This window comes from Muntiacus reevesi, chromosome 12, assembly GCF_963930625.1.
Source record: "Muntiacus reevesi chromosome 12, mMunRee1.1, whole genome shotgun sequence".
NCBI lineage: Eukaryota > Metazoa > Chordata > Mammalia > Artiodactyla > Cervidae > Muntiacus > Muntiacus reevesi.
The window spans coordinates 48,109,625-48,253,803 of record NC_089260.1 but is presented as its reverse complement, the minus strand read 5'-3'; the positions used below and the strand labels follow the sequence as shown (position 1 = coordinate 48,253,803).

Below are 144,179 nucleotides of genomic sequence, written 5' to 3'. Positions count from 1 at the left end.
CTGGTCTTGATGTTTTTGATTTGTTGAACCAATCAATTCTGAATCCACTCTAACTCTGGATTTAGTTTTGTGAAAGAATAAATCCCCCAATTATGCAAGCAATGTTTAGTGTTATTTGCAGCTGAAAGCACCTGATGCACTTCTTTTCAAGAGGCCTTTTGAGAAGTGGAGAAAGAGTTACAACTGTAGATTTACAGCTCCCAGCTAGAAATTGTACACAACCTTGGACAACATGCACATGGGTGTGTGCCCTGCATGTAAACCTCACTGGGGCATGTGTCACAACAGGGGGGATAAGGGATTGAGAAAAGTAGCTGTGTGAAAACATACCTGGTCATAGTGATAACTCCTAAGAATCAGCCTCAACCCTAAAGATAAGTTCAAAATCATTCTAGGAAATTTGGCCAAGTAGAAACTTTTATTACCCTCTGTTTCTCATTCTTTTGGCTCTCAGTATTTTTTCTTTCAAAATATTCAAAATTTAAAAAACTAGTTCAGTTCAGTTCAGTTCAGTTGCTCAGTCGTGTCCGACTCTTTGTGACCCCATGAATCGCAGCACGCCAGGCCTCCCTGTCCATCACCAACTCCCGGAGTTTACTCAAACTCATGTCCATCGAGTCGGTGATGCCATCCAACCATCTCATCCTCTGTTGCCCCCTTTTTCTCCTGCCCCTAATCCCTCCCAGCATCAGGGTCTTTTCCAATGAGTCAACTCTTTGCATGAGGTGGCCAAAGTATTGGAGTTTCAGCTTCAGCATCAGTCCTTCCAATGAACACCCAGGACTGATCTCCCCTAGGATGGACAGGTTGGATCTCCTTGCAGTCTAGTACAAAAAGTTAAAATAGAACTAGGATTATTTTAACAGGAAGTCAGTAATTGAAACAACAAGATGTAACATGTGACCATCCTTTTCTTATTTATCCATGTATTTAACAACTGCTATGAATCTGTTATCATCCAGGTACACTGAGTCCCTCAGGCTGTCTTAATTCACTAAGTGATTGATCTTATCTATGCCTTGATTATGGAGAAGGCAATGGCAACCCACTCCAGTACTCTTGCCTGGACAATCCCATGGATGGAGGAGCCTGGTAGGCTGCAGTCCATGGGGTCGCTAAGAGTCGGACATGACTGAGCGACTTCACTTTCACTCTTCACTTTCATGCATTGGAGAAGGAAATGACAACCCACTCCAGTATTCTTGCCTGGAGAATCCCAGGGACAGAGGAGCCTGTTGAGCTGCCATCTATGGGGTCGCACAGAGTCGGACACGACTGACGTGACTTAGCAGCAGTAGTATCCCTTGATTAAATAGTTATAAGCACTACCTAATTCCCTTTTGAAAGTCAAATTACAATTACTACTTTCATTTCACTTCAAAAGGACTATTTTTTAAAGCCTTAGTAGGTTATTTAAATACATTAAATGCTCACCACTAGTCAATACAAATCATGGCTTTCCTGTTCCTAATTCTTTATAATTGTGATATATCATTCAGTTGTCCATATTTCATCATCAAATTTTTTTTCCAAGCAGAGCTCATTAATACCCTGAGGCTGTGCATAATGGAAAAGTCTTTCTGTTATTCTTATTTGGGAAAATAATTTGGCTGGGTATAAATTTCTTAACTTGGAGCTCTTTGTAGAAACCTCTGCACTTTTCCTCTGGCATTTAATATTGCTGTGAACAAGTCTGAGGTCAGTCTGATATTTTCTCCCTGCAGATGTTTTTCTTTGCTTGGTTGGCAAACCAAAACAGTGTCAAAGCACTTTCATCTGAATTTCTTGATTTCTACTTTTTTGCTTTCACTGAAAGAAGGAAACTAGCTAGCTCTTTAGGAAATTATTAGTTGTTTAGGAAACTGTCAGTGAAAGAGAATGCCAGAATAAGTATTGCTCAACATGCACATGGATTCTTTACAGCATGGTCACCACAAATCTCATCCTTTAAACTAGTTGAATAGTCTTTTATCCCTCTTTGAGGCAGTCAAAGAAGAGATTAAGGTGGAGTTGCTTTCCTGGTCTCCTCCCTCTGGGAGAGTAATTAGTACTTCTTTGGCACAGGGATGATTTCATCCAGGGATATGGCAACAGTTCCACTTGCTTCCTCATCCTAATCTCCAGTTCTTGCTCACAGCTATGCCAAACTTTTTCAGTGTAGTTTTTGAGAAATGAGTCATGGAGCCACTGAATTAATTGGTGTTGTTCCAAGCCCACTGTCAAGTCTAGCAGTGGACAGAATCATATGACTCCAAAATAGATAATTCAGACATTAGGCCATTGTGGTGTCTGTCCAAAGTGAAAATGTCTAAGAAAGTCCACAATCTCAGTTTATTCTTGGTCTTTCTGGAACTCCCTGTAACACACTTGACAATATATTCTTGTTCTCTTTGTGCCAAATAACATAAATACATAGAGCACTAATTACTTCAATTCACATGAGTTAAGCAATTGGAAGTTTTTTCCTAAGACCTTCAGACAATCATACAGATTGCATTTCAGTTCTAAGCCTATCCATTCACTACTTTCATATCTTCCTATCATTTATCTGCAAAAAGTAAAGCAAACTTTGTCCTCTTTTTTGCATCTGGTTATCCCCCTCCACAACACTCAGGTGCCCTCAGTCCTGCCCTGAAGTTAAGAAGCAAGGGGGCTATCTAACTGGTAGGGATCAGGGGACCTGAAGACACACTCACTCACTCATGAAGTATATATTTATTAAATGCCTACAAAGCATTGTGCTAAGTTTTGTGAGAAAAAAAAAATGGTTCAGACCCACGACTTATCCTGAAGGAGTTTAGTGTCTACCAGTAGAGATAAAACATTCACATAAATAAATAAATCCAGGAGAGAGTATGATGTAATCCACAGAGAAAGAGAGCCATCATAAGAGAGGTAAAGGAAAAGCTATTGAGTACTAACTGTGAGGATCTGAGAAAGTTTCATAAAGAAGGTAGCATGTGAGGATAAGTAGGGTTTAAACCTTGGAAAGAGAAGGAAGGACATTTCAGCTCAGCTGCAAGCCTGAGCAAAGGCATAGTGGTAGGACAGAGCATCAGAGCATACAGCATCTCCGGACAGTTCAGTACAGTGCAAAGAATCCTAGACAAAACCATGGGGAACGCCCCAGTTTTTCTAGCTTTTAGTCCTGTAATTTACATCATTTAACTTTTCTGAGTTTTTTTTTCCCTTCTCTAAAGTGGGAAAGACAACTATCATTCAAACTTGCATGATATTGTTCAAAAAAAAAAAAAAGAGGATAATGAAGAAATGAAAGTTCAGGATTTCAGTTAAACTCATGTCCCCTTTTCTCAAGACTCTTGTCCCCATTTGCCCTGAATTTCTACCTCATGAGTTCTCTTCACATTTTTCCTCATCTTGCCTTCATAACCCCATCCTCTCCCATTGGAAAAATAATACAAATCTGATAAAATAGTCATCCCTGCTTCTTCCAGGCCTAAGTGTAGGCGGTATTGTTTCTCTTCTGAAGATGGCTCCAGATTGAAATCCTTACTAAGACTCTCCACAGAATTTACACCCTTTGATGAGTCCCACTGAGAAATAGAAGCCTTCCAAATTCCAGGACATTGGAGTTGGTATTTTTGGCTCCTCTTTCAGTGCCATTTCACTGCATTAGATATGTAGATGAAATGAGCTAATCAAAGGTGAAAGTCAAACATACATACAGGTCCTCAAATTGTTTCTTCTGATAATCATGGCAGATTTCCTTGAACCTTGGGTTATAAAGTATAAGCAGTTATGTTTGTGTAATGAAACTCCTTCTAATACAAGCCTATAATCATAGCAGAGCTAAAAATATATAAATATTCATGCGCATTATAACAGTTAACATTGTTGATCTTGATCATTTAAAATTATGCATCAACAGAGGAATGTCTTCCTATTGTTACTGGGTTCAAAATCTGGGTACAGCAAAAGAACCCTCACAAGAACAGGGCTTATACTTTTCATCTTTGTATTCCCAGTGACTGATACAGCACCCAGCACATATTAGATGCTCAATAAATATTCCTGGGACAAATGAATGAATGAATGAAAACTACATCTCAAATCTTGACTCTAGCCCCAAATTCCAACACAAAGCATATTAGATTGGTACCTTAAACTCAACAGTTTACAAACCAAATTCATCATCTCCTTCCTCAAAAAACATCCCCTTTTCACGATTTTCTATTTCTATTAATGGTACCACCATTCTCTGAGTCACATAGGCTCAAATCTGCATTGTTTCCTCTTATACTCAGCTCCTTCCTGACAGTTAGCAGTTCTTATTGATGAGTTTTCTAGGATAATTCTGACATCTATTTCTATTTAAAAAAAAAAGTCTTTATTGATTTTGTTATTGCTTCTGTTTTATGTTTTGGTCCTTTGGCCACAAGCCATGTGGCATCCTAGCTCCCCAACCAGAAATTGAACCTGCACCCTCTGTATTGGAAGGGAAAGTCTTAACCACTGAACTGCCAGGGAAGTCTTTGTTCTTTCTTTTTTCATTTATCTCCCTGTGGACCACCTAAGGCCATGGAACAGTTTATCTTCCTGTGGCTAGGATCATTTTGCTCCCTAGAGAGTAAGAGGACATTTCCTTAGTCAGATGAACTCTCTAAACACTTTAACCTGGCACTATGGATCCCCCATGATCACATCCAGAATTACCTTTCCAGCCCTACCTTGTACAGGTCCATTACATACACCTTATGTCCCGATTCAACAGGGTTACTACTTCTCAACTTCTTCAGACCCTTCACCTTTTCCCTAGCCCAAAGAGTCTATGTATCCTTGAAGTCCAGCTCAAATATTTCTTCATCCATAAGTCCTCATTTGCCTCCATCAGAATAAGTAACCCCTGTACGACCTCCCAGACCACTTAATTCAAGTCTCTTTTATGAAACCTTTACCACATTTGACTTTACCTTTTTAAAAGTTGCTGCTCTTGGTTTCATCATCCTCACTAGTTTGTAAATTCATCCACTTGTTCAAAAATACGTATGGGGTTCCTGCTGTGCTCATGGGGGTGGAATGGACACTTAGGAGTTAATATAACAAAGACAGTCACAGTCGCTGCCCTGGTGAAGCCTCCTTTGCAGCAAAAGAAATACAAGTGTTCAGGGAGCAGGAAAGAGCCAGAGTGGCTAAAGAGGGAACATAGATGGGGCAAGGTCAGGGATGTGGACAGGGTTAGCCTATAAGAGGTCTTTTGGGTCACGATAAGGAATGGAGTAATCTAAATGTGAAGAAGACACGGGGCTTTATGCAAAGGAAAGAGATGCTGGATTTGGATTTGGCAGAGGTCTCGCTGCATGCTGTGTGGAGAATGGATTTTAGGAAGACCAATTTCAGAAGCTATTCCCATACCTAGGGCAAATAATGATGGTGTTTTGTTACCAGGGCTAAGTTTTGAAGATAAAGTCCATGGGACTTGTTGCTGTATTGAATGTATAAGGAGACAGAAAGAGGAAGCAAGAGTGACTTCTAGCTCTCTGACATGAGCAACAACATTTCCATTTAGTTGGAAGTGAAAAATGTTGGGACAAAAGGTTTAGAAGGGTGATGAGTAGATAAGAGAGGCTTGAACATGTCTGAATGCTGATGGAAATAATCCAGTGGAAAGAAAATGATTGAAGATACAGGACAAAGAAGAAATCAATCTGAATGGGCCTCAGGATCACAAAGTCTGGTGACAATATAGGTGTTGGGGATGGGGTGGGGGGGCTCAATGCCCTAAGTAAATAAGACCTCCAACAATGGACCCCAACTAGTTAGGATGGAGGAACACTAGATTACACGTGCATGAATGAATGGATGAACAAATGAATGAATGAGTCTGTTCAATGACCACAATTCTCTACCCTAATCTTCATATTTTTCAGCAGCAACATTAAAAAAAAAATCATAGAACATTTTTATAACATGATTACAAATACTTTTTTCATTTCTGCATTTTATAAATTTTCTACAGTGAACTTATGCTATCTTTGTATTTAAAAAGAAAATGAATAAATGAATAAACTTTTTAGATAAATATCTTGGGCTCACAGACATATACAAGTTCTGGGCAATTTTTCAGGGGGAAGGAGGAGACTAGCATAGTGAACATCATAGTGTTACTCAAGGCATTTGCTCTGTCTATTCACCTGGTCTCATGTCCTTGTCTGCTCAGAGCATATACATCCCCCCAAGTCAGCTGCTCAGGTCCCAGCCACCATCTCCCACCTGCAGAAGCCACCATTGCTCTGAGAAAGCTCCTCCACACACACTGAGAGTCTAGTCAAAGCGCCCACCACCATTTCTCAAGTCACTGTACATAGTTTTAAATTTTTAGTGTGTGTGTGTGTGTGTGTGTTTGTGTGTGTGTGCGCGCTGTCATTCAATCATGTCCAACTCTCTGTGACCCCGTGGACTGTAGCCGACCAGGCTCCTCTATCCATGGGATTTCCCAGGCAAGAATATTAGAGTGGGTTGCCATTTCCTTCTCCAAGGGATCTTCCTGACCCAGGGATTGAATCCGTGTCTTCTGTGTCTCCTGCATTGCAGGCAGATTCTTTACCATTGAACCACTATTATTGTTTAAAATAGGTATTATATTAATACATTTTAAAATTCAAAAGGCCAGACAGTATATAGTGAAAGCTTATACCCCTGTTCCCCAGATACCCAGCTCCCCTCCCTAGAGGAAACAAATGTTAGCCATTTCTTATCTAGCCTCCTAGAGATAAATTATGAAACAATACTTTTTTACAAAGCGATAAACTCAGAGTTGGAGTGAACATAACTATTATAAGTGCTCTTTTCACAAAATACTTTCGCTACAGTGACTGACAGTCACTCATGCATAATCCAGTCATCATTTATCGCGGGCCTACCGTGTCCTATGCCAGGCACACCCTTCTCATGGTCTTTTATCCTATTGTATGAGGTAGATGTTTTATTTTCCTCAATTCACAGAGAGTAGCTAATAATTTGTCAGAGGGCCTCATGCTTATGGGGCGCTTACTATATTGTGGGCACTGTTCTACGCATTCCATTTTCACTCACTCAACAAAATACATATTTCACATCTGCTATGTGCTAAGCAACAGAGCAGCAACAAAACAGACAAAATCTCTGGCTTTCTGGAGCTTAGACTGGAGAAGGCGAACACTTAAGAACACTTATGACCAAACAAGGATGCTAAAGTCGGTGAGATTGTGAAAGGTACCTAAATGGAAAAATGGTGATATGAAGTTCTCAATCATCCTTGCAGCAAATATATGCAGGAGAGGCTGTTATTACCTTCTATTTACAAGTAAAATAATTTGAGAGAGAGGTTAAGTATCTTGCCCAAGTTTTATGGAGCTTAAGTAGATGAACAATGGATGCACCAAGGCAGCTGCGAAGAGGATAGAGACCCCACCCATTTAATCAGCACCCCACCCCCAGCTTTGGAATGAGTAACTTATATTTTCTCTGCCTCCTGTATACAGCCCTGGAAAGCAGCCTCAGAGCCCCAGTTCCTACCAAGTCTATACAACACAGCCATATGATCACCCCAGTCACTGCTCTGTGAAATTCCACAGCCACTGCAGTAGAGGAAGGACAGAGTTGCTGAGTGATTGGCCAATGACAGACAGAGAGAACTATCACTTATCCTGAAGACAGTCCTGGGAAACAGGCATTATTATCCCAGCAGGGACACCGAAGCTTTACAGATGAGCAACATCATACAGGTAACAAAAGCTGAGGCGGGATTCCAACCCACATCACCCCAGTTCCTAAAGCTAAGGGAGATGATGACCCCAATGTGGACCATGGCTCCAGACTTCAAGATGCCTTTTCAGAGTCACATCTTCGAGGGCAGGCACATCAGATGGCCCAGGGTCCAGGTGCCTGACCAGCAAGGTCTTGGAGAGAAAGCAATAGGTGTGTGTTGAAAGAAAGTACTTATGAAATCACTTCTGAAGAAAGAAACAAAAAGACTCTTCATAAGAAACCAGCCTCAAAAGAAGCAGTGTGAAGAGGTTGTCTGAAAGGAGAGATGGACTTGAGTCTTAAGTATTTTTCCACTCCCTGAACAATTTCTTGGGCTCCCCTCCCCACACCACCCTCCCCTTATGATTAATAGAGCTTCAAGAGCTGTTCAGTCTCCAGGCCATTTTGCTTTAGGAAGCTTTGATTTGAAAAATGAGACAAGTACTTTCAGAGCTGTCATCAATAGGAAATTAGGAGATAAAAAGAAATCTATTGAAATGGCTTTTAAATATGTACAAGGAGAGCCATAGGGTCTCAGTCACGTTTCTCTCCTCTGTCCCTCTTGTCCAGACCTGTCACATCAGAATAATGAACCCAAACTGTGCCACCATCAACAGATGCAGAAGACAACTGCTGAAGGCACTGCGGCCAATGTAGTCTGAGCAGCTGCCTCTCAAGAGCATGGGTATTTAGGGATGTGCTTCCATAACGTGGTTTTGGCATGGTTCCTCTGAAGCAGGATGTGAGACAAGATGACTAGAGAGCTACAGGCACAGGGAGATGACGGTCTGACTCGACAGCAGCCTTTAAGTGGAGTTCTATGTGGCTATTTCTCTTGCTTTCGAGCATCCAAGTTCAGAACCAAATCTGAGGATCAAGCACAACACTCAAGGCCCCCGCAGTCCACAACTGTGTGGTCTTTTGTGGACAGAGCTTAAGGGTATGAGTTCCAATATCAAACTGGTTTCAAATACTGGCTCTACAGCTTACTACCTATGTGACTTTGAGTATCATATTTAATCTCTCTGAGTCTCAGTTCCCTATCACTCAAAATGAAGATAAGAATAGCACCTACCTTGAAGGATTTTTTTAAGGATTAAGTTAAATAATGTACACAAATTTCTTTGCACACAGGAAGACCTCTATAAGACAGCTGTAGTTATTGGGGGGAAAGTCTTTAAGGGAGTATGAATTGGTACAGCCTCTTTGGATACAATTTGTCAAATGTTTAAAAATTTTAAATGCAGACTCCCTGTGACCTAGTGATTCCAATTCTAGGACACTTATTAGAACAAGTATATAAATATAGGAGGTGCTTCTCAGGTGGCACTAGTGGTAAAGAATCTGCCTGCCAGTGCAGAAGACACAAGAGACGCGGGCTCAATCACTAGGTCAGGAAGATGCCCTGAAGGAGGGCATGGCAGTCCACTCAGGTATTCTTGCCTGGAGAATCCCATGGACAAAGGAGCCTGGTAGGCTACAGTCCATAGCGTCTCAAAGAGTCGGACATGACTGAAGTGACTTAGCACTCACGCACACATAGATATACTGAAGGATATTTGCAGGCAAACTTAGTAATTTGAAAAATGGTGAAGTAAGTGTGAACCCATAGAGGAATGGTTAAGTGAATTATAATTCACCTATGCAAAGGTATGTATCATTCAGTGAGTAACAAGGATAAGGTGTTTCAACAAAGTTAAAGGTCCACAGAATATTATTCTGTGCACAGAAGTAGGATGCAAGGCAGTATATTTGATATGAATTCATTTATATGAAATATGCAGATACATATTTATATTTGCATTTAGAAGATCGGAACAGTCTACGTTAAACACTAGCTGTCATCTGCTCTAGGAAATAGGACAGGCTGGGGCTTGGGGGGAGCAGTCGTTCACTCTTTACTGTATGTGCTTCTCTATTAGTTGACTGTTGACAAGCAAGAGATATTTTATCATTTTTAAAAGAGCTCATACTTTTGAGCTTAGCCACTCATAGAAAGAGAAAAATTAAACAAATCAGTTACAGACGCACTAGCAACTGAAACTTCAAGCATGTAATTATGTGGCTCACTTTAGTCATCCCAACTGAACAAAATTCAAAGTAAAAAATGATACAGTTATGAAAATTTTACTTGGGGATACACAGTGCACATTTGATCTCAAACTGTTTGACTGAATATACACTTTGTTTTTGTCTTTACCAATGCAACCACATAGCCTCATTTTCTTTTCTAACTGATGAATTCCCTTACAAGCCTGCACAACAGCCTGAGAGGTGCTTCCACATGGGTGTTTCAGTGTACTTAAAACAAACATCTGAAAACAAATGTATCATCTTCCCCAAAATATCTTATTTTTCATAAGGAGAGTCCCATTCTCCCCCACTGCCCAGGCTTGAAACCCTAACTTTAGTTGGTGTGCCCTCTGTCTTACTCCCTCAGCAGGCTGATGGGCAAGTACTTCATGGTTCTTCATCTGCGGTCTCTCTGACATTGCCTCCTTCTTTTCCATTCCCAAGGCCAGTCCCTAAATGCAGGCTCCACCTCAGTGTCACCTTGTACCTTCATGACAGCAGCTGTAATATTGTGTCTATTGCCCCAACACACTCCCCACTGCAAACACAACCCCTGATAGTCCATAAACTCCTCAAAAAAAGGATTCATGTTTTATTCATCCTAGTATGGAGTGTCCTGCCTAGGGACCAGTGGGTGCTACATTAATATTTTTTCAGTGAACAAATAGATGGAAAGAAGTAACTGATTTAGTAAGTAATTTCTAGCAGAGTCTCCTCTCCCCAGCTCCTCATCCCCCAGCCATTTTCTTCAATAGTTCTCCTTAGCTGATGATTCAATAGCATCATCATCATTGGTAATTTGCATCTTCTCAGATGAGAGCACAACCCTTTCAAATCCAGTCATGAATGTGATTTAAAGGGCTTTATTTGATATATTCAATGGTTTTCAAAGAAAACTTTAAAAATTCAAAGCTATAGAAACCAAAAAACTCCAACTGGGCTTAAACTTCCATTGAAACTCTTACAAAACAGTAGAGATGAACATTTATGAATCATTAGAGGGTTAAAGACCTAGTTCCTTAATTATCGATCCTTAAAATATTATTTTATGATGGGAATGCACATGCATTAATAACAGACTGTAACTTATAAATCACTTCTAAATAGCTCTATGCCTATGATGTTCAGCTTATTAGGAGTTGTTAATATTCCATTACTCAGAGATCATTAGCACACTCTGCTAGCAGTATAGATCACATAATAGCAAGTGACAAGGGGAGAACATGAAGTACCCTAATTATGATTTCCTTTAAAAAGAAAAGGGGGGGTCTGTCATGACCTCCCCAGAGTGTGAACTCTACCTGGCAAAGTCTGAGAATGCTAAACTTTCCTCCATGAAGTGGGCTACTATGGGGGGAGGGGAAGATTACCTAAAGAGAAAACTAGTTGACATTTCTTACTGCTTTCTACATGCCAGGCAGAGTTGTAAATCTCAGATACACACACACACATACACACACACACACACAAAAAAAAAAACGTTATGAGATAGGTACTGTTATCCCTGTTTACAAATAAGGGGGACTTCCTCAGTGGCTCAGTGGTAAAGAATCCTCCTGCCACTGCAGGAAACACAGGAGTTGTGGGTTCAATCCCTGGGTCTGGAAGATTCCCTGGAGGAGTGAATGGCAAAGCAGTCTAGTTTTCTTGCCTGGAGAATCCCATGGACAGAGGAGCCTGGTAGGCTAGAGTACTTGGGGTCCCAAAGAGTTGGACACGACTGGAGCAGCTGAGCATGCATGCACAATGCACCAATAAGGACACCAAGTCCCCACTTGAGGCTAAGTAACATGTCCAAGGTTGTGCCTGCGTGTGTGTGCCAAGTTGCCTCAGTCATGTCCAATTCTTTGCAACCCTATGGACTGTAACCCGCCAGGCTCCTCTGTCCATGGGATTTTCCAGGCAAGAATACTGGAGAGGGTTGCCATTTCTTCCTCCAGCGGATCTTTTGGACCCAGGGATCTAATCAGCATCTCCTGTGTCTCCTTCATTGGCAGGTGGATTCTTTCACCACTAGCGCCACCTGGGAAGCCCATCCAAGGTTACAGAGCTTCTCAAGGGGAGCCCGGTGGGGTAGACAGAGCTGCGCCACCCGGGTCCACCTTCAAGGAAGGACTTGTCTCATCTTGTGGGAGCGCTGTCCAGCCTCCAGCCTGTGACAGCCTCCAGCTGTTAGCTCCTTCAGAGCCCCCTCAGCTGGACAGAGGACCTTGCCAAGAGCGCACATGCCCCGGGGCAGCCCAAACCCAGTGGCTGGTCACCGCCGAGGTAGAAAGGTCTGGCCTTTGAGGCTCTCTGAGGGGCAGCTGAGGCAAGTCGTACACGTGGAGGGTAGTTAGACCCAGCTCACCCCATGGGGTGGGACAGGGCTTTACTGGACCTGCAGTGAGTTCTCCTACTCCCTCCAGCCCTGCCTTCCTCCCTCTCCTGCCCACAGGGTCCATCTCTCTAACTACCCTGGCACACCCTCCAAAGATTCTAGCTCACTTGTGCCAAATAATCTGACTCCACAGCCCTTACTCTTAACGCTTTACTGTCTAACCAGGTAGAATGACAGAAGGAAACCTGCAAGTCATTCTGTAGCCTCATCTTAGTGGTTGCCTCCGCCCTGCTTATATTGAACAGGTGCTAGAACTGCTCAGCATAAACAGTACCATACCAAGTGCTGTGCTGTGCTGAGTCGCTTAGTCGTGTCTGACTCTCTGCAGCCCCATGGACTGTAGCCCACCAGGCTCCTCTGCCCATGAATTCTCCAGGCAAGAACACTGGAGTGGGTTGCCATGACATGCTTTGGCCCAAATTCTGGGAGGAGAAAAAAACTGAGGTTGTGACTAATATCTACATCAGTATCAGGCCCTAGAATACAGTTTTTTCTACTTTGATTATATCTATGTCTTATGTTTAATTCTGCAATCAATTCACCAACCCATAGGCTTCTCTCCTTCCGTTCATCTTACACCACTCCCTGCTTAAAGTGTGAACTACATGTAGGCACACTGGTCAATTTTAAGGCTTCTATTAACTCTAAGTGGTTGGTTGCACACTCACTGTCCAGACTTTAGTAACTTTTAACTTTTCTATGGGGGAAATGCTAGCCCACAAAGGAAAGAACAGTGAATCTCTCTCTCTCTTGCTCCCTCTCTCTTCTTTCTTGCAAAATGTCAACGGGACAATTTAGAAACAAAACCTAAAAGGACAGTAGAACCAGAGGTTCCCAGAAACTTTTCCCAATATCACAACCTCCTAGGTGGAACACCAACAAGGCCTCCCAAATGCTATAATGGAATTGTCCACTGGGCCCTGATTCATGTTTTGTTGTGTGTGTGTGTGCATGTGCAAGCACGCTGTCGCTCAGTCGTGCCCAACTCTTTGGGACCCCACGGACTGTATAGCCCGCCAGGCTCCTCTGTCCATGGGATTTCCCAGGCAAGAATACTGGAGTGGGTTGCCATGCCCTCCTAAGGGATCTTCCCAGTCCAGAGATCGAACCCACGTCTCCTGTATCTCCTGCACTGCAGGCAGATTCTTCACCACTGAGCCACCAGCGCAGCCCCGAGTCATGTTTAAGGTGCAGTAAATTAATAAGAGAGTCTCAAAAACATTTCAGTTTAGTTCAGTTCAGTCGCTCAGTCGTGTCCGACTTTTTGTGACCCCATGATCCGCAGCACACCAGGCCTCCCTGTCCATCACCAGCTCCCAGAGTCCACCCAAACCCATGTCCATTGAGCTGGTGATGCCATCCAACCATCTCATCCTCTGTCGTCCCCTTCTCCTCCTGCCCTCAATCTTTCCCAGATCAGGGTCTTTTCAAATGAATCAGCTCTTCACATCAGGTTGCCAAAGTATTGGAGTTCAGCTTCAACATCAGTCCTTCCAGTGAACAACCAGGACTGATCACCTTTAGGATGGACTGGTTGGATCTCCTTACAGTCCAAGGGACTCTCAAGAGTCTTTTCCAATACCACAGTTCAAAAGCATCAATTCTTCATCACTTAGCTTTCTTTAAAGTCCAACTCTCAAATCCATACATGACCACTGGAAAAACCATAGCCTTGACTAGACAGACCTTTGTTGGCAAAGTAATGTCTCTGCTTTTTAATATGCTATCTAGGTTGGTCATAACTTTCCTTCCAAGGAGTAAGCGTCTTTTAATTTCACGGCTGCAATCACCATCTGCAGTGATTTTAGAGCCCAGAAAAATAAAGTCTGACACTGTTTCCACATTTATCCTTTACTATTAGATTACTTTTAAAGTACCTTCAAACCAGAAGAATCTATACTTCCAAGCACCGAACAATGTGGTAATTTCAAACCCAGAAACAAGAAAGAAAAATCAACTGGATGTACAAATAAATGAATCCAGGTTGAAATAATACACAACTGTACTTGCAATAAACACAACTTTAATAATAAAACAAAAACTTCCATTTCATAAAGTTTTGTTGCTATTTCCTTCACCAGAGGTTAGTGTGTTTTAGTGATAAGTGCTTGTAGTGCATTACAAAGAAACAAGGAGTTTTCTAAGAAGATACTCATAAATGATAAAAGAAAAAACTTAGTCTATAAAACTTGAAGTGAAATCCTAGAGTGGCAATTGCATAGCATCCTCTGAAAATGTGTAATAAGGCTTGACCTTGGTTCCTGCTTGTACTTTCAGATCATGGGGAAAAAAAATATCACTCAGGAGTGTATGAAATTCAGTGGATAGAACATAGGTGAACACAAAAATGCAGGCAGAAAAGAGGCTACCACCAGATCATCCCAAAGTCATTCCTGTAGTTAAAACTCTGCCTTTCTGACTCTCCTGCTAGGACCAATGGTGTCCCATTGGACAATTTCATCCTTTAAAAGTCATCAGGCACTTATGTGAAGACGAATGTGCAGGCTTTTGACACACTCCCTTCATATCACTAAGAGCACACACCTCCTCCTCCAAACATTCATTCTCTTCCTTAACAAAGACCATGATCATCTCAACCCCTGGCATTTCCTCTTTAGTAAACAGAGAACTCATACATAGGCTGAAAAACGTCACTAGACACACTTCCTTTAGTCATGCAGTAATTCAGTTGCCATGGTAATCTTTGGTAAACCTGAAAAGTACTTTGGTGGGGTCATTCCTAATGCTTGTTTTTAAAATTCTAGAACTTTCAAAAGTCTTTGAGGATAAAGGGGCTGAAAATGCTTTTCTATTCAATGCCTCGCCATGGATTCACCGAACGGAGCACAGCTATTGACACTATGACATCCGTTACATCTCTGACAATGCTTACTCCATCACTGCTCACCTCAAGATCATTGTTATAGACTGCCCCTATCTCCCCAACTCAGTGAAAGCATTAACTCAGATCTCCGTGGCAGTGAAGGGAATTAATCCATGAAATAAGCACTCTCCCTAATAGTCCCCAAAGCTCACAATTGAGCACTGTCACTTTGGCCTTCCATCAATAATAGGGTGACAAAGTACACTCGGAAGCAGTTTAACAAAGGAACATCAGATAACTCGGGACTTGAACATATCCAAGCTGCTACGCAAGGAAATACTGTCACACAGGAGGCTCTGATGATTCACGGCTCTCACCCACTTTGTTCATCAACCGTGTAGAGGCTCAAAAGGTTTCAGGAAACAGTATCTGAAAGATTTTTTGGCTAATAGACACATTTGACAAGTGATCTTTCATCTTTATTCCAAATTATCTTCCTATCATTAGCCAAGGATAATACACGAGCATTTTTCAAATGCAGTTTCATGGACTGAAGATGTTCTAAAGACTTTTTAACCAGAGAAAAACACTATTATTGGCTTTACCAGACTCTGGATTTTTTGAAAGAACTTAATTAAGTAAAATTAATGGTTTCACTTGAGTTGAATAAGCAGTCACATACTGTTTCCTTCTCTGCTGGCCTCTCTTGGTCACATTACAATAGGATGACATTCATGAATTAAAGCAGGGCTGGCTGCATGGTGGAAGGAGCACTGACCTGGAAGACGAGAGTCTGCTTTGACTTCAAGCAAACCATTTAATATCCCTTAGTCTGTTGCATCATCTGTATGTATGAGGATTGAACTACATAGGAGAGCATGTGGCTTAAGTCGGTGTAGCTGAAACACAGAAGGAGAAGTAACATATAAAGCAGGCTGAGGTTTGGTCAGGTAGACAATGGCCAGGTCATGCCTTGTAGGTCTCCTCAAAGATTTTGATATTTACTTTAAGAGTGGTAGAGGATATAATTCATTAAAATATTTAAGCAAGGGGGTAATGTGATCTGACACATATTTCAGAAAGAGTGCTATGGAATTTAGGTTGGAGATCAGAGCAGAGGCATGGAAACCAGGCATTAAACAGCTCTAGTAGCCTAGGTGATAGATAAGTGTTCAGACTAGAGTGATGGTAATAAAGATGGAAGTAAGGGGGTGGATTTGAGAGCTACTCAGGAGGCAAAATTAACAGGATTTTGTGATAGAGGGTAGAGAGAAGCACTTGTAAAGAATGATTCTTTAGAAATTGATACTTTAGAATCAACAAAATCAACATGCAGTCAACTGGTTGTGTGGTTGGTGATGCCATGGGCTAGAATAGAAAACACTGGAAGAGCACCAGTCTAAGAGAAACTGTTCATTGTTTATGAGTTCAGTTTGGATGAATCGAGTTAGAGGTGCTTTAAAATATCCAAATGGATATGTCAAGACAGTAGAGAGGTCTGGAGGTTACAGAAAGGATCTGAGCCGGATATACAAATTTGAAAGTCACTGGTATATAGAAAGCAATTGAAGCCATGGTACAGAGCAAGGACAATTAGGAAAGAAGGCCTAGCCAAGATCTCAGAAAAACCAATAATTTAACCTCAGAGTGCAGAAGCAGGAGCTGTGAAAGAGACTGGAAAGGAGAAACATAATTGAGGGGAAGCCAGAGTGTAGTGATAGAGGAGCCAAGAGGGAAAGTGTTTGCGTGGAGGGAGGGCTCAACATGGACCTTAGTAACTGGAGGTCACTGATGACCTTGTGAAACTGTGTAAACTCAGATCAAAGGATATCACCTAGCATCAGTCACATTGCAGGCCCTGGACCTTCAAGCCTAGTCCACTGTGGATGGTCTCCTTCCTTAAAGACATGAAGCCATCATGTCATCTTATCAGGGGATGACCCTGCCCAAAGGTCCTCCTTTGTCCTCAATAATATAACACCCTCCTCTGAAATACTCCTTTTTCCCCATAATGTTACTTTCTCCCACTGTCATCTTCAGTTTTCATCAGATTGCACCCTCTATCCTTCTCTATAATTTTCAGTTAATGTTGCTAGTCTAGTCTCTTTGAAAAGAAGTGAGGGTAGGAAGGCAAGAGAGTAGGAAGGCAAGAGGAGGCTGGGGAGTCCCGGGGAAGTTCCTGGACCATATGTGCACGAGGAGCGTGGCTGCTGCCTGAACAAACCTCATTAGTTTTCCACCTGGTTCCATGTGTGTATCTGTCTATCGACAGTGATTATGCAAATGTGGTATTTGTTTTAACGAAAATGTCACGTGTGTTTTGCTGTAACATTATATATGATTGACTGTGGTATTAAAGTAACAACTTGATAACAACTGCATAAGACTATGTGGAGCCCAGAAAACAGTAGTTTGACACACTTCTCTCTTCTAACAGTGGCATGATTTTTGTGGGACAGTAGGAGCCGAAAAATTCTCTAGAGCAATTTCCGTGATGTGAAGGAAATTCAGATAATGAGGATCCATACCTAGTCATTATTTCTGCCCAGCTTCTTTGAAGTCACAGGAGTGGCTTGGGCTCCAGCTGGCCTGTTAATTGATCCTAGAGATCTGGTCTTCAGACCACATGTGGGCTTTCACAGAGCTGTCCAGGCTTGGGGAAAGGGTATACCTCATTTTGGAGATGCAGAATGCCAGAGTGGTTTTAAAGTCAGACCACACCTCAGTTTGAATTCTGGTTTCTGCCCTTTCTTGCTGCATAATCTTAGAAAAGTTACTTTCTCTGGGGGATCTCGGTTTTCTTATCTGTAAAGATAAAGGAAAATGCCTACTTCATAGGGGGTTGTATACGCATCCTTTTTTAAGATTCTTTTTCATGTGGACCATTTTTAAAGGCTTTATTGAATTTGTTACAACATTGCTTCTGTTTTATGTTTTAGTTTTTTTGGCCCTGAAGCATATGGGATTCTCAGCTCCCTGCATGCTTGCGTGCACGTGTGTGCTCAGTCATGTCTGACTCTCTGCAACCCCACAGACTGTAACCTGCCAGGCTCCTCTGTCCATGGGATTCTCCAGGCAAGTATACTGGAGTGGGTTGCCATTACCTTCGCTGGCCAGGGATCAAACCCACACCCCCTGCATTGGAAGGTAAAGTATTAACCACTGGACTGTCAAGAAAGTCCCTCATATCCTTAACTTGGGGCCAGCAATGTAGCTTCTGTTCTCTTCAAGCTGTTCAATTCACTCTTCTTAAAATGTCAAACCCTCTATATGTTTACACACACAATAGTTGGTCTTGTGGTTTAAGGCCATCTACTTACTTCCTGTGCCATCAGTGGGCCAGTGATAGTTTCGGGGTGTGATCAGCAGAAGCTGGAGGTGAATATCGTCTATGCTCTCCTTGAGTTTCCAATCTATGTTCTTCTTAGGTTTTAAAATGAATTTACACATTTAAATATTAGAGACCTTTTTGAAACAGAAATATATAACATTTTTAGAATTTCTTGGCTTTAAGATCCACAAATAATCCAAAAGCTTTTTAATAATTAAAGGCTTCAACCTTCTCCCTCATGAAAAATTTAGCCAGAATTCCTAATGAAACAAAGTGATTTGAAATTTAGCTCATATAACATAGGATTAAATGTTTTCAAACCACGTTGCTCAAAAAGATCCCAAATGCCTAAATAATTCATTGACAGCCAAGAAATGGACATCATTTCTAAACCCCAAGTGGGGTTGAACTGAATGAGTGGAGAAATAATACATAAAGTTAGACACAGCTTGATGAGGCCTTCCCAAGCAGGCAGCCCGGTAACACCTCACCCCACACAGCAGAAACAGCAATTCATCATCTTATGGTACTATCTTTTCTATTTAAGAATAGCATTTAACAAGCTTATTTTAGAATCTGATTCATTATCATTTTTAGGAAATTTAAAGGCCTTAAAACTTCTCCATATTGTGTGTGATTACACTTAATTAAAGTTCACATCTTTCGCAGAAAGGTGGGACATTGGTTCTAATTTTAAAAACTAGTGTGACTGAGAGCATAATGCATGAGACCCAGGTTCTATTTCTGACTTGGTCATTACTTTTCTGGCTTTTCTGAAATGTCTCTGTTTTGCCATCCCCCCTAGCTGGGCAGAGTTCGTTAGAAATTGGCAGAGTTCATGACAACAAATTATGTCATCAGCATTCGTGAAACTATCAAGTTCATGCTGCTTATCATTTGCTAAAAATATAATAGCGAACAAGAAAGGCTTATTCCTAATCTCACAGAGCTTACATTTGCTCCAAATACGTTTACTGCCATCCAATCACCTACAGGACACTTTCAGGAACCACTAAAGACACACAGAGTCACTAAGTCAACCAAGTCAACAAATATTTGCTGAATATTGACAACACGCAAAGCATTGTTCCAGATGCAATGAGAGAAAAAAATGTCTCTCACTAGACCTATGCTGCCAGAGGATAGAGCTCATGTCATTGTGCTCTGCATCCTCCAAGTCTAGCAGAGTGCCCAGTACTCAGCAGATGTCCAATATGTAATTGTTGAATGACAAAGACAGGGAGTTTGTGAGGGGAAAAAAAAATCATAAGTCCATCTCTCAAGGGATTAGAATCTAATGTAGACTTTCATGCATCTTTGCATCTATGCGTCAACTACAATAAATCACAGAATGTTATATAAAAAAAAAATGAAAGATACAAAAGAAGTAAGAGCATGAACTCAAACAGATAGTTGTAAACCAAGGTTCACAGCAACATTATTCACAATGGTAAAAGGCAGAAACAACCCAAATGTTCATCAACAGAAGAATGGGATAAATAAAATGTGGTATATTCATACAGTGGAATATTATTCAGCCTTAATAAGGAAGTTAATTCTGATACATGATGCAATATGGATGAACCTTGAAGACATTACAGTGAAGTCATTACAGTGAAGATACAAAAGGACATATATTGTATGATTCCACTGACATGAGGCACCTAGAATAGGCAAACTCATACAGGCAGAAAGTAGAGTGATAGATACCAGGGACTGGAGAGAGGAGGAATGGAGGTACAGAGCTTCTGTTGGGGATGAAGAGAAAGTTCTGGAAGTGGGCAATAGTGATGGTAATTATACAACGTGAATGTACTTAATGCCACTGAGCTATACACGTGAAACTATTTAAAATGGCAAATACTACATTTCACCACAATAAAAAAAATAATGATAGTTATAAAAAGACATAAAGGAGTTTGGAAGGCAGTGACAACATCTGCCTGGCTTAAGAAGAGGGTTCCTAGAAGCAGCATCATGTGAACTCGCTCTTCCTTTTAATGACTACAAATCAAAGTTTTCACTAATAACAGTAAGAAGCATTTGTTTTCATATGGTTTACCACTTTCCTGTGACTTACTTTTCACTACACATTTATTCCCTTTTTTATCATGTACATTTATTCCTTTAAAAAAATAGCTAATATCAAAACAAATTTCAGAACAAATGACTTCTGATCATCTTTACAAAGATTCCCTAAATGTGGTCTGAAAAAGACACCCATTTCTTATCCTCCTTTTATTCAAAGTAAAAGTGAAAGTTGCTCAGTCATCTCTGACTGTTTGTGACCCCAGTTCATGGAATTCTCTAGGCCAGAATACTGGAGTAGGTATCCTTTCCCTTCTCCAGGGGGTCTTCCCAACCCAGGGATCAAACCCAGTTCTTAGCATTGTGGGTGAATTCTTTACCAGCTGAGCCATAAGAGAAGCCCAAGAATACTGGAGTATGTGGCCTATCCCTTCTCCAGCCGATCTTCCCAATCCAGAAATCTCGGATTCTTTACCAACTGACTTTAAAATAGCCAATGTTCCAAGTGAAAAGCATTCATCAGATAGCTACCAAAGCACCTTCCCATTATGAAACTCTAACTCTCTTTTATAAGAACATAATATTTCTAATATGGAACCTCCCTCCCTGCTAATCACCCTTCAACGTACAAATATAAAGAACTAATAACATCAAACTATGCAGACAGTATAACTTTAACTACCACTTTAACTTCCAGACACAATTAAGTCAAGGTCTTGGTCTGGCTATTTTATGTTCTGTTTTAATTTTGGATCCCTTTCTAATAAATTGTACTTTATCGACGCATTCCTATGGCATACCTGTTTGTGATGGTGATGCCCCAAGTTCAAGTATCAGTTTCTTTAGACTCCTTTATAGCCAGCTAGATATGGCCAGGTAACTAAATTCTAGCCCGTGAGAAGTACTATGTTATTCTCTAGAAGATTCCTCAGGCAGAAGACACACACTTTTGCCCTTCCCTTTGCCTCCTTCCTGGAAGTGACTTTGAGGATGGAAGGCATGTGCTGAGGATGGAGACAGGATGTGGGGTCACTGACAGGATCCTGAAGCTCCCATACAATCTGGCTCCCTCCTACTCTTTTATGTGGTGGAAGAAACCACTGTGTGGTCAGCCATTGTTATCTGGAGACTCTGTTACATGCTGTTAAAATAAGCATTTTCTGTCTATTCCTCTCCGCATCCCCTACATATTCGTTCTTCATGCTGTTTTCTGGAAGCTTTAGCTGGCCTGCACATTACACCTTTCAGATCCCTTCAGTCTGTTGCTCAGAGTCACTACTAAGTGTTCTCCTCTGCCTCTGACTGCTGTAGCTGTTTAATCAGCCCCTTCCTGCTGTCCTCCACACAAAATGTTCTGCTATCTTACAGCTGGTTTCCTCTGAGAATGTCAGCTCCAAGAGGTCAGAGCTGTCCTATCGATTCACATCTATGTTCCTAGAACTTAGAACAGTGCTTGACTTTTAGTAACTACTCCATAACTATTCCACTGAGTTCACTCAGCAAATATTGAGCACCTCGTATGTGCCAAGCACCTTTCTAAGCACCCAGGACATCTCAGTAAATAAAACGGATAAAAATCACTTCCCTGAAAAAAAAAAATCACTTCCCTGGGGCATTTACATTCTAGTGTGGGAGGAAAAAAAAGTGAACAACTAACATTAGGTCAATCAAACACCTAATATTAAAAAAGAAAAGAAAAGAAAATTAATCCAGTATGTTATTAGGGAAGAGGTGCTGTGGGAAACCAGAGCAAAGTAAAGGAGGTTGGGGTCCCATGGTGACAAGATTGGCTGTAGGGAAATGGGGCAAAAGTTTTATATAAAGAAAGGGGTAAGAGTTGGCCCCTTCAGAAGGTACCATTTGAGCAAAGACTTAAAGGTAGTGAGGAAGAAATCCATTCAGATATACCACGGAAGAGCAGTTCAGGCAACTAGTACAATAAGGGAACAACTAGTGTGAAGGTCAAGTGGCTTCAAAAAATAGCATGAGTGTGGCGAATGAGCCCAGAAGAGTGTGAGCAGGTAGGAGAGGGGAGTGAGAAAAAGAGAGTTCTTGAATCCTGCAGGTCAATCTCAGTCTTCTGGCTGCTATTTTGAGTGACATGGGGCAGGACAGGAAAAGGACAATATGTGGCTTTTATTTCAGGAGAACACTCTGACTGCTGAGAACAGATTATAGGGGACCAAGAATGAAAACACGGAGACCAGAAAGGAGAACTGCGGTAATTAGGGAAGAAATATTAAAACCTTGGACCAGGATATAGTAAGGGATGGGGAAAATGACCGGATTCTATATACATTTGGTGGGGGGTAGGGGTGAGCCAATTGGATATGGGATATGGAAAACAGAAAATGACTTCTGGGATGACTCCAAGTTTTTAGTCTGGGTGGCTGGAAGAATGGTGTTGCCATTAACTGAAATAGGGAAAGTTGTGTGTGGACCAGGCTGGGAAGGAGGATTTTAGGGGCTATATGAGACGAGAACTAGACATTCAAGTGGAGGTGTCCGCCAGACAGCTGTGTGTATACATCTGAAGTTTGAAAAAGTTCTGGGTTAGGAGTATAAGCTGCAGAGTCATCATGAATACATAAAAAAAGAGCTCTGGACAATGATGAAACATGTTTTTCTTTCTTTAAGGAAGTCTTACATTTTGTAACTGCAGAAATGGCTTCCAAAGAGTGTGAACAAGACCACTTATCAAGAAAACAAGTCAAAACCTCTGTAATTCTTTCCATTCCTTCATTTTAAAGCATTGTATCTCAAAATGTGGTCTGCAGACAGTAAAGGACAGGGAAGCCTGGAGTGCTGCAGTTCATTGGGTCCCAAAGAGTTGGACATGACTTAGCTACTGAACAACAACAATATCCCCTGAATCAAAATAAAACTGACTTTTGTAATCAGCACACTTAATGATTCACATGCATACTCAAATCTGAAAACCACCCACTCTGTGTGTGCAACTCTGTGGCATGGAGTGTCATTTGGAAATCTCCACTTTCATAAGTGGGTTGCACATGATGGGCACAGCCTAGGGAGAGTCACTAGGAACCCCTGACATACAATGCATGGTATGATAGGCTAACACATGTTGCATGGGATTTACCAATCCTCAAACAAATAAATGTCTGGGCAATATTCTGAATCATTTTCTGCATCATCTCCATAGCAACCTTCAGCCCAGGCCTTTGTGATGGGTCTCTCTTGCTACCAGTTATAACAACTTTGGTTCCAATAAGCATGAGGCTTCATGACAGAAGCCTTCATGACAGAAGCTGCTGTTTCTCAGCCATATCTGATTCTCTGGTGTCAACATTTAGAACCCTGTATTCCTATGATAGTTTTTAAGTTCTTTGTAATCTCAATTTTTTCCTTTATTATTTTTCACTTGCTGATGAAGTTTAAGAACATTACATGACTATATACTATAGTCTAATATAGACTATATAGTACAGTCTAATATAGGCTATATACTATAATCTAATGAACTGAAAAGTCCTTACGAAGTAATTGGTTACTCACAGAAACAAACATAGCAGATACTTGAAAGGATTAGCCAGGTACCTTTCAGGGAAATGCAAGTTCCTGGAGATTGTGCAAACCAATTTAACAGGTTTCTTGGTTAATCGCCTTTAGGCTTGGATTAACCTGTAGTAACTAAGGAATATATCTGAAATGTCTGGACCAGGGATGCCATAAATCCAAAGATCTCTTCAAGCAGTTTGTCACAACGTCTGGCAGCTGTGGGCTTCGCTCATGCATATTTTCTGCCTGACCGTTTTGGAGACTGAAGTTACCATTCCTACCCTAGATCAATTGTTCTCATAGGTTCAAGATCCTGGAGCTACTCTTTCAATCTCCTATGTCAAAAAGAAAAAGAAAAAAGTCACCTGACTCATGCTATGGAGAATCTGGTATTAGAGAATCTTTAGAAAGTACTTTGTGTGTGTGTGTATGCTAAGTCACTTCAGGCGTGTCCGACCCTTTGTGACACTATGGACGGTAGCCCACCAGGCACATCTGTCCATGAGATTTCCCAGGCAAGAATACTGGAGTGGGTTGCCATGCCCTCCTCCAGGGGATCTTCCTGACCCAGGGATCAAATCTGCATCTCTTATGTTTCCTGTGTTGGCAGGCAGGTTCTTAATCCACTAGCGCCACCTGGGAAGCCCAGAAAGTACTAGACCACTTTTTAAATGATAAAACCCAAATGTGGGGTGTCTGAATGGGCTTCCCTGGTGGCTCAGATGGTATAGAATCTGCCTGCAATGCAGAAGACCAGGGATCAATCCCTGGGTTGGGAGTCCCCTGGAGAAGGAAATGGCAACCCACTTCAGTATTCTTGCCTGGAGAATCCCAAGGACAGAGGAAGCCTGGTGGGCTACTCCATAGGGTTGCAAAGAGCCAGATACCTCCAGTGGTATCTGGAGGGCTTAGTTTATAAAACCCTATGTATTTCTGACTTCAGTTCTGCTTGACAAAAGGTTTGTGTTTTAAATTATAGTTGTCACTTTCATTTGTCTTGATTCTAAACTAATATCATACTATGTTTTTATGATTATTTTTTGTACAAAACACTATTAAGTTTGATTGATAGGTACACTTAAATTCAGCACTTAAATCTAGTGTAGAGAGACTGAAAATCCAAAACTGAAATTGGAAACCATAAGGAACCACAATTATGTGCTTAAGGGAGAGCCCAAGTCTAAGGTCACTGGCCTGTAACATCTCCCAAATGGGCTCAGACCAGACATTTGTCACCCAAAGAGGACAGGACCCAGGAGGTACAGAGTCAGAAAATGCCGACTCTGATGACCCACTGGCACCATCCACTGTCCTAAGTACCTAGAACCTGGTCCTGGTGGAGGAAAGCACATGGAGGCCCCAGTCAGACTTCAGTTGGAGGATGGGTTTCTTGGGGAAGTCACTCCTCTTCGAATGTAAACCAGAAGGAGCAGCAGCATCAAATAAGGAAACATTCACTTTTCCTAATTAAACTCATGAGCTTACGACTCTTGACAGGCAGCAAGTTTGTAAGTTATGTTATTTTTAAAAAATTTTCCAATGCTTACTATTAAACGGGTCAACAAGGACTGCATACATATTAGGCTACCCCTTAAACTTTTATCCTCCACTATATTTAAATGGGGGCTTCCCTGGTTGTTCAGTGGGTCAAAGAATCTGCCTGCAATGTTGGAGACTTGGGTTCGATCCCTGGGTTGGGAAGATCCCCTGGAGAAGGAAATGGCAACCCACTCCAGTGTTCTTGTCTGGAGAATCCCTTAGGCAGAGATGCCTGGTGGGTTGCAATTCATGGGGTCACACAGAGTCGGACATGACTGAGCGACTAACACTTTTTAGTCTGCATTCAGATCTTGTTTCCTCCTGGGAGGTGTTGGATCTTATTTCCAAAATTGTGAGGCAGAGTGTTTCCATTCTTTTTCTACACAAGATAAGAAGGAAGCACGTGGTCATGAAAGGTACTGGGACCAGTATGGAGCATGTTGGGAGCAAATACATGTGCCAGGGTACATCACAGTTTGTGGGAAACCCTTTCTAAACCCCTTGGCAGAGTGGCATTTTGTCTTTTCAGTTAGAGTGAAAGTTCCTATGGGGCCTTCCCAACAGCTCAGTGGTAATGAATCTGCCTACCAATGCAGGAGACGAAGGAGATGCAGATTCAATCCCTGGATGGGGAAGATCCTCTGGAGTAGGAAATAGCAACCTGCTCCAGTATTCTTGCCTGGGAGTATCCCATGGACAGAGGAGCCTGGAGGGCTACTGTCCAAAGGGTCACAAAGAGTCAGACACAACTGGGCATGCACACAATGCCAACGCCTACAGTCCTTACACTGCAGGCAACCTGTTGTCTTTTTGTTCTGTTGCACTAGGCAGTCACTAAGTATCTGTTGATCATAATCGATGCAAACCAGAAAAGAAAAATAAAGCTATCCTATCATGTGTCCATTTCCAAGACTGCAAACAGCAGGAGATGCTGTCCTGGAGGTTTGGTAGAAGAGCTGCAGTGTGTGGTTTACCTACATGGCTAACCTGGGAGCTGTAAACAGGGAGAAAAATATAATGCAACAAAATGTTCTCAACACTTATTTACTTGGAAGAAATTGCGATGTAGCAGTTATCCATAGTGTCTGCTAAATTGTCTGTTATTAAATATGTTGCCAAGGAAATAAATCCTTTTGTTGCATATTCTGAGAAAACAACTTTAAACAAGATGCCAAGAGTAAGGAAAGAAAAGGGAAAGGATATCTGGCAAAACATCCTTGTTAAAATGGCAACTGCCACGTCCCCTTTACTTTAGGGCTGTTTAAAGATGATGGAGACAACAAAAACTAACAGTCCATAAATATTTCAAACTATATATTTATATATAGAATTATACAACATTGCCTTATTCAGCAATTCTCTTTACAACAGCTATATAAGGCAATTCACAGAAATGCCTCAGAGGGATTTCTAACTGCTCTAGCAAAAACTAAGAAAATAACTGACTTTCTACATAGGAATATTTTTCATAAATCAATTATGATGAAATAGTTGACTATGAACCTGGCTAACAATATTCTCTGCTTACTGAAAATACAGATACAATGCTTCAAGTCATTGGGAGAAAAATGGGCAGTTAGACTCTCTCTCTGAGAATCCATAAGAAGCAGAAACAAAAGCTAATATGCAGCAACATCATTACCATCTTCAGGCCAGACAAGGATGGATGCAGTCAGAGGCTGTTGGCAAGCTTCCCTCTCTGGGTCCTGCCTCCTTGACCTTCTCCCTGGCCCATGATGCCCTTCCATTACCATCTACCATCACTCTCCAAAGTCCAGGCTTGCATCATTTCTCACCTGAACTCAGGCAGCTATTTCCTACCTGTCTGGACTCCCTGTCTCCAGTCCCCTTCCGCTTGGCTGCCATGAGACTGAACTTTCCATCGGTCTACAGCCTTAACTCACTCCATTCCTCCGTGTCTGTAGTTCCTGGAGAGCAGGAACACTGTCTTTCTCACTCTTCTGTCTCCAGTGCTGGCATAGCTCCTGGCAAACAGTATGTCTTCAGTAATTGTTGGTCAAATAGAGAACAAAGTGTGATAAGCAAACCCCTCCACAAGCTGGCCCCCCTGATCATCACAGTCTCATTTCCCACTAGCCCTGCAAACGCCTTAGCCATTCTGAACTGTTCTGTCTTCCCAAACACATCGTTATGTTCCCACATTTCACATCTTCGATGAAGCTGCTCTCTAATATTCCTCACCCATTTCTGTTCTGTCACTGCCTAACTCACCTGGTGACGTTCAGACTGATACACACTAAATGAAGGAATGAACTCACGACTCTCAGAAGCACCTGGCCTCTCCCCCTGCATCTCACTGGCAGGGCTTTTCTGTCAACACTGTTCTCCCCATCTCACTCTTTCCTGTCAAAAGTCATATCCCACCACATCCTCACATTAACTAAAATAAGCTCTGTGACCCTGAACCAGACTCAGTTTTCTTACTCATTTAAAAATGTGGTCGGGAGACAGATTCTAGAGAGATGTCAGCTTGGGTCTAATGTTTCTAATACTTTCATTCTTATTTCTCCCACTTTATGATGGAAGATCTGGAAATGAGAAAGTATATCATATGTTCAGAAAACAGAAGAATAATTCAACACTTAAGAAACTGTGTGTGTATGGAGCAGCAGCAGGAAAGGCAACCATAAAAGGGACGTTTGGGCTGGATTATGAATATGTCCATTAGTCATACTTCATTCCATATCATATATTTAACAAGAAAAAAAAGCTAATGGGGAAAGAGGGGTGTGTGTGTGTATGTGTGTGTGTGCGCGCGCATACGTGCACGCGTGTGCAAAAAACAGAGACAATCCCATCTGAGACATTTAGCTTCCAAGGAAACTGAGCTGAGCAGCCAGGGGAGGGTGCATACCTCTGGAATCTTGTTTACAACTCCAGCAGGACTCAGTCACTGCAGAGAAAATGGGCTTCTTCAGGCAAGCCTGGTGCAATACATTGCCTGAAGAACCAGAGCTAGAGACCTAAACCTCCCAAGAACTGAGAATCATGCTGCTCAAAGAGCCCCCAAATCCTGCTTCATCTTGGTTCCAATTCCAGCAGCTAACACAAGCAAGCAAGGATCATATCTGAATAAGTGGCTCCTACTAAGGCAGATTTAATAGGGGAGAAATGACAAGGCTTGGGTAGATCCATTTAAAGGGAAGAAATATGCTTCAGCATCAGTTACTATTTAGTAACTATTGAAGGAAAAGAACTATGCTCCAAGAACTCTATGCCCAGCCAGAATATCATTTAATGGAAGCTGGTGAGTCCTCTCATTGGTGAGTCCCCTCCCCCAAGACTCTCCTCACTTTGCCTGCGCCTGAGTTGAGTAATAAACCTGTAAATTACCTGCTATCATGGCTCGGGCATGAATATCTTAAAAGGAGGAAAGAGCAAGCCCAGCAGTGAGAAGTGTCAAGCCACAAAGCAGGTCAAAGAAGAGCATTTCCAAACATAAAAGGATTCAGAATTTATACCACCTATACACATTTTCTGAGGAAGTCGTGCTAAAGCATAAGAAACAATGGTAATCCATGAATTTAGTAAAATATACAGTTATACCAAAATAAATGGTGGTATTATGTTTACATAATAAGAAACAGCCCACTTCTCAGGAGGCAGAATGGAAACCAAAAGGGTGAATAATATCTTCAAAGTCCTGAGAGAAGGTAACTATTGATTTATACCTGCATATCCAACTAAACTGTTTTTCATTAACTAAGACATTTTCAGATAAACAAAAACTGCAGGAGTTTGCCATCAGGAAAACTTAATGAAGGAATCTTATAAGAATATACTTCAGGAAGAGAGAAAATGACCCTAAAAGAATTTTAAGAGGCAAGAAGGAAAAATGAGCAAAGATATTTGTTAAACCTAAACAAATTGTTAAATCTAGACATATCATCTGTAGCTATAATATTTAATTTAAGAGTTTAAAAAAAAAAGATACAACTAAAATACTAACCAAGAAGAGTAAATAATTTGATGGGAGATGATCAAAGTTCACAACTTTCTATTATTCAGCACAGAGTGTTAAGATACTGAGTAACGTTAGACTTCTTGAAGTTAAATATAAACGGGAAAAATCCAGATGCAACCTTGAAATAAAAAACATGTCTAACTTCTAAACAATTAGAAAAAAGGAATGAAAGAATAAAAATAATTATTCAAAATGAGAAAGAGAAAATGACAAATAAAAAGCATGGAGACCATTAAAACAAATCCAAATATACTCTAAATTACATTGAATGTTTTTTAATATTTATTTGACTGCTCCAGGTCTGAGTTGTGGCATGTGGGATCTTCAGATGCAGTGTGCAAAGTCCTAGTTGTGGTATGTGGGATTTACTAATTCTCCTGATCAGTGATCGAACACGGACCCCTTGCATATGGAGTGGGGAGTCTTAGCCACTGGATCACCAAGGAAATCCCCCACTGAACGTTAATGAATAAAGCTTCCCAGTTAAAAGAGACTGTCAGGTGGATTTTTTCCAGCTATCTACTACTCACAAGAAGCATACCTAAACAATGAAGACACAGGAAATTTAAATTTAAAAAGAAAAACTATATATTTATTTCAGAAAAATACAGAGAACTGAATGAAAATCAAAGTTCCATAAATTTTGTGAGACATGATAAAAGTATTACTTAAAGGGAAAGGTACAGCTTTAAATATTTACCTATTTTTAAAAAAATTCTGAAAATTAGAAACTTAAGTTGAACTACGGGCTTCCCTTGTGGCTCAGCTGGTACAGAATCTGCCTGCAATGAGGGAAACCTGGGTTCAATCTCTGGGTTGGGAAGATCCCTTGGAGAAGGGAAAGGCTACCCACTGCAGTATTCTCTACACATGGACATCACCAGATGGTCAATACTGAAATCAGATTGATTATATTCTTTGCAGCCAAAGATGGAGAAGTTCTATACAGTCACCAAAAACAAGACTGGGAGCTGACTGTGGCTCAGATCATGAACTCTTTGTTGCCAAATTCAGACTTAAACAGAAGAAAGTAGGGAAAACCACTAGACCATTCAGATATGACCTAAATCAAATCCCTTACAACTATACACTGGAAGTGACAAATAGATTCAAGGGATTAGATCTGATAGACAGAGTGCCTGAAGAACTATGCATGTCAACTATTCATGACATTGTACAGGAGGCAGTGATCAAGACCATCCCCAAGAAAAAGAAATGCAAAAAGGCAAAACGGTTGTCTGAGGAGGACTTACAAACAGCTATGAAAAGAAGAGAAGCAAAAGGTAAAGGAGAAAAGGAAAGATATACCCATTTGAATGCAGAGTTCCAAAGAATAGCAAGGAGAGATAAGAAAGACTTCCTCAGTGATCAGTGCAAAGAAATAGAGGAAAACAATAGAATGGGAAAGACTAGAGATCTCTTCAAGAAAATTAGAGATACCAAGGGAACATTTCATGCAAAGATGAGCACAATAAAGGACAGAAATGGTATGGACCTAACAGAAGCAGAAGATATTAAGAAGAGGTGGCAAGAATACACAGAAGAACTATACAAAAAAGATCTTCATGACCCAGATAATCATGATGGTGTGATCACTCACCTAGAGCCAGACACACTAGAATGCAAAGTCAAGTGGGCGTTAGGAAGCATCACTACAAACAAAGCTAGTGGAAGTGATGGAATTCCAGTTGAGCTATTTCATATCCTAAAAGATGATGCTGTTAAAGTGGTGCACTCAATATGCCAGCAAATTGGGAAAACTCAGCAGTGGCCACAGGACTGGAAAAGGTCAGTTTTCATTCCAATCCCAAAGAAGGGCAATGCCAAAGAATGCTCAAACTACCACGCAATTGCACTCATCTCACACGCTAGCAAAGTAATGTTCAAAATTCTCCAAGCCAGGCTTCAACAGTACATGAATCGTAAACTTCCAAATATACAAGCTGGATTTAGAAAAGGCAGAGGAACCAGAGATCAAATTGCCAACATCCACTGGATCATCGAAACAACAAGTGAGTTCCAAAAAAATCTACTTCTGCCTTATTGATTATGCCAAAGCTTTGGAATGTGTGGATCACAACAAACTGTGGAAAATTCTTAAAGAGAGGGGAATACCAGACCACCTGACCTGCCTCTTGAGAAATCTGTATGCAGGTCAGGAAGCAACAGTTAGAACTGGATTTGGAACAATAGACTGGTTCCAAATCAGGAAAGGAGTATGTCAAGGCTGTATATTGTCACCCTGATTATTTAGCTTATATGCAGAGCACATCATGAGAAATGCTGGGCTGGATGAAGCACAAGCTGGAATCAAGACTGCTGGGAAAAATATCAATAACCTCAGATATGCAGATTATACCACTCTTATGGCAGAAAGCAAAGAAGCCTCTTGATGAAACTGAAAGAGGAGAGAGAAAAAGTTGACTTAAAACTCAACATCCAGAAAACTAAGATCATGGCATCTGGTCCCATCACTTCATGGCAAGTTGATGGGGAAACAGTGGAAAGAGTGACAGACTTTATTTTTGGGGGCTCCAAAATCACTGCAGATGGTGACTGCAGACATGAAATTAAAAGACACTTGCTCCTTGGAAGAAAAGCTATGACCAACCTAGACAGCTTATTAAAAAGCAGAGACTTTGCCAACAAAGGTCCATCTAGTCAAAGCTATAGTTTTTCCAGCAGTCATGTATGGATGTGAGTTGGACTATACAGAAAGCAGAATGCTGAAAAATTGATGCTTTTGAACTGTGGTGTTGGAGAAGACTCTTGAGAGTCCCTTGGACAGCAAGGAGATCCAACCAGTCCATCCTAAAGGAAATCAGTCCTGAATATTCGTTGGAAGGGCTGATGCTGAAGCTGAAACTCCAATACTTTGGTGATCTGATGCAAAGAACTGACTCATCGGAAAAGACCCTGATGCTGGGAAAGATTGCAGGCGGGAAAGAAGGGGATGACAGAGGATGAGATGGTTGGATAGCATCACTGACTCAATGGACATGAGCTTGAGTAGGCTCCGGGAGTTGGTGATGGACAGGGAGGCCTGGTGTGCTGCAGTCCACGGGGTCACGAAGAGTCAGACATGACTGAGCGACTGAACTGAACTGAACTGAACTGAAGTTGAACTAGAGATGTTTTCTTAAAAAAAGAATAACACTATCTAAGTTTAAGAAAGATGAATAAAAGAGCAAAAATTAATAGGATGAAAGATAAAGATACACTGGAGAGTATCAATCAAGTCAAAATCTATATATATGTGTGCAAAAACTAAATAGAAAGTCCTTTGGTAAGACTGATCAAGAAGAAAGAGAGAATATGACAAAAAATATTAGGAGTGAGACAACACATAACTTTAGATAAAGAGGAGAATATTTGAGAGGATCTTATGAAAAATTTATGCCAATAGATTGGAAAAATTGAAAGAAATAGACAAATTCCTAGAAATATGTATCTTACCAAAAATGTTTTGAGAAGAAAAATGACTCCACTCATAAAAAAGAATCAGAACTTTAAAATCTCCTCCCCGAGAAAACACCAGGCCTACATAATTTTTAATCCTATCAAGCTTTCAAGTAGTCAGATGTACCAATCTTATACAAACTCTACTAGAGATGAGAAAAAGAGCAATGCTCCCCAGTATAAGCCAATAATACCAATGAAACTAAAAATAGAAGTACCATATGACCCAGCCATTCCACTTCTGAGTATCCAAAGGAAACAAAACCCTGACTTAGAAAGATTCTCTGTACCCCCATGTTCACTGCATCATTATTTACATTAAGCCATAATAAGGAAACAATCCAAGTGTCCATCAATGGATCAATGGATTTTTTAAATGTGCTATATATAGATATAGCGGAATATTATTCAGCCAGAAAAAAAGAATGAAATTTCACCATTTGCAACCACACAGATAGAGCTTTAAGGCATCATGCTAAGTAAAATAAGTCAGACATAGGAAGACAAATACCATATGACCCACATATTTTAAATCTAAAAAAAGTAAAATTAACAAAAAATCCAAAACTCATAGACACAGAGAACAAACTAGTAGTGAGGTGGTGAGGCAGGGGGCAGCATAAAATGAGTATACTAGTAATATCTACCTCCTAGGCCCACTGTGAAGATTTATAATCATTGCTTGAAACACTGTACTTGCTCTGTAAAATATTGGCTATGTGTCTTTACTCATATCACTACCATCTACTGGATGGTACTATCTTTCTCCTCCCATCACTACCATCTTCCTCCTCCCATCTACTTAAACTCTACCCTGGCTTAAAGGCCAACTCAAGTTATTCTTACATAAAAATGTTCACCAGTTACTCCCTTCATTATCTCCCTCCTCTACAGTACATAGTTCTCAACCATGCAGGTGAAAGTAGAGAGTCACAGAGGTTTTAGAGAATCTGATGGGGATAAAAAAAGTTTCTATTCATTGAGGTGCAGACACATACACACACGTGTTTGCACAAAACACCAAGGAATTCATGTCCCCCTGAAGTTCGTTCAATTAAGAATCTCTGTCTTCAACTCTATGTTTCCCGGTCACCCACACTTCTCTCTTGAGGCCATATTAACAAAAGCACAATGCTACACGAAGCTAGAATGGGCATGGAGAGAAGCTAGTGAAGCTCGAGTCATAGATAGAGAAACTGACAAAGAGAGGTGAAGTGACTTACCAAGCCACCCACAACTAAGAAGTAGGGAAATGGGGTCAGAACCTGTCTCCTGACACCTCACAAGGGTTCTTTGCAAAAGTGTGTTTGAATAACTTATCTCCCACTCACAGAAGTCTAAAACCAAGAAATAACGTTAGCTCATTTTTCAGACGGGATGATGAACCCTTGGGGAATTTGTCCCCAGGTAATCAGACCAGAAATCACCAAGACACATTCTTTGAATAAATACTAAACATACCAGAAATATTATTCTATTTTATTCTACAGGGGTACTTTATTTTATTGTGTTTTGCAGATAATACTGTTTGTTTGTTTGTTTTTTACCACTTGAAAGGTTTGTGGTAATGCTGAATTACCAGATGATGGTTAGCATTTTTTAGTAATAAATTATTTTTAATTTAGGTATGCACATTTTTTGGGGGGGCTCAGTGGTAAAGAATCAGCCTGCCAGTGCAAGAGATGCAGGAGACATGGGTTCTATCCCAGGTTCTGGAAGATCCCCTGGAGGAGGAAATGGCAACCCACTCCAGTATTCTTGCCTGGAAAATCCCACAGATAGAGGAGCCTGGAAGGCTACAGTTCATGAGGTTGCAAAGAGTTGGATAAAACTTTGAGACTGAACACACACACACACACACACACACACTGTTTTTTTTTTTAAACATAATGCTACTGCACACTTAACACTAAAGAATTATGTAAACATATTTTATATGCACTGGGAAACAAAAGAATATCAGATGACTTGCTTTATTGCAATATTCACTTTCTTTGCAGTGGGTTAGAAGGAAAACTACAGTCTCTCCGCATGGGGTATGCCTCTGCTTTCCCTTCCTTGTGTTGAAATTCTCTTGACTAGCTTTCTCTGCAGCAACACAAAACACAAAACTGCCCCGACTTTATTATTTGAGGGAGTTAACTTTGAAGCTTTCTCTAAAACGTTTCTATAATTGTAATAATCAAAGAATAGCATCACTTCTAGATCTTGGGCCAGAAAAGATACAAATAAAGCCAATCTACCATAATCTTTCATTCCCAGACCTGACCTCAATATATAAATACCTTTAAAATATTTTAAAATATATCTTCTATCTTCTTCCCTATAAGACATTTTTCCAGAACAGAGAACAAATAGTAAAACAGTGTATACTCTGCTCATTCTCTACCCTGCCTTAGAGTTCTTAAAGAAGTTTAATGGTAAGCGAAAGAAAAAAAAAAGAAAAAGAAAAGCATCATGAAAAACCTACAAAACACAATAATCAACCTCCACATTATTAAAAACTGATTAGCACTTGTATAGTCACAGTCTCCTTGTGCGCACAGGAAGCTATTTCACTATGTGGAGTCATACAACCAGCCTAGGAAATGAAATAAATGACTCAGGAAGAGGGGGAGGTTGGTAAACGGATACATCTGTCAAAAAATTCAATCAATAACCAGAAGAGAAAGTGCTTTATAAGAAAGCAATACTGGAGCATCGGAAGAGTATAGCTTTTCTTTTATAGTTTTTTTTTAACTTCTCACTTTAATTTTTTTAAGAATGGCTTTCTTTTATTCTTATTATTTTTTTGGCCTAGCTACATAGTATCTTAGTTTCCTGAGCAGGGATTGAATTCAGGCTCCCTGCATTGACAGCGTGAAGTTTTAACCCCTGGACCACCAAGGAGGTCCCCCAAAACATAGCTTTTTTTTTTCTGGGCTCTTTTTAAAAATTTTTTTTTACTTAATTTTTTTATTTTTATTAGTTGGAGGCTAATTACTTTACAATATTGTAGTGGGTTTTGTCATACATTGACATGAATCAGCCATGGAGTTACATGTATTCCCCATCCCGATCCCCACTCCCACCTCCCTCTCCACCCGATTTTTAACAAAAGAAAAGACTCATAGAGATGAATCATAAAGGCCACCTGGTCAAAACCCTTCATTTTCCAGATGAATAAACTGAAGTCTGAGACTTAAAGCCTAATCCACAGGCTTTCTAGAGAAGGAAACCCAGGACCCACCATAGGAAGGCGATTCCCCAGCTGAAATCCACACTGTCTTGGATAATGAGGCAGTTGAAATGCCTGGAAAATGTCAGGAACATTATCTATACATTCTCAATAATGACTCCTAATTGGGCCTTTGGAAAAGTACACACACCACAGGCAACTGGATCTTCTGTGTCACCAGGCACCCCGGGAGCTGACTGAGACTGCCATGCACTCTTGGGATGCTGACAAGGACACAATCATACACCTATTTGCCACTAAGAGATCCTTTGCTTTGCTGTCTTCCTCTGGGAAGTAAAAACACTTAGAGAAAGAAAAGTGCGGGCTATAGAACTTACCATATGTAGGGTCATAGTTTTAGTTTTCTTTCTGTTGTTTTCATTTTTCACAGACATGTTGTAGAAATAATGTTTAGAAATAATTTTTGGCTAAGAGGGCCAAGAATTAATGTTTGTTTGGTATAGGACTAACTTTCCTGTGCATTCTTGATATTGCTCATGTGGGAAATTTAGAAGAAAATTTTGATGGGCAGATCAATATATGTTCACACACGGTCTATGACTGCAAAGACAAGTTGAAGACTGGGTGGCAATGCAGTTGCTTTTATTAGGGGGAAGGAATTCAGGACTTAGTTACCTGATGTGGAGTAAATCCACTCTCAAGTTACTTACAAAAATTATTCAGATTTCATTGAAAAAAAACAAAAAGATTTCTCACTCATTGCAATTTTACTTTTGTAAGTTAAAGTATAACAGAGAATGATAGTTTAATAAATGGATCTAAATCTTCCATTACTGAATTCTTAAAGTGCATATATCCATAAAATTCTGGAACTTCAGTTTTCCTTTTTATCTCTTTCATTCTATATTGAACTCTAAATCTCAAACCAATTTTTTTCCCTTGGGATTTAATGATGCAGTCATGAATGAAAACTATCGGCTAGAGGGGCTTTCTTATCTTACAGGTGATAATAAGATTTTGGCAAATGCAGTTTTATGAAGTGGAACCTTTGTGTATTTTACAGAGAACAAAACAACTTAAGTCAGTTCTAAAACGCTACCATCATTTTTTACTATCCTGAAATCCACAGTTCCTTCTAGGCAACAGCATGATGTTCAGTCTGCTTCACACTAACCACACAAAACCTTAATTATATATCTTCTTCCCTTTCAAACAAAATGATAGATTTTTGTGTGTGGGTTTCTGATTAAACCAAACTACATGAATACACAGATTTTTATCTATGATTAAGAAAATTTCAAAATTAAATTTTCCTTTCAAGTACTTCCAAATTAAATTATAAATCCGTTAAAAAAAGAAAGAAAGAAAATGAACCTTGTGGAAATAATGTGTTTCAAGAGTCTTTTCCTGCTATTGTATCTAATTACTGGAACATTGAATTTCCTTGACAAAAGTACTCAAAATAACTGTGCTCACAGCAGGACTAGAGAATGGTTGGATCATTCCCCATGATTTCTGCTACCAAAAGGGGTAACTGAGAAATGTTTAGAAAGGAAATCTGAGTTAATCAAAAGAATTAAGAAATAGCTTGCAAAAATGTTTTAAGGACCATCTAGTTATGTTTTGAGTGAACAAGAAAGGTACTACTTTCCCATCTTTAATCCTCCTGTCCATGGCTGGGGGAGGGGAATCTCCCTAATAGGTTCACTTTTGTTATTGTTTCTCAAAGTTGCTATAAAAATAAAATCACTGCTTTTTCTGTCCTGTCCCTCATCTTTGCCTTTCTTGAGAGAAGTAAGTAAGGCTCTAGAAAATAGCTAAGATGGAAACTAGGATGGGGAAGAAGTATCTGGAAAGCAAGTAAAAGGAGCAGTATCAGGCCATGTGAGTAAAAAGAGTAGTTTGGGGTCAGATCATTGACATCCAAGACCAAGAACAAGATAGAGGAGTTTTTGAGGAGAAGAGTGATTTGGCTAAATCTGTGAAAGATAAGTCCTCCAGATGAGGCTCTAAGAGAGCACAGAGGCAGGAAACTGCTAGGATGCTCTGGGATGGGTCTCTGGGTACCAGTCAAGGTCCTGGCAGGAAACAGGTAGCAGTCGGGCCAGGGAATTTCAGATTAGCAAAGGGAATATTACAACAATGTGGACATGGCCTAAGGAAATTCACAAAGAATAGAACCACAATGGTAAAAGCCGTAACCACCCCTAGCCCTGCAAAGCAATTAAAGGAGCAGGGAGAGGTGGCTACATGTGGAGCAATGCCTGACTGGAGCTATGGCCTTTCAGTTAGTGATCAGCCGACCCACACCAGTCTGCAGAGGGCTAGGGACAAGCAGTGTAGTGTGGTTGACCGCCTAAGGTACTGGGTTAAGGCTCCAGTCTCTTTGGGGGTGTGGGTTCAAATCCCATTGCTGCCAGCTTGCCTGGGAAATTCCATGGACAGAGGAGCCTGGCAGGCTATATAGCCCATGGGGTCTCAAAGATTCGGACAAGACTGAACATGCAAGGGACAAACATGCCTTCATCCTTCTCTCTTCACTTCTGATCTGTCACTGCCTCCTGCTGGTTATGTGCGAAAGCCAGAGCAGAGAGCAAAGCGGAGAAAGTATCTGGAGAAACAAGAGTTCCAGTCTAGGGTAAGGTCATGGTTGTAAGGATGAGAAAGGAATAATACAGAAACAAATTTTAATAGACTGACTGGATTTATTTATTTATTTATTTTTATTTTTGGGCTGTGGTGGGTCTTCATTGCTGTGCTTGGGCTTCTCCCACTGCAGAGAGTGAGGGCTGCTTTTCTTTGTGGTCCTCGAGTTTCTCATTAGAGTGGTTTCTCTTGTTGCAGAGATGGAAAGGTAGATGGATGGATGATGGAAGCAAATTTTCAGGAAGATGATGGGTTATGTAGTCTTAGACATACTGAATTTAGAGTATGGCGGAAGAGCCCAGCAGGTGATCAGAGATTAGAGTCTAGAGCTCTGAGAAGGAAAGGGGGAAAGATGTGCCTCTAAGAATCATCTGCACAGCAGTAGCGGCTGAGAAAATGAGTGGATGAAATGGCATTGAGAATAGGTATATAGAGAAAAGAAGAGGGGTCTGATGACCAAACTTGGGATTTAGCTGCATTATGGGAGAAAGGAGCAAAGACAAAGGGGAAAACCAGTAAGAGGAAAAGTACAACCCTTTGCCATGCTATTATAGCATATTCACATATATCTGCACATCCCTGGTAGGCTCTCTCTTTCTTAACACTGCACAGTCTTGTCCAACATAAACATGATCCAAATGCAAGCTGCCTCAATAAGACTGATATTTCTTAAAGCTCCAAATCCTGGTCTTACTGGTTTTGCTTACCTTGACTAGAACAGCCAACATTAATCCCTTTTTAATTTAGAAATCAGGTTTATTCTTTCAAACAAGTATGCACTGAACACCTGTTATGTGTCCAGTGCTAGGCTCAGCAAAGTGAAAGTAAAAATCAGTTTCCTGTCATCAAGGAAATTAAAATTGACTTGGATTATAATGAAACATAAAACAATTCAAGTTCAATGAAGAGTTGACCTATATGATTCGAACCAAATAGCATTTCATCCAGTGAGAATTTATACCATTCAATGTCTACACCTGCTCTTTTTTCCCCTAACTCAGAAGACTGACAAAAGAGCTCAATTCTACATAGCTATACTTCCTATTAAAGGCTTAATCATGCCATATTGTAAATTTCTCTTAAGCTTTCTTTCTTCTCCACTATTCCATAAGGTCTCAGTAATCTTTGCATCTAGTGTCTCAAACATGGTAGTCATTCAAATGTTTGTTAAATGAATGAATGAATCTAAGCCAAACCCAGAATAGTTATTTCAGTGTCCTCAACGCTCTTCTATGGCAAAGAAACTTTAAAGTCCAAGGAGGTTACCTAATACAACCTATGACCTGGCCTCAGCCCCATGGGATGATTGGTATTAAGGATTTGGTGTTGAGTGATAAGGCAAACACTGGGAAAATCCCCAGCAAATCCTAAAATGCTTTTAGAAAAGAGGAAGAAACAATATTAAAGGCAAATTCCTGAGGCATAAATTGCGGTCACAAAATGTTTGCTGAGTGAATGAAGAGAGCAGAGCTGAGAAAAGTCAATTAACTCACGAAGAGCCCAAACTTAGGGAGCAAGTGTGACAGGTGTGTGTCTAAAGCCCTCTTTAGCAGACACTCAAGTCTATTTCCTAACGGCTATAATGCCCATTTCTATGGGTTAATTCTTCAGCTAACCCCTTCTTCACTACTCTCAGTGAAGTGAAAGTCACTCAGTCCTGCCCAACTCTTTGCAACCCCATGGACTATACAATCCATGGAATTTTTTAAGCCAGAATACTGGAGTGGGTAGACTTTCCCTTTTCCAGGGGATCTGCCCAACCTAACCTACTCCCAACTTCCCATTAAAGGAAAACAAAACCTGTCAACCACACAATCAGCAGTGCCTCCCACAGCTGACTACACCTATGGCTTCCCTGGTGGCTCAGATGGTAAAGAAGGTGTCTGTATTACAGGACACCTGGGTTCAATCCCTAGGTCGAGAAGTTCCCCTGGAGAAGGAAATTGCAACCCACTCCAGTATTCTTCCCTGGAGAATTCTATGAACAGAGAAGCCTGGCGGGCTACAGTCCACGGGGTCTCAAAGAACTGGATTCAACTGAGCGACTAACACTTTCACTTTCATGGCTTCCTCGGAGGCTCAGATGGTAAAGAAGCTGCCTGATGTGGGAACCCAGACCCTGGTTCGATCCCTGGGTCAGGAAGATCCCCTGGAGAAGGGAATGGCAACCCACTCCAGTATTCTTGCCTGGAGAATCCCATGGACAGAGGCCCATGGAGTAGCAAAGAGGTGGAGACCACTGAGTAGCTAACTCTTTTCATTTCCATTCATCACTAAGATATTTTCTTAAAATGAAGGTTCTGAGTCATAACATCTGGGCTAAAGCCAGAGATTCTGCATTTCTAACAAGCTCCCAGATGATGCTGTACTGCTGGTCAACAGAACACACTTTTCGAGTATCAAGAGTCTGGAAGACATTGCAGAGAATATGTATGCAGTCTTAGAGCCAGAGTTTAGATCCCTCTCCCTCTTGCGCCCACACTTCCTGGCTGTATAACCTTAGACAAGTCATTTTACTTCTCTGAACCTGCTTCGGTCATCAGTGGAATATAGTGAATAACAATAGCCAACACTTATTGAATGTTTACACTGTACCAGGAACTAATGCTTCATATTCATCAACTTATGAATAGGACTTAAGTTAAAAAACCTGACCAATGTGGGTACAAGAAACCCAGATCTTATTTTAGGTAGCTTGATTCAAGAACCTAGTGTTTAATCACTGTATAAGACTGCCTTTTCAGCAGAGTTCCCAGAGCCATGATGAGGATTAAATAATAATTGGTCTTTAGCTCACATTTATTGAGCACTCATATGCTCAAAACCCCAGTGTAAGCTCCCTTGGGAGCATATTAACTCATTTATCTTCACAGCAGACCTGGGAGGTAGTATTTGCAATCCCATCTTACAGGTTTAAAAACAGGCGCAAACAAGTTATACAGCCGAAGGTCAAACACCAGAGCGGTCAAGCTCGGAACCCAGGCGGTCTCACAGCAGAGCCCCGCGCTCTTCTGCCATCAGCCAGGAGAGGAGGTGGCCCCTGGCTCCGGGGACCAGACTTGAGGTCGGCAGGATGGGGGCACAGCCACGCCACCTTCAGGGCGGTCTAACCGCCAGGCCCGCTTGCTCCCAAAATAAACCCAAGTCTCCGTTTCCACTTAGCTTTCTGTACATCCCCGGGTGAAGTGCCCACACCCGGGGGCACACCATGAACAGGTGTCAGGGCTCTGGTGAAAATGACTGGCTAAACATCTTGAGAACTGACTTTCTACACGCACTAAAACTAACACCGTCGCTCCGGGGCCGCCTTAGTCCGCGGCCCCCAAACTTGCCCCACTCGAACAGGACCACTTCCTCCCGCAGCTTCATCCTAGCCAAGGTCCCAATCAGGCCTCGGAATTCGCAGACTCGGCTCCGCCTACCTCCGGCTCCACCCCAAGGGCCGCCTCTAATCTCATCTGTTCTCCAACACCGCCCTCTGCCGGCCATTCCTCGGGTAGCCCACTCCATGAGCCCCTTCCGGGTGCCCCGGAAGCGGAACTTTCTCTTCCGGGCCGAGCGTCCGGGAGGCCGCACGTGTCTGTGGTGCCACGGTTTTAACTCCTGTGGAGTAGACGTGACTGGAACCGTCTCCCAGAGGCAGCGAGCCGATTCGGAGCTATGGAGGGTCAGAGCGTGGAGGAGCTGCTGGCAAAGGCGGAGCGGGACGAGGCAGAGAAGCTACAGCGCATCACGGTGCACAAGGAATTGGAGCTGGAGTTCGACCTGGGTAATTTGCTGGCCTCTGACCGGAACCCCCCGACCGGGCTGCGGCACGCGGGACCCACACGGGAGGCCGAGCTGAAGGCCCTGGCGCGGGACAACACGCAGCTGCTCATCAACCAGCTGTGGCAGCTGCCTACCGAGCGCGTGGAGGAGGCACTGGTGGCACGGCTGCCGGAACCCAGCACTCGTCTGCCGCGCGAGAAGCCGGTGCCCCGGCCGCGGCCGCTTACTCGCTGGCAGCAGTTTGCGCGCCTCAAGGGTATCCGTCCCAAGAAGAAGACCAATCTGGTGTGGGACGAGGTGAGCGGCCAGTGGCGCCGCCGCTGGGGCTACCAGCGCGCCCGCGACGACACCAAGGAGTGGCTGATCGAGGTGCCGGGCAATGCCGACCCCATGGAGGACCAGTTCGCCAAGCGGATTCAGGCTAAGAAGGAACGGGTGGCCAAGAACGAGCTGAACCGGCTGCGTAACCTGGCCCGCGCGCACAAAATGCAGCTGCCCAGCGCGGCCGGCATGCACCCTACCGGACACCAGAGTAAGGAGGAGCTGGGCCGCGCCATGCAGGTGGCCAAGGTCTCCACTGCCTCTGTGGGGCGCTTCCAGGAGCGCCTGCCCAAGGAGAAGGCGCCCAGGGGCTCCGGCAAGAAGAGGAAGTTTCAGCCTCTTTTCGGGGACTTTGCGGCCGAGAGAAAGAGCCAGTTGGAGATGCTTCGAGTGATGAACAGCAAAAAGCCTCAGTTGGACATTACGAGGGCCACCAATAAGCAGATGAGAGAGGAGGACCAGGAGGAGGCGGCTAAGCGGAGGAAAATGAGTCAGAAGGGCAAGAGAAAGGGGGGCCGACAGGGTCCTGGGGGGAAGAGGAAAGGGAGCACGCCCAGCCAAGGAGGGAAGAGGAAAGGGGGTTTGGGAGGCAAGATGAGTTCCGGGCCTCCCGGCATGAGTGGCAAGAGAAAAGGGGGGCAACACCAAGGAGGAAAGAGGAGGAAGTAAATTTCATGCTTGGACCTTCTCCTAAATCAAGAACTGTACTTAATGCTAAGTTCTAGATACAGTACCCAGATGCACAAAATTTGGCCACTGCCTTCATTGAGCTTGAAGTTAAAGGGCCAGGTCTGCCCTCCTCTGAAGATGATATGTAAATGTTGGACTGGACAAATTAATGTATTTCTCACAACTAAAACTGGCTGGAGATTAGAGGTTGTATTTAAGGATATCTGATTTAGGGAAAGAATCTGTGAAAACTAGGAATGAGTTTTACTTTTAAGCAGACTTTTTTTTCTTTTTAAACCTTGGATGGGGTTTAAGGGAGAGACTTAATAGCTGGTTTCTGCATTATTTTGATGACAAGTTTGTGTATTTATCAAAGCAGGTGGGAACAAAAAGGTTACATTTTCAAGACTTGTAAAGGTTTTATATTAAAAATGTGTCTGTGTCTAATGTTGCTTCTAACTTTTTGGCTATTGGTACAAATCTTAAGTAAAGCCAATAACCTGGATACCTGGTACAGATTATTTTCATTTACTTTCTAGAAAATGTAGCAGCTAAATTATGATTTCAGCAAGGCCACTTTATTAGAAAAACTCATCCTGCTTTTGGTGTCAGATATAATACTGAAAGTATATCTCTTTCACGAACAAAATTTGATGCTTTTCAACACTGAAAACATTAATTTGCTGTAAATGATAAATATGGGCTTCACTAAATAATGGTAATAATCCTCAATCATAATTTTTTTTTAATGTTTATTTATTTGGCTGTGCTGTGTCTTAGTTGCAGGATGTGGGATCTAGTTCCCAGACTGGGGATCGAACCCAGGCCCCCTGTATTGGGAGTGTGGAATCCTGATCACTGGACCACCAGGGAAGTCCTAATCCTAATTTTATACTTAAATCTTTATCAGTATTTATATCGCAGATTTTTTTTTAAAGCTTCAGGTGGGATCTGTTTGGGGAAAAGAGAAAGAAACCTACAAAATCCTTACTTGCAATATTACTACTATCTTTTGACTGGTTTGTCAAATTGACCTGAGCTGATCTAATTAGGAGGTGAAACATTCACAGTTATCCTGGGTGTCCTTCCCTAACAGATTTAAGTAACTCATCTTTGTAAAACTAAATACCTCCTGAAAAGGATTCACAGTATACAGATCTAGAATGGGGGGCTTTTCTGCTATTATAGCTCTGGTGAGCCACCCTACTCTTGCTTTTTGGTCTGACACCTGATAGGAAACTGAGAGTTTGTCTCATCTTTCCATTGTTGTCCAGTTTTTATAAGTTACTTCTAGAAATTGCTATGAAGACGAGATTAATTCCGATTTCATAATAGGTTACTAAAAACACAGATTTTCAACTTACTGTCTCATACCTTCTGACAAAGTTGAACTGTGCCATCACTGATCATCGTTTCCACTGGGGCCTGGAGCACTTGGTGCTGTAAGCTCTCCCTTCTCATGTAACCATGGCAAGTTTTAACCATTGATTACAAAAAGAAAACATAATGGTATCCTGAACAGCTTCTTCCAAAGCCAAACCGTTAATAGAGCATTTAACACTTTTTAAATTCTTCTCAACTGTCTGGGATTTTTTGTTCTTTAGAGTTTTGTTTGGGAATTTTTCTGGCTTTTGTGACTTGATCTAGCAGTTGCAAACAAAACTAGTCTTGTTAAAAAAAAAAAAACACGGATTTTTTGCAAGGTTCTTATTTACCGTTAAAACAAATTTAAATGCAGTTGTGTTAGTTTATTCTGAAAATACACTTAAGAAGGCAAAATAGCAATTTAAAGGATTTGGGACGGGGTGGGGGGTGCTGCCCTTGTTTCTCCGTCCCCCATGTCCTTGCCTTGTGAAATAGAGCGTTTTATCTAGAGACATCAGAGCAGGCAAAAACCCTCCGGAGCAGTTACCTGTATGGCAATTTCAAAGGTGGACGATGAGACTTTGCAGCTGGAGCAGCCGTAGCTTCAACTAGTGGGAAAATGTTCCCAAGCGCTGTGGCTGGGGCGGGGGACCGCGCGGAGCCGGTGAGCTGCGCGGCGGGGTGGGCGGAGGAGAAGCGGAGCCCGGGATTGGCCGGCGGCGGAGGGGGCGTCGCCGGGAGGAGGACTCGGCTCAGCCATGGCCGCCGCTCGTGCCCGGGTAGTGCACTTGCTGAGGCTTCTGCAACGCGCAGCGTGAGTGCGGGCCGGCCGGACGGGCGGGCAGCCAGGGGACCCGAGGGTGCGGCCGAGCCCACGCAGCCCCTGGGGAGCGACCCACCCGGGCCCGCGTGTTTTTCCTCCGATCACTTTCCGGGACGCGGTACCGCAGAGCGCGGCGGCCTGGACTCTGCTGTCAGTGTGCTAAGTAGCCAAGCAGCCAAACGCAGCCGCTTATACTTCGCCTGATCTACCGTTAAGGGAGCTAAGGTCGAGAGGAGAGCTCCAGGTCCCAGTCGAGGCAGACAGCGGACAGCTTGGCACAGTGCCCAAGACGAATGCCTGTATCCAATCAGCACATGTATACTGTGTGTATGTGTGGTAATGCACCAGAAACTATTCTAGGTGCTGGGGGTACAAGGACGAAAGGCTTTGGATCAGTTTAAAGTTAGCAGAGAACTGCCTGAGGGGAATAGCAGTGAAGTTAGGCGTTGGTTCAGTGGTAGCATTCTTGCCTGCCACGTGGGAGGTCTGGGTTCTGATTCCTGGCCAATGCAGTGTCCTTATTTTGGGGCTTCCCAGGTGGCACAGTGGTAAAGAAACCTCTGCCAATGCTGACACCAGAGAGGCAGGTTTGATCCCTGGGTGGGGAAGATCCCCTGGAGAAGGAAATGGCAACCTGCTGCAGTATTTTTGCTTGGAAAATCCCAGGGACCAGTCCATGGAGTCACGGTGACATGACTTAGCCACTGAGCACGTGCACAGGGGTGAAACGGGCCTGTGCAGGACGCAGAGGACAGGGGTGCAGGAAAGAGGGAGGGATGTGAAGACCGAGGTGAACCGCAAACGGACTCAGCCACACATATACACGTATACATTCTCCCCCAAGCTCCCCTTCCATCCAGGTTGCCACATAGCATTGAGCAGAGTTCTATGTACTTGCTATACATTAGGTCCTTGTTGGTTATCCTTTTTAAATACAGTAGCGTGTACATGTCAATCCCAAACTGGGTTGCGGGGGAGGGGGAGGGGGTGGCTGGGGATCGGGGGGTTGATGATGCAGGAGAGCAAAGGAAGAACTGTTGGTAGTGATGTTTTGAGAAGCTGAGCAGAGCTGAGATTTAGTGTGCAGGGGAGAGGCTGACCTTTGCTAAGATGTGGCCAGTTTATCAGTGATACCAGGAAGGAAATCAAGATAATTGTGCCAATCCCAGAAGGTGTGTAGACGAGAGCCTGGCTATAACTTTGCAGAGTTCAGGAGGTCAAGGAAATGGAGTCAGCAGGATGTGGATGAGTAAAAGAGAAACCAGAGGATGAGCAAGCCAGAGGGGAGAGGAGGGTGAGAGTTTTAAGCATGAAACTCTTAACTATGATGACAAGGATCAAATAAGGGGAAGGCTGGGACATAGGGGACAGGTGGAGGTCCAAAGAAGGCAAGAGGAGGTGGGATTCAGACCACAACTGAGGAATAGAAATGATGAATTGAGGTAGCCTGAGAGCTTGGACGCAGAGAGTCGGACACGACTGAGCGACTGAACTGACTGACTTACTGAGAGCTTGCAAGTTATATAACAAAAAGAGAAGCGGAGTGTCCTCCCACAGTGTCGTTTTCCTTCCCTTTGAGTCCCTCTTCTTGTCCTGGAGGGGCATAAAGCAGAGAAGGACCTAGAAGGTAATGCCAAGTGAAGGACAACGCTGGGACCGTGCATTATTCGGTTTTCCCCGCGGGAGCCTGCAGATGGCTCAGGCCCTCTGGGACGCTCCAGGGGAAACTCTTACACGTGGCGCTTTCCACCGCGCCCACCAGATGGCAACCTCGACTCACGCTGGCGACTCACACCCGCCCACGCCCGAGTTCACTTAATTCAGTTTCGGAGATCTTGACCATCATTGAGTTTCACGCTTTTCCTTCCTTCCCCTTTCCCTTCTCCCCTCTCCCCTCTCAGGTGTTTTCAGTCCAAGTTTGCAGGCGGGGGTCGGGGGTGGGGATGGGGGCTGGGGGGTATGCACGCGCTTACCTGCGGGACCCACCAGGACAGGGTCCCCTGGGCAGTAGAAACACAATCCCTTTTGTGCGGCTCAATCGGATGGCGGTCAACAGAACAGAAGGCCAGAGAAGGGGCTGACCAAGGACTAGGAGGCGACCAGGATGTGGAGGCTAAGGGAGGGAAGCTCTAGAAAGAGGAGGACGTGGGATATCTGTGGAGGAGCAGATTGAGGTGAGGGATTGGGGAGAAGAAGGTGACAGGTGTGATCTCAGTTTAGGGGGACACGGAGGGCGGGGCTGGGGATGCAACGAAATCCCTGAGCCAGAAGGGCCGGAGGCGCCACGTGGTGACCAGAGGGGGCCTGCAGGCCACAAAGGGCTGCCAGAGGAAGCAGCCCAGAGCCTGTTTGAAGATGAACCAAACACCCTGAAGATGATAGGAAAATACAAGGAAAATTTTAGAGGAGAGAGTTGGGGTCAGAGATGCGAATAGTTAACACTGGGTCAATTTGGCCAAAGCTCCTAACCTAGTGAGAGGTGAGACCTCATCTTAAACTTTATTGTAGCCCAGGAGCACTCATCTCAGTTCCCCATGGGCATTAACTGCGGCTTGAATAATTCGTGGAAGAATGATCCTACAACGCTGGAAAGACTCCGAGTTGGCTTTATGTCAATGGTGATTTCTGGCTTTTTCTATTGTGCAGTGTTTGTCAACAGCCGCTACTTTGAGAGCATCTTAAAACTAGAATGCAATGTGTGTTACTTTAAAACTTCCTAGCTTCAGATTTCCTGGTTTCACTTTATTTTTTTCTTTTTCTGATTCCCTAGATGCCAGTGCCCAAGTCATTCTCATACTTATTCCCAAGGTAATAACACATTTTGTGTTTAGCCACAATTTCAGTTTCCACATTTGGCAATGCATTTGGACAAAGTCAAAGCATGTGAGAGGAAGATTGATGCAGATGCTTTGCACTTGAAACTGGTAACATGTAGTTCTAATTATCTGGAGAAGGATCGGCAACCCACTTCAATATTCTTGCCTGAAGAATCCCATGGACAGAGGAGCCTGGTGGGCAACAGTCCATGGGGTCACAAAAGAGCTGGACAGGACCGAGCAACTGAACAACAACAGTTCTAACTATGTCAGCTGAATGCATGCTACTCATTATGTGTTTGGCTCAAATATACATTTAATGCTATTTATAGTGCCTTTCTTTTTTTTTTTTTTTTTATAGTGCCTTTCTTTTTGAAATAGAATTATTTGCCAAAGCTAAAAATGGTAACCAAATAGGATTTTAGGATGGTCTGAATTCATCAAACAGAATTAATCAAGATGAAATCTTTGAAATGTTCTCATACATTCCAAAAAAGAGTCTCAAGAACAGTAGGGTTCCCAGAAGGAAAAAAGTTTGTATTGATGTTTAAAATAACACTCTATTTCTTAATAATTAAAAATGACAAAAGTTTTCTGTTCCTACAGACATCTTAATCCTTACCAAATCCATTGTCCACAGTGAGCAGCAGGAGCTCACTGTAAGTTCAGCATGTCCCCAGAATGTCACATCTGATCATCTAAATCATCTAAAACTGATTTCACCTCTTAGGAGAAAATGTCACATCCTAACAGTGGTAAGGAATGAAAAGGAGGGGTCTGCACATCCAGGAACCTACGCAGAAACTCAGCAAGAAGCTGGTTGGAAGTAGAACAGATAGAGTAACTAACCAAGGACTATTTCTTGCCATGAGAGTGACTCATTCTTTAGGACCAGCCAAGGCACCACCCCAGTCTTTAACAGCCATCCACCAAGCAGAAGCAAGCCATGCCTTTTCAGCCCTCATGGACACATACAGAATTTTGTCTTCAGCTGCTTTTCTGCAATTGTTAACTTAGTTTCAACAACAAATCACTAATGTTTTCTGTTTGGGGCAATAAAATTAGTAATTTAGAGAAAGATAATCTCAGTGTTTTCTGAGATCCAATTTATGTCTTTTCCTAAATTTTAGTTACCGGAGTAATAGACAATTTCTTTAAAGCCTGTCAGTATCAAAGAAATTTGAAATATGATTAAGGATACCCTTGCCCTCTACCAAAGGTAAATTGTTCCCCAGTTGTGGTCTCTTTTCTTTGTCTTGTAAAAAAAAATGGTAGTGAAAATTGTTCTGTAGACTTTTTTTCAATCTTATGACTGGTCAAGACTGATAACAACAAGTAGATGAAAACAATGATAAAATCCACTAAGTAGAGACTTATTGTTGTCCCAATAAGACAAAAAAAAATTTTTTTTCACAAAAAAATTTTTTTCACCACAACTAAACCTGGCACCTTGCAAAGAAATATCCATTTATAAAAATTTTTATTAAATTTCCCAGAGAAAACTCAATAGTTCATAGGCATAAGCTTGAAAAATATCTTAGTGTGATAAGTACCCTGCATAGAGAGAAGTTTTATTTAAATAATCACAGTTATTAAAGAAGTGTAAGCAGAACTCTAATGAATGAATTTATTAATAGTTGTTCTCTAATAATAATCAAACTCCATTGAGTTCAGAGGATTTTTTCTAGCACATTTTTACTCATTATGTTTTCAAAAGTATATTTTTAATTTCAATGGGGAAAAGATTTTAAATAACTTTATTTTCACAGTCTGCATCAAGTTAGCATTGCATTCTCTTAAAATGCAGAGTTTAATTTGAATTGAATAGGCAACAATGAAACTGAGAAATGTATTTTAAGTAAGGCATCAAAGGAAATATTTACATTCACTGCTGAAATCCCAACTTACTATCAAATAACAACATCTTTGCTCTGTTTCTGAGGCCTACTCTGATGCTAACTTTTCTACTTCTAGCTCCTGGACTTTCACCTTCTGGGAAAACGACAGATTATGCCTTTGAGGTAGATTTAATTATTCGTTCTTTTTTTTAATATTTATTTCTGTATGTATAATATTTGGCTGCCAGATCTTCGTTGCATGTGCAGGATCTTTATTGCAGCAAGTGGGATCTTTTTTTTAGTTGTAGCATGCAAACTCTTAGTTTTGACATATGGGATCTAGTTTCCTGACCAGGGATTGAACCCCAGCCCACTGCATTGGGAGAGCAGAGTCTTAGACACTGGACCACTAGGGAAGTCCCCCTTCATTCATTCTTTTATGAATGACCTGAAAAAATACAACCAGAGTATCTCCCTAATGCATTACTATCTCATTTGAAGTCTGTTATTAATTGATGTTCCCTAACCTTATTGTTTGATCAGCACCTATTTAGCAAAGTTATTTTGTCAGGATAATGGAATATAAATCTTCTGGTAACATGAGTAATGCGTAGAATGCTGTCTTCCATACAGCCATTAAAACAGGACAGATTCCCAGTTCTACAAACTCCATCTTATATGTTGTATGATAAATCTTCTTTAGTTTTGTAATTATAACAACCCCAAAAGAGATTCAAGTAGAATCTTTGAAGCAGGAATAAAGGAACACTTAATTCTGATGAATTTTTTATCACACTGTGATTACATAATTATATATTAAATCTCTGTCTCCTCCTAGTTCAGGGATCATAAATTAAAATGTGACCAGAGGCCTGTCAGTTAATCATTCCAGGCGTAGACTGGGAGGATGGGGCTGAGTTGGCTGAGAGACTGGCCCGTCTAAAGGGTCCAGTCTGCCCTTGGCCCCACTTGGCTGCTGCCACACTGGAATGCAGCTGGTACTGCCTGACTGAGGTCTTCCCAGGTGGTGCTAGTGGTAAAGAACCCACTTGACGGTGCAGGCGACATAAAAGACGTAGGTTCGATCCCTGGGTCGGGAAGATCCCCTGGAGGCAGGCATGTCAACCCACTCCAGTATTCTCGCCTAGAGAATCCCATGGTCAGAGGAGTCTGGTGCAGTACAGTCTATGGGGTTGCAAAGAGTCGAACATGACTGAAGCGCCTTAGCGTGCATACATGCTGCCTGATTATTCAAGAGAGATAGGAATCCAGATGGTCACATTGTTTTGTTTTGGTTTTTTCCTTTAATTGGATAATAAGAGTTACTATCCAAACCAAAAAGAAATAAAAGAAATCTAAACATGGATCAAACAATACATGACTTCACTCCAAAAGTAATCCATCCTCCATCAGTATAAAAGCTCTTCTCTCAGCTGTAAACTATGAAGCCATGTTTGTCTTCTTCACGGTTGTACTACCAAAGCCTAGCACATGCCTGGAACATAGCAGACAGTCAGCAGTGTTGGTTGGATGAGAGGATGGATGGATGGAGGGATGGATACATGCATGCAATGGGGGCTGGATAGATGAATGGTTGGATGAGTGAATGAAGGCATGAAAAATACACAAAGACAACAACATTAACATTGGAAACTAAAATACTGAAGAACTCATTTAGGTGTGGAGGCAAGAAGAGGCAGGCATGTCAAGCTGAGGAAACAAATGAGGATTATGAAGTGTTTGGGAAAAACTACCTAATTCTAGTGTGACTGGAAGGAATGTTTGCTTCAAGAAGTGTGATGTGTGTAAGGCCAGTTGGGGTGACTTAGAAGGCCATGCTGGGGCGTATATACTTTATTATCTAGACAATGAAGAACGGTTTCAGGGTTTTAGAAATGAAATAACCAACTCTCCAAACACCTGCCACCTAAATCTTGTATTTTTCCTCAGATGGCTGTTTCAACTATTAGATACGGAGCAGGAGTTACAAAGGAAGTGGGCATGGCAAGTATTTAAGATTTCTACAGTCTTCTACTATAAATGTTATATATATATATATGTTTACAGCAAGCACATATTAACAACTGTTGATACTTTGTTTTAATCTCATCTGATCTCAGAAGCTAAGCAGGGTCAGGCCTGGTTGGTCCTTGGATGGGAGTCCTTTATTTTGGACTCAATGTTAATTTTGTCAGAAGTGTCTATTACATTTTTTGTGCAATCAAACTTAACTTATAAGTTATTTTTGTTATTGTAGGATCTACAAAACATGGGTGCCAAAAATGTTTGTTTGATGACAGACAAGAACCTCTCCCAACTCCCTCCTGTACAAACAGCGATGGATTCCCTAGTGAAGAATGGCATTAACTTTAAGGTTTATGATCATGTGAGAGTGGAACCAACTGATACAAGGTATTCTTTTATTGTTGTTAAATTTACTTTAAGTAGAAGCCAATACATATCAGTGTTGATTGAAACTTGCCCCAGACCTGACTGTATAGCCCTCCAGGCTCCTCTGTCCATGGAATTCTCCAGGCAAGAATACTGGAGTGGTTTGCTATTTCTCCAGGCAATCTTCCCGACCCAGGGATAGAATCCGTGTCTCCTGCATTGCAGGTGCATTCTCTACTGTCTGAGCCATCAGAGAAGCCCTATTTAATGGCATGGCAATTTATTTCCGGAAGTCCTGACATAATGGTATTCATTTTCCCTTCTCCAAGCTTCCTGGAAGCCATTGAATTTGCCAAAAAGGGAGCTTTCGATGCCTTCCTGGCCGTGGGTGGCGGTTCCACCATAGACACCTGTAAAGCCGCTAACCTGTATTCGTCCAGCCCTGACTCTGACTTCCTAGACTACGTCAATGCCCCCATTGGGAAGGGAAAGCCTGTGACTGTGCCGCTGAAACCTCTGATCGCAGGTAAACACTGTCTGTTTTATTTTGCAATTGACAAAAGGCCTTAGGAAAGACGTTGGTCATGGTGTTTAGTTGCTAAATTGTGTCCGACTCTTTTGTGACCCCATGTACCATACTCTGCCAGACACCTCTGTCCATGAGATTCTCCCCGGCAAGAATACTGGAGTGGGTTGTCATTTCCTTCTCCAGGGGATCTTCCCAATCCAGGGATCGAATTCGCGTCTCTTGCATTGGCAGGCAGATTTCTTTACCATTGAGCTACCTGGGAAAGATATAAGTCAGTGATTTTGGAGTGTATGTTTCCAGAGTTTTCTGATTTCTTCATTTTAATACAATACCTTGTTTGGAGATGAAAATAGATTCAAAATTCATTCATGTTTAAAATTCTGGTCTTCATTACCGCACAGACAGAGGCAGTTTGGGTCAGTGGTAGGGGTCTGCAGGGCTCGGTTATGAAGTCACTATGTGGAGGAGAAGGAAGGTCAGTGTTTGTAGATGCTCAGACCCTTCTCTGGGCAGGTCTGTCTTCTGAGCCCTTCTGTTTTGTCCCACTTTGGCAGCCACTGGGGAGTTGAAGGGGAATGTTTGCTGTCATTTTTCTGGTGTTGACTCAACCCTTTCTTCCACACGATGGCTCTGCAGCTGACCTGGGGCTTTGTCTCTGCCCTGGACATGTGGCCAGCATAGCATTGTCATGCTGGCCGACATCTGCTCGGTGGCTACACAGGACACAGACACGCAAACCCAAATCAGGCTCGCTCGTCTGGTCCACGCAGAACTGGGGATCTTTTGGTCTTTTCTTTCCTCCATTTTATGGCTGTCAGCACATCACTGTTTAAAGCCTTACAGCTCAAATGCCCTAACTGGAAAATATCAGCTTCATGTCTTGTCCTCTATCTTCCCCACTCCTCCCCCACCCCCACTGTGACCGAGCCTTGTGCTGGGACAGGCGTGAGTTGACAGCTGATGAACGGCTTTGACGTGAATGAGGGATCAGTGGGGTGCAGCATAACTGACGTCTGGAGACTGGAAGCCTGTGGTGAAACTGTGTCAGCATCACACAGAGGGGTGATTAGCAAAGTTTAGAGACCTGACGGAACTACAAAACCGCGGAGCCCAGCAAAGGCAGGGTGTCACTGTGCTTGCTGCCAAGGGGGAATAAAGATGTCTTTTAGAGATGGCAAATATGAGCTTTCTTCCCAGGGATGGCAAGAGGCCTGCTTTTGAATTCCAAGCTGCAGCTGCTTAAACTCTGGCCCTGGGGGAGCCCGGGACTCCCAGAGTGCCTCCCTCTTAATACACAAACAGATATCACATAACACGCTAAACACACATGTGCGTAATACAAATGTGGATGTGGTACATACATGCTGGGCATACATACATGTTAGCACCATACAGACATCAGACATGCATGCTGACACAGATACAAGCATCATGCATACATATCAAGTACACATGCATTAGGTTTACATGCATGTTAATGTAGGTGTGTACCTCATATATACTGAGTATTAATGCATGAGTAATTAATGCCAGCACACACACGTTAAACACAGATGCCAGAAAGTTAATGCCAGCACAGGGATCAGACCTGTTCCTCACATGTTAATGCAGACAGTCACACACATCAAGCATGTGTGTGCTAAGTTGCTTCAGTGGTGTCTGACTCTGTGACCCTAAGGAACATAGCCCACTAGGCTCCTCTGTCCATGGAATCTCCAGGCAGGAATACTTGGGTTGCCATGGGTTGGGAGTGGGTTGCTGTGTCTTCCTCCAGGGGATTTTCCCAACCCAGGGATCAAACCCACGTCTCCTGCATTGGAAGGTGGATTCTTTACCACTAGCATCACCTGGGAAGCCATCCACATTAAGCATGCATACATGTTAACACAGATACACACATCGAGCGAATAAACAAGAGCAACAAAGCTTTCCTCTCTAACTTTGCTCCTTATCTCCTGAGGCTGAGTTAAATATCGCCACTGACCTTTATTTAGGTGTTCTATTAAAATTAACTTTTTTGTTGTTCAAGTTCCAACTACCTCAGGCACTGGGAGCGAAACTACCGGAGTTGCCATTTTTGACTACGAACACTTGAAAGTAAAAACTGGTAAGAACATCCTCTATAAATGTTTTTTAGTTCTCTTAGCTTTCAACTCCACTCCCTTTTCTTTAATCCTAATATTTAAAATTCAAAGAGTTACAGAATTAAGGAAAGAGCACGCACATAGACACATGTTCTTTCTTTTCCCAGATACAAATAAGAGTACAAAGCAGTCTAATAATCTCGTTTTTGAGAATTACCAATAAAAGCAGATTGAAATGCCATGAACCAGGGCCATTTTTCTGCCCAACTTTGTGACTGTATATCAATGACAAATGGTTAGTCCCTTCCCTAGCTTTTTTATATTTGAACTCATTTTCTTTGAGATGTGATTTTTTAATAATAAAATGTATAATTTTAAGAATCTGGTTTGATGAGTTTTGACAAATATATACACACATGTACCCCCCCACCCTAATCAAAATATAGATATTCCCACTGCTCCAGGAAGTTCCCTCATGCTTCTTCCCAGTTAATGTCTCCAGCCCCATTCCCAAGTACCGACTCTTCTGCCTTCTACCTTCTTTGTCATCTGTATCCTATCATCTTTTCCAACTCTCAGCTAATCTGGGAGCAATGTCCCTCTCCTTGAGGTGGCTCAGCATCCTTCTTCCAGGGCTTTGTAGCAGAACACATTGGCAACGAACTGCACATTTATGGTAACTTCTCTTTTTAAATTAAATTATATTATCCTGTGACATTGTTAAAGACACTAATAATAGTAAGTGACACTTAAATTCTCCCTTACATTTTTGAAAAGACTTCCCTATTATGTTATCTAACGTGGTCCTTACAACATCTCTGGGAGGGACGGAGGCCCTGTGTCACCAGAGTCTGATCTTACAGAGAACTCATAGAACTCTCAGAGAGAGAACTCAGAGAGGCACAGACATGTACCAGTGTCACGCAGTAAGTCACAGAGCCAGGACCCAAACCAGCAGTGTGCTGGTAAACCAGTTCTCTGGAGTTTTACAAATAAATAAGCCTTGAGTTGTAGTGTTTGCGTGGTGTAAATATTCCACTATAGTTATAGCCTGGAGCTGGGACCAGATGGGATAGTGGCTTTTGTAAACTGCAGGGAGCTTCAGCTGCCCTGAAATTCCCAGGTTTCTGACTCCAAATCTCTTTCTGCTGCTCCTTGCTGCCTCCCTAAATGAGAATGAATCTTATCTCATATTTTGATTTTTTTAGGATAATTTGTTACCCTAAAGTTATTTGATTTTTTAAAAAATTGTGTCCATACCTATGGCCTGTGTTGCAAATCCCTGTCTTAGGCATTGCTTCGCGAGCCATCAAACCCACACTGGGCCTGATTGATCCTCTGCACACCCTGCACATGCCTGGGCGGGTGGTCGCCAACAGTGGCTTCGATGTGCTCTGGTAGGTACCCAGGTCCCCTGCAGGGGCTCTTTCCAGGACTCGGGTCAATGCACAGCCCTTGACTGCTGAAAGCACTTGCTAAGCTCTCACTGATCGTGCTCCACAACCACAGCTTTGGCTGTCGTTATCCTCTTGCCTGGATGGCAAGGCTGAAGCTGTAAAAACGAGGAGAGGTCCTGGGTGAGTCACAAAGCTGCTGCACCAGCCCAGCCACAGTTGCAACCACGGGATCAGAGAGACAGGGATGCAGCACCTCAGGCCCACAGCACTGCCTCTGCTGTACCAACTCAGGGACCCCGGGCTGCAGCCAGAGGAAGAGAGTAGGGACAGGAGTGTCCATTTCCTGAGCTGGACAGGCTCACTGTCGGCACTTACACGTCACCACTTCCCCACAGCTCTGTGCCAGGTGGAAAAGAAAACTGCGCTGGAGACGTTTAGCTACTCGCCCAGAGCCACAGCCCATATTCTCCTGGCTTTAGCTGCCATGTGCTGATGGCTCTCACATCCATGTTTCTGCTCAAGTTCTGGGCACTTTGTTCCAGTGGCATCACAGGGACCCACGGGCACTTCACTTTCAACTGGCCCCAGCTGTACCATCCACTGTGTACCAAAAATGCACATGTACATTTTTTCTCCGTTTTAACATCTCTGAAATCAGGGCATATCTGTATATCTGCAGCATGCAGTATGGTTTTCTTCCTCAGTGGTACTTTTTAAAAATGGTGCATCTTATAATGCATGGCATCTTTGAGTTGATGAAATCTGACCATTCTCTCACCACCACCCCCTCACCCCTCACAGCTCCTCCTCCTGGGTTCCTTACCCTAGTGAGCAGTAGGACATAGTATGAGCTTATCCCTTGTCTCGTGCCTATATCTAGCCATAGAGCTCACTCTCATCTGCTTGAATCTCTCCCATCTGCTCCCTGCCCTCAAGCCTCATGGTCCCACCTCAGCTCAAGCCTGGATCGAGTGCAGCAGCCTCCTCATCAGTTTTCCTACTCACATCCCATATTCCTTCAATCTGTCCTCCATACTGGCCTCAAGAAGCTTCCAGAATGCAATATGACCCCTGCACACATACACACACACACGCCCCTCTACCTTATCAGTCTCATTGCATTTCCACACCTCCTGTCTAAAGGCCAAGTTTCTTTGGCCCTGGACTGTCCCAGTGCTCAGCTCTTTATCTGCTTGGGGAAGTAATCCTTCATTTCCACTGGGGCATCCTACCCTTGATGGAGCCTTTGCAGACTGCTCCCCACCTCCTCAAGAATTCTGTGCTTTGCTTCTCCCCACTGGGGGGCTGTGCCTTGCTTTGGAGATGCCCCTCTCTGCATGATGTCTCTCTCACTGCGCTGTGAGCTTGGCGAGGACAGGACCATCTTACGGACTTCTGCATCCCTGTCCCTTAGCAAAGGGGCTGTCACATCATAGGTACTCAGTTAACACCTGCTGAGTGAACTTCACACGAGCAGGCTGCAGCAGAGTTAGGGTTCATGTCCAGGTCTATCCCAATCCATGGTCTGCTTTTCTCACTGCATTACGCTGCCCACCAAGAAACGGGAGAAAACTGCGTCCAACTCCATCCTGGTCAATGTTGTCAGTACTTTGGAGAGTTGTCCTCTAATAACTTGGAAATAAGGGAAATGAGATTACCCTCCCTAGCTGGGAACTGCATAATAAATATATTAATATAACAGACCAAAGCAGTCACGTGTAAATGAATGACCCACAGACCCAAAGACTTTGCTGTCAATCAGAGGGGAGGGGAGTGAGCTCAGAACAAAAGTCAGTGATGGCAACGGCCCTTGCAAGGACTGACCACCGGACAGCACACGTGGTCCAAGGAGAAGTCTGCCCCGAGGCCGAGTGGCCTGTACTAAAGATGAATACACCCATATATTCAACCTTAGGAGCAGTGACCCTGGTTAGGGCTCCATGGGCCTTGTGATCATAAATTAGCATCCACAGCTTTGACAACAGGGAGAATAGATGCCATCTAGAAGATTCAGATGTCTGCCCCCCTCAGAAGTTCTATTTTCTTTTTTTTTTCCTTCAAAATACATTTTATTAGTGGCATATGGAATTTAAAGTGAAGCAACTTCTTTCCAGAGAGAAAGTAAGCCCTGACAGGTTATTAAAAAATGAGCAGATATGTCATAGCAAAAATACTGTCTCCAGTGTAAAGAGGCTAATAGGAATACTCTCCGCCAAGGAAATGACTTTCTTTACCATGCTGACCACAGTGGACACCCAGTTTAGCTGGGGGAACCTAAAGGACTGGACAGTCATGGAGAGAGGTTCTATTTCTTGTTGGAAATCAGTAATCAGACTTCCAAGTTTTACACACAGTTTCCCTGGTAGTTCAGGTAGTCAAGAGTCTGCCTGCAAAAAGAAAAAAAAAAAAAGAGTCTGCCTGCAATGTGGGAGACCTGGGTTCGATCCCTGGGTGGGGAAGATCCCCTGGAGAAGGAAGTGGCAAACCACTCTAGTATTCATGTCTGGAAAATCCCATGGACAGAGAAGCCTAGCAGGCTACAGTCCATGGGGTCACAAAGAGTTGGATACAACTAAGTGACTAACACTTCTGTGAGCTCAGTTCAGTGAATCTACCCCTGAAAGACAGATCCAGTCTTGGACCCAGAATCCAGATACACAATTCAACTCTGCACCTTGACATGCTTGTTACCACCCCTCTGCCCCACATGGACACCTCCTTATTGCTTTGTGCACATTTCCTATTTAGAACCACAAACCCATAGCTTTTGTCTACCAACTAATTCTTTTTGAAGTTCTAATACTTTGTTTCAAAAGATGTCATCTGCCTCTCTCATGTAGATGAGAGTAAAGTCTCCATTCTAAGACTGAGACGTGTAACTCATGCACGTAACTCACGTTATACTGTGTTCCCATGAATTACTGATCTGCATGATTAGTTTATTCCCATCTTCTGCACCTGATTAGTTAGAATTCACAGCAGGCCAGTAGGTAAAGGAAACTCTGATACTTTGTTTTTAAAATAGTCAACCCTGAATTTAGGGCCTATAGGAAAAAGAAGTGGATGTTTTTTCAGGCCAAGCATTAATAATGGTGAATGATAAATTTTACAAAGTGCTGGTACAATATGCTAAGTAATTTACCTGTGTTAATTTTCACATCAGCACCGTGAAGAAAGACATACTAGGAGCTATCCTCATCCTTAGAATCACAAGGAGGATGGTGACTCTCCCGGTCCCAGGGCCTCCCAGTTCCAGGCCCACAGTGGGAAAGCCTGGTGCCAGAATTCACACCTGGGAGCTGACCCACTGCACTGCACTCTTATAGGAGAATAGTGTAACTATTATGACCCTCCTTGGGTGAGTAATATGGTATCTGATCAAGGCAGGGTATAAAATGGTAAATATACTTTAGAAGGAAGTCATTTTTCAGATTAGTGCTTTTCTTAACACAACTTAAATGTTTAAAAATTCAACATTATAAAGATGTATTGGTACTAGAAAGGAACCATATGTAATCTTAACACATACTGGTCAAAAACACAGTAGTGCTGTTAATGCCAACTTCACTGCATTGTTGTTCAGTCACTCGGTTGTGTCTGACTCTTTGTTACCCCATGGACTGCAGCATGCCAGGCTTCCTGTCTTTCACCGTCTCCTGGAGTTTGCTCAGACCCATGTCCATTGAGCTAATGATGCCATCCAACCATCTCCTCCTCTGTCACTGTGTTAATTTCTATAATAAGTGATGACTGTCATGGACAAGAGACAGATTAGTGAGAGGCCTTGTGATTATCAGCCCTACAAAGCATATCCACGGGGGAGTGAGAACCAAGCATTCTGAGGCAGTTTGTGACCTGAATGGAGGGAAGGAAAAAGAGGATGCTTTCAACTGGGTATTTTTGACTATTCCTTGCTAGCCACGCCCTGGAGTCCTACACTGCCCTCCCATATCACATGCGGAGCCCCTGCCCTTCGAGCCCCATCACTCGGCCAGCCTACCAGGGCAGCAACCCCATCAGCGACATCTGGGCAGTCCACGCGCTGCGGATCGTTGCCAAGTATCTGAAGAGGTACGTGGCCCAGAGGCGACAGAAGCAGGGCAGAGAAACCAGTTTCCACCTTCATGAAATGTGGCTCGCCAGATCCTGAAATGTCCTGAGCAAGCCTGCTCACCCAAAAAAGCAGTCACTGTGCATACAGAAGCACCAGAGACCAGCAACCTCTGGAGGGAGCCCCAAGGGGACAGATGAAAACCAGATCCCTCGATCTAGAAAGGCAAAGCCCAGGATGGGGACAACAGAGGAGCCTGATTTATAAAGGATGCAGCTAAAAGGTTTTTTAGGAGGCTTCCCAGGTGGCGCTAGTGGTAAAGAACTTGCCTGCCAATGCAGGAGACATAAGCGACACAGGTTTGATCCCTGCGTTAGGAAGGTCCCCTGGAGGAGGGCATGGCTCCCCACTCCAGTATTCTTGCCTAGAGAATCCCATGTACAGAGAAGCCTGGCGGGCTACAGTCCATGGTGTCACAGAGTTGGACACGACTAAAGGATCTTAGCACGTGCACATGCAGAAGGTTTGTTCATCAAAACCTCAAAACCAAAGCTGGGGGATGTCCTTTGAGATTTGGTCACCAAGGGCAGAAATGAGAACCATGAGATAGATGTTGGTCTTGCCCCGCCAGGCCTTTTCCAGAGGCACACAAGGTCGACCCATAAGCAAAGGCACATGAACCTCAATTTAAGAAATAAATGTCGGGACTTCCCTGGTGGTCCAGTGGTTAAGACTCTGCCCTGTCTCTGCAGGGGGTGCAGGTTTGATCCCTGGTCAAGGGACTAAGATTCCACATGTCATGTGGCACACCAAAAAGAAAGAAATGTGTACCGTTGTCTGTCCTGGGAGACAGAAAAGTCTGCCTGAAAAGATTCCCACAAGATTTTGAAAGATTTATGCATGAAACAGGCTCATGAGAGAGCAAAGATACACTAGGAGATGAAAAATGATCCCTAAGATATTGAGACTTATGTAAAGTCAAACTCATCTTTGTATATACAACGGAGGAAAAGAATAGGGCAGGTTTGGTCTAGATGTGACTACAGGTCCTCCTCTGGCTGGAGGGGTGGGGTCTAGGACCACATTTTGCAACAGAGCTGGGGGAGGATCACGAACTATCTTGGACTCGCAGGGGCCTCAGGGAGCATCTGTCTGCGTAGCAGCGGATACAGATTATGGTCGGCCAGCGTGTGTGGCAGGGACACAGGCTCGGCAGAGCAGCCGTGGGAGGTGAAGGGGCAAAATGGACAGAGGAGAGGCCACAACCCCACCATCCACTACTTCTTCTTGCTGTTCGGGAATAAGGAACTGACCCTGGGTTTTGGAAAGAGACAGTTGCCTGACTATTCCAGATAAAAGAAGGAAAAAGGCTGTGGCATTTTTATTTTAGAGCAGGAACCCTTATTCCAGGCAGAATCACAGAAAAGCAAGTGGAAAGTGGTTCCTTTGGCTGTCCCAGGCATTCCCTCCTGGGGCAGGGCTTCCAAGTCCTGGAGCAGGAAGGCTCAACTACATCTGAAAGCGGCCTTTGAGAATTGGCCTTTCCTGTATGGCACTGGGGAGGGATGGAGTGAGCAAAGCCTCGGCCTACAATAACATGCCACTTCCACAATAAAAAGTATAAAAATAACATGCAGTTTGCAGATACCAAAAGAGGTCTCCAGTGCATCCAATTTGCGTGGTGCCACAGAAAGCATGATGTCTGGGCAGCTCGTCTGGCCTGTAGGTACCCCCAGGCGACAGGGACTCACTTCATCTAACCAGCCTGGACCCATGCATCCTGAGCATGTGTTTAGGTCCACTCGCAACCACAGTCAAGGTCATTGACAAGTGAAGAAGAAGAATGAGTCTCGGGGCACTTTTCTAGAGCAGCTTTTGCAGTTTAAGGGTCAGTGCTTTGCTCCCCTGGTAATTTTATCACAGGAGCAGCCTCACGGCATAATATATGCCTTTGCTGCAACCACTGATAAGAAAATACATTTCCCTTCAGTTTTCATCTAGAAGACAAGGTGTCATTTGAATAACTTGCCTAATTTTTCTTCCTATCGAGTAGTGTTTCTTTTTTTTTTCTCCCCCAGATCCTTCCCTAAGGCAGCTCTTTATTTCAATAGGAAATGCCAATGTTGACATATTATTGTTATGTGTTTATATCACCCACAGGGCCGTCAGAAACCCTGATGATCTTGAAGCAAGGTCTCATATGCACTTGGCAAGTGCTTTTGCTGGCATTGGCTTTGGAAATGCTGGCGTTCATCTATGGTGAGCAAATCTGAGATTTTATTTCTTCACCTAAGCTATTGCCCTTAAATTTTATTTTAGTGTCTGTCATTTAGGATGTGTTGTAAGATTTTAACGTGCTACAAAAAAAAGAAATTTAACTTAGGGTCCCATAATATTTTCTTAGTTCAAATGCAGTTTATTGGGTCATAGATTTTTTTTCTTTGTGGTAACAGCCTTATTGACATATTATTCATACCCTATAAAATTTGCCCATTAAAAATTTATAATTCAGTGGGTTTTAGTATATTCACAAGCTGTGCTACCATTACAATAATCAATTTAGAACAATTTATCACCTTTGAAAGAAATCCCATATATCTTAACTGTCACCCACCAATCCTCCTATACCCCCAGTCTTAAACAACTACTAATCTACTTTGTCTCTATAGATTTGCCTTTTCCAGACATTTCACAGAATGGAAACAAATGATATGTGGTCTTTTGTGTCTGGCTTCTTAAATTTAGCATCATGTTTCCATGGTTCATTCCATACACGTTATTAGTACTTCTTTCCTTTTTCTTGCCAAGTAATTTCCATTGCAAGGATATACCTAACATTTTATTTACTCATCAGATGATGGACATTTGTGTTGTTTCCACTTTTTTGGCTATTATGAATAGTGCTGTTATGAATAATCATGTATAAGTTTTCCTGTGAACCAAAGTTTTCACATCTCTGGAGTGAAACTGCTTGGTCACATGGTAACTCTATGTTTAAATTCTGAGATATTGCCAGGCTGTTTTCCAAAGAGGCTGTACTATTTTGCATTCCCACCAACAGTGGATGGGGATTCTGATTTCTCCACATCCTTGGGACCTGTCATGGATTTTTCAAACACCAAACACAGGATTTTCTTCTCCTGATCTCTCTCAAAAAGGAAGGGATTAGAATATTTGTTGATAGCCCAGAATTAATCTGTTTGATCGGAAATGCATTGGTATGTTGCCTTAAAATAAAAAACCAGTGAACATGGAAAATTAAGAATTGGCCCTTGCTCTGTATGGGAGGGGAGTTTGGAAGAGAATGAATACATGTATATATATTGCTGCATCCCTTCGATGTTCACATGAAACTATCACAACATTGTTCACTGGCAATATCCCAATACAAAATAAAAGGTTTTTTTTAAAGAATTGACCTTTGCTAGTGGAAGTGCAATGAAATGGTCACCCTCAAACTCTGCTGTGAGGAGCACAGATAGGCACCAACTTTCTAAGAAGCAAATGAATAAAATCTACCCAGAGCTTGGAAAATGCCTCTACCCTTTGCCCCATGAATTCTACTTTTAGGAATGTAACTGAAAGAAATACTCATGATATGATCAAAGACTTTCCTTATGAGGATATTCATCTAAAAAGTTATTTATAATTGAAAATTTTAAGAATAACCTAAATTCCCAACAGTTTGGGGATGGTTACTAAATTTAAGTATTCAAAGAATAAACCATCAAAAATAATGTTTTAAAAGAGTAAAAATTATATGGGAAAGTATTTTTCAAGAATATTAGTAACCATGTGCATGCATGCTAAGTCGCTTCAGTCATGTTCGACTCTTTGTGACCCTATGGACTATAGCCTGCCAGGCTCCTCTGTCCATGGGGATTCTCCAGGCAAGAATACTGGAGTGGGTTGCCATGCCCTCCTCCAGGGGATCTTCTCAACCCAGAGATCGAACCTGTGTCTCTTACATCTCCTACACTGGCAGGCAGGTTCTTTACCTCCAGCACCACCTGGGAAGCCCTAAGTCAACAGCAGTGTTTAAAATTGAATGCACAATACAATCATAAACTAAAGATGTGTAAGAAGACTAGAAGGGAATATTCTTTAATGGTTATCTTGAAGAAATAGGATTATGGATCATTTTTATTTTTTACAACAAATATATATAATGGTTAAAAGAAATCAAATATTGGATACTGTTAGAAAGGTACTTTGAAAGCTACACTATATGAAAGCTTCCTTTCATATAGTGGAAGAACACCAAGCTATAATTTTCTGAACACTATGGAGCCTGAAAACAGTAAAACACGTTCCTATCCAACAACTCAGAGAGCTTATACCTTCTGATCTGCTTTATGAGTGATGACAGGCATGGGGCACCTTTTTTTTTTTTTTTTTTTTTTGGATAACCACACAATTCACCACAACACTTCATCTTTCTATGAAATATAAATTTTTTACTGACTAATAACAAAGTCATCCAATAAAACCCACATTAACAGACACTTTTGCTATTGTAAAGCATTTCATTTTCAAAATATTAATTGTAAATATATTAACTTCTCACAGTGTGTATCTTCTGAGTCATCTTATAAACTATTATATTGACCTATTTGTTCACTAAGAATTTGAGAGAGTATAGAGTTTTCCCATTAAAACAAACAGAAAAAATCCCCACAAATGAAAACCATGGTGCCTTTTCTTGATAGCCTTTCAGACTGAAATAATTATGTATGACTCAGTTCCCATTAGTACGTAGCTTTTAAAAGAACGTATTAATCACTGGCAAGACGGATCACTGGTGGAACAAGTTTGCACGTCTAGCACAGTACATCTTGGTTCATAAAAGTCCCACCAACATCTTCAGTTTGTGAAGGAGCACGTTGCCAAGGCTGTGCCGAGCAAGATAGAAAATGCATACCCTGAAGATTGTTTAAAAAACTTCAAAGTGAATTCTTGATTTCTTCAAGATCATAAGGTTAACTAATGTGCTCGAGGAGCAACTTCTGCGTCAATACTTTTTAATGGCATGTAGTTTTATCAGCATTTGATTTTGAACATTTCAGTGGTTTTGTCAATGAATATACCAAATATCAATTGCATAATAATATATCCTCATAGGAATCAAAGTAAACAAAATGTCTAACCTTGTGGGTTAATAATACTGTCAAGAGACTGTGAGGGGCTCTCCCATAAGAGTATCTTTGTATTGTTAACTTGAATTTCTGTTAGATGTCAATATAAGGACTTTATTTTTTTTCTAGCCATGGAATGTCTTACCCAATTTCGGGCTTAGTGAAGACGTATAAAGCAAAGGATTACAATGTGGATCATCCCCTGGTGGTAAAATCATAATAAATGCCTTAATTTAATCTTAGATTCCTGTCAATTGCCATCAGTGTTTTCTGTCAATTCTTGATTGTTTGGAATACAGGATAAAGTAATTTAATATCTAGAGTATTCAGGTTGAAGACCAGGCTTGCCCCAGCAGTCACCATGTCTCCTTTCTCCCCAGCCTCATGGCCTTTCTGTGGTGCTCACCTCCCCCGCAGTGTTCACGTTTACATCACAGATGTTTCCTGAGCGGCACTTGGAAGTGGCAGAGATATTGGGTATGAATCATTCATCATAACTCTGTGACCCACATCTGTGTAGCATTTCCTAAGATTGCTTCTGAAGATAAGCCATAAAGACTAATACCAAAAATACTGCTTTGAGATAATCTAATAATACAATGTCAGTGACCTTCCCAGATTCCTATCTAGCACTAAAATCCTGCAATTTTGTGTTTCTAAGAATCTATTAGCAATGAAATGGAACCAGGTATTGCTTACTCTAAGTTTATAGTAATAATATTTCCCCTGTTTTCATCTCCAAGGGAAGTTAAATTCTGTATACTATTCATGTTACTAATGATTCTTGTTTTAATAGGAAATAAAGTGAGTCTAAATCAGGAAGTAACAGTAAATTCCCAATTATAGAGAACCTAAGCAACTAGAAACTTTATAGAAAGTTCCCCAAAGAAGAATCTGTTTGCTGTTCTGTTGGTAAATCACGTCTCTGATAAGATACCCACAGTACCTTTCGAATCTTACAAGAAATACGTTTATGGTCACTTTCTGTGCTGTGCTTAGTCGCTTAGTCATGTCTGACTCTTTGTGACCCTCTGGACTGTAGCCCACCAGGTTCCTCTGTCCATGGGATTTCCCAGGTAAGAATACTGGAGTGGGTTGCCATTTCCTCCTCCGGGGGATCTTCCCAACCCAGAGATCAAACCATCTTCTCTTGTATTGGCAGGTGGATTCTTTATCACTGAGCCACCTGGGAAATTAGCCATTATATATTTTGATTCCCTGTAATCAAAATCAATAATGTATCTTAGATCATTTTAACTTTATACCCGTCTGTTCTCTCTCCTACCTTCTCTTTTTTTCTAAAACACTTCTTAGGAAAACCTGGAGGTTTGGATGATGTGTTTTATGGCAGCAACCTTGAGGACATAAAAACCTCATAAACCCCGTATCGTGTCACCCTCCACTTAATCCACATCTGAGCTGCCGCTATGTAATACAGACTAGTCTTGTCAGGCAAGCTTTACTTTCTGTCCAGCTGCTCTCCCAACTAGCTCTGTATCTTGTTCTATTTATACCTTTTCCTGGATTTCTTAAACAGTTCTCTCTGTCAGAGAACAGAGAGGCTAAACCTAATTTAATAATATACTTCTATATGGAGGCAAACCATACATACTAGTTTCTTTTTGACCAATACAGAGAAAGTGGACTTGGACTATAGCATGGGGCATTCTGGATAATAAATAATGCTGCAATCTGTTCACAGATTGCTTCACTACCTGGCAGTGAATGTCTAGCTAGAATAGATGGGGGACAAGGGTGCTAAGGGTTTGGGATTGGTTCTCTTCATCTGAGAACTGTCACTGCCACCCTGCCTGAGGGCAGAACCCCCTGGCCCTTCCAGACTGAAATCTCTGTGATTTTGTGCATTAATTAGTAATCATGTCCAAATTGTTGTTCAGTCACTTAGTCGTATCCAACTCTTTGGGACCCCATGAACTGCAGCATGCCAGATTTCCCTGTCGTTCACCACCTCCCAGATTTTGCTCAGACTCATGACCATTGAGTCAATGGTACCATCCAACCATCTCCTGCCCTTGCAAATCTCCAACCCTTGGCAGCCTTCTTCTTTATTCACTGATATGATTAAAGTTCACTGCTCAGTCATGCCTGACCCTTGGTGACCCCGTGGACTGTTGCCCACCTGCCTCCTCTGTCCATGGGATTTCCCAGGCAAGAACACTGGAGTGGGTTGCCATTTCCTACATAGTAAATACTGCTTTCTAAAAGACTCCTTGTTCTTAAATTTGCTCGAAAGGTTCTGTAAAGGATATTTAAAGGAACCTGCCCTTTGGCAGCAGAGACCCCCAAAATTCTCTAGCTATAGACAGGAGATATATTCCTTCTCTGGCCATACTGAATCCATTTGTCATCTCATTTTCTCCTTTTTGGCAGAGTTTTCTGAACTTCTGTCTTGTCTCACAAGACCCAGGGCTTGCTTCTTTTCTTCAGCTGTGACTGTGAGAAGGGACAGTGAAAGCATAGACCTCTAGATGTCAGCAGATTCCAAGTCCTGAAAGTTACATAAACTGTTTTCTCCCACAGACAGATTTTCTCAATCCTCCTCAGCCAAACGCCAGCCTTCTTTCTTGGTCTCCTTCCTGTGCCTCTTTTCTTGGCTCTGTTCCTCTTCTTCCCACCACACGGCGGGCCAGCTGCCCGTTGGAAATGTGAGAGCCAAGTGAGCCCCCACCCCGCACCCCGGCTCCTCTCTGGAGGGGCTCCCAGGCCGGCCCATCTTTGGCGGGGCTGACCGCTGGGCCGGCCTCCGCGGGGAGGCACAGCGGCGCCCTTGTCCTCGGGGTGAGGGAGCCGGCAGCAGGTCATGCATTCAGCTAGCCTGTGCCTGAATCACACCCAGGGCCGGCTTCCGCCTCCCGCTACAGTCAGCGCTCTGTGTCTTCCAGGCGCTGACACCCGCACTGCCAGGAGGCCAGATGCTGGGCCTGTCTTGGCAGACACGCTGCGGAAATTCTTATTCGATCTGGATGTGGATGACGGCCTGGCTGCCATTGGCTACTCCAAGGCCGACATCCCCGCGCTGGTGAAAGGAACGCTGCCCCAGGTAAGAGAAGCAGCCATCCTCACTCCAGTCTGAGAAGCACCAGGCTTCAGGAGAGATGGGGTCCATCTGGGGCATCTTAGAGGAGGAGATGGAAACCCAGCTCTACCCACACCAGGCAACAGCTCTCCGTTTCCCCATTGAAAGGGGTCAAGGCTCCCTCACCCTTGTCTTCTTCCATTAAACTGAGACTTGTGTGAAGCTTTGATGATGTAACGAAGGGATCCTTTATAAAAATTTAAGACAAAAAAAACACAGAATTTCCCTTTTCTCTATTTCTGCCCTTTCAAGAGTCCCCTATGCAACTATGTGAAGTTAAAAGGGCCACTTTGCCAGTATGAAGAGTTACAAATTCTACTACCTTGTGAAGAACAGACATGGCCTTTAAATGAAGATGATTATGAAATCACTTTTTAACTTATTTTAGATCTTGTAGATGCTATACATATACATATGTATACATATCTGTGTCACTTTGGGTCTTATTTTTATGTTCCTGAAGAATTTAAACCAAGCAGCTGTCCTTTATGTGGTAGAACCATAACAGATGTAAAGTTTCCCCTCTCAAGGCTCTTATGAAGAGAGTTTATCCCCCTTTGGATGTTCCCATTTAAGATCAGATAGCCAGGTGGTATGGCACCAGAACCTAATAGCCCAAGACCCTATTTGTTGTAATTCACCATAAAATAGAGAGCTCAGAGCCATGAGATGCCACCATGCTTACCAGGTCCAGAGCACTAAGTCCTCCTATCCAAGATGGGGAAGGCAAGCATCACTTAAACACTGTAAGGATACACAGAAAAGATAAAAGCTCTAATTCAAAAAGATAAATGCACCCCAGTGTTCATAGCAGCACTATGCACGATAGCAAGACACGGAGAAAACCCGAGTGCCCACCAACAGATGTACTGGTTTAAGAAGATGTGGTACATATATGCAAGGGACTATTACTCAGTTGTAAAAGAATGCAATATTGTCATTTGCAGCAACATGGATGGACCTAGAGAATATCATACCAAGTGAAGTAAGTCAGACAGAGAAAGACAAATATATGATATCATTTATATATGGAATCTTCAAAAAAATACAAATGAATCTAAATACAAATAGAAATAGACTCACAGACATAGAAAACAAAGTTATCGTTACCAAAGGGGAAAGGGAAAGAGAGAGGGATAAATTAGACGTATGGGGTTAACAGATACAAACTACTATATATAAAATAGATAAGCAATAAGGATTTATTGTATGGAATGGGAAACTATATTCATTATCTTATAATAATCTACAATGGAAAATTATCTGTGTGTATATATGTGCATGCATGCTAAGTTGCTTCAGTCGTGTCTGACTCTCGGTGACCTTATGGACTGCAGCCCACCAGGCTCCTCTGTCCATGGAATTCTCCAGGCAAGAATACTGGAGTGGGTTGCCATGCTCTCTTCCAGGGGATCTTTCCAACCCAGGGATTAAATCCATGTCTCCTGCATTGGCAGGCAGATTCTTTACCTCTGAGCCACCTGGGAAGCCCCATATGTGTACATATATATATTCAGTTATATATATATGTGTGTGTGTGCATACATACTTTGCTATACACCTGAGACTAACACAGTATTATAAATCAAATATACTCCTATTTAAAAAAACACTGTGAGGATAAGGCAGTTCTCCCCAAAGTCATGACATTCCTGTATCTATCTCTGACGTTGTTGTTTAGTCACTAAGTCATGTCCGACTCCTGCGACCCCATGGACTGTATAGCCTTCCAGGCTCCTCTGTCCATAGGATGTGTCCAGGCAAGAATACTGGAGTGGGTTGTCATTTCCTTCTCAATCCCTGACATTGGAACAGAGTGAACAGCTAGACTCTCCACTCACACAGCATCCTGCTGACCACAATGCCAATGCTTTTCCCTCAGCCCATTTCAGTTAAGCAAAGGCCTCAGACTGGCTTCTTCTCCACTTAGCAAGTACTGGGAATGTCAAAGACCTCCCATAATATCATAATATCATATTTGTATGGATTGGTTTCACAGACTTACCTGTCCATAGGAGCCAGGTAAATAATAGCAATGAACAAAATAATTCTTGTTCACTAGGGAATGGTGGGGACTTTGCTGAACTGGAAAGCACACCGTCCATCTCATTGGGTGAGCAGCTTTTCAGCTACAATTTATTACCACCAAACATAAATTTAGGTCCCAGTGATGGTAGAAATTGCAATTTTTAAGAGAAGTCAGCAGTTGGAATGTTTGTGTTGAATTCCCTGATTTCCCAGCATACAAACAAAACATGGCCCATGGGCACCAGTTTTCCTGATTTAGGGTCAGGCCCAGAGTAGGGTCAGTTGCATCCAAAAATGTAAATGAATGAGAAAAAGAGGAATCTCTAAGAGACCCTAATTCTAACCCATTGTCCCAGCCTGTAAGTCCAAGGGACTAAATTAAAAAAAAAAAATCATAATTATTTTGTCCAAACCTACTAAAGTTCCATGAAGTTACGACCCTGTTTTGTTCATTCATCTTCTACAGCACCTGACATGAGCTCATAAACATCTTAAAGGGGCAGCCCTCTCCTCCTAAACCTTTTGTCCATATGAGCTTAATGACTGAATGGTGGACACTTTTTGAGCAATGTCCTTAGACTTAATAGGACTCAGCCAATGACAAAGATCCATGGAAGCCCATTCAGTGACATCAGAGATCAAGTGGTCACTATGATTTTGATGACTGGCTCTTATAGTTCTTATAGCATGGTCACAACAACAGTATCCACTCTTCAGGGGGTCCTCTGAAAAGCTGTGTTTATTTATCCCAGGAAAGTCCTCAGGAATATGTGTTGTTCATTAGCCTCCAAGAATAGCATCCATCGTTTTCAGATGAAACTGGATGATGTGCTATGCTTTGCTTAGTCACTCAGTCATGTCCGACTCTTTAACCCCATGGACTGTATCCTGCCAGGCTCCTCTGTCCATGGGGATTCTCCAAGCAAGAATACTGAAGTGGGTACCCCATCCCTTCTCCAGGGGATCTCCCCTACCCAGGAATAGAACCAGGATCTCCTACACTGCAGGCGGATTCTTTACCGTCTGAGCTACCAGGGAAGCCTGAAACTGGGTGATAGTCTCAGCCATTCAATTGCTAGTGATAGTGCCTCTTCTAGCCATCAGCACACACCAGCAGGTGTGGACAGTTTTAATTCTACTCTATCCAGGCTTCTATTTGCAAAAGCTGTTCCAAATGGCAACAGGTCCGGACTAACACTCAAGACCATCCACTAAAATAGCAAGTTAATTCGGTATCATTCTGAATGCCTCAGTGCACATGCCATACCAGGAAATGACAGATAGCAGACTAATTTCTTAGTTTCACAAAGGATGCGAGATAAATTGAATCTTTTGAATACAAGTCATGTCTGTAAAGTAGGAAGCCAGGATTTCCTTCAGCTGTGTTCATAAAGCAGCCCCCCCACCCCCACCCCGCCCAACCGGATGCTGCCTTTTTTCCCTTTGATCATGTTTTCATGATTAGGAGAAACAGTTCATTTGAATTCACTGGCACTAGTTCAATTTTGAAGTCAACATGAGAGATTTATATGTGTATATAAGGGGAAGGGGGAATAGTCATAGGACTTTAAAAGGAATCTTAGGAATAAGCTTGTCTATTTTGCAGTTGAATTACTATTGGATTTTTGTTTAGTTTTTGGATTTTGCAGGGGAGGTTTGCAGTGAACATTTTGCAGGAATGCTATGGCAGTTTCAGAATGGTACACAGGCAACAGACTCATCTTCACTTGTTAGTATTTGCAGGACTTAAGGTGGTGAGAGGGATACACTGCTTGCTGCAGAGAACATCACCAGAAAGGATGTTTTGTGTAGTCGACATTTGATAAAGCTTCTTTTATGTTCAGCAAAGGGGGATCGGTTTTTGCTGGAAGGAACAACCAGGCCAGTCATTCCTGACCAATACCACAGCCCCTACTGGTGGCAGCACACAGGAGCCCGGAGGACAGAGGTGTCCAATCGCCATAGCCTGGCTGCTTGGGGACAGGCAAGAATACATGAATCTTCCGGGCTGGATTTCTGAAACCTCTGGAAAGAAACATTTACATCTCAAATCAAAACATCTCATTACTGAGAAGAGCCGTGGACCAAAGTGAGCACTTCCACTCCCTGGCAGACAGGCCTGTTGAAATGTTGCTTTATGAATGAGCTAAAAGCGGTAGTCTGAATTTATTTCAGTGTCTGCGTTACTCAGCCGTCCTTCGGTCTTGTGTGTCTATAAATAGCATTATGCGGAGCACATCTGATTCCTCAGATATTAGCTTTTACAGGGCACGGGTGACCTGTGCAAGGAAATATCACAGACCTTACCCCCGTGGAACCAGTTGTTTGTTGTTGTTGTTTAGCAGTGAAGTCATATCTGTTTTGTGACCCCTTGGACTGTAGCCCGCCAGGCTTCTCTGTCCATGGGATTTCTCAGGTAAGAATAGTGGAGTGGGCTGCCATTTCCTTCTCCAGAGGTTCTTCCCAACCTGGGGATCGAACCTGTGTCTCTTATGTCTCCTGCATTGGCAGGCAGGCTCTTTACCACTGAGCCACCAGGGAAGCCTGGAACCAGTTGTTGGGAGTCAGAAATATGAAAAAGAAGCTGAGCTCAGCTTGGCCTGAGCTGAGAGTCCTAAACTATGTCACCGAAGATGAACAGGGTTCTTTTAAGGGCCCTTGAAGCTTCCCCTGTGGCTCAGCCTGCAATGCAGGAGATTCGGGTTTGTCCCTGGGTCAAGAAGATTCCCTGGAGGAGGACATAGCAACCCACTCCAGTATTCTTACCTGTAGAATTCCATGGATGGAGGAGCCTAGCAGGCTACAGTTCTTACGCTTGCAAAGAGTTGGACAGGACTAAAGCAACTGAGCCCTCACGCACAAGGGCCCTTGAGCTCATCAGATAAGACTCTCTGCTGTTATGAACAGAATGTGGCCATCTTCAGCCACAGTAAATACCCAACTTCAGTCCCAGACCCGCCATAAACAACCATGTACATAAGTCACCGTGAACAAGTCTCTGCCTTGCTGTGGATTTTCAAAATTCTTTAGCATCTGTACAACATTTGTTGGGATAAGAGCTTTACCTTGGCTTCACCCATGCTCTTCACCAATGTCCCTCAGCCTTCTTCTATCTGTCCATCCATTCCTTTTTTTCAATTGTGGTAAAACATACCTGACATAAAATTTACTATTTTAATCATTTTTAAGTGTACAACTCAATGCCATTACTTAATACCACGTAAGTGGTATGCAATCATGAGCACTATCCATTTCCAGAACTTTTATTTTATTTTTTCATTTTCAGAACTGTTTTTTGGCTGTGTTGGATTGTCCTTGCTACATGCAGGTTTTCTCCAGTTTCAGCAAACAGGGGTTACTCTCCAACTGCAGTGCACGGATTTCTCACTGCAGTGGCTTCTCTTGTTGTGGAGCACCAGCTCTAGGGTGCACTGGCTTCAGCAGTTGTAGCACATGGACTCAGTCATTGCATGCTCGTGGGCATGCCCCAAGGCATGTGGGATCTTCCCAGATCAGGGATCAAACCAGTGTCCGCTGCACTGCAAGGCAGAGTCTTAACCACTGGACCAACAGGGAAACCCCCAGAATTTTTAAACCAACCCAGGTAGCAGTTCTTCTCTATCGCTGAATGGTAAACAGTAACTCCCCACACTCAGAGGAAGAGTCCCAGCCTGGGGCAGCCTCTATTCTTTCTGTCACTCTGAATTTGCCTATTCTAGGTACTTCATGTAAGTGGAATCATACAATATTTGTCCTCTTGTGTCTGCATAATGTCTTCACTTAGCATAATGCCTTCAATGTGTCAGAATGCCATTCCTTCTTATGGCTGAGTAACGTCTCGTCATGTGGACAGGCCACATTTTGTTTATCTGTTCTACTGCAGTTGGGCATTTGGGCTGTTTTCACTGCTTGGCTACTGTGAATAGTGCAACTATGGACATCAGTGTACAAGTATCTGTTTCAGTCCTGGCTTTCAGTTCACTGGAGTGTATATCCAAGGAATAGACTTGTTGGATCTCAGGGTAATACTGTGTTTAACTTTTTGACAAACTGCCATAGTGGCTGCACCATTTACATTCTGCACGAGCGTTCCAGTTTCTCCGCAGCTTCACCATTATTTTCCATTTTTTGGCTAGCCATCCTAATAGGTATGAATGTTAACTCACGGTTTTCACTTATATTTTCCTAATGACATTGAGCATCATTTCATGTGCTTGTTAGCTATATATCTTCTTTGAAGAAACATCTATTCAAGTCCTTTGTCTACTTTTGAATTGAGTTGTTTGGAGTTTTTAGCTATTTAGTTGTAGCAATTATGTATCTATTTTGGAAACTAACCCCTTACCAGATAGGTATGATTTGAAAATATTTTCTCCCATTCTGTAAAGTTGTCTTTTCACTCTTGATATAGTGTCCCTTAAGGCATAAAAGTTTTAAATTTTGATGTAATCCAGTTTATCTCTTTTTTCTTTTGTTGCCTGTTTGCTGATGTCATGTCCAAGAAATCACTGCCAAACCCAAAGTCATTAACATTTTCCCATTTTCTTCTAAGAGTTTTAAGGTGTTAGCTCTTACATTTAGGTCTTTACATTTAGATGCATTTAAAGTTAATTTTTTTTTAATGAGTCCTTCCTGCTTTTCATTCTTACTTTTACCTGACAAATACTTATTGGCATCTTAATATATATCATGAATTGTATGGGACACAGCTAAGAAAATAAAGTCCCTTTCATCCCTCACAAATCTTACATTCTAGTGAGGAAGACAGACAATGTACATCTGATCAAATCTATAAATAAGATACGAATGAAATCACTTCACATAATGATGAGCAGTCAAGGAATCCTAGGTGATGAGATAATGATTTCACATGGGACAGTGTGGCGGGAACTCCAGCAGAAGTGATCAGAGAAGGCCTCTGTAGGCGGAGGCAGCCAGGTGAAGAGTTGAGAGAAGCATTTCAGGCAGAGGGGAAAGACCCTGAGATAGGGTGAAGATAGCATTTTCATGGGACTGAAAAGGGATGGTGGGTCCACGTGAGTTGAGTGAGTGTGAGAAGAATCAGAGCTAGGGTGAGAAGCAGGGCCAGGTCTGGCTGGGGTTAGGGGATATGGTTTTGTTCTTCTAATTGCATTGGAGGGCGTTAAGCAAGGAAATGGTGTGATCAAACTTGTAATGCGGGACTATCACTCTGACTGCCATGGGGGAGAATGACCTGAAGAGGATGAAAGTGGAGCAAAAGTGGAAGCAGCTCTTAGAGGACTTTCAAGTAAGACAGGAGCATGCAGTGAGGAAGACAGGCTGTGATGGATGGAGAGTTGAGAAGTGGTCTGATTGGGGATTTATTTGGCAGGTAAATCTGACAGACATGCTGATGGACTGAACTTGCAGAGAACAGAAAGAGCAATCAAAGTTGACACCTAGGGACTTCACTGGTGGCCCATTGGCTAAGACTTCATGTTCCCAATGCAAGGGGCCTGGGTTCGATCTTTGGTCAGCGAACTAGATCCCACATGTTGCAACTAAATATCCTTCATGCTGGAGCAGTCAAATTTTTTTTTTTTTTTTTAAAGAGATGACTCCTAGGTTTTTGCCTAAGGAAAAGTGAAAGGTGAAGTCAGGTCCTGTCTTGTACATGTGAACCTTGAGATGCCAGTGTCCCCTCCCACCATCTTTATTCATCCAGTAACTGTTGAGTACCTCTTTGCTGTGTGGGGTACTGGCCGCAGCGCTGCCCCATGGACCTTCCCCCTGCTACCAGATGTGCCCCCACACCAGTGCTCATCACAGAAAACAGACCCAGAGGCCCACAGAAACCCAACCAAACACTGGCATGTTTCTTAATTTCATTTAGGCCTGGAAATCTGGGGGCTAAGGAGCCACTGATGGGAGTGACCATAGCAGTAGGAGGTGCTGGTGTCTTTGCTGACTCGACTCAGTGATCACTGGAGGAATTAAGGGAATCATGGAATTTGTTTAGGGAGTTAGAGATAAAAATCTTAGTTAATATTTTTCTTTTTAAGTCACTTGTTGCCCGCAGCCTGAAAGTTAATGTCCTGGTGAAAGTCCTTCCTAATATACCTTAAGTTCAAGTTGCAAAGTCTTTGAAGTCAAGGATGACCCTGTTCTATTTTCCTTGGCAGCACATGCAGGGCTTGGGGCCATGCCCTCCACACAGGGAGAGCCTGGCAGGGGTGCCTGATCCACATAGCTTGGTCACTGTAGGTGGTGTTTTTCCCCAAGCTGGTGAGCTTCTGTACATTTGGGTAGAAAGCCCTCAGGCAACAGTAATGACTTTTGAAAGCTTTGTGGGAAAGAGGTATCACTTGATAAATTCTGAGTTGGGAGTCAGCGAGTACGAAGCCAACAAGAAATATGACTTTTAAAACTATGACTACTATCAAGTCACTGTTTCTCATCACTGAGTTAATTTACATACTGAGTAGCTTTTACAAACTGTCTTTGCAAAGCCCTGGGTAACTATTTTTGCTTACTGTTTCAGGAAAGAGTCACCAAGCTTGCACCACGCCCTCAGTCAGAAGAGGATCTATCTGGTCTGTTTGAAGCATCAATGAAACTGTATTAATTTTCATTTTCACTGAAAGAACTACCCTTGGCCATCATAGTTCTGATAATAGAAGTTGACCTAGCAAGAATTTTGTCTTTTCACCTCCACATATAACTCCCTCGTTACCAGCTTGAATGTGATATAAACTTATCCTGTAGAAGATTCCCTGATGCTCCAAGTCCAGCTACTTCCATAGGACAGGCTGGACAAATGCCCACCATGCTGGACCCTCAGACAGACTTCAGGGATCCATGTTCCTACCGCAAACCCTGCAGACTGCCCCTGCTCCATGGATCAAAAGGGCAAATACTCAGTATCTACCAGAAATGTTAATGCATGTACTCTTTGCCCAGTAATCAACCCCACATCTAGAAATTTATTCTATAAAATTCTAGCACAAGTGTGTAAAGAAATATGGCAAAAGTGCTTCTGGCAGCACATTTTCTAATAATAAAAAATTTGAAATAACTTAAGCATTCATTAATGGTATATAAATAAATAAGTCACGTGTGCTCAGTTGTTCCGTCGTGTCCAACTCTTTGCGACCCCATAGACTGTAGCCCACCCCTCTGTCCGTGGGGTTTCCTAGGCAAGAATACTGGAGCTGGTTGCCATTTCCTCCTCCAAGAAGTCTTACCAGCCCCAGGGATCAAACCTGAATCTCTTTGCATCTCCTGCATTGGCAGGCAGGTTCTTTGCCACTAGCACCACCTGGGAAGCTCTAGGTTTGAGTGTACTTGCAGATTTATCTGTATTTTAAACTGGATTAAAGTTTTAATCAAATAAAGTACATAATTACATCTGATTTAAAAAAAGACAGATGAGAAGGGCATTACTGTGCCATTCAACCTGCCTGGGGCAGGTTTATCTCTTTAAATATCTTTGTTTACTTGGGATTTTAAAAATAACATTTAAATATTGTTTATTGGGCAGACAGTCTTCTCTAATTACACACATAAAACATGTTCAGTACCAAAACCCGGTAATACAAAGAAACACAGAAGAAAATATTTGTTCACAATGCTCCATCCAGAAGATAATCACCACTAAAAAATAACAAAATTTTAAAATATATGTTCTCCCCATAATTTTGTGCACATATATAGTTACAGATAATTATATGTATACATTTTTTTTTAACTTAGAATCACTGAGGTGTAGTTTTAGTTCCTATAGAATGAGCGTTCAAATTCTTTATGCCAAGTGCCCCAAAGGCAAGCACAAGACAGTTGCAATAGAATTTCAGCTCTACCTTGCAGACTATATCTAGCTAAAATTCCCTCCAGCCTTTTAGGGGAATCATGGATTCTGAGAGCAGAAGTTTTGTGAATAAGGTAGAGAACAGTGAAACTTTCTGTCAATCTGAGATCTTTTGCTGCTGCTGCTGTTGCTGCTAAGTCGCTTCAGTCGTGTCTGACTCTGTGCGATCCCATAGGATGGCAGCCCACCAGGTTCCCTCATCCCTGGGATTCTCCAGGCAAAAATACTGGAGTGGGTTGCCATTTCCTTCTCCAATGCATGAAAGTGAAAAGTGAAAGTGAAGTCGTTCAGTCTTGTCTGACTCTTCGCCACCCCATGGACTGCAACCTACCAGGCTCTTCCGTCCAAGGGATCCAGGCAAGAGTACTGGAGTGAGATCCTTTAGGAAACTTTAATAAACAAATAAATGTTTAATAAATATTTCAAAATACATTTGTCAGGGAGGAAGGTGGGAGGGTGGTTCAAAAGGGAGGGGACAAAGGTGGGCTGATTCATGTTGATATTTGGCAGAAACCAACACAATTCTGTAAAGCAATTATCCTGCAATTTAAAAAATAAATTTAAAATTAAAAAAAGAAAACAAACTACATTTGGCATAGCAAAAATATATATGGCCCCCACCAAGAAAGTCCAGGTAAATTTGGTACCTCTTGTAATGTATTTTGTAAGATGATTTGGTGTCATTAGAACCCGTATAAGACCAGGGCTCCAGTGCCCTGGATTCCATTTCCAGCCCCTTGCTCTGTCTGAGTCTTCAACCAAGTCCTCTGCAAGCTTGAAAATACCCTGACTGGATTTCAGGTACTACCCTGTCCTTAATGTGAGATGTTGAGTTTAGGAACTTTAAAATCATTTGAGATATGAAAATGCATTCGTTATCTCTCTGAAATGTTCCATGCCATTTCTATCAGTAAACAGATGTCTCACTGTGACTCACCAGGAGGGGTGCTTGGTATTCATGCTGAGATGACTCTTAGAGGAAGGATTTAAAGGTCAAGTATGAAGAAACAGATTTAGGAAGTGTTTTTAATCATAATACCCATCATTTCAGTCCTCACAATTTGAGAATACAGAAGAGATGTATTTCTGGACTTAAGAGTATGAGGCAAGAGATCATGTCAATTTCTGTAAACCAAACATTTTTGTGTATCTGAAACAACAATTACAAAAATTTTTTCGAGTTGAATCCTACTTATCTATTGATTTCCTTAAATGATCAAACTGTTCTTGGGGGTCACAGCTCCATTTACATGGATTAATCTAGTTGTTAAGGAAAGGAAAATTAAAGGAATCGTATTCTAGAGTTTATATAATATTACTTTCATAAAATTATCACATATGGTGGCATTTTCACTTAAACTACATCATCCCTAATTTATTTCTTGATATAAAATCACCAATTTGTTTCACGCAGGTCCCGTTTCTTTGATTTTTGCCACAAGCCACAATAAATAGCTGGTGTGTTGCATTTCTGTCCCTTTCCCATGCGCAGAGGAGGGCTGTGCTGGGATTGTCCTTGTGCGTGTGTCTGTGGACACAGCTGGGGGGTGTTTTCCAGTAGTCAATGAGGTAAGTCTGCTCTTGTAAAACAGAGACAAGTACAGTATCAAAATAGAGAGCAAAAACTGCTTTTCTGGCCTTTTAACCCTGAGAAAGATTAATGGTTGTTTAGATTAGAAACTGTACTCTAATGAGGGACTGTGGCCTCTGGGGAGTGGGTATGAGAAAGTGGGTTGTTCACCTCCAGGTCAGCATTGCACAGGCTGCAGGGTCTCTGCTGACCAGCAACCCCTCGCGGAGACAGCTGCCCAGGCTCCTCCATTGAACGCTGGGTCCTCTGGGAGTTGGTGAGGGGGCCAGGCCACAGCCTGCTCCATCACCATCACAATGGCCTGCGGGAGGTGGTCTCCGGGGGACAAACCACACTTTGAATGGGCAGAAATTGGTTCTTAAAGCCCTAGGTTGAATTACCGGCAGCTGGGGGTGGGAGGGTCTAGTTTCTCATGCTATTATTCTTTCCAGCCACCCCAACAACTCTCAGGATCAATGCATACCACCCCCCCCCCAAATTGCTCTAACTGTAATTTTGTCCCATGTGAAATCCCTCATGAAACTATGTGAGTGACAACCAACTTTAAAGTAACTCCATCTCATTCTTTCTGGCTTTAAAATTGACTTTTTTCTTTGAGTACTTTTAATTGGTTTTCTAACTTATAAAATTGGAAACTGATTAAAATAATCATGAGCAGAAAGAAAAAAAAAAACTACCATCATATCATTACCCAAACACAGCTGTGATCATTGGCTATATTTTCTTTCCATCTTTTTAATTTGATGGTATCGTTTCTAGCTCTTTTCCCTTAAGCCATGACATTTTAAGTATTTTCTGTGTTGCCATATAATCTTCAGGATCATTATTTTAGAAAGTATGTAATAGTTTATTGAATAGGAATTTAATCATTTATTCATATTACAGGGCACCAAAAGTGCTGCCAAATTTTTACTCTTACCACTGCTATCACAATGAATAAATGAGAAGGTACATGTGGCTTGTCTTATATTCTAAACGAACTTCTTAGATTAATGAATCCTCAAGTGGAATTTTTACGTTAAAGTATGGCCATTTTGAACTTCCCTGGTGGCTCAGTGGGAAAGAACCTGCCTGCCAATGCAGGACATGCAGACGATGCAGTTTCCATCCCTGGGTCAGGAAGATCCCCTGGAGGAGGAAGTGTCAACCCACTCCAGTATTCTTGCATGGGAAACCCATGGACAGAGGAGCCTGATGGGTTACAGTCCATGAGATCGAAAAGAGTTGGACATGACTGAGCAACTAAAGAAACTTCACTTTACAGGGTCGTTACAAACGTCTGCAGGAAGTGCCTGACCTACAGTCTATGCTCAGCACTTTGTGAGTTCTCTTCCCTTCCCAAACACCCCTACATGATGTCAGCTGAGTACCAAGGGCCTCTAAACTTCCCCCAGGACAAGAATGACCTGAGGCGCTAGTTTAGAAAGATAGAGATCACCAGGCCTTTTCTCCATCCCCCAGAAATTCAGATCTTGTCAGCCTGGGTTCAAACTCAGGGATCTGTTGTTGGGTAAGTTTCGTTTAGGAAAATAAGGCTGCTCCTGGACCTGTTTGGCAGCTTCTCTGCATAGGTGGTGAGAAAAACAAAGCAGCGGTCTCAACCTTCAGTGTGCACAGAAACTTCTGGAGAGTTTGGGAAAACATGGGTTTCTGGGTCCCGGCCCCAGGGTTTCTAATTCAATAGGTGCATTTTGAACTAATTCCCAGGTGATGCTGCTAGTCTGAGACCACAAGTTAAGAACCACTGAACCCATGGATTGCAATTTTCTCATATTTCAAATTCAGGAGATTCCAGCTGGAATTAGTCGTACCCAGCACAGAGCAGGACCATGAGTCCATGATGAGGGTCAGGACAGGACCAGGACACTGACCACAGGCCATCCTCTCCCACAGAGTGGGAGACCCCAGCCCCAGGCACCATCCTGCCTCTGCCCCACTGTGCCGGCCTCACCATGAAGCCCCTGCCTCCCTCCTCGTTTCCACCTGCTTTTCAGGCTGAAGCCTTTTCAGGGTGTTGGAGAGGTTCTTCCATCAAAGCCCAGACAGAAAGGAGACACTCACTAGTGACTGCAGCATCGAGGAAGACCATGGTATTGGCCTCAATCAGGATGTGACTATTAAAAACTGCAGTAAGTACCAGGGCAATGAGTTTCATTTCGGTAAAATCGGTATAAAGAATAAAAGATCTCCCAGCTATGGGGTTAACAGACTACTAAGATCACTCTGTCTTATCTCTGTTTATAAAAAAGAAAAATTCTCCTCTTTACTTGTATGCTAAGTCACTTCAGTTGTGTCCGACTCTTTGCTACCTCATAGACTATAGCCCACCAGGCTCCTCTGTCCATGGGATTCTCCAGGCAAGAATACTGGAGTGGGTTGCCATGCCCTCCTCCAGGGGATCTTCCTGACCCAGGGATTGAACCTGCATCTCTTACATCTCCTCCTGCACTGGCAAGCAAGTTCTTTACCACTAGAGACACCTGGGAAGCCCTCTCCTCCTTACATTCCTGTTTAAAAAGTTATGTTGGGAGAAGTTTCCATTTTAACTAGAAAGTGCATACAGAAAGAGTAAAGACATACAGAGTTGTAATTATTGGTAAAAAAAAAAATATCAATGGATAAGAATTAGATTAAGATGAACTGTGCCTCAAGGGACAAAGAGAACAGCCACTCACGTCCAGTTAGAAAAAGACGCCCAGGCGTGCTGTGCTCACCCCAAGTCACCACAGACTGCTCTTCCCTGGCTCGTCCTCCTGACCTGGAGCTTGAACCACCTCCTGCCCAAGAGCAAGGGTTTCTGATGCTTTCCTCGGAAATGAGCAGACACTGGAAGGGCTAGTCCTCTGTCATGCTACTGAACCACCGAAGTCTACGGATTTAAGAATTTTGACTTGAAAATTAAAACCAAGTAGAAAGAAAATGATATTCTCTAAGTTTGTATGGGAGGGGGTCACAGAGGAAGCAGTCCTCAAATTTTCCCTGAATGCCTGCTAAGCGCCCCCACCAGTCCCCACAATGTGATGAGAGCTACTACATAAGATACCCCGCCTCCCCTCTCAAGGGGCCAGAAAATCACCTGAGAGCAGACACATCGTGAGTGGGTGAGCACTCTTAGCCTCTCCCCATCCTGGCCCCTACAAGAAATCTTGGCTTTGCTGGCTTGGCCTCCAGCCTTCTTAGGGGGAAATGGGATACCCAGTGTGATGGGCAGAACCGGGTTTCCCCAGACACATGTGCTGAAGCCCCAACCTTCAGTACCTCACGTGTGACTGCATTTGGAGACAGGGCATGTAAAGAGGCATGAGGTTAATCAAATAGGTGGACCCTAATCTAATCTGTCTGGTGTCCCTAGAAGAAGAGGAAATTTGAACACGAAAGAAACACCAGAGATGCACACACAGGAAGGACCATGAAAGGATGTAATAAGGCCATGCAAGAAGGCGCCACCTACAGGCCAAGGAGAGACATGTCAGGACAAATCAAACCTGTCAATGACGTGATCTTGGACTTCCAGCCTCCAGAGCTCTAAAAAAATAAATTCCTGTTGTTTAAGTTTCCCCCCACCCCCAATCTGTGGTGTTTTCATTATGGTAACCAACAATAAAGGTTTGTTGGCCAACCTAAATGTCCATCGACAGAGGACTGGATTAAGAAGATGTGGTACTTACATACAATAGAATATTAGGAGTTTCCCTAGTGGTTCAGACAGTAAAGAATCTGCCAGCAATGTAGGAGACCCAAGCTCGGTCCCTGGGTCAGGAAGGTCCCCTGGAGAAGGAAATGGCAACCCACTCCAGTATTCTTACCTGGAGAATTCCATGGACAGGGGAATCTGGCAGGCTACAGTCCATGATGTCTCAAAGAGTTAGGCATGACTGATGAACACTTTCACTTTCTTTCCCTAAATGTCCATAGACAGAGGAATGGATAAAGAAGATGTACATACATACAATGGAAAATCACTCAGCCATTAAAAAGAACGAAATAATGCCATTTGCAGCAACATGGAGAGACCTAGAGATTGTCATCCTGAGTGAAATAAGTCATATAGAGAAGAAGAAATATCATATGGCATCCCTTTTATGCAGAATCTAAAAAGAAATGATACAAATGAGTTTATTTACAAAACAGAAATAGACTCACAGACTGAGAGAATAAGCTTGCAGTTGGGGAAAGACTGGGGTAAACAGATAGTTAGCGAGTTTGGGACTGACATGTACACACTGCTATATTTAAAACGGATAACCAACCAGGACCCACTGTTTAGCACACAGAACTCTGCTCAAGGTTATGTGGGAGCCTGGATGGGAGGGCAGGCTGGGGGAGAATGGATACATGTATATGTATGTGTACGGCTGAGTCCCTTTGTTGTCCACCTGAAACTATCACAACATTGTTAATTGGCTACACTCCAATATAAAATAAAAAATTTAAAAACAAGCAAAAAAAAACGCAAAGGGTTTGCTAGCAAATGAGGGGTAGACTTGAAAGATTTACATCAGAAAGGGCTAAAAGCCACTGGTAGGGAATTGCACCATTTTACATTCCCATTAGAAATGTGTGCGTTTCTCTGCATCCTCATCAACACTTGGTCTTACTTTTTTTTTTTTTTAATTTTAGCCATTTTGGTAGGTTTGTAGTGAGGTCTCATTGTGATTTTAATTTGCATTTTTCTAATGGCTAATGATGTTGAACATGTTTTCATGCACTGATTTGCCATCTGTGCAAGAGGATTTGATATCCTCTTTAGTGAAATATCTGGTCATGTCTTTTGCCTGTTTTCAAATTGGATTACTTTTTTTACTGTTGAGTTTTGAAAAAATATTCATATATTCTAGATATAAGTCCTTTGTCCGTTATGTGGTTGGCAAATATATTTCTCCCAGTCGATTGCTTACCTTTTCATCTTCTTACAGGGTCTTTCACAGAGCAAAAGTTTTCCATATTTTTTAAATTGAAGTATAGGTGATATACAATATTATATATGCTATAGGTGTACAATATAGTGAGTCACAATTTTTAGGTTATATTCTGTAGTTTTTATAAGATATTGCAGAAGTTTTTAATTTAACAAGATTCAATTTATCACATTTTCCTCTTATGCATCATGCTTTTTGTGTGAAGTCTAAGAACTCTGACTAGCCTGAGATCGGTAAGATTTTATCCTAAACCTAACCCTACAAACTTGCTGAACTCATTTATTAATTCTGTAAGTTTTCTGTGGATTCCTTGAGATTTTCTATGTTGACAATTATGTCATCTGCAAATAGGGACAGTTTTATTTCTTCATTTCCAATATGTGTGCCTTTTATCTCCTTGCCTGATTGCATTGCTAGAACTTCCAGTGCTATGTTAAATAAGAGAAGAGAGAACAGACATCCTTGTCTTGATCCTGATCCTATGGAGAGAGCATTCCCTCTTCCATATTAACTGTGATGTTAGCTGTAGAACTTTTGTAGATGCCTTTTATCAAGTTAAAGAATCCGTCATGTTTTTTTAAAACATTATAATAACATAGTAGCTTTTCTTACCTCCTGACGTTTATGCTCAGATAATCTATTGGAGATGGGTTATTTTTGTAATCAAAGGACAAAGCAATCTTCTCCATTTCCATTATAATCCTATTAAGGTATTATAATTTTATTATAATTATCCATGCAGATATTATAATTTTCATTTATCAAATAAATGTTTATATTATTTATTTATTTATTTATTTTTGGTTGTACTGATCTTCACGTCTGCAAGCAGTCTTTCTCTAGTTGCAGGGAGAGGGGCTACTCTCTAGTTGAGGTGCACTTGAGGTCCCTGGGCTTTTCATTGCAATGGCTTCTCTTGTTGCAGAGCCCAGATTCTAGATGCACAGCTTCAGTAGTTGTGGCACACAGGCTTAGTTGCCCAGAGGCATGTGGAAGCTTCCTGGACCAGGGATCAACCCCGTGTTCCCTACATTGCTAGGCGAATTCCCATCCACTGCACCACCAGGGAAGTGAAAGTGAACGTTAGTCTTCAGTTGTGTCTCAGTCCTCTTTGAAAACTATATGGACTGTAGCCCACCAGGCTCCTCTGTCTATCAAATTCTCCAGGCAAGAATACTTGAGTGGGTTGCCATTCCCTTCTCCAGGGGATCTTCCCAACCCAGGGATCGAACCTGGATCTCCTGCACTGCAGGCAGATTCTTTACTGCCTGTGTCACCAGGGAAGTCTCACATGAGCTTTTTAAAAACAGACACTCCAAGAGGTAAATTGACTTGCCCAATTTACATGCAAATTAGTAGGGTCTGACTAGGTCCTAATAGCATTAGTTCAATAACATCTACTGTAAACCTAATGTTGATAATACAGTTGAACCTTTATATGCCAGGCACTATGAGTGCTTTACATGCATTATGCCATTTAATGCTCAAAACAACGTGACGAGGGATATTACTATCATTCCCGTTTTACAGATGATGACACGAAACCTTGGAGAGGTTGCATAAGTGAACGAGGTCACACCACCAGCAAGTAGCAGCAAGTGATTTGGACACAGACACAGATCTTGCTCTTGAAAACCACCCACTGCCAACTCCTGTGCCAGGGTTTGGGGATATAAAGCTGGATGAGACTGTCCCTTCCTTGAAGGTGCTCTCAGTTGAGCAGGAGAAACAGAACAGCTTTGCAACTTGGATCCTAAAGAAGCCATGGCCCCAGTTAGTGAGATATCTCACCAGTGTTAGAGGAGTTCAATAACATTTGTTGATTGAGTGGCCAGAAAGGAGGGGAGGAAGGGAAGGAAGGAAGGAAAGAAGGAAGGAAGGCATTAATCTGTTTTTGGGGGGGGCCGATCTAGTGTGAATCGTATTTTATGTAGAAGGTAACTTGGCGGCACAGTGGTAAAGAATTTGCCTGCCAATGCAGGAAACACAAGAGATGCTAGTTTGATCCCTGGGTCAGGAAGATCCCCTGGAGTAGGAAAGGGCAACCCATTCCTGTATTCTTGCCTGGGAAATCCCATGGAGAGAGGAGCCTGACGGACTCCGTCCAAAAGAGATGGTATACGACTGAGCACAACTCTTTCTAGTAGAAAATACTTCCTACTTTATAGAAGTAGAAGGAATTCCTTAAACCAAAAAACTACCTGCCTCTACTCATCCTGGTCAGTTTGCATAATTGTGCTGTGCAACACACTGAAAACTATCAAATATAAAGAAAGGGACTGAAACATCATGGAAATAACAGAACCAAAAAGTAGTAGGAGCTGGTCATCTGGAAACAAAAGCAAATCCTTCCCAACCAGCTCTATGGAATAGCCAGGCTCAGCCACAACTGCAGCCCAGGGAAGCCTTTGCTTTCCAAGTAACTTTGACCTGACTGTTCCAAAACTCCCGCCATCTCACAAGCCCCAACACCAAGCCTGCCTCCCCTTGTGCGCAGTCTCACCTACAGGTAAGGTTTCTGCAGGGCAGAGACTCCAAGAGACATTGCGGGGGACGCTCTCCTCTCTGTACACTATCCTCTCTCCTCTCCCATCCCCTAGCTGTCCCCTCTTTTACAAACTCCTCTTTCTGTTTTCCCTCTGCACTATTCTATGACCACTGGGAATCATTCATTCCCAAAGAGGAGAAACGGAAATCCAAGTTAACACTGGTTGAGCGTGGACTGGGCAACAACTTCTGTTCTAAGCGTTTTATTTTATAATGTTTACATTTCAACAACCTTATAAGTTATTATTACATATTCCTCTTCACCCCAAACACACACACACACACACACACACACACACACACACCTTGGTTCAAGCCACCATCTTTCACCTGGTTCTCTCTAGTCCCCTTCTTCAATGGCTGCCCAGGCTCCAGTTCTTAACCACTTGAAATCCATTCTTCATCCTGCCCTCAGGATGGTTTTGATAAAACACAAATTGTCTGACCATGGCTTTCCCTTAATTAAAGTCTTTCGATGGCATTCCCTGGCCTTTAAGAGGAGGCACACACCCCATGGCGGACATTGGAACTGTCATGATCTTGCCACTATCTCCTGACCCATGCTCCTGTCTCCCCACGAACTCTTCCTGCAATCACACCCTCTCCCTGGGGAGTCAAAGAGCCTTCATCTGAGGTCTCTGAACTCTCTAACATCCTCTGTGTGCCCCTGGTGGTAGTGGTGGTTTAGTCGCTAAGTCATGTCTGACTCTTGTGACCCCATGGACTGCGGTCTACCAGGCTCCCCTGTTCACGGGATTTCCCAGGCAAGAATACTGGAGTGGGTTGCCACTTCTTTCTCTAGGAGATCTTCCCCAACCCAGGGATCGAACCCTGGTCTCCTGCATTGCAGGCAGATTCTTTACCGACTGAGCCACTAGGGAAGCTCTGTGTGCCTCTACTGTGTTGCAGAAACATCGTATTCAGTGTTCACTTATTTCCTAGTCCATCTCCCCCTCTAATTTGGTAACAGAGGGTAAAATCATGTCTTCATCATCTCTAGATCCTTATCGCCTGGCAGAATAGTGTTCCTATATAGCAGTATGTTTCCAGTAAGTATTTGTACAATAGAATGGAAAGAAGAGAATGAAATAGTCATTGGCCAAATTCTCTAACTTTTCAAGTGAATTCATGCAAAGCCCATGAGCCCCAGATCCTTAGCTATAATCAGTGAGTATTGGAACCAACATCTTCTGTCCAATACATCCTAATAAAAACAACCTGGCAAAAAGTGTTCTAGGACCCATTTTTCAAAGTACTGGCCTTCTGGGAATGTTGGGAGAGCAACTTGGGGGGTCCACAGAACTTAGGAGCCTCCTCTTACAGATCAAAACACAGAGAAACCCCCAGCTGAGCCGATGAGGAACAACTTCATCAAGAACAGACAACGATTTAGCCCCACAAAAGAAAATCTTCCTACGGGTAGTAAAGCCATTAACATGTCAGCAGTTTTTCCATTATGAATCTGACATTTCTTTCTTCTTCAAAGCTCCATTTGAGTGCTTTTTTAAATGAAATAATAAAGCCATCAACACACAATAAAAACTCTACAGTATTTATAATCAGGTGTCTCTAGAGTATCCTATATGTTGAAGAAAAGATTGAGTTACTAGGCCTTCCCTTTCAAATCCCTTAAAACCTCAGCTTTAGAACGAGTGACTCAAACTCTTCTCTAGGGTCTTAATTTTTATGTGGCTTCTTATTACTTTTTTTATCCCCTCTAAAACTCTTCAATCTCCTCAACACAGCTTTGGCTCCTTCCATGGCTGAACTGGCAGCCGGCTGATCTTTTTATTGGTGGGTAATGGATTTAGTTTGATTGCTGACACGGGAACAATGAGGGGATAAACAATTCCATTTGTGGCCATGAAACTCCCCATCTGTTGAGTGTGTTTAGGCCTGGAGAGTGGTGGGCAGAGACAGAGCCATGCCTGATGTTAACAACCTCTGTCACACAGGCCGAACATGTGGCTTCATAAATCAAGAGCTAACAGCAACTCTAGCTGCCCTTGTCATTAACTCTCTGGCCATTTAAATACCCAAGAATTTACCATCAGGTTGAGCCTAAAGACCTGATTTGCAATTCTGATCTCATCAAGAGACTGAAGGTAGCAAAGGAAGCCAGAAATCATTTTCTTAAGTTGAAAAAAAAAGTTTCAGATGCACATTCAAATATTTACCTATGAAATAGATGATACTGGAATGGGTTTCAAAATAAGATGGGTTAGGGGAGTGGGGCAAGGTATAAGTGAAAAAAGACTGGCCATGACCTGATCATTGGTAAAGTTGAGTGATGGGAACCTGAGGGTTTGTTATACTATATTCCTCACTTTTATATTTGTTTAAGATTATTCATAATTTAAACTATTCAAAAGTTAAGGTTAGAAAAACACTTGAAGATAACAGAAATATGGAAGTTTTCATTGTTTAGCATAAGCATTTTGGCCTAATTCTATCTTTTCTTAAAGAAAAAAGAAAAAAAAAATATGCTCACACAATGGTTTGAGCATCTAACAAGGCAAACCAGCCATGACCACCAAACAGGAAGGGAACACATCCCAGAGGGAAACAACACCTCTGGGTTGTCAGGCCACACCTACTGTGGCTTTTCAGGAACCAACACCTCCTACAGCCCAAGCACTAAGGCCTCCACTAGGGAGGACCTCCTGGCCCAAGATCGCACCCCTTCCCCAGGCAGCCTCCATCCAGTGCTAGTCGAGTCGGAGGCCTGCCCAAGCACCCTGCCCCAGTCTGGATAACTCTGGAGGGCCCTTCATGGGCTGACTGAGTTCCTTGTCAGGACTACCTGGGAGATCAGCACTCCCCCTGCCCTGTCTCATCTCCTTCACTTCTACCCCAGGGGCTGATTCTGGGAGCACCGAAGGCAACTTGTTGTTGTTTAGTCTGACTCTTTGCAATTCCGTGGAATGCACCATGCCAGGCCTCCTGCATGCAAACTTCAGCTGAGCCAGCTTCCTGGAAACTTGACCTGCCACAGGGCCCCCTCTCCCCTACAAATATCTTCCGCTTTCACTCTTCCCCAGTTCCATCCTTAACTGCTCTCTTTCTCTCACACCCACAGCCTATTGGTCAGAAATCCTATTAGAAAGTGAAAGTGAAAGTCACTCAATCATGTCCGACTCTTTGCAACCCCATGGACTGTATAGCCCATGGAATTCTCCAGGCCAGAATACTGGAGTGGGTGGCCTTTCCCTTCTCCAGGGGATCTTCTCAATACACGGATCATACCCAGGTCTCCCACATTGCAGGTAGATTCTTTATCAGCTGAGCCACAAGAAATCCTTTGGTTTTACCTTAAATTACACCCAGAATTTAACCAGTTCTCACTGCCCCTTCTACCACTGCCCTCATCCAAGCCCCTGTTATCTCTCACCTGTGGTCCTTCAATGCCCTCCTGCCTCCATTCCTGCTCCTGCCCTGGCCACCCTTCAGTGCCTCTCAACAGAATGAAGCTCTCAAGTCAGGCCATGGGGCAGCTCTGCTCCAAACCCACTGGTGACTTCCCATCCCACTCAGAGTAAAAGCTAAATCCGTGCTGTGACTCAGCGTGCCTAGGACAATTCTAGTTTATACCTAGTGTCCCAGCTTTTCACTTTCAAAAGGAGCCTAGTCTAGATCATCAATTACATGGAACCCTTCATGAAGGAGCTTCCTGCTACCTCTGAGACCTTATCTCCTACTACCCACCCCTTGTTCACTCTGTTCTGGGACTCTATAATATTCCGCAAACAAGCAGACAAACTCCTACTGCAGGGTATTTCCACTTGCTGTTCCCTTGCCTGCAATTTTTTTTTTTTTTTTTTTACTTTATTTATTTGCCTGCATTGGGTCTTAGTTGCAGCATGTGGGATCTAGTTCCCTGAACAGGGATTGAATCCCAGGCCCACTGGATTGGGAGCATGGGTCTTGGCCATTGGACTACCAGGGAAGTCCCTGGCCACCCCATTTAAAATTTCAAATCTCTAACCCAACCCTTCCTATCGTTCTTCCTTATTACATTTTTTTCTCCTTTTTAATCTTATCACTATCTAATATGTATTTTACTTATGCTGGTGTCTTAATCCATTCCGGCTGCTACATACCACACAATGGGCAGTTTGTAAACAATAGAATTTTACTTCTCTCAGTTCTGGAGATGGGAAAGGCTGAGATCAAGGCACCAGCATGGTCATGTTCTGGCGAAAGCCCCCTTCCTGCTGTATAGCTGGGACTTTCCTTCTGTGTCCTCCCTTGGTGGAATGGGCTAAGGAGCTCTGTGGGGGTCTCTTTTACAAGGGCAGTAATTCAAATAATTTTTTAAATATTTATTTGGCTGTGCCAGGTCTCAGTTGCAGCACAAGGGATCTTTGATCTTCCCTGCAGCATGTGAGATTTTTAGTCATGGCATGTGGGCTCTAGTTCCCTGACCAGGGATTGAACCCGGACCCCTGCACTGGGAGCATGGAGTCTTAATCACCGGATCAACAGGGAAGTCCCTCAAGTAATTTTTAATTTCAGTAAAAACAAAGAATTTTTAGTATAAGTATGCCCCATACAATATTTGGGACATTCTTACACTGGGAAAACTATTTGCTATTTCTCTTCAATTAAAACAAGGTAACCTGTATTTTATCTGACTACCTACACCCCCAAGCATGTGCCCTCTGATAAGGAGAGTTTTCATGCATGAAGGGCATCACTTTGCATAAGTTAGAGATTGAAACCACCTCTGTCTCTCTGAGGAACCGAAAGGAGAATTGCCACACCTGCTAAAATTACAAATATACCCCCAATTTCACAAAACAAGCCACTGAAGATGAAACAGAGGTTTCTCAGAGGCCCCATAGCCTGGCATACCAACCCCCACTCATGTCTGCAAAGATTGACCTGGGCATGGTAGTGGGGAGCCCAGGTTTTGGAGTCCTGACTGACCCCCCAGTTAGAGACTCTTGTATAAAACAGCAAGAGGTCCACCTTGCCAGGCTGTAGGAAGACTGATGTATAAAATGCCTGCTACACAACAGGTGATCAACAGTGATGTCATTTGCATGGTGTCTGGCTCAAGCTGGGGTTTGGTAAATGTGAATGAATCACCTCTGTATGGAGTGAGCCAGGAGGCCACAGGCCACCATTCATATTGAGGGGTTGCCCCTGGCCTGTTCAGCCACTAGATCTGCAAGCCGCAGGTGTTTTTAAAGCCACATACTCGTGGGCAACTCTCCAGACCTTTGGAAGCAGAAAGAATGGATTTATAGCTCGGGCATGCGGGTGTTTATCAAGCTGCTTAGGCAAGTCTGGGTTATGAACAGCCACGATTAAAAACCATGGATCCAAGTCTTGGAGGAGTCCTCAGTCAAGAACCCTCTTGTTTTTTCCCTTCATCAGAGGTTCTCAGACTTTATCGCAACCAGAAGCCCTGGAAGAGCTTGTACAACATAACTGCTGGGCTACAGCCCAGAGTTCCTGACTTAGCAGGCAGGATGGACATGAGAATTTGCATGTCTAATAAGGGTGATGCTGATGCTGCAGTCTGGAGACAACTTGAGAACCACCTCGCTCCATCCAAACTCCAGCTACATAGCATCATCTACAGGGGGCTGTTTATTGTACCTATGTCTGGGCCCTAGAGGATCATGTTTAAACAGTCTGTGTGTTGAAGGGGGGCAGGAGGGAGAAACCTGAGTTCCTCTTATTTCTAATGCCTCCTGGTCAGGAACATTCACTCTCCTTGAGCAAACTCTCTGCTCAAATCCCAAAGTGTGTCCTAAAACCAGCGAGGAGGGCCTCTCAGGAGCATCTCAGAAAGCCTGTCACTCAGGCCCCATCCCCAATACACTGGAATCAGAATCTGCATTTTAACAAGAATCCCTGAGATTCTTGAGAAGCACTGCTTAGGCTCAAGTCAAGTCTGAGAAGCACTGCTTAGGCTCCAGCCTAAATGGCACATCTCAGAGAGGGCCTCTTCTAGCACCTTTGCCAGGGCAGGTCTCCAGAACCCTCATGATGGAGAGAGAAATACAGAGGTAACACCACTCAGCCAGTGGTGTTACCTTCCATTAGCCAGTCAAGAGGGTAGCCAAGTAAGAAAGTCTTTCACTCACATTGACTGATTGCCAGCTGAGTCAGTGCAGAAGCAACATTTGAAAACAGGTGTGAGCATCTACCTCTGTGTGTCTATTTATGCTTTGCAAATGGGTTCATCTGTATCATTTTTCTAGATTCTACATATATGTGTTGATACATTTGTTTTTCTCTTTCTGACTTAGCTTCACTCTGTATGACAGACTCTAGGGCCATCCACATCTCAGCAAGTGGCACAATTTTATTCCTTGTTATGGCTGAGTAATAGTTCATGGTATATATGTGCCACATCTTCTTTATCCACTCTTCTGCTGACAGACATTTAGGCTGCTTCCGTGTCCTGGCTATTGTAAACAGTGCTGCTGTGAACATTGGGGTGCCTGTATCTTTTGGCAGAAATAGAGCCACAGATCACAAACTTATGGATACCAAGGTGGGAAAAGGGGGTGTGGGATGAATTGGGAGGTTGGGATTGAAATATATACACTATTGATATTATGTATAAAATAGATAACTAATGAGAACCTACTATATGGCACAAGGAACTCTACTTGCTCTGTGGTGATCTAATTGGGAAGGAAATCCAAAAAGGATGGGATATATATACATAGGACTGATCCACTTTGCAGTACAGCAAGAAATAATATAACACTGTAGAGCAACTATATTCCAATGAAAATTTAAAAAGAAAAAACAAAGAAGGAAGTGAGCATCCCATGCCAACAGTGTATAACTCTCTGCAGTGACTTCCCTCCACCTGGGAGAAGAGAAGCCCTAGGGCAGGACAGACTGCCTAACCTAGGGTTAGCATGGTCCTGGATGGGTGGCGACCAGTACTCAGAGGTGTGGGTTATACTTATTATCATGCACAGGTTACAGACTTTGTATTTCAACACGAGGACTCAGCATTCACCCCTCCACCTAAGCTAGAAGGACTCTATTAATTACAATCAATATTCTGGACTCAGAGCACAAAAGCCAAACAGGATCATTTTGGGAAAAAAATTAGTAATATCAAGTTTCACCAAGGGTGTAGCAAATAAGCCCCTCATAGCCTATTAGTGAAAGTGTCAATGGATACAGAATTTTGGGAAGGCAAAAATCCCTCAAAATTTTAAATATGCATATTCTATGACTTGCACTCCCCAAACTAGAATTATAGCCTGCAAAAATATTAGAAGACATATGTGAAAACACAAATATGGGAATGCCCTCTGCAGTGTTGCTTCTAATTTTTAAAAAATGGAAAGAAGCTATCGGTCTATCAAGAAAGAAGTGGATAAATTCTTACAGTGCAGTAGTCTCCTGCACATTTAACGAAGGGGAACTATATATGTCCCCACATGAATGAGTTTTTGCACACATGCATGTGTAGTATAGTTCTATTTATAGTTTTTAAAAATTATATATATATATATAGACATGATAAAAATATGCAAATACACCCATCAATCTGTAAACAATGATTGCTTTCAGGAAGTGAGACTTAAATGGAGGAAGTGGATTTCACTTCTTCTGCATACCTATTTACAATTTTAAATTTGTTATAGTAAGCACGTATTATTATATAAAATACATTTCAAACAGGTAAAAATGATTTCTTAGGAACTGCTTTTTTCTGGATGTGTTTCATAAGCTCATTTAGTTACATTGCTACTGCTGCTGCTGCTGCTAAGTCGCTTCAGTCATGTCCGACTCTGTGTGACCCCAGAGACAACAGCCCACCAGGCTCCTATGTCCCTGGGATTCTCCAGGCAAGAACACTGGAGTGGGTTGCCATTTCCTTCTCCAATGCATGCAAGTGAAAAGTGAAAGTGAAGTCACTCAGTCATGTCCGACTCTTCACGACCCCATAGACTGTAGCCTACCAGGCTCCTCCATCCATGGGATTTTCCAGGCAAGAGTACTGGAGTGGGTTGCCATTTCCTTACACATCTCAGTCTTAGTCATTAGACACAGTACAATATACTTGAATTAAATTTGGGCTTTCTTAGATAATAGTGAGAACTGGACAATAAAAAAGGCTGAGCACCAAAGAATTGATGCCCCCCCCCAAAAAAAAAAGAATTGATGCCTTTGAACTGTGCTGGAGAAGACTCCTGAGAGTCCCTTGGACAGCAAAGAGATCAAACAAGTCAATCCTAAAGGAAATTAACCCAGAATATTCACTGGAAGGACTGATGATGAAGCTGAAGCTCTGATACTTTGGCCACCTGATGCAAAGAGCTGACTCACTAGAAAAGACCTAATGCTGGGAAAGATTGAAGGCAGGAGGAGAAGGGAATGACAGAGGATGAGATGGTTGGATGGCATCACCGACTCAATGGACATGAGTTTGAGCAAATTCTGGGAGACAGTGAATGACAGGGAAGCCTGGTGTGCTGCAATTCATGGGGTCTCAAAGAGTCAGATACGAATGAGCAACTGAACAACAACAACAAAGTGGAACCCCTTAAGATTAAATCCAGGTAATCTTGATTGGCTTCTTGATGTCCATAGGGCTTTGGTTTTTTTTTTTCAATTTAGTATCTGGTCCTTGAAACTACATTCAAAATCTTTTAGACCCCGGCCTTCAATATTACCTCTAATTAAGAATGTGTTCACAAAAATCTAGGATATCTTTTTCATAAATTGCTGCTAAATAAGTCACCCCAATTCTGTATTTAATTTTTTTTAATGTAAAGGCAGATGTTTTCATTTAGTTTTGTTAAGTTCCACCTTGTAATTTTTATTACCTAGTAAGAGTCTGTTACATAATTTCTGTCTTCAACATAATTTGGGATCTTGCTTTTTATTGTACTAGATACTCCTCTAAATGTTATATGATCTAAAAGTTTAATCATTATGGAGGTTACAAAATTTATAGACTTATCTTTTAGAGACTACTCTTTTTAGCTGAGAATGACCAAAACCTATGTGAACTCAAGCACAAAGGAATCTATCAAACGGAGATGGAGGTGTCTTATTGACCACGAGACAGGAAGAGACACAAGGCAGAAAATGAGAAACTGTCAAGCCAGAGTAACACTCCCCCCCTCCCCTCTGTCTTTTTCAATCTCTCCACACCTTCCCCTCACTCTCCCCACACTCCCTCACCCCCTACCCTCATCCTTCCCACTGGTCCTTACTGAGTGCAAACAGAACCAGAACAGAACCACAGACCCACAGAGAGTAGGCCAGGGTGAAAGGACCTGCTACCCTCTGCCAGTTAAAGTCCTTTAAATTTTTTTTTAATTAATTAATTTGTTTGGCTGTGCCAGGTCTTAGTTGCAGCACTCAGGATCTTCAATCTTCATTGCAGCATGTGGAGTCTTTAGTTGTGGCATGCAAACTCTTAGTTGTGGCATGTGGAATCTAGTTCCTCTACCAAAGATCAAACCCAGGTCCCCTGCATTGGGAGTGTGGCATCTTAGCCACTGGACCACCAGAGAAGTCCCTGCAACTCTTTACCTGGGCTTTGCATCCAGGCATCAGGCCCCTTCTAGAGTAACAGTTCCATTTATGTCCTCTGGCTTCCCCTTAAGTTCACCCCCACTGACCCTGAAAGACTGCAGATGTTCAAAGTCAGCACCTTCCCTCTGGCCCCAGGCTAAGGCCCAACTTCTGTTTCCAGGAGGCAGCAGTTTGGGTTATAAGTTCATCCTGCTTCAATCAAAGGGAACAGATTCAGATAGAACACACATGGCTTTCTAGAGTCATCCTCTGTGGCCAGGTGCAATTCTCAGAGACAGAGGTGTAATGTTGACAAGCACCTGGTGAGTAAGCACTCCAGCTTTGTTTAACAGAAATATCAGTGGTCACCAAATCCAAGCCTAAGAGACTATGGCTCAGGTCCCCCCAGGTTCAAAGTAGGGGCATGAATTTGAAGGTGAAGAATGGACTACAATTTTAGTGGTTTGGTACACTGGCTTTGGAATCAAGATGTGGCTCGGATGGTAAAGAATCCACCTACAATGCGGGAGACCTGGGTTGGGAAGATCCCCTTGAGAAAGGAAAGGCTAGCCACTCCAGTATTCTGGCCTGGAGAATTTCATGGACTATAGTCCATGGGGTCACAAAGAGTTGGACACGACTGAGTGCTTCACTTCCACTAGGTATTAACATATATTCTGATTCTGCCATGAACTAGGTATTTTAATCTTGGGCAAACTACCCAATCTCTTTTGGCCTCAGTTTCCTCACCTATAAAATGGCAAAAATAACAGCTAGTCTCATTGACTAGTTGTAGACATTAAATGAGATTATATAGCAGGCTTCCTAGCTCTTAGCAAGCATCTAACAAATGCCAACTATCATTGTTAATATTACATCATCATCTGGCCAATGGGCACACAGGAAGATGTTCAACATTGCTAATTATTAGAGAAACACTAAGCAAAATAACAGTGAGATATCACCTCACCCTGGTTATAATAGCCACCACTAAAAATTCTACAAATAACAAATGCTGGAGAGGATGTAGAGGAAAGAGAACCCTCCGACATTGTTGCTGGGAATATAAATTGGTATAGCCACTATGGAAAACAATAAGGAAGTTCCTCAAAAAACTAAAATTAAAGTTGCCATATGATCCAGCAATCCCACTCCTGGGCTCATATCTGGAAAAAACTGTAATTCGGAAAGATATATGCACCCTGCTGTTCATAGCAGCACTATACACAATAACCAAGAAGCAGAAACAACCTAAACATCCATCAACAGATGGATGGACAAAGAAGACATGGTATGCACACAGAAGAACACTACTCAGCCATAAAAAAGCATGAAGTAATGCCATTTGCAGCAACACAGGTAGACTTAGAGATAACCATATGAAGTGAAGTAGATCAGAAAGAGAAATACCATATGATATCAATCATATGTGTAATCTAAAATATGACACAAGTGAATTTATCTATAAAACAGACTCATAGACATAGGGAACAAACTTGCAGTTGCCAACGGAAAAGGGAGGTGGGGGAGGAATGGATTAGGAGTTTGGGATTAGCAGATGCAAACTATTCTATATAGAACAGATAAATAACAAGGTCCTACTGCATAGCAGAGGGGACTATATTCAATATCCTGTGATAAGCCATAGGGAAAAGAATACAAAGCAGAATATATGTATAACTGAATCACTTTTCTGTGCAGCAGAAATCAACTATACTTCAATAAAATAGATTTTAAAAACATTACATCACCATCATTATTGGTATGAAGAAATAAATCTGTAACAGTGCAATGAAAGCCAATGGGTTTGACATAATACACCTATTTTGTGTGTGTGTGTGTGTGTGTATATATATATATATATGATAAAATACAAGATATACAGGATATATAGAGAACAATAGGAAATTTAGGATAATGAAAATATAACCTCCCTGTAGTCAGGTATCTCTAGTGTCAGACGCTGCTTGTTACCACATCCTTGCAAGCACTTGCAGGTTTCTACCAGGAGATGCAAAAAACACACAGCTCTCTAGAAATGTCAGTCTTGTCATGTACTGGCATGAGGCAAGAACGCTCTGGAAGAACAGTCCTTTTGTTTAAAATAGAAACTTTGAAGGAAGCCAAATTAACACATGACAAATTACTGAATAGCCAGTTCTTCTGGAGAGGGAGGGGAAAAAAAGCCTCTTCATTTCTGAAATGAAAAGGGGAACTGCCGGTACCAAAATCACGTTTCCTTTTCAGTATCATCCTCCAGCCACGCTTGGCGCTAACCGAGTAGGCGATTTCACTTCATCACCACTTCACAAAAGACTTCCAAATCCACTGCAGCAGGCACGGCAAAATAAAGATGTTAAATACATCCTGGCTGGGAGGGGACTGAAGCGCTGGGCTCCATCAAAGGTTTGCAATAATAGGATTCATAAAAAAAAAAAAAAAAGACAGATGGGATTAGAAAATGTTGCAGTGAAGACTCTGGAATGAAATGAGATCACAGCACCAGCCTGTCTTTTGTGAACCGGCACAATGATTCCCCGAGCCAGATCGGATTAGGAGACCTCGCGAGTAGGGGTTCAGAGAGAGGCCTCCCATCCCCGGGCACTTTTGGGGAGAGAAGGCTGAAACGATGCATCAGATTTACAGCTGCAGTGATGAAAATATAGAAGTTTTCACCACCGTGATTCCTTCCAAGGGTGAGTAAAATTGCCCTTGACTGTTTCCTTAATGTGGCAGTTTCGGTCAGAGGGTAAAAGACAGTCACGTGTTGTGTTACTACGTTTACCCTCAGGTCTCTGAGGTCGGACGGCCTCTGTTGTGATGGCGTTTGTGGTTGTTTCTGAAAAGGGGAAGGGGCACGGATGAGCATCAGTCATTGAGAAACAATCCATCAAGGGGGGAAGGAGGGCAGTTAAACACTGAATTCGATACTGGCAAAACCCAGTATGCTGAGTAAAACTGACAGCAAGCCATTGTGTCAGGAAACAGGGATAAAAACAAAATTCCCAGGGCAGCTGGAGAGAGACTCTTCTCCAGGGAACAAGAGGGTTCCGAAAGGAGAAACAGCTGGCTCTAAAGTGTGATTTCTCACTATGCCGTGAAACAGGAGGAGGGAGCCTGCTGGCAGTGGTCCGATGAAGTGGTCCAAGAATGCCCTGACCCAGGCTGGCCTCTGCACAGACCCCAGGGCCACGTTCCCAAACTTAACGTGGAACTGGCACTGCCAGAGGGTGTGACTTTGTAAAAGCCCTGCTGCTCCGAGGGGAATGGTGTCCAGTCCCAGGCAGGATTCTGTGGCCCTGGATGCTTCCCTCGCCCCACCTGCAGGACTTGGCTCTCTGTCCTGCCGCCCTGAGCTCTCCCTTCAGCCTCTGTCTTGCTGGGAGAACCCAGGACCCCCGGCTTAGCCCCGGTCTCGCTGTCAGACTGAATGAAAAGGGCAAAATGTCTGCTGGTGCAGTGACCCCTCTGTTCAAACAACTCTGTTTTTCTTCCCGTGTCAGCCGTCAGCAGGGTCACTGCTGGGGGCAGGGAGGGACCCAGCCTGGCCACAGGGAGACAGCCAGCAAAATATAAATTCAGCTTTAGACATCTATTGCCAGTTATAGGGGGAGAAAAAGAACTGGGAGTCTGCCCACGTGCTGAAGTTGGGACTCTGGAGATTTTGGAAGGTACCTGAAAAGTCAAAAGCAACCCTCTGACCCAGCAGTTACAGTCCTGTAAATACATGTGGATGCTCACAGGGCAAAACTGAAAACAGCCTACATGTTCTTAAAGAGGGGAAGGGGTTAACGGTGGTGTCACCAGACTCTGGAAGACCCCACAGCAGTCAACAGGGATGAACTGGGTCTATGTGTATGGACATAGGTCCACACTTAACCTCTCTGGGCCTGAGTTTCCAATCTCAAACAAAAGGAAGAACTAGAACCCATCTTCCAAGGTTATTATGGTGGGAAATTGAGATATAGACAAAACGTATAAAGCATCTAGAACAGTACCTGGCAGGTAGGAAGCACCATTAAATACATCACTTATAGAGTGATTTCTGTTTTTATTCTATATTTACAGCAATGAATAACTTGAAAGCATAACATTGAGAGGGAACAAAGCAGGCTAAAGATTGTTAAATTTGGAAATATAAAACAGTACTATATATTGTTTATAGACACATATCTAGAGAAAAGCATTAAAAAAAAAAAAAAGCAGGCCAGAAAGACACCAAGTTAGTGAGATTAGTAGCTCTGGAGAGGGAGTAAAGTAGAATTAGAGTTGGGTAAGAAGGGGACCAAACCTGCCCTCTCATTTGCTATTTCTTTTGCATGAGAAGAAAACAAATTGAAAGCAAATATGAAAATGCTAAAATGTCTATTTTCTAAAATGTTTTCCATTTTAAGGGAGAAAATCCTCAAAGCTGAATGGCCCTTTTAAATCAAAAACTTATACAATTCAGGAGGAAAGTCATACTTCACCTGAAGAGAATCATTCAAAACAGGGCCTTTGAATCCATTTGCTTAGCAGACTCATTAAGAGATCCACCACCACTTGTGTGCTGTGTGACCTTGGACAGGCACTCAACCTCTCTAGGCCTGAGTTTCCAATCTTATAAAAAAGGAAGAACTAGAACTTATCTCCTGAGGTTATTATGGTGGGGGGGTGTGGGGGGAGGGCAGGAATCGAGATATAGAAGACATGCAAAGCATCTAGAACAGTACCTGGCAGGTAGTAAGCACCGTTAAATATTGGGTTGGCCAGAAAGTTCATTCAGGGTTTTCCATACGATGCTATGGAAAAACCCAAACAAACTTTTTGGCCAACCCAATGCATCACGTACGATGTAGTTTCTCTCTTTACTCCAGATTTACAGCAACGAATATGCTTAGTCAAAGATAAATACTCAACCCTGAATTTCTTTCTTGCCATTTTTATTCATGGCCACCTCCAGATATTAAACCAGTCATCAGTATTCATGGTCATGTCACTGCTCAGGAAGCTGTTCTCTGGGAAAGGGATATTTACAGTTTTATGTTAGACTGTCAGTGGAAGAAGCCTGCCTCTTCCTACACCTTGTTTTGCCTCATCTCACCTTCTCTAGAGCCTCAGGCTCTCAGTGGGAGAAGACGGTGCCTGCCAGGTCTTCCTAAGTCACTGCTTATCAGAGAGATCCGTAACTCTTCATCCCATTCCCACCTTCCCTGCCTGCAGAAATACAAGTTGGTTTGATTTTCTCTAACAAGGGTTATAGTTCTTCCTGGTGTGTCCTTCCCCAAATGCTCCTGTTTACTGTATTCAATGTGCAATGAACAAAACATTTACGGAGCAAAAGTTCAGAGGCAGAGGCTGTGTTCCATCACCCCAACTGTGTAACCCTACCCCTCAGTATCTACCTATGAAATAGAGTTAATAAAGAGACCCAACCCCACAGAGTTCCTATGAGAAGTGAATGAAAGAAGCCATCCATCACCTACTAAAGGCCAATGTGAACCATTATCACACCTATGATTGTATTATATCCCTCTTTCCAACACACACACACACACACACCACTGGGTTCAAACTAAATCTATGCATTTTTTTAGCTGAGCCATCTTAATTTCTCACAAAAATATGGCAACAGCAAGTGTTACGGTGTTTAAGTAGTTAAAAGGCACAATACAGAGACCAAGCCTGTAACTGAGGACGAGTGTGTATTTTCACTTCCCAGAGAGAAGGGGAGCCCTTTAAGGGAAAGATTTCACAGGCACAATTCACAGTAAACACAAAAGATAAAAATCTGTGGTTTTACCAAGAAGTTATACCAGAACTTACTTCCTGAAGCTCACCAGAGGGTTTAATTTTAGGGTGAACAGCCTTCAGAATAATTCTCTTGGGAATAAATAACAGCGCAGCGAGTTGGCAAGGGGAACTGGGGAACTGCAGGAGGAAATGGAGAAAACTCCAGAAAGAGAACTCCTGATGGATGCTACAGTCTCTAGACGTGATCACCTATTCCTTCCACCTGCCCTTACCTTGCAGAGAAAGAGGAGAATTTTACTAACCACTGCTAAAGCCAGGGAACTCACTCTTTGTCAGGCACCAGGCTAAGGGCTTGATAAAGTTAGTCCCTTTAATCCTCACTGCAGCCCTTGGAGGAGCTTCCCAGGTGGCTTGGGGATAAAGAATTCCCCTGCCAATGCAGGAGGTTCAGTCCCTGGGATGGGAAGATCCCCTGGAGGAGGAAATGGCAGCCCACTCCAGTATTCTTGCCTGGAGAATTCCATGGACAGAGGAGCCTGGAGGACTACAGCCCATGGGGTCTCAAAGAGTTAGACATGACTGAGCACGCACGCACACAGCCCTCAGCGATGGTTGCGAGTTCCATACCCATCTTCCAGATGAGGACAGGGAGTGAGGATGAGTCACTGACCCCTGGTCACAGAACTGGCAAGTGGTCAAGTTGGGATTCACACCAAAGTGGAAAGAGTGGAGACCACTGGCTCAACCAGCGCCCTGCTCTCCTGGCTTCAGGGCTGCCCTCACTCTGCAGAAAACACCAACAGAGCTCTCACCTGAGCTCTTACCTGACCTCTGACAAGAAGTCATTTCCATTCCAGGCAGGGGAGTGACATGGCAGGATTTCACTTCTAAGTCACTCAACATCAATGTGCAAAAGAGATGCCCGGTTGTCTCCACTTTCAACCAAATACATACCTTTTCCCAATCAAGTAACTTTTTATGACTAATTGACTCTTTGAGATTTTTCACTGTGGTAAAATGTACACAATGAAAACTTTATCATTTAACCATTTTTAAGTGTTCAGTTCTGTGGCATTAAGTCCGTTCACATTGTTGTCCAAACATCACCACTGTCTGTTTCCTGAATTTTTTCATCTTCTCAAACTGATGCTCTGTAGTCATGAAATAATAACCCGCCATTCCTTCCTTCCTCCAGCCCAAGGTTCATCCATGTTAGAGTAAGTTTCAGAATTTCATTCTTTTTTTTTTTTTTTTAAGACTTAATGATAGTTCATTGTATGTCTATGCCACATTGAGTTTATCTATTCATTTGTTAATGACTCACTTTTGGGCTGTCATGACTAGTACTGCTCTGAACTTTGGTGCATTTGACCAAGTAACATCTAAAATTGCAGCTGCACCCTTCTCTTCTTCCCATCCCTGCTCCCCGTGCCCTGTCCCACTCCAGGTACAAACCCTCTCAGTATTGCTACTGTAGCTGCATCAGCCTCATGAAATGAAAGTTGCTCAGCTGTTTCCGACTCTTTGCGACCCCATGGACTATACAGTCCATGGAATTCTCCAGGCCAGAATACTGGAATGGGTTGCCATTCCCTTCTCCCTTCCCAAGCTAGGGATCAAACCCAGTCTCCCTCATTGCAGGTGGTTTCTTTACCAACTGAGCCACCGAGGAAGCTTGCAGCTTCACAGGCGTTCTCTAAAACAATTCCTTTCTCTCTTTGCAGTGACCAGTCCAGCCAGAAGAAGAGTCAAAAGCTCTCAACACCTCTTAACCAAGAATGTAAGAAAACTTCAGTTTTGATCCTTTTTGTTGACTTTCATCTAAAAAGCAATGTCTAGCTTCTTCACTCCCCCACTCCATCCACACTCTTAACAACCAGAAAGGTTTTCTGTAGCCCAGGTTGCTGCTGCATTGTCCATTGTCCACTTAAGCAAAACAACTGACAAATAAATGTCAACCGGACAACAAAAAGCTCTGAGCCAGACCGCTTTTGCATCAGATAGTTTTTGTTTTATATATACATTTTCTTTTCTTAAACAGAATCCATGATTTGGGTACAGCATCCCTGATCTAGGTGTTCCCCTATTGTTGGCATTTGTAATATTCCATTTTTTCACTATTATAAATAGCAGTGCAATAAATTTATTTGTACAAAATACTATTGGGGATTAATTCTGTGGTGCATAGGCCTCAAAGTAAAATTAACAGGTAAAAAAAGAGTTTCACCCATCCATCATTGGTATTCCTACTACTGTGCTAAAGTGGACAATATAACAGTGATTTTTAAAAGATGCTTTCTGCTTACAGTTTTGTCCCATATTACCAGGAATTCTGAACAATTGCCAGGCTTCCAACAATGCTTTTCCATTTACCTCCAACCTCACCAATATTTGGCTTTCATGTTTTTATATTATTTTTTGCTACTTTAATAAGTACATGCATTACCTTAAAATTAGTTAACATGTCTTTAAAGCCAGTGAATTTCTCATTTTACTTACAGATTTCTTTACACAAAAGCTTTCAATACATCTTTGTACTTTAAAAGTTTTATTTTCAGGGCTAATTGTTCCCTCTTGGTTATACTGGAGTTTCTATTTCTATCACAATTTTTTTGTAGAACACCGTTTTGATTTTCTAAGGATCTCAATTTTTAAAATCCTATTCTCCATTAAAAAAAAAAAATTTCTAAGTGTCCTGGAAATGAGATAAGGTTTCAGTCATTGTTTTATATACATTTATTACTTTTTAAATTTCTAAAGCAGTATGTTCCCATTACAAAATTTCAAACACTAAAAAGATATAAAATATAGTATCAGAAAAATCCTGAGAAGCTGAAGAACTTAGTGGTTAGGTATGTAGACTGGAGTCAAACTACCTGCTTCTTATCCATTTCCTAGTTTTACATCTCAGTTCTATCCATTTCTAGCTTTGTTACCTTGGGCAAACAGCCCCACCATTCTGTGACTCGATTCTGTTAATGTTAAAATGGGGATAATGGGAGAATATGTCCCAAGAACCATTGGAAGGAACAAATGATTTAATACACATGAAGTCCTCAGGCTTTCCTGGTGACTCAGACAGTAAAGAATCTGCCTGCAATACAGGAGACTGGGGTTCAATCCCTGGGTTGGGGAGATACCCTGGAGAAGAGAATGGCAACCCTCTCTAGTATTCTTGCTTGGAGAATCCCAAGGACAGAGTTACAGTTCAGAGGGTCACAAAGAGTTGGATACGACTGAGTGACTAACACTTTCACTTTCTTTCTTTCAAGTTCTTAGTCCAAAGCCTGACACATACTGAGCATTCAATAAACACTAGTACTTTTAAGTGAAAATTTCTCATATAACATATGTTATCATGCTTTATTGCTCAGTAATGTATTGTTTTGCAATTTACTTTTTTCACTAAATAAATTTTAAAATCTTTACATGCCAATTAATACATACAGGCCTTCTCCATTCTTTTTAGAGGCTGTATGACATTGTATGAATGTCCTATAATTTTTTACTCAATCCAGATCTGAAGTTTTCTAGATTATTTACCCAAATCATCAATAAATGGGGTTTCCCCATTTTTCCACTAAAATAGTGCCACAAGAAATATTATTGAATGTATTTTTATGTTCTTATGCAAATGTTTTTGAGGGTAAATTCATAGATATGAAAATGCTGGGTCATCAAACCAACACCTTATACTTAAATTTACACAATGCTGTATGTCAATTTTAAAAAAGAAAGAAAAAGCTCAAAGGATATAAACACTGAAAAAATTTTATAGCCATTGCCAAATTCTTAGCAACTGTTCTAAAGTACCTTTACCAATACTATATGGCATCAATGTTGTTATTGACAATCTGATAGGTGAAACTATTTTAGTTTGCGTTTCTTTAATTATTAATATCATTCTTCATAGATTTTGATATTTTTCCCTATGAGTTAAAAGACATGTCTTTTGTCACTTGAATGTCCCTTTTTAAAATGACCTTTGAGAATATTTTATATATTAAGAAAGAAAGGGCTTTTAATGGGTTTTTTGTTGTAAGGCAAGAATTCTTATTTAAAGTTTTACTTATTTATGTATTTTTGGTTACACTGGGTCTTCACTGCTGCACATGGGCTTTCTCTACTTGCAGCGAGCGGAGGCTCCTCTCTAGTTGAGGTGCACGGGCTTCCCATTGCAGTGGCTTCTCTTCTTGCAGAGCATGGGCTCTAGGCCCTCAGGCCTCAGTTGTTGTGGTACACAGGCTTAGTTGCCCCATGGCATGTGGAATCTTCCTGGACCAGGGATCAAACCCATGTCCCCTGCACTGGCAGGTAGATTCTTAACCCCTGGACTACCAGGGAAGTCCAGAGCTCCTGAGTTTCAAGAAGCAGCAAGTGTCCCCAAAAATGGAAAAGCGAGGGGTTGTCTGTAGGTAATTTCGACTTTGAGAACAGAATCAAGTTTGGCATTACAGATGGTCCCCAACATATGATGTCTTGACTTTCATGACTGTTGTCTGCTATGGTGCCAAAATGAAATGTATTCAGAAACCATACTTGAAATTTTGAATTTTGATTGTTCCCTAGGCTAGTGATACATGGTACAAAAATATTTTCTTGTGACGCTGGGCAGTGTAGCAAGCCACAGCCTTCCACCAGCCACACAATCACAAGGATAAACAGGATATACTTACAGCCATTCTGCACCCAGACAACCATTCTGCTTCTCACTTCCAGCAAAGTATTCAACCAATAACATGAGACATTCAATACTTAATTATAAAATAGACTGTGCGAGATGATTTTGTGGAAGTTGATGTAAGTATTCTGAGCACATTTAAGGCAGGCTCAGCTGTGATGTTTGGCAGATTAGTTGTATAAAATGCATTTTTGACTTAACGATGTTATGAGGGTTTTTATCAGAACGTAACTCCATTGTAAATTAAGAAATATCTGGACTCTGGATTTGAAGGACCACAAATCATTCATGACTCAAGGAAGGTCCTTTGAGAATTAGGAATGTTGGTTCTCAACCAAGTTCTTGCCTTTAATTCCTAACCGTAAACAATGTTTGTGTCTGAATCACCACTTATACCAATGTCTACTAGCTTTATAAGGACAGAACTGTGATGATAAAACGGAAACTAAATCATACTTTCTAGGAGGTAAATAGGGTCCTAGGGAAGAAATTTCTCAAGGGACTCAGAACCTAAACAAAGGAGACAACTCTCCACAGTAGAGGTGAAACCACACAGGCATGAGGTACAGAAAGCCCCCAAAACATGGAGCACTGCCCCCTGGAACATCCAGTTGACTTCAGCCAGGCTCTATAGACAATAGACATGAATCTGAGCAAACTCCAGGTGACAATGCAGGACAGGGGAGCCTGGTGTGCTGCAGTCCATGGGGTCACAAAGAGTTGGACATGACTTAGCGACTAAACAACAACAAAACTCTATAGAACCAAGCTCTCAGCTTTCCTGGGAAAGGAGATTTCTGAGAAAGACTGCTATGTTTATAGTTTATGACTCTCCCTCTCTAAAATATTTTTACTTTGAGAAAAAAATGACTCAAGTAGATGAATACATATTAAAAATTCCTTTTGACTAAAAAAAAAAAAAAACAGAAGTTAGGATCTTGCCTTCAAATATGCAATCTTCCTACAGGTAAGACAGCTTAATAACACTCTCTGGCCTTTGAGCTCTCCTCTGAATTTCTGATTTCCCCTAACTGCCTGACTCATCCTCTGCTCATAAAACTCACACTCAGCCATACATTCAAATTAGAAAAGACAGGAAAGGTCTTTTGCAACTGCTCTTACATACCAGTATTTATGACTTTTCCCTGAAATTCTTATTTGCATCTAGTCTCAACCCTTGGGCTATACCATTCCATGTCAGTTTTCTTCCTTTACAAATAATCTCTTTCCTCTCTGACTCATTCTTAGTGACACAGTTTCTCCCTCTACGGACCCCTCGTAATTTACTTCTTCCACAGTCACACACTGTCCCTTCTCTAGACAGTTTTACTAGTTTTTTCCCCGCACCCCCTCTGATTCTTAGGCAAAGTTATTGACCCTGATGCTGGGAAAGATTGACAGCAAAAGAAGGGAGCAGCAGAGGATGAGATGGTTGGATAGCATCACCAACTCAATGGACATGAGTTTCAGCAAACTCTGGGAGATGATGAAGGACAGGGAAGCCTGGCGAGCTACAGTCCATGGGGTCACAAAAAGTTGGACATGGCTTAGCAAATGAACAACAACGATTGACATTCTGATCATCCTGATGCTACAGACAATGTAAGAGTAGCTCAAAGGAATAGATTTACACTAAAGCATGGGTCAGTCAGACCTCTCAGTTCAATGGGGTCACTGGCACCAAGATTCACAGCCTCCTCATAATAAGCAGTGGCAACATCACAGGAAAGATGGAAGAATAAGACTGCAAATGTCACTTTCGCCCCAGATTTCAATCTTGTGGAGAAGGGCTGATCTGATTTTTCTTTCTGGTGCTCTGACTTTTTCAAAATGCACCATGCAAACAATTTGCACTTGAAAATTCTCACCTGGATGTCAGCACTCCCTTAGGACCCATGAAACCATGGTCTGGATCTTGAAGACACAGGGCTCCCCTTGGCCTCAGTCTTCCTGTGTATAAAATTAGAAAGTTGAGCTAGAACTTTGCTATGGATCCTATCAGCCCCTAATGATGATGATCCTCCATCATCTAGGTCCCATCTGTCTTTCTGACTCCCTACCTGCTCTCAAGGTCTCTGGCATGAGCCCATCCAGGGAGCATCAACTTCTCAGAATATAGCTGTTACACAAGTTCATTGTCTACTTTCAGCAGGCGATTCACTAACCTCAGAAAGGAAAAACCCAACATTAAACTCTGGTCTCCCCTTCACCCCTTCCCCAGTCTCACCCCTGTGCTCAGGGAGCTAAAGAGCCTGCTCTCAGATTGGTTTGTCCTAAAACTAGCGGTAGTAGGGAACTTAGATTGGGTTCTTTAGACCAGAGAATAAACCAGGCTGTTGGGAGCCTTCAGAACCAGCTGTCCGTGTCCTGAGCTCCCCGACTGTGTCAGGAGACACAAGCACAAGGCCAGCTGAGAAGGAAATCTCCCGAGGCGAGGCCTCTCCTCTTCCCTTTGCTGTGCTGGCATCCTTCAGGGCCAAGAAGATAACCTGTTGAGGGCCAGGGCCCTAGGTCATGACCTGGGAAGAACCCAGCCTCATCCCCACCCCAGGAAACTTGCATCCAGTGGGGCTCCCTCCCCAGTAGCTGAAGCCTCGGCACTCTCTCCTTTCCCCTCCCATCTCCCCCCCACCCCGCCACGGTGCAGAGAAGCGACTGCAAAGGGGACCTTTCTTGTTCTTCAAAGGGAACTTTTTAAAAAATTAATTCATTTATTTTGGGCTTCCCTGGTAACTCAGCTGGTAAAAAATCCACCTACAATGCAGAAGATCCTGGTTCAATTCCTGGGTCAGGAAGATCCCCTGTAGACGGGATAGGCTAGCCACTTCAGTATTCTTGGGCTTCCCTTGTGGCTCAGATGGTAAAGAATCCAATTAGATCATTTTAATTGGAGGATAATTACTCTATAATATTGTGATGGTTTTTGCCATACATCAACATGAATCAGCCGTGGGGATCCTTTTCTGAGGAGGAAATGCTAAGCTGCCCCCCTGGACTTCATAGGCTTTCATGTCCCTACTTCCTCCATCTACAAAATGGGTTGGAAAACATACCAGTTTTCACTCCTCATTAGAGGAATGCTGAGAGAAGGAAAATAAAATCTAAAATACCTGTGACGAGAGGCTGACAGTCAAAGGCCTTAATGCCAGTGACGGGGCTCACATCTGTCCCGTTTGACCTGGAAGTCCACATTTGGGGGGGGACCCATTGCTGCTGTAGGGTCCATGAGTGCTGCCCCGGGCTTGCTGGAAATTCACCTTGTTGGAAAAGGCTTGCTAGGAAGCCAGCAGAAACACCTCCCTTCTAATCATTTAGCAGTTTATAAACATGTCAACTCAACATACTACACCCCTCAAACGTATACAATTATATGTGTCAATTATGCATCAATAAAACCAAGGCGGAAAAGAATATTTTAAATTATTGGGGAAAAACTCCACCTCCAGCAGTGCCTAGAGGAGAAAGGACCTAATTTTAAATGGTCCTGAATTATCATCAACTTTCTCCAAAGGCAAAAAATAAATGAGTCTAGTTCCCAAAATGGGCCTGAGAAGATTTAATTTCCTAAGTCAGATATGACTAAATTGGGGATAAATTAATTTTCTAAGCAAAGGACTACTTGTGATAAACTGAAGCAAAGAGTGATAGCTTCCCCTTCCTCTGTTGGGGACATGACCACTGGCAGTAATCATTGGTAGGGAAACGGATGACACGAGGGAAGAGCCTGCTGTGTTCCTGAAATCTCTGTGAATGACCAGCAGTGACTGTGCCCCAACCAGCAATGATGGTCAAGAGAAGGACACCATTCCACACAGTCTCAAAGTACCAGACTCGGGGTCTGAACTCCTGTTTCTCTCCCCAAATAGAGATTCATCTTCTTCATCATTAACAATCTGATAGGAGAAAAGACAACTTTGTTTTAATTTACATTTAATTATTGTTGTCCAGAACCTTTCATATTTACTGGCCACTGGTATGCCTATTGTCAATTGCCAGCTGGTTTCTGGCCACATTTTCCTATTGTTTTTTCTTCTTTATTGATTGGCAAGAGTTTTATGTACACAGGGATAATTCCCTATTATCTGTGACAAATGCTATACTGGGCCATACTCTTGTTTTTTGTTTTTTTTGACATTCACCTTTGACCTGTCTGATGCTCATTTTGGTATGAGAAGTGTGGTCATGAATCCACTTCCCCTAGTGGCCTGATATTTATTAAAGGTCCAATTTTTCTCCACTAAGATAAAATATCACCTTATTGTAACATTTAAAATTCAGTCTTATTTGCTTCAGCTTCAACCACAATCATTATTTGCAGACAACAGAGGGGAATTCATCAAAGCCTGGACTGTAAGGGCTGAGATAGGTCCACCTCACTCAGATACACCCAGTGCCAGGATCTAACACAAACGTGCCCTCACAGTATGTCTGTGCAAGGAAGGAGCAAGTGAACAACAGAATAAGTGAATCCAAACCTCAGAGAGGCTGCTGTATAATGCTGGAAGTTCCAACCTGCTTCACAGGACTGAACACATTCAGAATGAATGACCCCACTGTCGTTTGCAGCTATGTATAAAAATAGGCAGGATAAGACCCAAAAGCTGTTGAGATTCCCTTTGTCACCTCACTCTTAAATTAAGATAAAATAAAGCACTATTTGCCTCAAAGTTTTACATTTAAATTATTTCAATAATTTAAATTTTTAAAATAATTTTAAAGGCCCATTTTGGTGGACCCTGACAAAAGTGGTATTCTTCTTAATGTACTTCCCCCCAAACAACTATTCAGCAGGTGACCATTGGTGAAAACACTTCAGCAAGTAGCACTCTATTCTAGCTTGCCAGAATTTCCACTTACCAGCCACAAGTCACGGAAATTCATGTCACAGTTCCACCTGACACAGGCATTCTGCAAAGCGGAGGAAGTGTGAGTATCCAGGAGCCATGCTTGCTCCTCTTGCCAGCAGCTTCTTTCTTTTTACAACCAGGGTGTCAGGTGGGGCCCAAGTCCTCTCCCTAGGTCTCTCTGATGGAGCATCCAAAAAGCCGTGGTCTTACATAAACAAGGGTTCCCACTGAGCTGCAAAGGCTGCAAGACCCCAATTTCCAGAGCCACCCCCATTTCAAATTGTTGTTGTTGTTCAGCTGCTCAGTTGCTTTCAACTCTTTGCAACCCTGTGGACTGCAGCGCCAGGCTTCCCTGTCCTTCCCTGTCTCCTGGAATTGGCTCAGACTCATGTCCACTGAGTTGGTGATGCCATCCAACCATCTCATCCTCTGCCGCCCCCTTCTCGTCCTGCCCTCAATCTTTCCCACTGGGTGTTTTCCAAAGAGTCAGCTCTTTCCATTAGGTGGCCAAAATATTCCTGTCCTGTTGTCAAACCATATTCGGCTCTGAGGCAGGGAGCCGGCCTCCACTGGGGGCCTGATGGCCCAGGCTGCTGGCTCTTTGAAGGGACAGCTGGTGGGGAAGCTTCAGAAACCTCATCTTTCTGCACCGTGGTACCCCTGGACTTGCTGGAGTACAATACAACGGTTCACTGTCTCGGGCCAGTCTCCCCCAGGTTTTCTCACGCTCCCCTCAACAGCGCCAGCAGTTCCATGTTGGCACAAGGTCCCCCTGCAAAGCTGCAGGGCTGGGCCTCTGCTGTGGGTTCTGAGATTCCAGGAGAGGAACAAGGTGACTCAGGTCCTTCCTCCTCCCCGCAGGTGGTGGTCGAGTCAGACCTCTACGCGCCGCGGCCCCTGGAGCTGCTGCCGCACCGCACCGACCGCCGCGACGGTGACGGCCGCAGGTCGGGCCGCTTCCAGAACCCGCGGCTGCAGGGTCCCCATCCGGCCAAGACTCCCGCCAGGCCTGGTAGGTGCATCCCGGCCCTGCGGTCCCTGGGACCTCCCTGAGGGGCAGTGACCCACTTAGAGCGGCTGCCACAGTGCCTGCGTCCTGGCTTGACTTTGCTGCCACCACGTCGCGGTCCTCCCCGGGGTCCTCCATCCGGCCTGGTGAGCGGTGCCCGTGGCTGGAGTGGGGCCGCCGCCTTCCGCAGTGCATGCTGGTCCCGCTCTGAACGCACCTGCTTTCGGCCCCACCCACCGCCGCACCACAAAACACCTTCTGCCTTAAACCACCAGCTTCTGGGTCTGCCTGATGAGCAAAGCTGCTCTCATCTACCACAGAGCTCCAGAGGCAGTCCTGCGGGATTCAGGAGGAGATAAAAATCGCTCTCTTCTGGAGGAGAGGAAACCGGTGTAGACACAACTCATGAAGTAAAAGCAGCTTATATTAAGCTGTATGTGTGTGTGTGAAATTATACAGACTCATCAGCTGCCATCTTAAAATCCCACTATTTTAAATTGAATGGCTTTAACTATTTCAACAATTTATAAAAAGAATTTAGAGACAAATTTGTTTTGAAAGTTGGAAACAGAGTCTTACCTTCCACACTATTTTAAAAAAAATGGCTCCCACCCCAGCAGTTACATAGGAATCTGTGTCTAGCTTGCTGAAGTCTTGATGGTGTCTTGCCTTTAATTCCTGGTTTAGTTTATTTCTGTTATGCCCACAGCCTATAGTTATTCATATTTTTAACTCCAGAAATAGACAAAAAGTCTTGGGCGTCCTTTTCAAAGCTTTGGAGTGTCAGCTATTTTGTATTTTACAAGAACTGAAATTAGACCCCACTGAGTATGGCTCTTCATCCAACCATCTTTCCTCTTTCCTCCTTCATAGATCTTAGACTAGATCTCTAAAGTTTCTTTGGTCACAAACACACTGATCCTGTTTTTACGAGCCTAAGTATGAGAACCCATAAATCAAGCTATATTCTCTAGTTAAGTGATTACATATATATCTTTTTTACAGAAAATGAAAGCATGAGGGAAACTACAATCTGCCTTGCAAATTAAGAGGAGATATTTTTTTTTCTCTGTCTATATATAGGTGGTTGGGTGGATGGGTGCCTGTGTGTAGAAAAAAAGGATACCTTCTCCATAAAATCATAAAATGAATCTAGAACCATGTTGTTCAAACTTTAATGCACCAGAGAATCACCTTGGAATCTTGTTTTTATGCAGAGTCAAATTCAGGACTGAGTAGGGCCCCAGATTTTGTTTCTAATAAGCTTCCAGATGATTCTGACAATGCTGATCCAAGGACAACATATTGATGACCAAGGACTTAGAGACAACCTCTGATGGATGGTTCTCAATGGGGTGTCCCAGAAACAGCAGAATCACCTGGGAACTTGCTTGAAATGCAAACTTTGGGTCCCACCCAAGACCTGTTTAGTCAAATTCTGGGGTAGGTTCAGCCATCTGTCTTAACACACCTGCTCCCCAATGATTCTATTGACCCTGAAGTTGGAGGCCCACAGATTTCCTACAAGCACCCCCTGTGGATCTATAGGAGAGGAAACGGAAACCATGGAAACTAGCTGACCTACGTAGGTCACACTGCTCATTAGCAACAGAATTGAGATTAAATCTCAGGTCTCTTGGTTTCCCAGCTAGTTGCCTCTTCCTCCAGAGAATAATGTCTTCCAACTGTCTAGTTTCAGGCAGGCTTTTCAGGCTTTTCTCCCTAAGCAGCCTGTGGAAGCCTGGACTGGAGGAGAGAACACTCAGTTATGAAATGAGGAGACTCTGCCCAACATGTGACAGTCAACTCATGCAGGGAATGTGCGAGTCAGGTTAAAAAAAAAAAGATTGAGCTGGGCATGGATTCAACTCCCTCAGCTCCCACAATCTGACAGATTCCAGGGGAGGGTGAGAGGGAGGGAGGGTGTCTGAGTCAAAGCCAGGCCCCGGTGCTCTCCCCCGGAAAGGCTGGGCACCAGCCTCGGACACAAGTCTGCCATCCTCCTGTGAGAAGGACATGTGTCTCGGGGATCTGATATCTGGAGACCCAGTTCTCCCCTGAGCTACAGGAGAAGACTCCTGGGTTTGCAGCCTTCTCCTGTGGCAGAAATATGCCCTGAGGTAGCTTAGACATAGCAGGACTCTGAAGGCAGAGGACCAGCTGAGAAACCCTCTCAGCCTGCAGCCTTGAGCAGGTGAACATTAGGTGCCCAAGAAAGAGGACACCCCGTCTCCTGGGTTGGTGGAACCTCTCCACCAAGGTGGCCTCGGATGTCTCAGAATCAGCTTGTTCAAACATGATTGTCTTCCACCTTTGAACCTCTCTTCCTTTCTCAGCTGATATTGCTATCCATCTTTCCAGCAAATCGCTGGGGTACTGACCCAAACCTCCCACCATGTCCTCCCCCACCCCTACTCCACACACCAACCACTGACAATGTCAGCTCCTACATAGGTCTCGTCTCTTCTTGGTACCAACCTCAGGCTACCTGGTGAGACTTCCTTCATCCCTGGTGTGTAGCAGCCAACCTTGGTCCTCAGCTGCCAGGCCCTCTCCCTCCACAAGGCTGCTGGAGGGTCCTTCTACAGCAGAATCTGTTATCCCTCTGCATTAAACACTGTGTCCTCCCACCCCCAGCTGCCCTCCAGACCACACCCAAGTCCTCTGCTCCCTCTCCAGGGCCACCTCCTGTGACACTCCTGTCCCCACCAATCCATACACAGAACAATCCTGAGCTGTGACCACTCATTATATTCTGTTATATCCTGGACCTTCCCTGACACTATTCGCTCTGTGGGTTGCCCTCCCTGGGTCTCTCTGCCTAACTCCTCCCAGAATGGGTTTGGGGTTCCCTCAGTCAAGTTTCCCTAGCCCTGCAAGACAACCAAAGAGGTCAACTTGCCATTCCCTAAGTCATCCTCACCCAACTTCATCATAATTGCTGTGCATCTTTAAAGACTGCATTTCCTCACCTATTATTATGTCTACCTGTAAGGACTTCCCCAACAGCATAGTGGTAAAGAATCCACCTGCAATGCAGGAGAGGCAGGAGATGAGGGTTCGATCCCTGAATTGGGAAGATTCCCCTGGAGGAGGAAATGGCAACCCACTCCAGTATTCTTGCCTGGAGAATCTCATGGACAGAGGAGCCTGGCAAGCTACAGGCTAACAGTCCATGGAGTCACGAAGAGTCAGACATGACTGAGCACAGCACATTGGAGGAGGAGTGGGGATTATAGTGAGGATTAAACGAGATGATGTTTACGTGTCTTACCCTCAGTACAGCACCGGACACAGTAAATATTAAAACATACAAGCTACTGTCATCACTTATGGCAGAGCATGACACATCATGGTCTGATCTTCATAGCCTGTGACTTCGGTTTATTGGCATTGAGATGTTTTCCTTGGGGTGATGGGCATGTTCTCTATGCTCTAGTCTGATAGGATGGGGCTCCGCCAGGAACATCTGTCCCAAGAGGGACTCCATCAAAGGCCAACTTCCCCCCGCCCATCACTAGCTACTCAGCTCAAAACCTGGATTCCCAGAAGCGCGGGCCTCAGAAATAAAGGCACAGAAAGAAGGCTCTCACTTATGTCTCAGGCCAGTGTCTCAGGACACTGATAACCTCCGATCCTGCCAAGTTATGAGACAGGCTCATTTTCACAGAGGTGTATCCAGGAGCTCAGGGTAAATGATTGATCCCCGCTGTAAAGACTTAACTCCTGATAATGTCATGTGATGTGACTCCTTAGGAAGGAAGGAGGAGCTAAGGGCACATCCTCTGGGCACCTACTGCAGGCAAACCCCGTACTGAACACCTTGACATATGTGATCTTATTAGACCTTAGTTCTAGCCCCCTGAAGAGTGCTAGTAAATATTTTTGAATATTTACTGGGTCAGGAAATGTGCTGAGTGTAAAACACATAAACATTGTCTCATTTAATGCAGGTGACCCACTCGACAGCCCCATTGCTGACCCTAGTTCATGATTTTGCCGCTCGGTAAAAAGGCCCTTAGAAATTCCTGCATTTGTGATTTGATTAACTAACAAGATAATTGATGCAGAACCAGGGGAGGTAGAACACAGTACCACTGAGTAACGTCCCCTCCGTTCAACTTTCAGTGGGGACATCGGAACCCAAATCAGCAAATCTGTGTGGGAATCGAACATATGGCAAAGCTTTGGTAAGTAATCTAGCCTGGTTAGCTGTATCTTCCAGGCTTTAAACGTCTCACCCTATCTGTGCCATGAAGGGGGAATAAGCGTCCTTTGTCCCAGGCCTAGGGATTATTAGAAAAGCGCAGCTGAGGGTTCTTTGCTCCTAAAGCCCCTCAGCTAGCGGTACACAACTGGCTGCTGATCTCTTTCTTGCCAGATATTCAGCTCTTAGGCAAACAGAAGGTATTACCTAGCAGCCATCTCACACAGGGGGAGGGAGGCAGTTTCTGTGGTACGTCTCTGCTGGGTGGAGGTGCCTGTCCAATTCCCAGAAGCAGCTATAGGGGTAAAGAGATGCAAGGGTCTCGAGCTCTGTGAAAGCACAAAACACCATCATCTTAGAGGAAACCGCTGAACTGCCTCCCCCAGGAGCACTGAGGCAAGTGTCGTCCACTGGGGTTGCCCGAGATGGATCCAATTGACCAAGGTTTAATATTTTCCCCCGGCTCTGTCATGGTATGCGGGCTTCCCAGGGGGGGTGACCTTGGACGAGGTGGCCCTTGGCGGCCAAGGACACCTGAAGGAGCCAAAAGCCACCTGCGGCCCACCCACCCCTAGTTGGGTGGCTTGTCCTTCCCTGAAGGGGGATCACATAGTGCGTGTCTGGGTCTAGCTCAGCATCACCCTGTGAAAACACATCTCCCTTGTCATCTTCCAGGCAGGAACATGGGTACTCTCTGGGTCAGCAGAGAAGGGGTTGAGTGGTGGCTGAAGGAGAGGTCAGCTTGGGCGTCCTGGACTCTGTGGGCATCAGATCTTGAGATTCATGGATCATGAGAACTAGTACAGACTGGAGAGAATGTCTGAGCCATCTGCTCGTCTTTATGAAACAAACTGGGCAGAGATGTGAGCACTTCACTCCTGGTCTGGGCAGGAAATCTAATTCAATTATTTCATTTAGGTCATCCCTGTATTAGAAAAATCACCCAAAGGGAAGCGATGGGACAATCAGGAGCTCCCTGCCTCAAACTGGTACCCAGGGGCAACCCAGGGTGGTTTGGCTGTTGCCACAGAGTGAAAGTTGTCAGGCTTGACAGCTTGAACCGCTGCCCTCAGCAAGCCCTGACTAAGGGGAAGAGGGCAGTCCATCACCTTGGATGAACGTGCCCTCACCCCTGGAGAGGTAGCTGCAGCCGGGAAGTCAGAGAGAAAGGGGACTGGACAGGATGGTGATGGAGATGTAACCACAATGGAGGGGCAACAAGAGGGCAGAGCAGCAGCCTGATTGACCCTCTCCTCTGGGCCTGAGACCATGGGGCTGGGGTCCTGCAGCTCTTTCTATCCCAGGGTGGGGAGAGCAATTCAGAGCTCACACAGTCAAATCTGATTGGACATTAATATGCGCTGGAGGAAACAGGGTGGAGGACAGTGGGGGAAGAAACAATTTTCTGGCCACTGGCACGACCGGAGGGACAGCTCCCGGGAGACCACAAGGTGGCACAGTGGCTCTGCCCACAGCCCTGGGCCAGCGCGGGAGAGCAGGGGAAGGATCCTGGTGTCCTTGACCTGGAATTTTCCAGCAATTCCAGGAATGTGGTGACCTTAAGCCTTCCCTGGGGCTTGGGGTGGAGGAGCAAAGGGGAGATCCACTGACTGAACAAACTCTGGACCTGGCCCTGCTCAGGCCACCAGTTCCTTCTCAATTCAGTACATGTTTCTTGAGCACTGACCACCTCCTTTAAGAGGAGAACCAGCAGAGGGTTAAGTCCCAGACCCTGACCCAGGCCAAGCCATTCCTGGGGAGACTGCACAAGCAGAGGAAACAGAGAAGCGTAAAGACACGGAGTTGGTGGGTTGCAAAATATGACACACAGGGACTCAGTGCCGTGAGGACAAGAGACGGAGATAAATCAACGTGGGCGCCAGCCTAAGGGAAGGCTTCCTGGAGGAAGTGGCCTTGAAGTGCAGGCAGAGATGAGGTTTAATCCAGAGAGTGAAGGAACGGTTGGGTGAGGATGCAGAGTTGTGGGTGAGCATCAGAAAAGTCAGGACCAGCCCCGCTGGATCATGTGGGAGAAACAGAGGCAGATAAAGGGGAGTCCTGTTTTGAGGACCCTTAAAGAGCAGCAGGTAAAAAGTCTGCCTGCAATGCAGGGGACTCGCTTGGGTTCTATCCCTCAGTCAGGAAGATCCCCTGCAGAAGGAAATGGCAACCCACTCCAGTATTTTTGCTTGAAAAATCCCATGTACAGAGGAGCCTGGTGGGTTGCCATCCAGGGGATGACAAGAGAGTCAGACATGAATGAGCTACTGAGCACCCATGCACACAGCAGGGGACAGAGCTGACCTTGGTCCGTCCTCAGTGGGGAGACCCTGTGATTCTAGGAGGGGCCTGGGGTGTGGGGCAGGTCTGGTGGGAAACAAGGAGATCCTGTCCTGGGTGACTGGTCCTGAGGCTCAGTGGAGGAGAATGTCACTGCACTTGGTCGCATTTCCAAGCGAGAACCTGCAGGATTTGACAACAAAGTGGACACGGATCGTGGGGGTACTAGGGGGAGAGAGGCCTCGGGCTAGAATAAGTTGCTCACTTTCAAGTTTCTCTAGGTGAGTGGTTCCCAAAGTGGGGTCTGGGGACCAGCAGCAGTTGAAAACTTGTTAGAAAGGCAGCTTCTCAGGCCAATATCCAACCTACTGAGTCAGAAGCGAGGGTGGGCCCAGCGCTGCATTGACATGCCCCCCTAGGCGAGCCTAGGGCCCAAGGCGGAGTGAGGTCCATTGCCCTAGGTTGATGCTGGTTCAGCAGCTTAGCCAATGCCCTTTCCAATGGCTCCAGCCAGTGCGGGAGCTGGGGACAGGGCAACAACCTCACTCTCCCTTCTCACAACCCAGATGCCTCCAGTGGCCCGGATCTCCGTGAAAGCCCCCACGGTCCTGGAGGCGGCAACCCCAGGCTCGGAGAATGTAGCTGTGCTGACTAGAGGGTAAGTGCTGTGCCTCCAGCAAGCTCCCAGGGGCTCCCCACCTGCTCCCATCCTCCACCTGCACAGAAGAGTAACAGGTGGCCCGGCTGACAGATCCCGGAGAGATGCTAAAACCAAATCCCTGCCCGCCATAAACAACCTTCTAATGAGGGCTATGATCCCTGGCCTCTGTAGCACCTCGTTGACTGTTTCACTAGGATTAAGCTCAAGTGTTTTTTGATGGTTTCTACTTCATTACTGCCACTTTTTAGACCTGGAGAAGTGTCATTTGGGAGGAATTTTGGTTAATTAGATAAATTAATCACAGGGCATGGAGAAGGAACTGGCAACCCATGCCAATATTTTTGCCCGGAGGATCCCATGGACAGAGGAGCCTGGTGGGCCACAGTCCATGGGGTCTCAAAGAGTCCAACACAACTGAATGACTACCACACACACACACAATCACAGGCCATACGCAGAGCCTCCTAAAATGCCTCACATGTTAGGTTCAGGGCCCCTGCTCAGGTAATAAGTACATAAGATACAAAGGTTTCAAACCAAATTTATGACCTACATGTCACTATTAAGCCTTCCCTGGTGACTGAGTGGTAAAGAATCTGCCGGTCAATGCAGGAGACAAGGGTTTGATATCTGAATTAGAAAGATCCCCTGGAGAAGGAAGTGGCAACCTACTCCAGTATTCTTGCCTGGGCAGGCCCATGGACAGAGGGGCCTGGCGGGCTGTAGTCCATGGGGTTGCAAAAGTGGACAAGATTGAGAGACAAAACTACAACAACCACATTACTATCAACTCTGCTCTAGAACCAGCAGCTAGAATAGTCGGAGCAATACCCACACCCCCAAGGACCACCCCACTGCCTTCAATGGAACACTAAGAAGATGGCCACACCCCCACCACAATCCTCCAGACTTGGAGGGAGCAGGAAAGTGGCTTCAGGGATGACGAAGAGTGTGGGCTCTTGACTCAGTTCTGCCTGTGTGGCTGGCACTGCCGCTGACTTGCTGTAACTTCAGAGAAGTTATTCAGACCTCTGTGTCCTCATTTCTTTAAAAACAAAACAAAAAATGGGGATGATTATAACCTCTTGAGGGGTTATTGTGAGAACTGGATGAGATAATGTGTGGAGACCTTGCACCAATGACTGCATCATGTTTCAAGAAGCTTTACAATATGTGAATGGGAAGGACACATGCCTGGGGACATGTGACATGCTCACAGATGAGGGACCTATCATATCAGCTATGATGGGCTATCATATCAGCCCAAGGGGTGCACACCTTAAAAGCTCAGCGAGTTAAAGGAGGACCAAACCAGTGTGAAGCTCTTTTAGGTGAAAGAATGCAGTCTAGAACAAACAATAAAAACCAAGCCATCGACATATTAGGATGTAATGAGAGATAAGTATGATTTCTTTCTCATTTTTTGCCACACCTTGAGGCATATGGGAGTTCAGTTCCCCAACCAGGGATAGAACCCACAGCCCCTACATTGGAAGCACAGGGTCTTAGCCACTGGACCAGCAGAGAAGTCCCAAAAGTATCATTTCAATAGCATTAAGTTCTGGTAGCAAGTTGTTCTGAGCAGGTAAGGCTGCTGCTGACGGCTGCAGTAACCAGCAAACATAAACCCCCCTCAAGAAATGAGCCGTTTGCATCTGCTGCAAAGGGTTCTTCTAAATGGCCCCTTTGTCCCTAAGTGTAGATATTCTCATGTCATTTTCTTCCTGGACCCTGACTATAGAAAAGAAAACAAAGGCTGCTTCTTTCACTAAAGGAGAGCAAGTGATGAGGAAAACAAACCTTTCTTGAGGTCAACAACATGCCGGATGCTTTATATAGTCTTATTTCCCTCCTCACAAAACCCCCAAGAGTTAGATGAAATTATCTCCATTCTACACATGAGGAAACTGAGGCTGGCCAAGGTCGAGTCACTGAGGTCACAGAGTAAGTGGGAGCCAGATTCAGCCCCAGGGCCGATTCACTTTCAAGAGGTGACGCTTCGTGACATCTAACCTTTCCAGCAAAATCGTTCCGGTTGAGGGGCGGGACAGGGGTGGGACAGTAGAGTTTGGAACAAGAACGGAACTTGAGATCCGTGCGCTAGTGGACCCAGGTCCACCTCCTTCCCTTCCGCATGCAAGGACCTCCCTGGGGCAGGGGGAGGGGTGTCATTCCTGCATGAGGCCCAACAGTGACCCTCCACATGGTCACAGGTTATCAGGGCCCAGGAGGAGCAGGGGCTCCAGCTATACTTGTTGAGGGCAACAGTTAACAGTCAGGCTCAGCAGAGTGACCGCCCTCCCCACCCACCTCGGCTTTTCTGTAGATCCAGACACCTCAAGAAGATGACTGAAGAATTTCCAACCCTCCCCCAGGGAGCAGAAGCTTCCCTCCCGCTAACAGGAAGTGCTCCCTGCGGCATGCCCAGCATCCTCCGGAAAATGTGGACCAGGCACAAGAAGAAGTCTGAGTATGTGGGAGCTACCAACAGTGCCTTTGAGGCTGACTAAAGATGACCCCCCGGGTCGGGTGCCCTGCGCCGGCCCCAGTTCACTGCACAAAGGGAGGAAACTTCTGGATCGGAACTGAGCCACATATTCACCCTTGCTAGTAGCTGGGCCATGTGTCATCACCCTCCAACACTAACTACTAACTAATCACCCTGGATGAGGACATGGGACAGGAACCTCCCTCGAAGGCAAGCAAAAGGAAACTGTTCCCTTCTTCAAATCAATAAAGCTGTTGGTCTCAAAGTGACTTTGGGAGGTCATCAAGTTTACATCCCTATGTTTAAGCAAAATGGCACCAAAATCAAACCCACTTTCCCAACCCATTTTAAAGACCTCCAAGGAATCAAGCAGACAATTCCTCAGTCTTCCTTGGGAGTTGTTCTAATTTCTGGTATAAATGTAAAAGTTTGATGTTTGAGGCACTTGTAAACACACTGGTTCTCACTGTTCCTGTTACTGTATTTATTTCATCTTGATGAGGTATGATTTTTAGTGACCAGGAGCTTTACATATTTACTTAGTAGTTCTAATATCCACTTGAGGGTATCGTCAGGATCAGTTTTGATGATCATTTAGCATGATTGCATGAATTCTCTATTCTTTTACATGTAATTTTTTTACAGAAAAACATGATTTAAAATTTTGAATGCTAATCTTTTCTGAAGTGGCACAGTCTAGTGGAATTAATAATATCTTGCTTGGGTATGATTATTTTAGCTTTTAAAAGTGTTCTCCCATCCATCACCTCTTACATTCACAACATTCCTGTTAAAGAAAGCACAAGTATTCCCAGTCTACAGATGGGAAAGCTGAGGCCTTAAGAGGTTATGGAACTAGATACCAGATACTAAATACAGGTCCTCATCCTCTGTACTGGACTGCTTGCTTTGCTTATTCTAGCAGCTGATTTAAGAATATGTCTCTGGGGGCAGTCTTTGAAGGAAGCAATTTGACAAAGTTAGAACAAGTACATGATATAAATGAAATGCATCATTATGTGTAACACTCAACAATAGGAAATTCTTGTTTTTGTAGGTTGAAAATAATTATCAATTTCATATGGTTCAACCTAATATATAATATTATGCTATCCTTCTTTTAATGGAAATGTCATCATCAATTCTATCATCAATGTCAATAGCCTTAAAATAATAACATGATTATGACAGCTACCATTTATTATATGCCTACTGTGTGCCAGGTGTGATTCTGAGCACTTCGCATACATTATCCCAATCTTCCTATCAACTCTGAGTAGGTGGCCTTCTCCATTTAGTAGACACAGCTTTAAAGCAGTTAAATGATAGTCTGAAGGCACCCAACCCATAGCTGGCATCATGGGTTCAATGCCTATGTTGTATCTACTTCTTTCTATAGAATATTCAGAACATAGAGAAGATCCAAGGCTAGTAAATAAACTTCATCTCAAATGCTCAATAAACATAAATGATTGGCACAGGCTGCGTGGAGTGCTGTGTGGGGCTGGAATCTGAGAGAAAGTAATGCAGTGATCAATTGGTAATGTCTGCCTGTGGAGCTGATTAATGGGATGTGCCTTGGATATTTGTCATCTGTGGCCTCAAGTCTGCTTCCAGAAGGTTTGTTTTCTAATTCAGAAGCTTAAACTAACCCAACTCATTTAACAAAACCAGCGAATCCATGGTGAAATTTAGCCTGAAACCAGGTTGGAAATTGTCATTTTTTAGTACAAAGGAAACTTTTGCCAACATTACTGGTCTCAGACACAACAGTTATTCACATGCTGCTGCCTCATGGGCACATGTTACTTTTTGCTCTGGGAATTACCTGCTTCCATATCTCCAGGTGAAATGTAAGATGGCATCAAGAGCCTGGGCTTTCACCTTGCTGACCTCTGCTCTTCAACTGTTGTTTTAGACTGAACACCCAGTCCTGCCAACAGAACATAACTTGGAGATGTGGACATCAAGGGCTCTTTCAATAAGGGCCACAGTGGACTGTGTAATATTCTTACAGTGAACAGACGAAGGGGCCCGGAACAAAGATAGGGAGGGAACAGGTGATTTACACTGGACCTGTCAGACTATCCTACAACTATTTATTTTAACTTATTTACTTTACAACTGATATCCTCTATTTGTATGTGGCAGCTGGAGATGTATGTAAGATGGAGCTTATTTATTTTTCATTTAAAAATTTCATTATGAAGCATTTGCCTCATGTAGAACATTTTCATTGGCCAATTCAAATAAAAATAAAGTATGCTTTGTTTGTGACATTAATAAATGCCCACAAGAGTTTGCCTGGGGCTTTTTCATTGAATGGGTGCAGGCTTTCCCAAAAGGAAAGAATTATGTATCTGGACCTCATTATTCCTTTACCTAAATGAAAAGGATTGCAAGAAAGGACCCAGCATGCTCTTTCCATCCAGAGACAACGTCTGGTTTTGATATTACAGCCCTGCCCAGCAGCCAGCACCAGGCTCGTTTCTGCCCAGCCCTGGCCTGGCCGGACCTGGGCTCTCAGGGTTCACTCGCCCCACTGAAATTCTGCCCCCCAGCCCCCACCACAAACCCCAGGGGGCCCAGTGGCCATCGCTCTGTGCCCACCTCCTGGGCAGCCTTCCTGGCGACCGCCCCCGTGACTCACGTCACCGCCACTTGCTGGAGAACGCCCAGCCTGGCTGCAGATGGCTGTCCGGGAATGCTGGAGCCTGGAGACCTCTGGAGCCAGAGGCAACAGGGATTCCAAGACATTTAGGGTAATAAAATCGCCTGTGTTAGGACCAAGTCCAGTCACATACTTCGGTTCTTTCTTGCGTGCTCTCTGTGGCAGCCCCTCCCCCACCCGGCCCCTGGAGCAGGCAGATGGGCAGTGGGTAGGAAACGCAGCCACAGCCAGAGTCTGGTTGGAAAAGGAATCATGAGACATGCTGTCTCTAAGTTGGCAGAGACCTTGGACACGCAAGGAAAAGCACAGAAGAAAAGATGACTCTCCTAGGGATTAGGATCGCGTTTTAGTTTTCTCTTTAAAAACGTCAGCCTCTTAAAAGAGAGGTTTGTGGCGAAAGCATGGCCACAGTGCAGGCAGAGAGAGTTCATAGTGCAGACCAGGCCACACGCCTGGAAAAATACAGTGGAGGGGGAGGTCACTTTGGATGTGGAACAAGACTCACATCTACGTGTGGAGCCCTCGGCCGAGATCACAGGTGTACAGCCTAGTACCAAGGCCACAGATGCAGGGCCCCGCCCACGGTCATCTCTAGAACTGACTAAGTCCCACAGCAACCGTTGCCATGATCCCCCCTAACCTAAACTGGCCAGCTCCATGACCCTATATTAGGTAAAAATACTCATCACCTAATGCCACCTTTCCAGCAGAATTTTCTTTGTCTTGAGGCTATAAAAGTTGGCTACTAGCCCTTGCTTCCCAGGTGGCACTAATGGTAAAGAATCTGCCTGCCAATGCAGGAGACATAAGAGACGCGGGTTCGATCCCTAGGTTGGGAAGATCTCCTGGAGGAGGGCATGGCAACCTACTCCAGTATTCTTGCCTGGAGAATCCTGTGGACAGAGGAGCCTGGTGGGCTACAGTCCATGGGGTCGCAAACAGTCAGACACAACTGAAGTGACTTAGCAGCAGCAGCAGCCCTTGAAATGCGTGGACTCTTCTTGAGCAGGCTCGCTGTTCTACTAGCATCTCCCCGCTCTAGCAAAACTGTTCTCCTCTCATTCTGCCCTCAAGTCTGGAAATTCTTTTCCAACCCACACGACACTAGGAATGTCCTCTGTTGGGAGGGAGCACGTAGGTTGGGAGGGGCATGTGCTGCCGAGGGAGGGGAACTGACTTGAAGAAGGACTGACGTGGGACTCCATCACTTCTATACCCACCTGGTCCAGCCCCTTGTTGGGTCTGCAGGCAGACAAGTACAGAGGCTCAGACCACCTCCTCCATTCTCTGGGAAACCTCATAAGTCCCGAGCCCTGGGCCAGCCTCTAGGATTACGAGTTGCCATGAGGCTAAGCTCCCTTCTCCCCTGGAGGCAAACAGCCAGGGTTTTGTCTGCTGGCGTAAGTAGCAATCCAGCCCTCAGGAGGGAAAGCTACCTGGAACCCTGGGCAAGTGCTGATCCTCGTTTCAGACTCCAGCTACATAAGAGCAGGTTGAATTTCTTACTCTCTGACCATCCAGGCCCAGAGTTCTTAAGGGAGAGACCCCACTCAACACCAGCCGGCTTTGGCTCACAGACACCACGGAGCTCGGGATGAATTGGCAGCCCCTGATGAACAAGACACAGCTATTTCGGAAATCAAGGGCTACAGCCAGCGCTTAAAGGGATTGCATTCTCTGGTGACCACATTCAGATAGAGGGCAAGAGGCAAAGCAAGCGATGGGAACGGTTGGTGTGTTTCCATCAGGACTAGTTGTGGCCACAATAACACTGTGGTGACAGAAGCTTGTTCTCGGTTCCTCAGTGTCCGCCCACCCCACCCCAGCCATCTTCCCAGCCTGCATAAATGCATACCCCTCCACTTTGTCTTTCTTTCCCCCATTTCCTCCCCCTGCTCCTTGACCTCTAGTGAAGCCTGCGCCCTCCCAGTATCCTCTGTCCACCCAGGGCTCCAAGCTCCTTTATCCCAGGAAAGGCCTCCCATCTCAGGTACTCCAGTGCTCGGGATATCGCCAACTGCCAGAAACGCTCGCTGGCTGTGAAAGCTTGAGAAGCTGTTGAACCTCAGGGAGATTCAGTTTCCACAGGAGTTAAAGAGAAAACGTGATATCTTCCTCCAAATGTCCTGGAAAAGATGCAATGAAATGTGGGCGTGAATATGCAGCCAATATGCAGCAGTATGGCGTATGCGTGGGAAAGCGTGGCAGTGCTCCCACACATGGTAAAGATCAAAGCCCAGAGCTCCCTGAGTCACCCACCCACCCAGACCTGGCTACTCAGCCCCTCCCTGGGCCCCCAGCAGACCTCCCTCCGGACCAGCTGCTGGAGGTAACGCCCTCAGCAGGGTTCATGGGCTCCAGGGCCAACTCGGTGCCAGGGCCGGCGTTGATTCTCTCATGGGTCCTTCGCCCAGGCAATGCCAGGTGTTAAAAATGTGTGTTTGTGTCTTACTCCTAGAAACGATGTTTGGATGTGGCTGTCTTGTAAGCTAAGGCATAGACCAGATAATCATCAGGTAGGCTAAGGTCTGGAGGAAGAACTCTTTAAACTGTATCAGCCTAGCGTATACACCTAGAGTATGTGAATGAAGAAACACAAAAGAGGGTTTCTTGGGGGTCAGGAGGTAAGGAGAAGGTGAGATACTGAGGAAAGAAGGGAAGAAAGGGGCCTAGAAAGAGGAAGCACATTCAGGCTACTTTCTCCGCTTTATCTAGAGTTCTGCTTATCACCACCAGCGTTTTAAATCCCTAGGATTCAAAGTGCAATATGCCAGAAAAGCAAACGTCCTCCATGAAGAGGAAAGGAAGCAGCCACCACAGGTGGTCCCGCAGGGCTGCACGTGCCCATGTCTGGTATGCCACGGTCACCTGGGAGTGGGGATGAGTGCCAGGCTCCCGGCAGGAAGTCTGATTCTAGACCCAGCCCCGTGCTGATTTGCGTGTGTGTGTATGTTGTGTGTTGTATGTGTTATGTATGTCCAGTTGGTCAACTGCTTATGTTTCTCTGAGCCTCCATTATCCCTCATCTGGGACACGTGGATTCAATTACCTGCCCAGTGGCCCTCACAGATCGCTGAAAGTTCAGAAGAAAGCTGGTGCATAAAAGGACTTTATGAATTGGGAACTGCTTTCCTACCATATGGTATGGTGATAATCCACTCCATTGAGAAAGAAGCAGAGCTGAGAGTGGGAAGAAGTGACTCAGGAAGCTCAAGACAGGAGGGAGGGCTGAGGAGCTTGTCAGAGGCCCAGAATAGAAGCGTTTTCAGAGCCTGGAGCCAGACTTCAGGGCCAGGCCCAGCAGAAGCAGCTGGCAGGCTCCAGGCTGGCGGGGGCCCCAGGCTACCTGCTCCCTCCCCTCCACCCTGACCCCCACCCTGCCTCGGGTGGGGCGGGTGTCTACAGCCCGAGGTGGCCACTTGTCTGGCCAGGCTAGTGCCGGCCAACGGCCGTGGCTCCCAGGCAGGAAGTGGAGGCACTGACCACTCCTTTGACTTCACTGAGAATTCAAACGTCTCTTCCCGCTCACTGCCAAATGCTGCCCTGGCCTCCTGCCAACATTCCCTACCAGCAAAATGACCCCTCAGATGGAACCTACAAAGCATATAGGCCCAGGAGCCCACAGGCCCCGAGGAAGCATGCTGACCCTTGCCCCACCTGACTCCACTGGGCTCCAGCCCTTTTGCTCCAAGGCAGAAAACAGACACAGGTCCCTAGAACTCAAGACTGAAGAGATATGAAGGATCCGGGTCCAGAGGCAAGCTGGCCTCTGGCCGGCTCGGGCGTAACTAGGCAGGGATTCGATGTTTCACAAACAAACACGGCTCCAAGGCATTCCTGCCGCTCACTCAGGCCAAGTTCAGCAAGGTAATAACTCAAGGAACAGTGACCTCATCAGACAAGCAGGCTCTCCAGCCTCTCACACAAATCCCACATCCCCAAAAGACCCAGGGACTCGACTTGTCATGAAAAAGCCCACAGAGACACTGCTGTGTAGACCGAGCAGGTGGCCAGTTTAGAAGCTGGCTGGAAAGCAGGATGGAGTTTTCCCCTGGTGTCTGGAGAACCCACCCTTCCAGGGGACGTGTCCGCTGCAGAGTCTTGCCCCTATTGTCACAGATAAAGAAACCCAGACAAAGCCAAAGTTTGTGTCATCTCGGCTCCCCGGGGACCTCGGCAGCCGTTGGGAGCTGGGTGCTGCGTGAAGGCGCTCAGCCTAGTCCTGTTTCATTTCCCCCATCTGCTGCTTTCTCCCTCCTCGGGATGTGGGGAGAGGGGGAGATGGAGGAGGAAGCAGGAGGAGAAGGGATGCCCAGCTGCTCTGACTGCTTATTCCCGGTTCCTTCAGCCAGAAGAGGGGAGGGGCAGAAAGCCATGCCTGGACTTTGAAAAGGGATAAACACACCCCCAGGCTGCCCGAAGCCACGGGCTAAACCCACACATCTTCCCGGGCCCTCCAGCTGGGAGGGCCTTTATCTTTACATTAAGATAAAAGCTGTATTAACCAGAGCAAACCTTAGACGGTGTTTACCATGTGCCAAGTACTGTGCTAAGTGATTAAGATGCATTGGCTCTTCCACCACTCCAAACAATGCTATGAGTAGCTCTTTCTGTTGTTGTTATTTGATCGTTAATCCTGACTCTTTGCGATCAAATATTTCAGTTAAATCCTAAAGCTCTCTTTGGAGGAGGTGTACAAAAACAGCAATAAATTGTACAGATAGATAGATTAAAATATATATATATGTGTATATATATATAGTTGTTGTTCAGTCAGTAGGTTGTGTCTGACTCTTTGAGACCCCATGGACTGCAGCACACCAGGCTTCCCTGTCCTTCACCATCTCTCGGAGCTTGCTCAGACTCATGTCCACGGAGCTGGTGATGCCATCCAACCACCTCATCCTCTGCCGTCCCCTTCTCCTCCTACCTTCACTCTTTCCCAGCACCAGGGTCTTTTCCAGTTAGTTGGCCCTTCACGTCAGGTGGCCACAGTATTGGAGCTTCAGCTTCAGCATCAGTCCTTACAATAGAATTGAACAGTTTGCTCTCCTTGCTGTCCTAGGAGATATATAAATATAATATATATACACACATATATTTCTTCTTTCCTTCCCTTCCTTTTCCTTCTTAACCAACTTAGTCTTAAAGTAGTCTGAGCTGGTAAAGCAACACAGGCGTCCATGCAGGGTAAGTGGGCAGACACAGTGACCCAGGGGGAGGAGGGCTAGATCCTTTGAGATGAAGATACTCCTGGGACAACTGGAGAGACTTGAGTGGAATGAACAGATAGATGGCAGTCATGTGTCCATGTTAGTTTCCTGATCAGATGATTCTGTTGAGGGGGTTACAGGAGAACTCTTTACGTGGAGGGCATCATGCCAGCAACTTACTCTTTAAATTTTTATTATTATTTTTACCTTTCCATTTACTTTGAAAATAAACCAGCAATGCAGGCATTTGTTCTCATGGTAAAAAGAATCAAACAATATAGAAATTGTAATAGGGAAGAACCTTTGTAGTCTATTACAAGTTAATCACTAAATGGATGTTGCCTATAAGCTTAAATTACACATAATAGCGCATCTCTGGGAACCCTTCCTCCTAGGCAATGAATGTTAAGCTAAAATACCTTTGTTTAGCACACAGGAAACATCCTGATCAGGCCCACCTGTGAAGGACGGCAGGAAGGAAGAAATTAACACATTCTCTCTGGATTCTGACCAGAACCAGGAAATATTTGACTTTACTCCCTCCCCTTTTAGTATAAAAGAAGCCTGGATTCTGACTTAGGCAAGATGGTCTTTGGTACACAAGCTCACCTTCTTCTTGGTCTGCTGGCATTCTGTATAAACTCACTAGCTATTCCTTGCCCCAACAACTCACTTTTCAGTTTATTGACCTGTCTTGTGGTGAACCATATAAGCTCGGACTCAGTAGTAAATTTATTCCTTTAAAAATATAATTGTCCCCCCACTTCCCTTCAATCTCAGTCCCTTTTTCAGAAGTCAACACTATTATTGAGGTGGTATTTTCATAGAATAAAGTATGTAGATAAGAGAACAGATCTGCAAAGCTCTCGTCATAGGAAAAAAAATTGTAACCAGGTGAGATGATAGAGGTTAAACTTTGATCATTTCATAATATCTAGCAAATCACCGTGTTGTACAACTTAAATAATACAATGTTCTATGTCCATTATATCTCAATAAAATTGAAAAAATGAAATTAAAATTTCCAAGAAAAAATAATATAAAAAATTTCTTTTGGTACTCACCATCAAAAACAGATACTGTTGCTAAATGTTCATTACATTGGTTGTCAAGGTCAAAAAAGATTAGTCAGATATAGGTTACTTTGGGGAAAAATTACATAAGCAACTGACTTTTAAATAATTCAGGAGGAAAAAAAAATGTTCTTTGCACTGTGTTTTTTAAATTCTGAATTTGAGATTGCTAAAAATAAATTTTAATGAAATAGAAAACAGACACACACAAAACACGAACCTTGACAGAACATTGGTTCTTTGGTTGGAGACCCCCATGGCACATCTTCATGGGTCTTCTGCTAATAGAGGCACTGAAGTAAAAATGTCTGGGGAGTCTGACCCCACCCAAAATGAGCCATCTGGAAATTCCATGTGCTCTGAACACTCTGGTATTCTTGCCTGGAGAATCCCATGGACAGAGGAACCTGGTAGCCTACTGTCCATGGGGTGGCAAAGAGTCAGATATGACTGAAGCAGCTTAGCACATTGTGTTGGTTTCTGCCATACATCAACATGAATCAGCCCTAGGCATACACGTGTTCCCTCTCTCTTGAACCTCCCTCCCAGCCCACCCCCATTCCTCTCCTCTAGGTCATCACAGAGCACCAGGCTGAGCTCCCTGTGTTATCCGGCAACTTCCCTTGAGCTACCTATACTGTGATGCATATACTTCAAGGCTACTCTCTCAATCACTCCTGCCCGCTCCTTCCCCTGCTATGTCCACAAATCTGCCCTCTACGTTCCTTCAGTGATCCTGACCAGCACCACGACTGACTGGCAGAGGGAAGAAACGCTGCCTGGGGCTCCCAGAACAAGGAGGAGCAAGTCAGGCCCTCAGCCAGCCCATTGCTCAGCAGGTGAGTTGGTTGTGAAAGAAGTGGTTGTCTCCCAGTGTCCAGGGTCACAGCACAAACAGCGTGGATGCGTGCGGGTCAGTGTGCCGAGCTCCCTCACATAAAACCCCTACACCATACAGAAAAAGAAAAATAAACAACCGGATTAGCTTCTTGATGTGAGAATATTTTCTCCAGCCTCAGGACATTTCTAAGCTCCTTGCATGCGAGCCTGCTCAGTTGCTTCAGTTGTGTCTCTTTGAGACCCCCATGGACTGTAGACCGCCAGGCTCCTCTGTCCATGAGATTCTCCAGGCGAGAATACTGGAGTGGGTTACCATTTCCTTCCAGGGGCTCTTTCTGACCCAGGGATCGAACCTGCGTCTCTTATGTCTCCTGCATTGGCAGAGGGGTTCTTTACCACTGAGCTACCTGGGAAGCCCAAGAACAATGGCCTTAACTCCTAAGTAATTCATGCAGTGCTGGGGGAATGGAGTGCTCCAGAATGGAAGTCCCTCCCCTCCCCATGAAACCTGGATTCGTGGCAGAGACTTCAGAAGCACACCCTCCTCTGCAAAAATGAATACTGCGTCTTGAATTGTAACTCCTACCTTCCCTGTAAAACAACAGGAAGCAAAAATTAGCCTAAGGAAACATCTAATTTAACAGTGCCAAAGTTGGGATTATGGGGCAAGCAAGAGGGAAAGGGTCTTCCTAGTGGCTCAGCGATAAAGAATCCACCTGCCAGTTCAGGAGCCACAGGAGATATGGGTTCAGTCCCTGGGTCAGGAAGGTCCCCTGGAGAAGGAAATGGCAGCCCACTCCAGCATTTTTGCCTGGACTCCTACGGACACAGGAGCCTAGTGGGCTACAGTCCACAGGGTTGCAGAAGAGTCACACACAACTTAGTGACTAACCACCACCACCAACAGGTAGAAGAGGTTAAGAAATGCAAGCCAGCAGAGATAAGCTGAGAATTAGATGTGAGAGTTTGCAACGGGAGTCAGAAAGAAAAGAAGAAAAGAGAGGGAGCCTAAAGAAGCTTAGCATCAGAAAGTAGGATGGTTTCAGACAGGATAAACGAATCATTCAGCAAACTGTGCCAGACACTGAGAATGAGTAGTATTAGCTGGTTGGAGGAAGTTAAACCCCAAGTGCAGTCGTGAAGCTGGAAGGTCATCAATGATTCTCAAATAAATCAACAGAGATAAAAATCCATGTGACTAAAAAAGAGGTCAACAGGCAGCCAATGCCCCAGGACTTACAGAAAATTAGAAACACTGTAACCAAACTAACCATTTATCTCCCAAATCTACACACTTTTGAAAGTGAAAATAGACACAAAAATAAATTTAAATTATATAAACTTTTAGTGGACAAATTGAATTTATTGTATTGGTAAACTTATAAAATAGTTCTATTCCGAAGATATCTTCAAAAGTAAAATTCTTTAAAAGTAGCCAGTATGCATGTATATGAAAGTAAAAGAGGGAAAAAATGTATTCACATGGATTATTCAAAGAGTAAAAATAAAAACATTCTTGGTACATGTTTCATGTTTATGCACATTAACTTGTTACTTGTCATATTTTTCTTACTGAAATATGTTGAAGAATGTATTTTTATTATACTCTTAAAGGTTTTAATTATTTCATGAAGTTGCCTGCAATTTTCTGCAAAGTTGTATATATGATTAATAAATTTTAAATTGTTTATATCTTAAAATGATTTCTGTATAGACCACATTATTTTTAGTTGGAAAAATGCTCTTTCTACAGATGTTAAAATAGTTGGTAAACTGAGAACAAATTCTGCTAAATAGAAGGCATTCACGATTCTAATTTTTTTTCTACATTGAAATGTGTCAGTAATTCAGATCAAGTATATTTAGAGGTGCTATCTCTTTTCTTAGGTCAAAGTACATTTATTTTTTCTTTTTTTAAATTGGGATAAAATTGACATATAACATTATGTTAGTTTCAAGTGTACAACATAATGATTCAACATTTGTATATATTGTGGAAAGATCAGAATGAATCTAAACAGTCATCAACACAGTTACACACGTTTTTTGTGATGATCTATGCTCAGCAACTTTTAAATATACAATTCATCATTACTAACTAAAGTTACCATGATATCCATTATATCCCCATGACTTATTTTATAATCATAAATTTGTAACTTTTGACCCATTTTGCCCACCTCTGACCCCAAAGTACATTTCTTTAACAAATGTTGGTATAAAATAAATCAGATCAAATTAAGTTGTATCTATTTATGATTCTTTTTAATATTTTGCCAAATCTAGGTGCTGTGGATTGTAAGCCTTCTAGATACCATTCCATCCCACTTCAGAATCTAAATTTATGCAATTAAAAGTTGGAGTTTTGTCAACAGAACCCCACAAATCAAGATTCTGCAAAGCACAAGCATGAGTATAGATTTTTTTAAATTAAATCTTGTACAACATTGGAGCCCTTGATTTTTAACGTTCAATTTTTGCTTTCCCTTTTTAGGGATAAATTTCTCTGTCTTCCTATTTATAATTTGGTTTTGAAGGCTATGGTTTGTTAAAAGCTTCCAACACTAAAGTTTTTGGCCCTTCCTTTATTGACTACATCAATTAAACATTTAAAATTGATTTTAATCTAAAAGCAACCAGAGGACTTATTTACGGGGGGAAAAAAAAAAACAGTTTCTTCTGCTACCAGTGAAGCCACCACATTAAAATCAATTGCTTCTCTAGTTGTATATATACAAGAAAAGTTGGAATTGAAAATGAGTGAAATTAATCTAGAAGAAAAGATATTTGACCTAAACGAAAATCACACTTCACTGAATAATATGTAGATATATCTTCTGCAGCTGAGTAAAACTTTTAAGTAGCTGCTGATGCATCCTCAGCAGATGTGTGTCTTCTGCTTTTTCTGTGGTCAGTGATATCACCATAGTTCTCCCCACTGTGGACAATAAATGTTGACAAATGCTTTGCTCATGTTGTTGCTGTTCAGTTGCTAAGTCATGTCCGACTCTTTGCCATCCCAGCACGCCAGGCTTCCCTATCCTTCACTGTTTCCCAGAGTTTCCATCCAGTTGGTGATGCCATCCAACCATCTCATCCTCTGTCGCCCCCTTCTCCTCCCGCCCTCAATCTTTCCCAGCATCAGGGTCATGTTACAGGTTCATTATTGACTACTACTGTGAGACACAGAAATCTGAGTATCTAATTTTTCATTAAATAAGAACTTTTCACTTTTTTAGCTGAAAAACTTTTTTTGTTTTAATTGTATATTAACATTTTTTTTAAGCTGTTGGTAGAAACAGCTTGGTAGAAAGATTTATTGCAAAATAAAAAGGAATTCTACATGGGCTAGTTTCCCATTGCTGCTATAAACAAATCACCACAAACTTGGAGACTATAAACTATATGAATGTGTTGTCTGTCTTACAGTTCTGGAGGGCTGAAGCCCAAAATCAGTCTCACCCACTTAAAGCCAAAATGTTGGTTAAGCTGGTTTCTGCCTGAGGCTCAGAGAGGAGAATCCATTTCCTTGCCTTTTTCAATTTCTTTTGTCCTCTTCTATTCTTTCGCTCATGACCCCTTCCTCATCACTCCAAATTCTTGGTTTGGTGGTAACATCTACTACTGACTCAGCACCTGCATCCCCCATATAAGGACCCCTGAGTATATCAGGCTCATTTCAAAATCCATATTGACTCCCATCTGCAAAATACCTTTTTACATTCGAGATGTGATAAATTCACAGGCTCCAGGGTTGGGACACGAACATCTTCAAGAGGAGAGGGGCATTATTCAGCCTACCACACTAAGCAATACATACACTAGATGAGGACTTCCCTGGTGGTCCAGTGGTTAAGAGTTTGCCTGCCAATGCAGGGGACACAGGTTGGATCCCTGGTCTGGGAAGATTCCACAAGCGTGGGGCAACTAAGCCCATGTGCCACAACCACTAAGTTCAAGCTCTAGAAACCACGAGTCACAATTACGGAAGCCCGTACACCTAGAGCCTGTGCTCTGCCACAAGAGAAGCCACAGCAATGCAAAGCCTGTGCACCCCAACTAGAAAATAACCCTCTCTTACCACAACTAGAGAAGAACCTGTGCAGCAACCAAGACCCAGGACAGCCTAAAATAAATAAATAAGCAAATACATAATTTTTAAAAAACTAGATGAGATTTACACAACACAATAAATGACACAACCAATGTAGCAGCAACTTTCAGATACTCCCTATAAACCCAGGGGCATAACTGCTTAGCCTCTATCTCCTGACTACATCTCAAGTATGCTTATATTGAGCTTCCCAGGTGGCTCAGTGGGTAAAGAACCCCCCTGCCAATGCAGGAGACCTAAGAGATGCAGGTTCAATCCCTGGGTCAGAAAGATCCCTTGGAGAAGGGCATGGCAACCCACTCCAGTATTCTTGCCTGGGGAATCCCATGGACAGAGAAGCCTGGCAGGCTACAGTCCATGGGGTTGCAAAGACTGAAGAGATTTAGCTCATCCACACACATATGACTATATTAGCCTGTAATTTCTCATATTTCACGTTGGCCTCATTGACTGCAGACTGGCACCTTGAGGACACAGCATCACACAGACCAAAGCATGGGTCACAGCACAACTGGCTGGTACACCAAGTCGGCAACAGCGATCAGCACCAGGTCCAGCATTGTCAACCCCCGGCACCTGGGATGAGAGGGCGTGTGTTAACCCTGGCTGTCCCTGTCCAGAGCACTTCATTTCATCCGCAAACACTCTGCATGCTGTCTTTGAAAAGGAGTGTGGCTGCATCTAGAAAGCTACAAGAAAAGAAACAGGATGCTTAGCTGTGCTTCAGACTTAACCACATGTTGAAAGGAGAACTCTGGCTGCTCTCCTGCATTTCACATACTACTTGCCAAGAAGTAAAAGCTAGCAAACCCACCCCTGCTTATCTCTGTACTAGTAGAAACAATGTGCTGTGTGCTAAGTTGCTTTAGTTGTGTCTGACTCTGTAACACTGTGGACTGTAGCCTGCCAGGCTCATCTGTCCATGGGATTCTCCAGGCAAGAATACTGGAGTGGGTTGCCATTTCCTCCTCCAAGGGATCTTCCCGACCCAGGGATTGATCCCTAGTCTTTTGCATCTCCTGCACTGGCAGGTGGGTTCTTTACCACTAGCGCCACCTGGGAAGTCCAGTGGAAACAATACCTCCTTTAGAAAGGAACATCTAGGACAAACGCTAAGCCAGACAGGATGTCAGAATGAGAGGCAGAATCAGGAACTGTCTCAAACAAACTTAAACCTGTGGTTTGATTCTAGTAAGTGTGATTTCATTAAATTAGAAAAATTCCTTTAAATTGGGGGTGGGGGGAGTCAAGATTTAGCTAAGGAAAGATTAATCAAAATAATTGAGCTTCATGTCAATGGAACTTAACCTATATTGAGTTATTCTAAGTTATGTAGCACATTCTTTATAAGCATAAACTGATGATAATTTATTTTACAAAGGAGATATCTGTTTTAGAGGACACTTTTATTGTAGAGGAAAATGTTGAGACTGGTCTCTCAGTTAGTTTAACCAATCAAATGCCTGCCAGTGCAGGAGATGTAATCATGGGTCCAATCCCTGGGTTAGGAAGATACCCTGGAGGAGGGCATGGCAACCTACTCCAGTATCCTTCCCTGGGAAATCCCATGAACAGAGGATCTTGGCAGGTTACAGTCCATGGGGTTGCAGAATTGGACACAACTGGAGCAATTTAGCACACACACACAATCAGACCTAAGCAGGGCAGCTTGTACTGGCAACTGTGTAAACTGCATACCTACACCTGTCAACTCAGAATCTAGCAAATGATGACAAATAGTAACTCTCCTCAGGTCAAAACTAACCCTCACTCTCTGTTTAGATTCCATACTGGCTTCTGCATGGAACCCTCAGGATCACATTCCCTTTCTTCAAATTCTGCTTCCTAGGCTTTTGACCATGGAGAAGGCAATGGCACCCCACTCCAGTACTCTTGCCTGGAAAATCCCATGGACGGAGGAGCCTGGTGGGCTGCAGTCCGTAGGGTCGCTAAGAGTTGGACACAACTGAGCGCCTTCCCTTTCACTTTTCACTTTCATGCATTGGAGAAGGAAATGGCAACCCACTCCAGTGTTCTTGCCTGGAGTATCCCAGGGACGGGGGAGCCTGGTGGGCTGCCGTCTATGGGGTCGCACAGAGTCGGACGCAACTGAAGCGACTTAGCAGCAGCAGCAGCAGGCTTCTTTTTTTTTTTTTCCATTTATTTTTATAGTTGGAGGCTAATTACTTTACAATATCATAGTGGTTTTTGCCATACATTGACATGAATCAGCCATGGATTTACATGTGTTCCCCATCCTGATCCCCCCTCCCACCTCCCTCCCCATCCCATTCCTCTGGGTCTTCCCAGTGCACCAGCCCTGAGTGCTTGTTTCATGCATCCAACCTGGGCTGGCGATCTGTTTCACACTTGAAAATATACATGTTTCAGTGCTATTCTCTCAGACCATCCCACCCTCACCTTCTCCCACAGAGTCCAAAAATCTGTTCTATACATCTGTGTCTCTTTTTCTGTCCTGCATATAGAGTTATCGTTACCATCTTTTTAAATTCCATATATATGCATTAGTATACTGTATTGGTGTTTATCTTTCTGGCTTACTTCACTCTGTATAATGGGCTCCAGTTTCATCCATCTTATTAGAACTGATTCAAATGTATTCTTTTTAATGGCTGAGTAATATTCCATCATGTATATGTACCATAGCTTTCTTATCCATTTGTCTGTTGATGGGCATCTAGGTTGCTTCCATGTCCTGGCTATTATAAACAGTAGCAGCAGGCTTCTGACCACAGAGCGTTCCAGGGTTCCCTATCTCCTTGACTTTCTCTCTCCTCACCCCTTGGCTGGTTTCTCTTCCTGCTCCCACACCCCAGCTGTAGGTGTCCCCCCTAAACTGAGGCCTCAGTCTTTTGCTCCCCCTGCTTCACAAGCATCATCTTGGAGCACTAGCTTCCATCCATCTCATGAGTAACATCTCCTTTCTTGTTTCCCACTGGATGCCAGGATCAGTGCTTATGTTTAAAGTTTCAGCTGAAGTCTGTCTCACTAACTCCTATCTGTGGATAGCAAATGTTATTTTCAATACATAAGTGGATAAATCAAATATCCTTGACTTCATGGAGGTTATATTTTAGTAGAGTGAGGTAGGGAGATGGCGGGGGGTGGGGGTGGAACCAAGAAGAGACAGTGAACAATAAACTAATAAAGTAAATTGTATATAGTACATTAGTGAGTTATAAGGACTCAACTCAAGACTTGTAGCTATCGTATTGGACAGCGTAGCACTAATGTCTTCATTCCCTGGGTTTCATTTCATTTAATCTGGAAAAATGTCAGAAACAAATCAAGCTGCCATATTGGCATTCATTTTCTCAGATGGGAAGCAGCCCTCTGCATCCAGGTTTTCCCTGCCACAATGCAGGTGGGGTCAGGTTGGGGGGAGGGATGTTGATGTGTTTGCTTTTCTGTTACACAAAAAGCAAACAAAAACACAAGCACACTGGCAAATTCAGGTGCAGAGGCAGCTCCGCTATTTGCCCCCAGGATCACACCCTCCAGGGCTCAGGATCACTCAGATGATTCCCTTTCTTGATATAAAAAATGAAGCAAAACAAACTGTCCTGCAGACTCTGAAGGGCAATTACAAAGGAGAGGTTCCAAAAACATTCAGAGATGATGTCACCGGAATGAATGGACTGCTTGCCAAGGTCTTGAAGAGAACAAGCCTTATTAGATTATACAGCCTTCACATTACTGTCTAATCAGAGACAGAACAGACTGTTTTGACACAGTTTTAGCGGGGGCAGCTATTTTGGCAGAGCTGTCCCAGGACCACCTCATCAAACATCCCCTCCACTCCAGTATCCCCAAACCCACTGTGCACCCATGACCTTGCACCAACCCCACCACAACCATTTATGGGTTTTTTTTTTTTGCCAATTCCATTGTTTTCTGTTCTGTATTACTCTAATATTTTATTTTTTAATGAAAATTATATATAATATGCAATATTTGTATTAAAAAGATGGGAGATCATAAATACATGTGCTTGTGCTTGGACAGAATGGACTTCCCTGGTGGCTAGAATGGTAAAGAATCTGCTTGCAATGCAGGAGATCTGGGTTCAATCCCTGGGTCAGGAAGATCCCCTAGAGAAGGAAATGGCAATCCACTCCAATATTCTTGCCTGGAGAATCCGATGGACAGAGGAGCCGGACAAGCTACAATCCACGGGGTTGCAAAGAGTCAGACATGACTGAGCGAATAACACTTGGAGAGAATATATCTGAAGGTTTTTTAATTTTTATTTATTTTAAAAAATATATTTATTTATGTGAAGTAATTGGCCTCCAACTAATAAAATAAAATTTAAAAAAAAAAATATATATATATATATTTATTTATTTGGCTGTGCCAGGTTTTAGTTGTGGTATGCAGGATCTTTTATTGTGGCATGTGCGATCCAGTTCCCTGACCAGGGATCACATCCAGGCCTCTTGCATTGAGAGTGCAGAGTCTTAGCCACTGGACCAAAGGATATTTTTTAAACTGACAAACATCACTGTCTCCAGGGTGAAGAGTAGAGGACTAGGGATCAGGAATGGGGAGAACTCCCTCCCCATAAGATACATTTTCAACACTGTATATATATGTTTTTATCATGTGCATCTTTTATTTTCTAAAACATTTTTTAAATTTAATTTTATGTACTTATTTGGTTGGGCCAGGTCTTTGCTGTAGCATGCATGACCTTTTGTTGTGACATAAAGGATATTTTTTTAATTATTAATAGTTGCAGCATATGGGATCTAGTTCTACAGTGAGTGAAAGTCGCTTAGTCATGTCCAGGTCTTTTCGACCCCATGGACTGTAGCCCACAGATCAAACCCAGGCCCCCTGTATTGGTAGCGTGGAGTCTTAGCCACTGGACCACCAGGGAAGTCCCTCTAGAACATTTTTTAAAATTTATCTTTGAACAGTTTCAGGTTTACAGAAAAAAATGGGCAGAAAGTACAGAATTCCCATAAATTCCCTCAGCTCCCACACCCCATCACTAATGTCATGCACTTGTGTGGTGCACCCTTCTTACAATTGATGAGCCAATATTGATACGTGGTGATGAAAGTTCACAGTTCACATTAGGGTTCACCTGATGTTGACTATTCTGTGGGTTTTGACAAGTATAATAATGTATATTTGCCCTTATCATATCACACAGAACAATCTCACTGCCTTCCGCGCCCCCTCTCCCGAGTCCTTTGATCCCTTCTTCCCTCTAGGCTGGAGCAACCACTGATCATTCTACCAATTCATAGTTTTGCCTTTGTTTTTTTTTTTTTTTTTTGCCATGTGTATCTTTGGGGGGGGGGGGGTGCGTGTGACACAGCATAAGAGATCTTGATTCCCTAGTTCAGTTCAGTCCCTCAGTCACATCTGTCTCTTTGCGACCCCATGGACTGTAGCGTGCCAAGCTTCCCTGTCCATCACCAACTCCCAGAGCCTACTCAAACTCATGTCCATTGAGTCAGTGATGCCATACAACCATCTCATCTTCTGTCACCCTCTTCTTCTTCTCCTGCCTTCAATTTTTCCCAGCATCAGAGTCTTTTCCAAAGAGTCAGATATTTGCATCAAGTGGCCAAAGTATTAGAGTTTCAGCTTCAACATCAGTCCTTCCAATGAATATTCAGGACTGATTTCCTTTAAGATGGACTAGTTGGATCTCCTTGCAGTCCAAGGGGCTCTCAAGAGTCTTCTCCAACACCACAGTTCAAAAGCATCAATTCTTTGGTGCTCAGCTTTCCTTATGGTCCAACTCTTCACATCCATATGTGACTAATGGAGAAACCATAGATTTGACTAGCTGACCTTTGTTGGGAAAGTAATGTCTTTGCTTTTTAATATGCTGTCTAGGTTGGTCATAGCTTTTCTTCCATGGAGCAAGCATCTTTTAATTTTATGGCTGCAGTCACCATCTGCAGTGATTTTGGAGCCCAAGAAAATAAAATCTGTCACTGTTTCCATTATTTCCCCATCTATTTGCCATGGAGTGATGGGACCAGATGCCATGATCTTAGTTTTCTGAATGTTGAGTTTTAAGCCAGCTTCTTCACTCTCCTCTTTCACTTCCATCAAGAGGCTCTTTATTTCTTCTTCACTTTCTGCCATAAGGGTGGGGTCATCTGAGTATCTGAGGTTATTGATATTTCTCCCAGCAATATTGATTCCAGCTTGTGCTTCATCCAGCCCAGCATTTCTCATGATGTGCTCTGCATATAAGTTAAATAAGCAGGGTGACAATATACAGCCTTGACATACTCCTTTCCTGATTTGGAACTAGTCTGTTGTTCTGTCTGGTTCTAATTGTTGCTTCTTGACCTGCATACAGATTTCTCAGGAGGCAGGTCAGGTGGTCTGGTATTCTGGTATATCTCTTGAAGAATTTTCCACAGTTTGTTGTGATCCACACAGTCAAAGTCTGTGTTCCCTAAACAGGGATCAAACCCATGCCCCCTGCTTTAGAAGCTCACAGTCTTAACAACTCAACTACCAGGGAAGTCCCACCATGTGTATCTTTAATCATTTTTCAAAAACCACTTTTAAGACAGTAAAAATATATTTTAAAAGTCTATTCAAACTGAGTCTCACAGGAGGGCCCCCTCCAAACTGTCATCACAAGGAAATTTAACAATATTGAACAAACCTATATAAATGTGTGTTGAGAAAGTTATTAAAAATATAAATGAACATTTTCTGGAGAGCCTGTTCCTAAGGGGAAAGGGCTAGATTGTGTCCCCAAAATCTTCCTTTCCCTCCTCCACCTCTAATGTTTAAAGAATAATTAAGTTGACATAATCAAGACACTTTACAAAGCAGAGGTATTTGCCAATGTATTATCAGTTGAAAGTCATAAATATGGGTGTTGCACCTCAAAGAGCCAGTTAGAGGCCTGGAGACAAAGAACTCCTAGATTCTCAGAA

At 43.3% G+C, this 144,179-nt stretch overlaps 3 protein-coding genes across 5 annotated transcripts; all 3 read left to right on the top strand.

Moving 5' to 3' along the window:
* The first annotated feature begins 42,274 nt into the window (after positions 1-42,274).
* Positions 42,275-43,974, top strand: RRS1 (ribosome biogenesis regulator 1 homolog). The gene has a single exon (XM_065902863.1). The coding sequence runs from the start codon at positions 42,372-42,374 to the stop codon at positions 43,467-43,469; it is 1,098 nt and encodes a 365-aa protein (XP_065758935.1). The 5' UTR covers positions 42,275-42,371; the 3' UTR covers positions 43,470-43,974.
* A 1,596-nt stretch (positions 43,975-45,570) lies between these two features.
* On the top strand, positions 45,571-78,059 carry ADHFE1 (alcohol dehydrogenase iron containing 1). 3 transcript variants are annotated; one of them, XM_065902886.1, is made up of 14 exons: positions 45,571-45,648; positions 48,428-48,465; positions 50,448-50,494; positions 52,262-52,315; positions 52,569-52,723; positions 53,032-53,228; positions 55,261-55,338; positions 56,607-56,712; positions 60,631-60,783; positions 62,924-63,022; positions 66,028-66,106; positions 66,279-66,375; positions 68,802-68,959; positions 77,526-78,059. In XM_065902886.1, the coding sequence occupies exons 1-14, from the start codon at positions 45,593-45,595 to the stop codon at positions 77,607-77,609; spliced, it is 1,401 nt and encodes a 466-aa protein (XP_065758958.1). In that variant the 5' UTR covers positions 45,571-45,592; the 3' UTR covers positions 77,610-78,059. The 3 variants fall into 3 exon arrangements, with proteins under 3 accessions (XP_065758958.1, XP_065758959.1, XP_065758960.1); XM_065902887.1 differs by lacking the exon at positions 60,631-60,783; XM_065902888.1 differs by lacking the exon at positions 66,028-66,106.
* Positions 78,060-99,823: 21,764 nt separating this feature from the next.
* On the top strand, positions 99,824-125,552 carry VXN (vexin). The gene is made up of 6 exons (XM_065903204.1): positions 99,824-100,114; positions 104,876-104,931; positions 113,541-113,691; positions 117,817-117,878; positions 120,742-120,833; positions 123,163-125,552. The coding sequence occupies exons 1-6, from the start codon at positions 100,048-100,050 to the stop codon at positions 123,344-123,346; spliced, it is 612 nt and encodes a 203-aa protein (XP_065759276.1). The 5' UTR covers positions 99,824-100,047; the 3' UTR covers positions 123,347-125,552.
* The last annotated feature ends 18,627 nt before the right edge of the window (positions 125,553-144,179 follow it).

Excerpts from the sequence above, each read along its gene's own strand:
- RRS1 (XM_065902863.1), top strand. The coding sequence starts at position 42,372 with ATGGAGGGTCAGAGCGTGGAGGAGCTGCTGGCAAAGGCGGAGCGGGAC.
- ADHFE1 (XM_065902886.1), top strand. The coding sequence starts at position 45,593 with ATGGCCGCCGCTCGTGCCCGGGTAGTGCACTTGCTGAGGCTTCTGCAA. Across the intron at positions 52,316-52,568 it reads TTACAAAGGAAGTGGGCATG|GATCTACAAAACATGGGTGC; the intron begins GCAAGTATTTAA and ends TTGTTATTGTAG. Across the intron at positions 55,339-56,606 it reads ACACTTGAAAGTAAAAACTG|GCATTGCTTCGCGAGCCATC; the intron begins GTAAGAACATCC and ends TCCCTGTCTTAG.
- VXN (XM_065903204.1), top strand. The coding sequence starts at position 100,048 with ATGCATCAGATTTACAGCTGCAGTGATGAAAATATAGAAGTTTTCACC. Across the intron at positions 113,692-117,816 it reads CAAGACTCCCGCCAGGCCTG|TGGGGACATCGGAACCCAAA; the intron begins GTAGGTGCATCC and ends TTCAACTTTCAG. Across the intron at positions 120,834-123,162 it reads GTAGCTGTGCTGACTAGAGG|ATCCAGACACCTCAAGAAGA; the intron begins GTAAGTGCTGTG and ends GCTTTTCTGTAG.